The 144179-nt window shown below is 36.8% G+C and overlaps 8 protein-coding genes and 1 non-coding gene across 19 annotated transcripts; 5 read left to right on the top strand and 4 right to left on the bottom strand.

The window, feature by feature from the left end:
- Positions 1-627: 627 nt before the first annotated feature.
- LOC106064108 (FMN-dependent NADPH-azoreductase-like) lies at positions 628-11415 on the top strand. Its single transcript, XM_013222607.2, has 3 exons — positions 628-872; positions 8750-8986; positions 10504-11415. The coding sequence occupies exons 1-3, from the start codon at positions 749-751 to the stop codon at positions 10734-10736; spliced, it is 594 nt and encodes a 197-aa protein (XP_013078061.1). The 5' UTR covers positions 628-748; the 3' UTR covers positions 10737-11415.
- Positions 11416-14099: 2684 nt separating this feature from the next.
- LOC106064105 (protein unc-45 homolog B-like) lies at positions 14100-34044 on the bottom strand. 2 transcript variants are annotated; one of them, XM_056015784.1, is made up of 22 exons: positions 34011-34044; positions 30330-30546; positions 29604-29779; positions 29257-29346; positions 28593-28760; positions 27423-27633; positions 26676-26843; positions 26365-26533; positions 25978-26047; positions 25705-25797; positions 25000-25134; positions 23634-23728; positions 22828-22969; positions 21884-22024; positions 20173-20288; positions 19980-20046; positions 19705-19818; positions 19295-19410; positions 19012-19129; positions 18316-18462; positions 15919-16128; positions 14100-14699 (listed from the first exon to the last, which is right to left on the bottom strand). In XM_056015784.1, the coding sequence occupies exons 2-22, from the start codon at positions 30532-30534 to the stop codon at positions 14247-14249; spliced, it is 3204 nt and encodes a 1067-aa protein (XP_055871759.1). In that variant the 5' UTR covers positions 30535-30546; positions 34011-34044; the 3' UTR covers positions 14100-14246. The 2 variants fall into 2 exon arrangements, with proteins under 2 accessions (XP_055871759.1, XP_055871757.1); XM_056015782.1 differs by lacking the exon at positions 34011-34044 and adding an exon at positions 33453-33512.
- A 508-nt stretch (positions 34045-34552) lies between these two features.
- Positions 34553-34624, top strand: Trnat-cgu (transfer RNA threonine (anticodon CGU)). Its single transcript has one exon. It is a non-coding gene; the product is annotated as a tRNA-Thr (tRNA).
- A 3451-nt stretch (positions 34625-38075) lies between these two features.
- On the bottom strand, positions 38076-48312 carry LOC106064103 (elongation factor 1-delta-like). Of its 2 annotated transcripts, XM_013222601.2 has the most exons (9): positions 48185-48312; positions 47066-47182; positions 46135-46218; positions 45134-45209; positions 43053-43213; positions 40093-40156; positions 39632-39757; positions 38759-38877; positions 38076-38170 (listed from the first exon to the last, which is right to left on the bottom strand). In XM_013222601.2, exons 2-9 carry the CDS (start codon positions 47174-47176, stop codon positions 38132-38134), a joined length of 780 nt encoding a protein of 259 aa, XP_013078055.1. In that variant the 5' UTR covers positions 47177-47182; positions 48185-48312; the 3' UTR covers positions 38076-38131. The 2 variants fall into 2 exon arrangements, with proteins under 2 accessions (XP_013078055.1, XP_013078056.1); XM_013222602.2 differs by lacking the exon at positions 46135-46218.
- Positions 40449-42566, bottom strand: LOC106072773 (piggyBac transposable element-derived protein 4-like). Its single transcript, XM_013233247.2, has one exon. It carries the CDS (start codon positions 42450-42452, stop codon positions 40704-40706), a length of 1749 nt encoding a protein of 582 aa, XP_013088701.2. The 5' UTR covers positions 42453-42566; the 3' UTR covers positions 40449-40703.
- Positions 48313-48530: 218 nt separating the features above from the next.
- LOC106064106 (uncharacterized) lies at positions 48531-59350 on the top strand. Of its 4 annotated transcripts, none has more exons than XM_056016515.1 (11): positions 48531-48608; positions 48966-49096; positions 49393-49495; positions 49975-50142; positions 51084-51227; positions 51438-51564; positions 53060-53153; positions 54483-54585; positions 55709-55876; positions 56967-57110; positions 59151-59350. In XM_056016515.1, the coding sequence occupies exons 2-11, from the start codon at positions 48966-48968 to the stop codon at positions 59295-59297; spliced, it is 1329 nt and encodes a 442-aa protein (XP_055872490.1). In that variant the 5' UTR covers positions 48531-48608; the 3' UTR covers positions 59298-59350. The 4 variants fall into 4 exon arrangements, with proteins under 4 accessions (XP_055872490.1, XP_055872488.1, XP_055872491.1 ...); XM_056016513.1 differs by having other exon boundaries at positions 48550-48722; XM_056016516.1 differs by lacking the exon at positions 56967-57110 and having other exon boundaries at positions 48550-48722.
- An 8760-nt stretch (positions 59351-68110) lies between these two features.
- On the top strand, positions 68111-78257 carry LOC106051742 (26S proteasome non-ATPase regulatory subunit 14). 2 transcript variants are annotated; one of them, XM_056016060.1, is made up of 10 exons: positions 68111-68135; positions 72351-72406; positions 72781-72855; positions 73767-73886; positions 74018-74088; positions 75340-75490; positions 75605-75712; positions 75806-75880; positions 76455-76580; positions 77472-78257. In XM_056016060.1, the coding sequence occupies exons 2-10, from the start codon at positions 72359-72361 to the stop codon at positions 77631-77633; spliced, it is 936 nt and encodes a 311-aa protein (XP_055872035.1). In that variant the 5' UTR covers positions 68111-68135; positions 72351-72358; the 3' UTR covers positions 77634-78257. The 2 variants fall into 2 exon arrangements, with proteins under 2 accessions (XP_055872035.1, XP_055872034.1); XM_056016059.1 differs by having other exon boundaries at positions 68112-68129; positions 72349-72406.
- A 6974-nt stretch (positions 78258-85231) lies between these two features.
- Positions 85232-107697, top strand: LOC106064433 (ras-related GTP-binding protein C-like). Of its 5 annotated transcripts, none has more exons than XM_056015359.1 (11): positions 85232-85350; positions 90273-90389; positions 99988-100130; positions 101189-101283; positions 102657-102790; positions 102961-103160; positions 103243-103357; positions 103450-103592; positions 103980-104003; positions 104959-105098; positions 105693-107697. In XM_056015359.1, the coding sequence occupies exons 2-11, from the start codon at positions 90387-90389 to the stop codon at positions 105917-105919; spliced, it is 1224 nt and encodes a 407-aa protein (XP_055871334.1). In that variant the 5' UTR covers positions 85232-85350; positions 90273-90386; the 3' UTR covers positions 105920-107697. The 5 variants fall into 5 exon arrangements, with proteins under 5 accessions (XP_055871334.1, XP_055871338.1, XP_055871336.1 ...); XM_056015361.1 differs by having other exon boundaries at positions 85341-85407; XM_056015360.1 differs by lacking the exon at positions 85232-85350 and adding an exon at positions 85353-85439.
- A 6182-nt stretch (positions 107698-113879) lies between these two features.
- On the bottom strand, positions 113880-118155 carry LOC106064434 (uncharacterized). Its single transcript, XM_013222990.2, has 2 exons — positions 117954-118155; positions 113880-115243 (listed from the first exon to the last, which is right to left on the bottom strand). Exon 2 carries the CDS (start codon positions 115208-115210, stop codon positions 114638-114640), a length of 573 nt encoding a protein of 190 aa, XP_013078444.2. The 5' UTR covers positions 115211-115243; positions 117954-118155; the 3' UTR covers positions 113880-114637.
- Positions 118156-144179: the final 26024 nt, after the last annotated feature.

Consider the following 144179-nt stretch of genomic DNA (forward strand, 5'->3'; position numbering starts at 1 on the left):
TAAATATTTTCAGCATGAATATCTGAATCTGAATACATAAATTTAATTGTAATCCTTATCACCTTCATCTATCCATTAGTCTGTTGACCATCTATCTCTATTACTCTCTATCTTTTGCCTTTGATAGAATCTCTTTCAGTGACAAACCCGTCCATTCTTTTAGGTATGCTGTTTTCCATCGCCTCTGTCGGCCTCTCCTTCTTTTTCAACATCTAGGCCTACAAACTTTTTACCAGAAAGACAGAGTGAGTTGATATAAGCTTGGTAAAAATGTATTTTTTTTCTCTCCAAAAGACTGTTACTGATAATATAATTTCACTGTTGGGAATGAGATTGAGCCTATAGATCTAGTTTGTGTGTGAGAGACGGTGTGTGTGTGTGTGTATTGCTTCTGCATGGACCTACACGTGAAATTTTGCAAGTCATCCAACTCAAGGGAAATGTAATATTTATATCAAGGAGGCCAATAGTATTAATAGAAATCGGGGAGGGGGGATCTCTGCTTTTGTTGTGCAGACTTTTCGTTATTCACTAGCTTGGCTGTCTCAGGGGAGATAACTGTCGTTCTCTTCGACAGCTGATTACCGGTATTGTAATCAGTTGTGGGTTTTAAATTCTAAAATATTATATACAATACCTCTATCTAGATCTAGAATTATTGTCTGCAACAAGGTTTCTGCTAATATTTATCCACATAGACTGGAATCTAGATCTAGTCGTAGTGTCAACAAGAAGAGATAAAAGAATCATGGCCAACAAACTTAGGGCAATTTTATTTCTTGGATCGACGAGAGAAGGACGCTTTGGGTTACGAGTAGCGAAATTTATGCAGAAACAGCTTGAAAATAAACATTTCAATGTTGACGTTTTCGGTAAGCAATGGCAATAATAATCTGGAAGTCTAGATGATAGATCGTATTACGTATAGAATCTAGAATAGATGTAAATCAGAATAATCATAGAATTGCCTAATCTCATATTGTCTTATGAATAAATCAAATAGATCTAAATGTGAACTTATATTATTATAATATAGATTTATGGTAATCCTGTATATCAGCGTCCCGCGTTCATAAAATGCCGATAATTAGCCAGGATACAATTTAATTCATTTAATACATGTAATTAGTGTTTTTTAATAAATTTGGATTAAAAAAAAGAACCTTTACATTTTGAATGACATAAATAAAGTACGTTAGCGACTTTTAATATGATCTGCACGACGCCATTTTGTTTGTTGGTAAGGTACAGTGGTGTTGCCAACTTGTAGTATTTTAAGGATCTTTTTTTTTTTTTTCACATTTTGTTTACTAAAGGCTGTTGTAGGTGTTCTAAAGATAAATAAAGTAATTAATTATAGAAACTAAGGTAAATTTTTATGATGGATAGATGAGTGGATGGATGTTTGTGGTTGGTTATTAGCTTAGATTGATGGTTGGTTGCATGGTTGTGTTAGGGTGTTTGATGGTTGGATGTTGTTGGTTTGCTGTAGTTGGTTGGATGGATTGTTGTGTTAGGATGTTTGATGGTTGGATGTTATTATTTTGCTGTGGTTTTTTGGTTGGCAGTGGTTGGTTGGTGTTGGTAGGTTGATTGTGGTTGATTGCATGGATAGTTTATTGGTTGATTTGATTGATGGTTGGTTGTGATTTTTTTGTTGGTTGGCAGTGGTTTTTTGGTTGTGGTTGAATGGATAGATGGTTGGCTGGGAGGTTGTGTTAAGATGTCTGATGGTTGGATGGATGTTGATTTTATGTTTTGGTTGGTTGGATGGATGGTTTAATGGTTGTTAGTGGTTTGTTGTTTTTTGGTTGATTGAAATTGGTTGGATGGTTTGATGGTGTTGCTAGGTTGGTTGTGGTTGGTTTGATGCTATTGGTAGGTTAGTTGGATATTGTTGGTTTGCTGTGGGTGGTTGGTTGGTTATTTTTGGTTGGACGGTTTGATGGGGTTGGTAGGTTGGTTGGTTGTGGTTGGTTGGATGGTTTGATAGTGTGTTTGATGGTGTTCTTACATTTGTTGGTTGGTTGGATATTGTAGGTTTGCTGTGGATGGTTGGTTGGTTGGATGGTGTTGGTTAGTCAGTTGTGGTTGGTTTGATGATGTAGGTAGATTTGTTGGTTGGATATTGTTGTTTTGCTGTGGATACTTGGTTGATAATGGTTGGTTGGTTGGATGGTTTGATGGTGTTGTTAGGTATGTTGGTTGGTTGTGGTTGGTTGGTTTTGGTAGGTTTGTTGGTCGAATGTATGGTTTGTTGGTTGATTTGATTGATGTTTGGTTGTAGTTTGTTGTTTTGGTTGGTTAGCAGTGGTTGGTTGGTTGTGGTTGGTTGGATGGTTCTGTTACAGTATTTGATGGTTGGATATTATTTGTTTGCTGTGGATGGTTGGTTGACAGTGGTTGGTTATGGTTTGTTGGATAGTTGTGTTAGGTTGTTTTATGGTTGGATGTTGTTGGTTTGCTGTGGTTGGTTGATTGGATGGTTCAGTTAGGCTATTTGATGGTTGGATGGCTGTTCAACAGTCTCCCGAATCGACAGGAATAATAAACAAACTAGTGTGACCATAAACGAAACTAATATCCGATTCTCACTCCATCACAACTACGCTATTACACTCCTGGCACTACTTGCTCTTATCGAGACCTAAACGGGGACTGAACTAGCCTCCCGTAATTCTATCTATCCTGACCACAGCTACCCTTAATGACCTCCCCTAAATGTCTCCCCTCTAATGTTTGTCTCTATTGTGTAGTTGTCTCCCAGCAGTCCTCCCCTTGTATAAATAATGACTTCTGCTACATGAAATGTTTCTAACCGCTAACCATGGCAATAGCACCCTTGTTTAGTCTTTTATAGCGGCCCCGAAAGGGGAATAGATAGCCGCCATTAGTTTTGTGTGGTCTGTCTGTCATTTCGTCCATCCCATTTAAATCTCAGAAACTAGATAAGAAAATGATAATTGAACATCATTTCTTTCTTTTCCGAAAATGAACCATTTAATGTTCAGAATTAACTATACAAGCAGAATTTTTTTTTAAATACACCACTTTTAAGTGAAAAACTTCAAAGGAGGTAAGTATTTTTTAAAAAGGTCACAGACTTCTTTATTAATAACTCAAGCTTCATTCATAGATTCGTGATCGATACACGACGATTAATATTTCAGATTATAACGTCGTAACCCAAACCTCTGCAGGACGGTAAGAAATTCGGTCATTTAGCATTGCGCATGTTGACTGTGGCTGCTGAAACTGTCACTAACTTTACTAACGAATTGCTTCTAGTCGCGATATTGAAACTATTTCATCTAGCCGCTTTCATCGATCGATCCCAGTCTTTGGTATATAAATTTAAGAAAACACGCTGCATGTTTTTTCACGTTTTCATTGCGTTTTATTCTATTGATATCTGCGCTCTTTTTGTGTTTGACATTTGTGACGATACGAAGCTTGCATATAAAAATTCATTAGTGTTTACCTAGCAGTCGAGAGAATTTTTTTTAACAATACCTCTGTTCATGTCAGAACTTCGTGGAACTTTCAGAAATCTGCATGGACGCTGATATCAAAACAGCTCAAATAAATTTCCTAAAAATATTAAAAGTTGATGTATATCGCTGATAAAAAAAAAAATACTAGATCTAGCTCATAGGCCACATGGGAAAAACTCTAGTTTGACCGTTATAATTTTTCAAAATAAATAATAAATAGGCTAAATGTAAATTTTCTTGACTACTAGATTTAGATCGCTTTTGAAAGGACTATCACGTTCGGGAATTTCCGAAAGTAAGATTGTCAGTTATAAACGTGTCCACCCAACTTGACCAAGACTGAATTCTTTCACAATTTATCTCCCCTCGCCCAGCCCCAAATTCCACCGGCTCTAATGTTGTAAACTTGCCATACGGGTATCACATAAACTACCTTGTTCATCCCTATTGTTAAGTTTTAATTGTTTACCGCTCCGAACGATGGGCAACAAAATAGAAACTGTACTACCGCTAACCTGCAGGTAGGAAGCACTAGTCCGTAAGAAAAGAATCGAAAAAAGTGGACAAAGTTGTACCTGGTTTGGTTACGTAGTCATACGATAGGGGACAATTCTATACACTAAATCTACACTGACGGTTGACATCCCTCGGCATGTAGATAAATGTGTGAAAATGAATTTTCTGAAATTAACATTCTTCTTTCGTAGAATGCCAGTAGGTCGACTTCCACAGGACATCCTGTATGGCGATCTAATTGAAGGCAGGAGAGCCGCTGGTCGCCCACTTTTACGTTATACGGATGTATGCAAACGCGACATGAAACTCTTCAAAATCGACACTGGCAACTGGGAAGAGGTGGCACTGGACATATCCACATGGAGAGAGAGCATAAAGGAAGGGTCACAGATTGCAGATGTCATACACAACAGAAGCAGAAAGAAGGGTGAAAATGCAATGGCGCCTGGTGATTTTATATGCCCAACCTGTGATCGCAGCTGTGTATCAAGGATTGGCCTCTTTAGTCACACAAGAAGTTGCAAAGGGAAAAGATCGTCTCACGAGACGTAAAATGCCACAGAGATATATCATAAAACATTTTAACAATTTGATACATAAGTGGCATCCATTTGCTCCTGTGGCCCCACCAGTCCATTTTGGTGCCGGCCCGCCGGGCATTTGCCCGAACGCCCATATAGCCAATCCGCCCCTGCATTTACAGCACCAAGATTCGTAGTGCTCCTAAAAAATGAAAAGTCTCATAAAATCCTCCTAAAAATTGCCCTCACCTAAAATCTAGGCCTACTTGTAGCAGTGGACAGTTCGTAGATCTAGGCCTACCTATAGTGGCAGTGTGTACCTTTAGATCTAACATGTAGTGAAAATAATTCTCACCTTACCTGAAAACTCTTTGAATTTTAGTCAATTTAATGTTCTCGATATATTTAATGTCTTGATTTACGCTAAATCACTAGAATCTAATGAATATAATTAGCACAAATGCACACCATGACCATATATAAGATACATATAGGTACTAAAAATATACATTTTCACCACAGAGAATATTATGAAGGCATCTCTAAACGAATGTTTCTTATTTAAAAAACATGAAATAGCGACATATTTGAGATGTTTAAAATAAATCTTTGGAAAAAAAAGATAACATTGTTCTCTGTTCTGGCTGGGATGTTGGCAAGATATTTATTATTTCCACAATCAAGTACCAATAATTTATTTGAAAAATGCATAGTTTTGTGTATGTTTTACAATGCATCAAACAGGGCAGGACAAACTGAATTATATAAATGTGTATATGTATATATATGTCAATATATATGTATATATATATCACACATATATCACACATACATATAGATCATACATTCCATCCTTAAAGTCTCCTAAAATCTTGTCATGGTTAAGTTCTACTAACATTGACATCTCTATATCTTATATTTGTCAATCGCTGTAATTTGATCACAGTATTTTACTATTTTAAGTTTTTTAATTTCTGAAAAAAAAAATTCTGGAAAAAATGAGTAACAGAGCCTAAAGAAAAACGTGAGACATAATAATTATTTATACTGGTGGGGTATGTAATAAATCTGGACATAGATCTAAAACAATCACAGCATAAGAGCATATTATATATATATATATATATATATATATATATATATATATATGCCTATAAATATATATATTTTTGACATAGATCTAGATCAAAACTCTAAACATTTGAAATAAAAATACAAAAACAAAAATATATATTTAAAATAATTTATCAAATTGTTGTTTTTTTTTAGATCTGCATAAAATAAAATCGTTTTCTGATAAAAAAAAAAAAAAGTAGTTAGAAAACTTAGATTTGTAAAAAAAAATGTTTATTTGTAGTTGGCAGCTTTCGAAATGACACGCCTCCCCCCGCCAAAAAAAAATCTAGCCAAGTTGCTGATCAAGCCTTGACAACAAAGAATGTCGTGAAAATGACGCGGGGCGCTGATCTACAGGATTACCAGATTTATAATCATCTATCTATAGTCTATCTTCTATATTGACTTTAAGTCACTATAGAGTAGACTATAGTGTCTATAGCTAGTATAAATAATTATAATATAGTATTATAGTAGGTATACGAGATCCAGTAATCCAGATCAATATATTTCAATATAATATTCTAATAATATAGTCTATATACTTATTATACTTACACTATCCAGTAAATTTTAGTTATTTATTATAATGTTATAAGTTTACAAGGGCCTGACTCACCCCTCTACTTCTCTCATGATCTAGATACTGACTCTTCTAGTTTATATTTATTCATATTCATAACCATCATATTAGGCATATATATATTTACCTAAAGACTAGGCCTAAGTCAGCTAAGTAAAGTTATAATCTAAATCATATATTATAGAGTGCTTGAAAATTTGTAATAGGTCCCCATCATTAGCCTGTTTAAACTATTGTTCTGTCTGAAAGGCATCTAAGTAGATGCAAATTTGTTGCACCTCTGTTTCCATGGGCTCATTTCCCAAGACTCTCATAACTATAGAAGCGAGGCCTAGGGTCAGGCATTCTGTAGAATATGTTATTTTCCATCTCTGCTGCAATGGTCATGTGGATGTCCTTCATAAAACGGTCACTCAGGGAACAGTGTGGGACCATGACAGGATGGACAAAATGAAGAATCTAATAGTGAATAGAATTAACAAGAAATGGACAAGCTCTCATCCAATCACAAGAAAGACAATGCCTATTATAAAAACTATCCGGACATAACCAACATCTAATCTTTTGCCTCAGAACTGAACATAACAGAATAAGACAACACATGTTCAGGAAGCTAAAATCAGGGCTAGTGAAATCTTCCCTTGTAGAGTGTCACAAGAGAATGCTGACCATGTCCTTCAAAACTGCATTCTTTATCAAGAGGTCATAAAACACCCCTATAGAAAGTTCATCTAGTATGTTTGTTTGTTTGTTTTACATGTTTCGGATGTTCCTTCAGAGTTGAAGATAGTTTACTTCCTAGTCCAAACCTGCTGCTGGACGACGGGGGATGGGAGCGGGCAGGGTTTGAACCCTCGACCGTCGATAAATCCGAACGACAGTCCAGCGCACAAACCGCACGACCAGGCAGCCATCTAGTCTAGTCATCTGGACAGTACGTCTATCAAGGGCCTTGACCTCCACAAACTCAATATTATACTTTTAAAAAAAATTAAAATATGCATATTAAATATTTTTTTTTAAAGGAAAGTAAGATTAAATTTACAAGAACTCTATTTCTTTCTTATAAAAATAATAATAGTAATAAATGAGAATGAAGAAGAAGACATGACAGGACTATTGGGCCTTTCCTACATCCTTGGCAGTGCCATGGGGGAAAGTTCTTAGCACATTGATAGGGGTCCTGTTTTGATTCCGTATTAGCTTAATCATCTTCTCTAATGACCATTTCACCTGGGCGCCACATTGAGTGTGAGAATTATTGCCCAGGATAGTGCTTGCAAAGATCTATTTTATACTTCAGTTGACAATTCAAATGCAGAATCCTTAAATGTTTAGCCTCTATACTCTTTGACCCTTTTGTCTTTCTCCTGCTCCCTTACCTTAGCCTCCCCTTCAACTACTGTACTCCATTTAGGTCCATCTACCTCCCCTTTTGTTAACTGTATAGTCTACTGGCTCCATCATATCCAACAACACTCTACTGGATAAAGACATAAACAACAGGATAGCCAAGGCAATGGCCACCATGTCACGGTTGCAGAAAAGAGTCTGGGACAACATATTGCTGACTAGCAGTACTAAAGCCCTAGTCTACCGGACCTGTGTGTTGAGCACCTTGCTGTACAGAAGTGAAACATGGTCAACCTACTCATGGCAGGAAAAAAAGCTGAATGTCTTCCACCTCCGATGCCTAAGGCGGATCTTTAAAATAAGGTGGCAAGATAAGATAACCAATGAGGAAGTGCTACAAAGAGCAGGGTGCCAGGACATCCGCTCTGTTATCAGCAGCAGTCGCCATGGCTGGTTTGGACACGTTCATAGAATGCCAGAAGGTCGACTTCCACAAGATCTAATAGAAGGCAGGAGAGCCGCTGGTCGCCCACTTTTACGTTATACGGATGTATGCAAACGCGACATGAAGCTCTTCAAAATCGACACTGGTAACTGGGAAGAGGTGGCACTGGACAGATCCACATGGAGAGAGAGCATAAAGGAAGGGTCATAGATTGCAGATGTCATACACAACAGAAGCAGAAAGAAGGGTGAAAATGCAACTGCACCTGGTGATTATATATGCCCAACCTGCGATCGCAGCTGTGTATCAAGGATTGGCCTCTTTAGTCACACAAGAAGTTGCAAAGGGAAAAGATCGTCTCTTGAGACGTAAAATGCCACAGAGTCTAATGTACAACTGTAGATAGATCTTTTTTTCCACTTTAAAAAATTATTATTTTAAGGCTTTTAACTCTTTATCTCCGTAATTATTTACCTTGTTCTGACAGAATTGTTCATTTTCCAATTTATACATTCTACCTTGTTATGATTAAACTTCAATAACATTTTTGTTTGTAATCAGAAAACGTTACTTTTGGTATATAATTATAGGAGAATGCATGCTCTTTTTATGTAACACAAATACACGTTTATAAAACCAAAAATGAATTTAGTGGGGTCTAATCAACAATGGTAACGTTAATTAGGAGAGAAAGAGTTAAAGAGAATCTAATTATTTTCAGATCCTTTACATTTGAAATTTCCACTTCTGGAAAGAACCATTTACTCTTATGAAGACAGGAGTAAATTACCAAAGTGGATGGTGGAATGTGATGACAAGGTCAAGGCTGCTGACGCCTTTGTGGTGTTATCCACTGAGTACAACCACAGTATTCCTCCTGCCCTGAGTAATATGTTAGATCATTTTGCAGCCAGTCATTTTGCTTACAAACCAAGTGCAATAGTTTCTTATTCTTATGGTGAGTATCTTCATAAAGTATTTTAAATTATTTTGCTTAAATCTGCTTGCAACTTGTTGACAAAAACAAGGCCTTAAAGCATAAAAGAAATTAAAAGCTAATGCAAAATTATTTTTTTTTTAAGACACTACATTCATTAATAAAATGTATTTTCTAAATTATTAGATAATAGTAAAAAAAAATAATTGAATACACTAATTATTTCATACATTCTTTGAATAAAAGCGTATGCTTTTGCTTAGGTCTTGGATGAACACCATGTTCTTAAATTCTCTTGATCAACTATTTATGTTGTTTTATAGCCTACTGGCAAGGCCAACACACACATTAGAATTAAATTAAGCAGTTTGTGAAACCCTATGTCATTCAGAGAATCATCTACTTCTCTTGCCCTATTAATCGAACCTGCAGGTGAAAATTAGGACCCCTCTGTAATGCTTACTCTCTATCTAGATCTATCCAGTGCCTCATTTTCCCAACTGTTGGTGTCAATTTTAATTTTGAAGAGCTTTATGTCTTGTTTGCATATATCTGTAGTCAAGTTCAGTAAAAATCTAGTGCTCATAATGAGTAATAATCTTTCCCTTTCAGACCTAATCATCCATAAAACCAATATTTTCTGTGGCCAATGGTTAACAATGGCATCAAGCAGCCAAAACTCTGTTTTTTTTTCACCAACTAATATTAGATACCTATTAATAAAAGGTGTATGAACTTTGGTACTCTGAAAATAAGCAGCCTTCAGGAAGTGTTTTGCTGGTCCCAAGCCGAGACAAATGAGGAGGGTTGGGCTTGAGGCTAGCAAACATCACCCTTTGAAAAACACGATACTACAGTATTCACAACAGTACAAAGCCTAAAAAACCTTGGTCGTGGTGATTCCTCCTAAGGTTAGTTCATGATGCACACCATTGAAAGCTCATGAGAAGCTGGCACCCAGATGACCAAAAAAGAGAAAGGCTGAGAGACCAAAGCAAACAAGGAGATCAGTAGAACAAGAAGCAAAGACGGCAGAATAGACATGGACCAAACTGAGAATCACCTAGAACATAGTCCAATGGCAAAGTACTGTTGTGGTCCTATTCTCCACAGGGTGTCAAAAGGACTAAATGAAGTCAAACTGTGGTATACTTTATAATCCTGGATACCTTATCCAGGTGTTTTTCAATATTCTAACTAAAAGTCCCTCAGTTGTAACTGCAACTTCTATTACTTGGCTAAAAAAGTAAAGTTCCCCTTTCAGACCATGCAGTCTATAGGGCAAATGATGTTACGGTCATGTTTCTTTGGCTAGCACAACAACCAACCGCCTTTACTTTTCCCCAACTAATGTCCGGTACCCATTAGAGCTGGGTGGACTTAAGAGGCACCCAAAGATTCCAAAATTAAAAATCCCTCACTATAAACTAAAAAGTCTTAAGACTTTAAATTTCATTTGATTACTTCTACTTCTATTATAGTAAAAGAATACAGATAATCTGAAATAAAACATTTTCTGAAATCTTTTCTTCCTAAAGGAATCTACGGAGGTATGAGAGCAGCCATGCAGCTGAGATCTTTTCTAAGTGAGCTAGGCACACCCAGCGTCTCCAATATTTTTGGCATCCCAGAAGTCCACAAAGCCCTTGACGAGAGCGGCCAACCTTTAAATGAACACATGGTCCCCGGGGCTGAGTTGATAATCAAACAATTAGACTGGATGGCCAGAGCCATGAAGAATCACAGAGATGCCTATGGTATACCAAAATAAAACTCTAGCTACATCCTAAGTCAAAACATGTGTTCAATTCTCCACAGCAGGCCTAGAAAGTGCTGATGTTTCATAAATCATACAAGTTCTCCACAATGTTTTTTTGTACTACTTCTAATGTATGAATTCCTTTAATAATGTTTAGAAACTGGATGTTATTGTATATGAATGTTTTAAGCTTAAGAAAGGTGCTTTGATATTCCTTCCTTTTATGTCATCTACCTCGTCCCTGTACAACTAGCCCTCATGTATAGCATGACCTTCCATCATGTTTTTCAGATATCCACTTAACAACAAATGTACCTTTGTGATTCTTTGCCTCTCTATACAATGTTCATTTGACCTGCAATTGAGAAGAAAAAAATATCTTGGCAAAACAGTTTAAAAAAAAAAATTGTTAGGAAATAATATTTGAATACACCTGCTGTGACATACTAAGAATGTTGACTGAACATTTTTCCCCTCTTTCTAGATTCAATATTTTTGTATGCAATTATTATTTATGTACTTTTTGCTTCATCAAAAAATGCACATACATTGATTTGTATAATCTGAACTATAAGTTTCAACCCCTCTTTGCCCCAGTCACCATCAGCTTTAGTTCTTCCCTCTTCATGTGGATATTACAAATGGATGATGTTTAATAATTTAAATACACAATGGACCTCATTCACCAATCGTAAACAAACAACATTTAGTCACATGATCTTATTGATAAAACAATGAAAAAAACTGTCACGTGACAACCATCATGAATTAAACATGAGATCGTAAATTATATAGAAGAGATAGAGAACCACGTGGCTAAATGTTGTTTGTTTACGGTTGGTGAATGAGGTCCATTGCTGATACAATGTTAACTTTTTTTTTGTGATGTTATACAATCCTTTCTCAAACCTTTTGTTATTTTCCCCTTGTTGAAGTCCCTGTTTTGTTTTCCCCCACACATTACCTTGTACTTTGATCACTAGGAAAAAAATGTTTATGTTAAATTTATGGCATTAAAAAAATGTGATGACAATAAGACTTAAGTCTCTTCATTTAGGAGAATCTGTTTTGCGTAAGGGGAGAGTACTGATTTCTATACTTTATCACTTCAAACCAGTGGGAAGGGTTGCCTGAATCAGCCAGAAAAACTAATGACTTAGCAGAGTTTAAGTCATGCATGACTAGATTGACACATGAAAGGTGTAGGACGTAATTATCTTCTTTTTTTGAAGTAACGTCTTTAAAATAAGAGAACAGTTTCTAATGAATCCATGAATATTATACTTGGAATTGAATTTCTAACAAATATTTAAACTTTTAAGCCTAGTCAGCAGTCAACATTTATAAATTTTTCCTAGGGCAATCATTGTCTTTGTACATCATATGTCGAGATCTATATTTTATTACAATTGATTCTAAATAAATACATCTATATACCTTATATGCTAGTGATAATGCACCTTTTAAAGTTCTAGAGAGCTTATTTTGCTTTCAGTTGTAGCCTGGAAAAGTTTGTTTATAACAAAAATTAGACAAACAAAAGTGAGGAAGATTTTTTTTCTTTGTAATGGGGAGAGACACTTCTGCTGGTCTTGAGTTGTCTCCTTCAATATTTGTGTAAGATAACTCTTGTCCTCCAAGTTTCAACTAGTAAAAATATAGGTCTGGATCTGGAGCGCAATTAGACTACTTCTCAAATATCATTATTCATTAATGAATGTTTAATTATTTAAAGAAGAGAGAAAATTTTCTCAACAATTAAATTCTCTGTTTACTTGGAGGCATTTTCAGTTCTAATATGTGCTTGAGATGAATGAGCTGGCACATGGAACTGTGGGACAAGACAACTAGTACAGTCACTTTATCATCTGGGCACTTAACTTTGCTCTGAAATGTTTATATGCTGCTTATCCAGCTTAAAAAATAAAGTAACCCTTTCTGACTTATCGATCTACAGGGTAGATGATGTAAAGGTCATCTGTTTTTGTGGTCCATGGTTAACAAGGGTGTCATGTGGCCTTCACTTTTCACCAACTTAAGTCAGGTGACCATTAGAGCTGGCTCAGAGACTCAGCATGCTCACAAAAAATCATTCTATGCAAACATATCTGTCTCTTTCAACTGGAGCTGATACATGTTTGATGTATACACTCAGTGATAGCACATACAAATCCCACATCTTCACAAAATATTTGACAAAAGTGAATTGACTATGGATCCGTGCTCTACTTAAGTGATAATAATGAAATTTTAGAATTGTGGAATTATAAATTTTCAGAATATTTCTTAAATCTACTAATAAAATAAATTGATGCATTGTTAAAAAAAAAAATGTTTATTCACATCATAAAAATTTGTTCAAAAATCAATAAATATCATGCAGTATGGCTTAATACATTAAAAACATGACACGCTTAATACATTAAAAGACACATCCGAATGAGAATAAAACTTCCGAATGGCAGTCGTACTACTTTCACCACCTCAGGCCAAAACATTCAAACTTTTGTGGCGAAATCGACATATAAATAGCACCATGGAGTTAGGGAAGAAAAACATGCCAGGAAGGAAGGGAGGGTCAGGCTTCAAAAACATCTAGAAGTTGTGACAGAACAAACCTTTAGTACAAATAAGGGATAACCATGACCTATAGAAAAGAAGTCAGGTTGTGTTTATTTCCCACCGACATGGCACTAACAAAGAACTGAGCCACGAGGATCAGTAAACCAGATCTGCGCCAAATGTTCATTTTACTACAAACTCTTTTTGTTCACTTATTCAGTATTGTCACATTTTATCACAAAATGAAAAGAATCAAGACAAATGCCTATTATATCAAAACCATATAAACATTTTTAAAACCACAATTATATCAAAACCATATAAAGATTTTTAAAACCATAGAGTCCCATGCTGGAGCTAGTTCTAAGTTCTAAAATCATTTTTTTTTCCAAGCCTGAACGTCCAAATAAATAAAACAAAAGACTTGCTCCACAAATATACCATAACTTAAGGCACAGTGTGACAACAAAATGTTTATAACAAAATTATATTGCACTGTATACTCATAACACAACTCATGAATTAGACCCACTTTTTTGTTTACATGCTCTAGTGAACACACCTAACCTAAAACAAATAAAAGAATTACAAGTAGCTGCTCAAATGAAAGATTCCTTTCAGTACAATTCAGTATGTTATACATGCATTAATTAGTCCAGACTTGAGAATTTTTGTTTAATATGGAATATATACTGCAACGAAACATGATATGTAGTTTTAAGGCTCTTATGCTTTACATTTTGATTTTCACAAAACTGAAAATCATTTTCTTTTAGCCATTGTAAGTGAAAAAGATTTTATATATATATATAAATATATATATATATATATATATATATATATGTAGGCCATTAAATAATCTTTGATGACTTGTATCACTTATGTTTACTGTAATAACTGAAGCAGAAGAAAAAACTTGGAGTTGGATTTTGATCTTGTCGAAATGATATTTGTCATGTCTCACTCTCTCCTTAACCCACTGTCATCCCTCCACACATCTCCATCTTCCAAATCCTCATTGTCGATTTCATTGTCGCTCTCGTCTTTTTGATCCCTTTTCCTCTTTTCTTCTTTCTCTTTCTCCTCTGCCTCTAGCTGGGCCACCTCTTCGTCGGTCAGCTCCCGAATCTTGGGCCCAGATGCTTCCTCCTCCTCGGGCTGTTTATCTATAATGATTTCCTCTACCTCTTCCTCTTTTTCATCAATTTCCTTCAACTTTTCCAACTCTCTACGCTTCTCTTCCTCTTCAAGCTTCTTCCTTTTTTCTTCCTCTTCCTCCTCCTCTTTGATCCTCTTCTCCTCTTCTGCCCTGGCCTTGGCCAACTGAGCCCGCAAGATTTCCAAAAACTCATCAGGAACATTTCCTTTGTCATTCTCTTTGATGAGCCCGTACTCCACGGCTTTCTGAAGGGCCTAGAGAATAGAAAAACAAATATTTAGTTTAGGAGAAAAGATGTGAACTAAAAGACAGCACTACAAATATACTTCATGTCATGAAATAACAAATTCAAATATACTTCATGTCATGAAATAACAAATTCAAATATACTTCATGTCATGAAATAAATTCAAATATACTTCATGTCATGAAATAACAAATTCAAATATACTTCATGTCATGAAATAACAAATTCAAATAAATAAAAACAAAAAAGCCACAGATATATTTGTATAAATTAAAGAAAGCAATTATATGTAAAAACAATGTATATGTATATATGGCTCCTTTTGTCTCGAAAGGCAATGGATGCGCCCAAATGAGTCACTGGTTTTGGCTTAATCTTGAGACGGGGCAGAATCTGGTGTGGCTAATCAAGCCAATTCTAGAATGGCAGACTTTGCCACAATTCATACATAAACAATATATATTAGTGAAATTGGTTTCTTTTATTTTGTAATCTTAAAAAATGGCATTTATCTCTTGCTAGAGAAGGCACAGCGGAGGCGCAGTGGCTGAGCGGTAAACCGCTTGACTTCCAGGCCGACGGTCCTGGGTTCGAATCTCGGTGTAGACTGGGATTTTTTAATTTCAGGATCTTTGAGTCCACCCAGCTCTAATGGGTACCTGACATTAGTTTGGGAAAAGTAAAGGCAGTTGGTCATTGTGCTGTTAACCGTGGGCCACAGAAACAGATGACCTTTATATCATCTGCCCAATAGATCAAATAGTCTGAAAGGGGAACTTTACTTACTTAGAGAAGGCACAAGTCAAACACCCATACAAAAAAAAAAATTTTTGGAAAGAAAAAAAATGATTCTTAAATTAAATTATTTGTAAATCTTAGAAAGAAAGTGGAGAAATCGGTCACTCCCTTAGAAAAGATACCAACAACAGAGACTGGCCTTAGATTGGAACCCCCAGGGCACAAGACGTAGAGGAAGACCAAAAACAGCATGGCGGCACAGTGTACTAGATAAAGCCGAGAGGACAGGAAAGAGCTGGGAAGCCATTAAAAAGCTAGAAAGAGACTGTGAAGAGTGGTGTGTTTTTACTGAGGCCTTATGTTCCATGAGGAACCCAAAGGACAGATGATGATATTATTTGTGGTTTTCATGGTGCAATCTGAAAGTCAATGTAATTACATGAAAAGACAAATATTGATTAGTGAATGTAGATAATCAAACTAAATACCTCTTTTGCAGCTTCGGTTGCTTTCTCTGCCTTGGGATCTTTCTGTTTGGCCACGGCCATAAGAATCTCCAGCATGGGGCTCTGGACAACAATGCTGGCCAACTCTTTGTCTGCTGACATAATGTTGAGGAGGCAGTGAAGGACCCTGTGCTGGATGTCTGGCATCTCACTCACAGCATGGACTTGGAAGATGTCCAGCCATGCTGGGACCTTGACAAGAAAAAAAACAACAACACATTTACTTGAATTATAAAATAGTTTAATGGACTCCCTTGTACAATTTTTCATGAATGGAGTGTGGTGGCTGAATGGTTAAGCGCTCGGCTTCTGAACCTGGGGCCCTGGGTTTGAATCTCGGTGAAGACTGGGATTTTGAATTTCGGGATTGTTAGGGCCCCCCTGAGTCAACCCAGCTCTATTGGGGACCTGAGCAAAGTCGAGGAAAGTAAAGGCGGTTGGTCGTTGTGCTGGCCACATAACACCCTACTTGTTAACCGTTGGTCATAGAAACAGATGACCTTAACATCATCTGCCCCGTAGATCGCAAGGTCAAAGTGTAGGCTGGGGGTTTTCTTAAAGCTTTAAGAATTATCCCTGCATTTGAAGGAAGGTTTTAGACATGCATGCTACTCCTATATTGAAGTAAAAGGTATCCATTCTCCACCATCCACAGAGCTCTCCAAAAGTTATTTGCAGTAAAAGGTTAAACATGGACTGTGCCCTAGGCACCCGTGGAATCATCACATCATGGATCCAGGCCCCTTCATGCTATCACATTCTCCTGCTCCAAAAATCCTCATGATGGGTTTCATCCTTTTTTGGGACAGTAGAAATAATACCTAATACTTAACTTCACTGCATTGTCCAATGTTCTGGATTTAAATTTTGTTGACAAATGGGTTTATATTTAGCATATAGGTTTCTAAATCTAAGCAGCTTAAATGGGAACTTGAGTTGTGTTTCAGTGCTAGCAGTAAAAGATTTTATAGCATTCAAGACAATGTTATTCATTTTGTTGTATAAAACTCTATAAAACCTTCAGTGTTTTGAACAATAATTCTGTGTTGGAAGCATTGGCTGATGTAATTGAAAAGAACAATCTTTTATGTACATTACGTTTTACTTTACGTTGTGTCATCACATTCTTAATTAACAAGGAATATAAACATATATAATGCAACCAACCATGATATGTAGTTATAGTGCTCTTATGCTTCACGTTTATATTTCACAAAATGACTCATATTGTCAATTTCTAGATTACCTTTACAGAGTTTCTTCAGTAGATGTTTATACTATCCATAAATTCAAGTTTTTCAATTACATGTGTCTCCCTCTCCCTTCAACTGAGACCAATTAGTACAGAAGGCCTGAACACTGACCTGCAATGTCACAACCTGTGGGCAGTTAAGACCAATAGCTCATGCCACATCACAGGTTTGTATAACGTGGCAACGAGCTATGGGTCTAAACTGCCCACAGTTTGTGACGTTGAAGGTCAGTGTTGAGGGCTTCTATAATGAATGGTCTTGCTTCAACCCACTGGCATGACAAAGTACTTGAGAGCCCAGATTCAATAATATGATGCCCGACCCCCCAATAAACTAGAAAGCTGAGTGTGACAAAAAGCAAATCAAGTCATCCTGTGTGTATCAGTAGATTTTCAAAGAAACATTCCAATGTATGCATCACATTTTACAAGTAGCAATATCATTACACTCAATTTAACACTTCTTGCAAGTAACAGTCATAAGTCACAGTGTTGTACCTCTTTAAAAAAGAAGTCATCAACTATCTTTCAGTGGTTTTGTGGGCTCAAATAAGTAAAGGGCCTGTGCACAATGAACCCCATCGTTCCATGGAAACTAAGCCATTGTGTTCCTCATTCTATTAATACTTTCTGTCACAGATGCCATTATAGATTTATTTGTATATTTCACATTTAAAAGCTTGTGTGTAAATAGAAATATAAACCCTTGACTGAGCCTCAGGAATTACCCCACAAATCTAGATCCTTGACAGCGCCTCAGGTTTTACCCGAGACGTAATTACGATGTTGCAAATCTATTGGTTGATTTGAAAATAAATAAAGACATTTGAGCGCCAGAGAATTGACGAGAGTAGAAAGAACGCCAGTCAATAAAAGAATTTCCTAGTAGACAGTCGCGTTTTCTAAGAGCTCTGATTTAAAGCCTTTGTAATGTTATTTGTGCTTGTTGATCTGTAACTTGTACATAAGCTGTACTTACGTTTTATATTTAAATAAAGTTCCAGAGTTGTGTTTTAACAAAGAATCTTTTATTGTGAATCCTAGATCGTCATTTATTCAACTATTTTAATTCAAGTGAAATCCCCGGCACCACAACACACGTTGTGACACTTTCTATGTAGACTGACCTGAACAATTTTTTTACAGATGGAAGGTCTCTCTGACAATACAGCCAAGGCACCAGTTGCTGCGCGCACCAGCGCTGGGTCTTCCTCACCAGAAAACAGAACCATCATTTTAACCCTGTCATTCTCTCCATCAAATATATCCTGAACCTAAAAAGAATGTAGACAAAGACAAAAACATAGGTAAATAGTTCAATTTAATCTTGATAAAACAAGCTGTAATGTTTTACATGGATAATATTAATAATAAAATTTGTAATTAATCCTAGAAGTAAATAGAAAATAAGAGAAAAAAAAAGATTTAATTTGAAAGAGACTTAAACTGTAAACATAAAAAGTTTCCAATTCTGAACAGACTATAGACAAGTCATTCAATATACATAAGAACAACATTATTATTATAACGAATCCTGTCTCAACAAGCAACAGATGTACCCAGATAAACAGGCCCTGCAGCAACGATAGTATTTCCTTTTAGGATAAAAGATAAAGGAAATATGATTTGCAAGTATAAAATAGACATATTTTATACATATACTGGATCCAGAAAGATGTCTCTCCACAAATGATAGCATATGGCCTTTGCAAAGAGAAAGTTAAAAAAAAAAAAGATCTATTTATCACTGTCTCATATGTGAAATAAAAGTCAAGATGATTCAGAAGTTAAAAGCAACGTACAGTCAAGCCAAGAGAACTCACCTTTTCACTCATAACCATGTTACACATACATTCAGTGGCAGCCCGACGTAACATCTGATGCTCTTCAAACATATAATGTTCTATAGATGGCAAGCCCTTCTCTGTCAGGATTCGGTTTCTACAAAACAGAGAAAACAATTAAATATTAATGAACAACAATGGTTACCATTCTTATTTCTTATAAAATAAAAAAAAATGTTCCTTCAGAAAAGAAGATTCCTGCATCCTACATAAGAATTTCCTAATAAATCATTAATTCCCCCATGATGAAAAGAATACTTACCTGACAGAGTCACTGACAGAAGCCAAGTTGGTCAGAGACATCAGAGCCTCAAAGTTTTGTAGGCCTGTTCTATCCGAGTGTAGAAGAGAGAGTAATGGACGAACAACTTCATAAATCTGAAATTTTGTACAAATGACGATATACCATGCGTGCATAGAAATAAAAAATCCAATTTTTAAAACAGGAACACAATTGAAAATAAAAAATATTTTAATTTAAGAAACTTAATGATTCAAAAGTATGACTTAGTAGGTCTGAATACAACTTTAAATTATTATTACACAAGAACTTGAAAAACAGGTATAGTTTTGAAGTTTTTTATTCCCTAAAAATGTTTTGCTTACAAAAAATATTTAACTCTAGTAATAAAAAAAAAAAGTTGGCAATCACTAGATTCCTGGATCACTCACTCTCTGTCCAGGGAAAGCAAAATGTGGGTCAGAGGTCACAGAAATTTTGGCCAGTGCATGTGAAGCAAGGATGACCCCGTTGTCTGTATTGTTGTTCATCAGACTTAGTAGAGCCTGTGGAAAGTCAAACAGAATCTGATGGCATACATTTCACAATACACAAAAGAGATAAATTAACTCTTTCTCTCCTAACTGACGATACCGACGTTGATTCCATCAGAACGTGTTAAATAATAACAGAGAGAAAGATTTAAAACAAACTGTTGAGCCATTACCTTGACTCCTCCTTGCTGGACAACCAATCCTCTCAGGCTTTCTTCTGTCGTCAAAGACAAAAACACTCTAGAAATAAAACAATTCTTTGTTTACCTTCACATAAACACAAGACAGACTGGACAAGATCATGTTAGAGTAGCATAAATACACACTGCAAAATAATCAACTGCTTGACAGAAGAAACATAATTACCTGGAAATGAGTTCTCTACTGTTCTTGCTCTCTGTGTCACACAGTGATACCAGGGCATTGATAACTCCAGCTTGGGCCAGTTTATGAATTCTGCTTGTCACAAACTCTGATTTGTCCTGAAAGTAACATCAAGAGAAAATCGAATTGTACAAAAAGAGTTGAAACAGAATGCAGAGTCCAACCAGAAGTTGGTTGGGAAGAGGGTGCTAGTAACATCAAATTGTCTGCATAGAAACTGAAACTACAAAGTCTTTTGATCCGCAAGAGCAACTTATTAATTATATGCATAAGTTACAGAATGGAGGCCTGGTGGATAAGCGGTAAAGCGCTTGGTTTCCAAACCTGAGGTTCCTGGTTCAAATCCTGGTGAAGATTGGGATTTTTAATTTCAGGAACTTCATGGCAGCTTTGATTGTTGTGCTGGCTACATGACACCCTCGTTAACCATTGACCACAGAAACAGAAGACCTTTACAACATGTGCCCCATAGACCACAAGGTCTGAAAGGGGAACTTAGCCCTTAAGTTACAAATAAGTGAAAATTGTGACAACTAGAAAAACAGGTTGAGAAATGAAGTATTAGCTGACTTTATGCTGACAGCATAAGAAATTAAGTTTCTAAATTACACTCAGTTTTATCCATTATAATTAAAACTTTAACTTATTTCTGTCACATGATATTTTTCATTTTTGGGTTGTCTTCCGTTTACTACATATTTACAAGACAGTTTAGAAGGAAGATTGTCTAGATTTAAATAAGTAGGAAGATTGTCTAGATTTAAATAAGTAGGAAGATTGTCTAGATTTAAATAAGTAGGAAGATTGTCTAGATTTAAATAAGTAGGAAGGTTGTCTAGATTTAAATAAGTAGGAAGGTTGTCTAGATTTAAATAAGTAGAAAGATTGTCTAGATTTAAATAAGTAGGAAAATTGTCTAGATTTAAATAAGTAGGAAGATTGTCTAGATTTAAATAAGTAGGAAGATTGTCTAGATTTAAATAAGTAGGAAGATTGACTAGATTTAAATAAGTAGGAAGATTGTCTAGATTTAAATAAGTATTTGGGGCAAAAAGAAAAGCTTACAAATAAAATTTTAATAATAGTTGACATTGCTATTTAATAATAAATTATCTTTACAAGCTATCCACTCTCCATAAATGAGATCAAGGTAAGTTATCAAAACCAGGGCACAGTTAAATGACGATTGGAAACATTTTGTAAAAATTTCTACCATTTTTTAAAATTACTTTTGTAAAGCACATCTTTCATGCTTAAAGCTTTGCCCAGTGTGCTATGGCCCAATTTCTTTTCTAGACCATAGTGGCGGGGGAGAAGTGGTATCTCGGAGATGGTTTTCATGCTGCCTTTAGAAGCTCAGCAAATAACTCAGCTCAAGTCAGGATTCAAACTCTAGCCCTAGATAGATAGCCAAGTGTTTTTTTGTCACTCGAACATCCCTGATTGTATTAGACACAATATTAATGAATTTTAAGTTTGTTTCTTTTTGAAAGAGTAAATTAGAATCACAATAGAAAGACAGTGACTCCCTACATAACAATTTGTGATTCACTATGTCTTACAAACTGACTTAATCTTTTTTAAATCTCACTTTATCACCATAATAAAGTTGCATGGAGTCTGGAAAAAATATGGACATAATATAACCTTGATCCAGTAGTTATATCTCTGGTCAGTTGGTCATAGTACTCACCTTGGCATGTTCCTCTGGCACATGCTGTTTGGCAAATTTAGCCAGTTCCAGTAACTCTGGCATAATATCCTGTTTGTCATAGCTGTTGGTGCAGTTGACTAGTACAGTGACACATGCGTATGTTGTGTTTCTTTCTTTGCTCTACAAAAAAAAAAACAACCCCAGTCAAACAGCTGAGCTAAATACTTAGGTACAAACAGATTTTTCTAATGAAATCTGAATAATATTGAAGGCATTATGTTATGCTTTTGAAAGTCAAAATGTTATTTTATGTTTGCAGTCATTTCTTGTTATTTATGACAGAACCAGATTATTGTGAACAGCATTTAAAGGATGTATAAATTATTACATCGACATTAAATAATTATAAGGCTTGTCTTCAAATCTGAATATGAATGAGGAATGCATTATTTCCCATGGCTATGCAGCCCAAGCTGTGACCTACATATTTTGCCACATCCAGTGCAGTATAATGAAGCAAGACAGTTAACTATTAAAAGTAAAGTAACCCTTAAATCTTGGAGCAGATGATATAAAGATCATCTGCTTCTGTGGCCCAGTTAACGAGGATGCCATGTAGCAAGCACAATGACTAATTGTCTTTACTTTTCCCCAACTAATGTTAGGTACCCTAAAAATCAAGAAGTTCAAAATCCCAGATTTCAAGTTTTGAGCCTGAAGCCGCTTGGTTCTGAAGCCAAGCACTTCACCACCAGGCACCCAGACAGATAACTAGCAAGATTTTTCTGTTGTTAATTTCTATTTCCAACACGAAAAATATCCATCAATAAACATGGTTGAATACTATGTGAACAAAATAATTAATTATAAATACTTCATAATGTTTAATTTGTTACAAACATCATGCTTTTTCATTATGCTTTTTAATATCTTAACTAACAAATAAAAAAGAGCATTGCGGATACACATTGTGATAAAATTACCTTTGCCAATTCGAAAATGGATTTCAGGGCATCAGTGTCATTAACTAAGTCTTCTTTAATGTCAGCATCAAGTGTCAGATATGCCAAGCCTTCTGTCGCCCACTTGCGGAGATCAATGTCCTTTGCTGGATTAATTAAAAATCTGAAACAATTTTAAACAGATGCTGTGATAATATTGAAGCATTGATACTTTGAAACACTGATATCGACAATAACAGCATTAATGTGATACTAATTACATTAATGGCCATGTAAAAAAGTAATTGTTAGAATACTCAGAGCAGTGTTTCTCAAACTTTTTATTGTCATGATTCCCCCACCCCACCCCACCCCCCAATGAAAAAAAAATTTTCACCAATTTAGGCCAGTAGGGGGGGGGGGGGGGGGGAGGGGTGGTGGTCTGGGAGAGCACAGCAAGCTGCTCTAGCAATGTTCAGAGCTGCAGAAATGTATTAACCTGGCATTTACAGCACACTATTATTTACATCCTTGTCAAATAAAAAAAACAAATTAAGCCACAAAAAAGGTGGCTTATGTTGGTTGATACCATAAATTTTGTCATTCACTTAATTATAGCTTTAAATCTTAAACCCTCTCAGTCTGAATATCTTAAGAAAATAATTATTCAAAGCTCTAACCCATTGACGGGTTTCGTTTATCACAGTAAGTACTTAAATTCAAATATTTTAAATATTGGTGTAAGGACAAAAAAGTTTGATTTGATTTTGGGCACAATTTAGGCCATGTCGTGCCTGCAGTCCCTCAAGGGCACAAAAAAGTTTCAAAGTTTAGAAAAGAATCATTACTTTCTGCATATTTTGGCTAGTTTTCCTGTTGATCCCTCTGCCATTGGCTGCACACTGGCATCTGTGCCCATAAAACTTCCAAGTTTGCACAGTCCCTGTAGAAGTACATTGAGAACAATCAAATATTTAAAGGATTTGAAAATGATGTTGGCACAACTTGTCAGCTTAAATAATGATTCACTTATACTCTTAATCATTAGACTAAAGAACACTGAACTAAGCAACGTCTAGACTGGATACAACAGACCCTTTAATAACAAACTCTCACATAACACAGGGTACATCAGACCCTATAATAACAAACTCTCACATAACACAGGGTACATCAGACCCTTTAATAACAAACTCTCACATAATACAATATGAACTTTCTTACCAAGGGGAATAACTCTACATGCTATCAACAAACACATACACATAAACACAATGTCAACTCAATTAGCTTCGAAAACGAATGCCTTCAAAGTCAACATTAAACAACAACAAGGTGTTGTATATAGGATTTCACTGTCAGGAAAGACAGTGACTATTTTCCATTTGCTACAATATGAAACGTCCCTTTACCTATTCCTTAGTCTGCTAGATTGTTGCGCCACACATGATCAGTCAACAATCTCTCTTCATTCCCTTCCTATCTTTTCCCTTGACTAGAATCTTTTTTATTGACAGTCCAGTCCATTCTTTGATGCTGTCTTCCCATGGCCTTGTCTGTCTGCATCTACTTTTCCTTGGTACTGTTTCCTGAAGAAAGGTCTTTGCAAGCCCCCTAGGACCTCATGCTATAGCCATACAGTTTTAGTTCATGTTTTTTTTAACAGTGATCATCGGGTCATCATAATGCCCAATTATGACTCTGTTTCGAATTTCTTCATTTGTGATGCGGTCTTTGTAGGTGATCTCATCTCATCTGTCTGTGGTCCCTTCTGGGGTTTAGGCCACCAACCACCTTCCTCCAGGCATCACAGTTCTGGGCGAGTCTCTATAACTGTCCTTATGTCTTGCCTATCTGCTTGGCATCTGCTTCCAAATCATCCCCTCTTCCTCTTTCCTTGGGGGTTCCAGGTGAGGGCTTGCCTTGTTATGTTGGATGCAGGCTTGTGAAGGGTGTGACCTATCCATTTCAAGCGTCTCTGAAGGATATCTACTTCAATGGGCTGCTGCTTTGTTCATTGCTTTGTATGTGATACCAAATTAATTTATGAAGCTTTTGAGTCGATAAAGCAGAGTACTGTGAGGGTCTTCAGTGCTTAATACATCCTTTAATTTACCATTTCATAGGTATAAAATAGTGAAAAGTAGTTTTAGGGTTTGTCTTAAAATTCTCATATAGTCCATATACTTCCATATATCATATAGTATAACTTACCACCAAGGCTCTAACTTTAATGTGATCCTCGGATGACTGATATAACTTTTTAAGAATTGGTACAGCGTCTTTCAGGATGCCGCTGCACTTGTCCTTCTTGGAGGCTGAGCTGACGATGGCCTCCACTGCCACTCTCTGCAAAGAAATCAACACAAAATTTGAATTAAAAAAAGGAATTCCTTTGTTTGTCAGTCTTAAAAAACTGGTAGTGCTTGCTTTGAGATTTATGTCAAAATCTAAATTACCAATTAATTAGCGACAAGAAAATTGAAAATTGAATACCTAGAAATGGGAAATGTTTAAAAACTAAGTTGGTCATTTCTAATATTAGAAAAAGGATTATTTTTTTTGTGCAACTAAGTTCAAACTGTCTTTGTATGTATTATTAATAAAAAAAATTCATTAGAAGAATAACATAGAAAGAATGAAAAAATACATAACATTGAGTCTAACATGTTTTCTCAAAACCATTTCAATTACATTTCATAAATTCATTAATAAAAAGTAAAAAAAAAAAAAAAAAGAAAAACTAGAAAGTAGAAATAAATAAAATCTATCAATGTTGTTAGAAATCTTTATTAAAAATTATTTTTTTAAAATCAATTCTTTGCTATATTTTGTTGGATTTAATCAAAATCTGTGAATCATGTTTTATAGAAAATATCAAAAGAATTCATTGAGAACAAGAAGAAACAAAATTCTCACCTGATACTGCACATTGTCACTACTGGCCAATGTAAACATCAGTTCAGTGACACCTTCCAAACTCAGCAACATGCCACCAACTTCATAAGGACCCTAAATGGATGGAATTGAGTTTTATCTTATTATCATACGAGTCTACAAAAATTGTGCATGTAGGTCAGAAAATTATATGGCCACAAACAAAAAAATAATTTGGGCCTTTAAGGTGATACAACAAGACACATGTCTACCATTCTAAAATCTGCATTTTATGTAACTTCAACAAAGTATTACCTGAAGTAAAGTGGAAAGAGCAGCCACGGCTTCAATTTTAGATTCAAAAATTCCATCAGAAAATAAATCTCTGCCAGTAAAAAATAAAAGGTTTGAGTTGACATCTAATTATTAAGATCAAATCAGATCATTTTTTTGGCATGCAGATTTGAAATTGAAATGTTTTGATGCAAAAAGATAAAGTCATGACAACCAAATTGAACTTGTCTTCTTCTATCACTACTGTCATTTATTTTCCTCTATCACTACTGTCATTTAGTTTCCTCTATCACTACTGTCATTTAGTTTCCTCTATCACTACTGTCATTTAGTTTCCTCTATCACTACTGTCATTTAGTTTCCTCTATCACTACTGTCATTTAGTTTCCTCTTTCCTTACTGTCTTACCTAAAGAATTCATGACATTTTTCTTTAAACTTTTCTCTGAGTTTGTCGTTGATGAGATCGTCGTAGATTGTGGACAGTGCCAGAGATGCATGCATGGATGACTGAGATGTGACCTGTAAAGTTTTGAACTCCTTCTGAACCCCAGCAACAGTCAAAAGGTTTTCAACCCCTGAAAATAAAAATTAAAAGCATATATTCGAGAATGAAACAAAACAATGAAATAAAATAGAGTCAGTACTCTGCTGCTAAATCATACCAAATAACTTATTACTATTTATGATTTATGAACCGGATGCTAAACTATCCCAAACCTTCGGTATCCAAAAAAGGTTTTGTCCAATCAAATCCATTTTTAGAAGTCACATTTTTGGTGATGATCTCCATGGCTGAGTCTCGACCATATGCAGTGACCTTATTGCTGACTAGCATTTTGACCAAACATTTGAAAACTGAATCTAAAAAGGCATTAGATTCTTCATCTGTACAAGAAGAAATAATGTTTGCAACTTAAAACAAACGTCGCAAAAGCGTATCTTATTTTGTGACTAGTTTTCATGCACGAGGGATAGCAAATCAACAAATAATAAGGTATAAACATTCAGAATATTAGCTAGCCACATTTTTATATGCTTGTAAGTCTTGGACGCTGACTGCAGAGCTAGAGAGGAGGATCCTAGCAATGGAATTGAGATGTTACAGTAGGATCCTAGGTATCACCTTCAAAGACCACATCACAAACCAAGAGATTAGAAACAGGGTTACTGAAGCGATTGGACCCCAACTGACCTAAAAATGCAAGCTAAAAATTTATGGCCATATTACAAGGTCTCCGGGGCTCGCAAAGACCTTCCTTCAGGGAACAGTACCAGGAAAAAGAAGAAGAGGTAGACAGAAAAAGCAATGGGAAGGCAACATAACAGAATTGATAGGCCTGCCATCGAAAGAGGTTCTAATTAAGGAAAAAGACAGAGAAGAATGGAGGAAGATGGTCGACAAATCTTGCAATGGTCCCCCAAATGGTCCGGCAGACTAAGGGATAGGTAAAGTTAAAAACTTGCCAAGTTTGATGCGGGGAAACGGCATTCTTTCTCCTTTTTTCTTGGCCTCCTCATACTTCTTCAATGTGTCAAGGTGCTCATCTAGCCCTGTGTAGTAAGTCATCAGATTCTGTAACAAAAGAGCCACAGGGGACGCCTTGTCCTCACTGGAGGCTTGGGAGAGCAACTGGATCAGCAGAGCAACTTCGATCTCCTGTATAATTTCTTTGCACTGATGGGACAGATAAATTAAGAAAGCGAGAGGTAAAATAATGCATTGATTGGCCTCAATATTTATAGATCAGTGATTTTTCTTTCAGTGTTCATCGCAAGGACAGAGTGGACTAAATGACTTTCTTACGTAAGCTAATGACAAGAATGAATGACAGAAATTTTTTGTTAATAGACAGATAAACCATTACATACAAAGTATGATTGTTTTTTAAAGATTTATCTTCATCATCAAACTCCATTTGAGTGAGGGCTTGAGAGGCTCAAATTCTCTCTTGTGAAAGCCCTGGACAGAAACCCTGCTGTTTTGCATAATGCATACATGCCACCATACAGGTTGAGAATTAGTGGTTTCCTAGATTTATCAGAATAGGTTTATATTTGGGAAAGTTGTTCCATTACTGTAAATTTGAATATCACACTTGGAAACAGAGTTGACAAACTGAATTTCTAACAAGAAGTTTCCATGGGGAAAGGGTATCATAAATGTTTAATCTTCAGCCATACGAATGTCTGATTTCTAATGGAGCAATCTGTGAATAAACGGGTTCAATTAATTAACATTTATGATGAAACTGACACAAAAAACAAAAAAGAAGGTGTCCCAAAGGCAGACTATGAATACAGTGGCTTGATGATGTAGAGGCAGATCTACAACAGCTAAGAATCTGGGCATGGTGACGTAAATCCCAGATTAGATCAGAAAGGAAAGATGTGCTAGAGGGTGTAAGATTTGATTTTGATTTTAGGCACATCGGCACAATTTAGGCCATGTCGTGCCTGAGGGGGTGTAAAGCTACTGGGATAGGTGGATACTGATACTAACTGACACTGTTATATTGGATTTGAAGGCTTCTTTGTATATTTTAATAGAATTATTTTTTTTAAATTACATTTATGCAAAGAAACATTTTTCTGTATGAATGTTACACTGTCAGATAAGCTCTAAGAAACACATACCCTTGATTTGCTTCCTTTGGCCAATGTTGCTAGAACTCTAACCGCTGACTGTTGAATCTCTGTATCTTTTTCATTCAGAAGTTGCTTTAGTTTGCTCAGTCCTCCATGTTTTAGTATGAGTGATGCCCCTGCGTCTTCCCTTGACAGCACTATTAAGTTATTCAGGCCCTGTTTCAAACAAACAAAAATAATAATTCAAAACTATTTCCCATTTGGTGCACCAACACAAATTTTTTAGAGAAATTTAAGGAAAAATCTTACATGTCATTTTACTAAGTGCCCTGACAGACTAGAGTGGGAAGTTGTCACTACCCTAAGAATATTTAGTGCTATGGCCATCATTAAAGCTGGGTGTCTAATAATGATGCTTATTTTAAAAAAATGGAATAGTACAGGTGGTTATTGTGGGATACTCTCTTCTTGTAGTGTTTGATAAGATAAAGAAATAGTAATGCCAGAAAAACTTTACCAATGCAACATTTTGTCTAATCAGGTTACGGAATCATATACTGGAGCATATACAAATTTTAGTTAAGGCTAACTCTTCCCAGTTCAAATTCTCTAAATATAGCACTTATTTAGTCTCATTCAACCAAGTAGCAAGTTCTCTATTTGCTGGGTTGGTCTCAATGGTTTACTTGATATAAAATGTCATGCTGCTCACCTGCAGCCTTTTTTGGTGGTCACCAGTGGAGTCAAAGGCAATGTTAAACATCTGACTGACTTTATTGCTGGTACTGTTCTGTTGCTTGGCCTGGAAGTAAAGAAAAAAATTTAAACACCAAAAAAAAAAGGGGGGCGAGATATCTACTAACTAGAAATCATAACCTTCAGCCTTTTGCCAATGACTAAGATGAAATAAATTATAATGGTGTAATGTTATTTCAGGAAATAAGTTAAAAATACAATTTGTATCCTGCCAAGAGAGACAATATTAAAGAGCAGCACTTTTACTCAGAAATTCTTTCATTCAAACAGTATGTTTTGTTCAATGAAGATTTATGTACAAACCTTTTCTTGTACCACTGTGTTTAATTTGTTGAACAATGGAAGAGCTGCTTTGTTCTGGGGGTCAACTTTCAAGAGAAGTACAGCATCCTTGAAGGCATCTTCAGCTCTCCCTAACTGTTCGTACGCTTGGCACCGCCGAAATAGAGCCTTAGGGTCATTAGGTGACAGATCCAGTGCTATAAAAAAAATTTCTACTTTATTTTTAATGCATATGAGCTTTTTTAAATATATATATATATTTATTTTCTTAACAACAAGTCATTACTGTTAATAAAAAAAAAAAAAACATTACCGGTAAGGATTGAGTATTGTTGAAAAAAGTTTTGTAACTCTATTACCCTCTAGAACTATTGTTTATAGCATACAATTAAAACATTTAAAGGCTTATATCCCAATAGCAATCGGGCCCAACAATGACATGCTGACCACTGTTAAAAAAAATAAACCATGTGGCTATACAAGCTCCTCAGTGCTCTGTAGCAGGGAAAAGAAGAGGCAGAAAGAGAAAGCAAAGGGAAAGACATCAAAGAATGGAAAGGTCTGTCGATGAAAGGTATTAGAGTGAAGGAAAAAGACAAGAGAGGAATAGAGAGAGACGACTAACAGATCATGCCCCAATGGTCCAACAGACAAGTATTAGGTGATCTCTACCTCATTCCAGCTAACCTTTACATAATAGATAATACTCAGGTAAAATGAAATGTTAAAGAAGACTTTGAGATTTACATTGCGTAGCATCCTCTGCAGCTTGCTCAAGTTTATTCATTTTCAGGCAGCAAGCTGCTCTGTTTTTGTAAATTACAGCTTTCTCTGAATCCTTTAAAGGCCCAGAGTCTAGAGCCCTGGAATAATAGGTTAAGGCTTCTTCATAGTTGCCGAGCTTGAACAGCTCATTCCCTTTTTCTCGTAAGCTACTACTAGATTCCGACATTTTGACTGATTCCTGTAAAAAAAAAAAAGACAAAGAGATCTTTGAACTATTTATCAAGTTTGATATTAAAATGTAAAAAAAAAATATTACTTTACTATTTGAAGCCCATCTTAAATTTTATGTGGATTAAGTTGTAATATATCCTTCTGATTCTTTATAATAGCTAAAATATATTATATAATAATTATGCATAGAGCTTGTAAGCCTATAAGAGAACCATTTTGCAAGTACTCTAGCCCATAAATGAAAGATTCATAAAACTAAAGAAATGGTAATTTATTTTAGGAAACATAAAGGCTAAAAGGCCACCTTGCAGAAATTCAGAACCACAACCAAACCATAGACCAAGCGCAGGAATATAAATACCTAGGTACAACCATCAACAACAAACTGAAATGGAGTAAACACTGTCAAAACCTTTACACCAAAATTCATCAACGACTCTTCTATCTTAGAAAGCTAAGAAAATTTAAACTCGACAAAACAACAATTAAACTTTTCTATACAGCTAATTAACTTTGCCATCACCTGCTGGTATGGTAATACTTCACTGGTACAAAGACATATACTAAATAGACTAATTAAAAAAAGCATTATATATCACTCAAACACAGCTACCATCTCTTGAAGTTTTTCATGCAAGATGCTTTTCCAAAACACACACGATTCTCAAAGACAACCTGCACCCATTAAAGCACTGTTACATAAGATCTGAGCAAAGTGGTCGTCTCCTTTCCCTTAGGACTAAAACAGAAAGATTTAAAAACTCATTTATCCCACTTTTGGTCAGTGTTACAAGGTCATCCGTCATCATCGAGAAGTACATAGAAGTCTACTTCATAAAAGCGATGGTTGTGGGTGTGTATGTGTTTCGTGTGTGAATGTTGTTCGTATTTGCATCTATATTGTTATTGTTACAGTAGTTACGCTGAGGTGGTCAACTGTAGTCAAACTGAATTTCCATTGGATTGGACCAATAAAAATTATCTCATCTTATAACTTTTGTATATGGGTGGAATATCAAGATGTGGAAGATCAGTATTTCCATTCTATAGTTTACTCAACAAGATGAAGTAAACTTAAAACATTACCACCTACACATTACTAACCAGATGTAGCCTGATGGGCGAGTGCAAATACATTATTATTTTTCCTTACAATGAGAATGGATGGAACTATAACAAATAATAATAATTAGTCATCAATTTGCTGTACTATATAAAAATAACCAGTTAAAAAACTACTTGTTTTTAAAAATGAAATATGCAAACTGGAATGAATTGAACAGTCGCAGCAACACTTAAAAAACTTAAAACAATATGGAAAGACAAAGGTATAGCCCATGAAACCAAAATTAGACTGATGCGTTCCATGGTCATGACCACATTCTTATATTTTGGGTGCTGACTGCAGAACTAGAGAGGAGGATCTTAGCAATTGAGATGAGATGCTACAGAAGGATCCTAGTTATCACATATAAAGACCGTATCACAACTGAAGAGATTAGAGACAGTGTTACTAGCTGTCACGTATCAAAGCCAAGTTGTAATTTAAAATATTAATTTTTTAAAATTAAATTCTGTTAAAGGTTGCTGGGTTTTTCCAATGACGTTGCAAACATCCAGTGATCACGCATATAACCTTTGATAGAAAAGTATTTAATTGGTTGAAGAGGTGGTTTGGTTGGTTAATCTAATTATTAGTAGAAGGTCAAGTACAGTCACGAGAACAGAAAAAGATGCGGGTTCTAGAATCGCCAGTTGTAGGTAGAATCTCATAGAAGCAAGACGTATATTACTCTTGAGTTAGAATTAATAGAGATCAGTTTTGTACTAAATCTAGTAGTTATTTGAATATTTTATATTTCTTGATACTGTTCACTTTGTAAATAATGTACAATATATTTCGTGTTTCCAAGTTGATAATTAATGTTTCTGTGTTTGAATCAAAAGAATCATTGAATCTACTAGTTAATATAAAGATTTGGACATTATATAGAATACACAGCACGTCACAGTAACTCATATTATCAGCTCCTAACATCTTCAAGTAAGGCTTAACTCATCTTAATAGCTGACATCTTCAAAATCCTCTGCATCACGGTTATAAGATCTCAGCACCCCAGACAAAGATCAACTAACAAGAGAAACTGATAGACAAGATCTTTAACATCAAGATCATCATAGGCAAAAGATTATTAAAGATCTCCTCAAGATCATATTTCACCGTGACATCTGGCATCATTAAATTAATGTTGCGATGTCTAGAAAACATCATTAAAAAAGCATCAAAAATTACACTCACAACATTACCACATTTAAAGGAACTTTTTGAACAAAAGTGCCTAAGAAAAATCGAAAAAATCATGGAAGACAACGGCCACCCGCTCCATCAGAACTATGTCAGGTCGTCGCGAAGTGGGCAACTGCTGTCAATCAAAACAAGAACGGAGCTGTACAAAAACTTGTTCGTACCTCACTCAGTCAGACTCTTATCACCACCACTCATTGATCAGGGAACATGAAATGCACCAAGATACCTGTGTGTAGTCGCTGAATGAACTCTTTATGTTGTCTGTTGTATTTATGTGTATTTTTCTGTTGTATTGTCTTTATATGAGAAAAGAGTCCTTGTAATCACAACAAATTTCCATAACGATCAATAAAGCAGTCTTAATCTTAGTAAATTAAAAGTATTATACAGACTATTTCTCTCAAATTAATCCAGTCAAATGAATTACACAACCTACACTAACACTGCCTACAGTACAATAGTATAGTCCTATAGTATAGTACAGTGGTGTAACAAACAATGATCTAGACCTAGACATCTGTGGCCATATTTCAGTAATTTATTTCTAATTGTGAATAGTAAAATTCTAAAGTAAATCTAGACTTTCGATTTAATTATCTAATTACTTGATGACTATAGACAGTATAGATCATAAAAAGTATAAATCTCTATTTATTAACCCTAGATTCTAGATCTATAATTTAATGATAATTGATATTCATTTCTAGACTATTTATAATTTAAGTTAACTTTAACTTAAGAAATTTACTATTTAGTCAGAGTTGAGTGAGTCTGTATCATTTATATAGATCTAGAGTCCTAGAGATTCTATGTCTATATGCTCAGAACAAGTTCCAGAAGATTTAGAGAAAGGTTTGTTCTAGAGTTTTCTAGAGATTTTGAGACTGAAGTGAGTAAACAAGTAACTTTCCGTTTCCAGCAAAACGAAACTTGCCAGGATGATGACGATTTAATAAGACACACTAATCATGACTAATCATGACTAATGACGATGTATCAGATTCAGTGTATGATTTTATAAATCTTATCTATGACTAGAGTAGAATAATAGATCTAGTAGAAATAAGGCAGAAAAAAAAAAAATTTCGTTGACCCAGCACCTAAGTATATGTCCTATTTATTCTAGATAAATTAGAGCTTTATATAAGACAAATCAAACTTACAATAACACAAGTAAACACAATAACACATTAAAAGTACTTCGACACGGAAATGAATTTATGTGGAGTAAAATTATAAACTTCTAAAAACAACGAGTTACAATAAAAATGTATTATGTTAAATCAGATTTTTAAAAAGTTAGTTTTTAAATGTGGAACTAAATAGATCTTTAGGTCTAAATATTCCATAACGATCTATAGATGCAAGAATGACAACTTTCGTTGTTTGGATAATAAATAAAATTATAAATAAGAATACATCTTAATCTAGATCTATAGAAGTACCGGGCAAGGGCGATAATAAATAATCTAGACGAGAGCTGATGACCTTAAAAGGAAATCGATTAATTAACGTTATCAAGTAGAAAAAGATGATTCGATGTTAAACAAGAATTTAGATCTAGATAGATTAAAATTAATACTCCGCGTATTATCTAGTTCTAGTTGTTTCTATGTTACATTACAGTTGAAAACACGTTATCTTTATAATACAGTGATTTCTTGACTTTATCGTATATACTTTTTAGAGTGGCCCAATTGCGGTAGCCTCTGTGGCCAAGTGGTAAGGCGTCGGTCTCGTAAACCGAAGATCCAGGGTTCGATCCCCTGCGGAGGCACGATCCTGGTATCGAATTTTTTTTTTTAAATATGGGACTGAAAAACTATCATGATAAAAATAATAATTGTCTAGTCGATATCCATACAGATCAAATTAGATTCACTTTTTTTTTTCTTTTAATATATTATCAAGACATTTTTTTTTTTTTTTTTTGAGTTTTTATTTTTCCATTATTAATAATGTAAAACGTTCAAGTCAAAACCAAATTAATTTTCTGATTTGTAAGACATTTACATGATTTAGCGTTACCTGTACCCACAAGGTAACAAGCCAAATTAGGTTTTTACATTGTGTCTGTCAGTCTGTCTGCAACGTTTACATAAAAAAAAACACCATTGAGAATCATTTTCATCATATTCTGTAGCGTGAAAAATAAAGAGGAAGAATCTTTAGGCCCTACTATCCGCGAGGAAATGTCTTACAATTTTGTAACGTATTCTGGCCATTTTGTTTTTTCAAAATTAAATACGCAACTTTTTTTTTTTTTCATACCAAAAGCACATTTTGAAAATGGTATTGACAAGACTATTATAATATTACCGGAATCGAGAAAGTAATCCAATGGATTTCAGGATAGCTGCCTGGTCGTGCGGGTTGCGCACTGGACTGTCGTTCAGATTTATCAATGGTCCCGGGTTTAAACCCTGCCCGCTCCCATCCCCCGTCGTCCTGCGGGAGGTTTGGACTAGGAAGTAAACATATCTTCAACTCTGAAGGAACATCCGAAACATGTAAAACATTTTACAAAACAATACAATAAGAGGAAGTTGTTATTTTTTATTTTTCCTTTATATGCATACATTGTACCTTAGTCTTGCCAGCGTATACTATACCCATTATAGAATGACGAAACCTTTGCGGATCCCTTAGACTTAAGAGGCACACAGGTCGCAGAGTCATACTACTACTTTATTTAGGGTACCAACCGTTTTTGCTTTTTTTTTGGAGTGAGGGGTCGTTTTCTACGCTAGTTAGGCATATCCTTCACGTGTGGCTCTGATATTGAGTCTCCAGCGGAACTGATTTCACTGACAGGGAAAGGGGCGAAGGCGATTACCTGGCGCCTAAATCAGTAAGCTTCGGACAGGAGGGGGTCGTTATCCGCTGCTGGCTATCCTCCCTGATAGAACTTGAGACGCTGCTGACCCCAAACTGTATCGGCGCTTGCCATTCCTTTAGATAGATCAGCTGTGTGGAGAGGGGTAGAGTATGGTAGCTACTATTTGGGCAACATCGTTTCGACCATAGCTAATGTCCAGTAGGGCCTATTGTCCATGCATTCATCTAATTTCTACGAGATGATCCATTGTCGCTTCCCGATTCAAGGAGGCCATAGATATAGCCCTACATTCTATGCTGTTTTAAATAAACCTTTTATTTAGAGCTACTGAGTGAAAATCCATTTTTTTAATGATATCTCTATTCAAGTCACAACTTCATGGAACCTGGAACCTGCCATGTCTCAGCCAGGACCCGGGACGCTAATCTCAAAAGCAGCTCTAACGATTTTCCTAGAAAGTTAACAGTTGGTGTAAGGCCTATTGCTGAGAAAGGAATAATTACAGACGTTACTTCAAAAAAGAAGAAAATTACGGCCTACACATTTATGTGTTAATCTAGTCATGCATGTTAATCAATGACTTAAACTCTGATTCGTTGGTTTTCCTGGCTGATGCAGGCAACCCATTCCATTCTCTAATGGCACTAGGGAAGAAGAAGCAATTGTACGAATTTTTTTCTAGCGTGTGGAATAGAAAATAAAATGTGTCTTTCTGGGTATTTCATTAGGTTTTGTTTTTCTATTAGTAAGTTGACCTAATTGGTAGAATCGTTGAATCAAGAAGCTGACGCCGGTGTCAACATCACGTGTTCGATACCTCAATTTGAGGCAAAAAGAAAATTACATTTAGGCCTATATTATTTTAAGTTGTATAAAGGAGGTATTGTCTTTTGAAAATAAAAAAGTATGTTGTAAAGCTATAGTCAAAATGTTTCGCTGATCAATCCAAGCACACTGGACGAAGACAAAAATGGACTCTCCATTGGCTTATTCAGAGTCATTGTGAGGCGGTTGTTTTTTTTTCCCCTATACAAAGGCATGATGGATCTACTCTTTTGTATTCCTCTTGTCTCATTTCTAAGCCAACGGATCCTACTGCATTTACTAACATCGCCTCTAAAATCGAGACGTCATTTATCTTCCAATATGTGTTAAATAGGGTTTATTCTTCAATTTTAAGGTCATAGCTGTGGTCCCGTCTAGGGTATAGGAACCTACCAACTTCCTTAAGGCGAGTCTGTCTCCACGTCTTACTCTCTGCTTCCAAATCTCGGCGCCTTGTATCTCTTGTCCGTTCCCTCTTTCCTTGGGGTTCCTGGTGAGGTGCCCATTTTGTTGGATGCAGTGCATTCAGGCTTGCGAAGGGTGTTACCTATAAAGCGCCTGCGACCTCAAATGATTTATTCTTCAATAGGCTTCTGCTTTTTTCTTTGCCACAGTTCCAAATAGTTATCTGGCTGTTGGATTATAATACCGGTACGAAGATTTTAGCCCCTCTCTTGCTTTTACAAGATGTCAGTTTTAGTGAATTGCTAATCAGTCTGATAATTTAAAATAAAATTATATTTTGTTTCCAAACATGTCATGTTCTCTCACTTGTGTATCAAAGGCCCAGTTCACCCATCTCTGAACTACATTAAGGTGCAGTGATATAGTCATACTTTTTTTTTTTAAATAAGCCACATGTATTTTTCTGTTGCAATTCTGCTACAAGGAATTGTTCAGATTGTTTTTTTTTCTTCTACCTTACTTTTTCCTGTCTGGTTGAAAACTTTTACACGTTATTTCTCCTACTTTCCATTCTGGGATCAAGCTGAAACTTAAGTACAATTATTCATTGTCAATGACAACACACATGAATCAATAAAAATTAACGTATTAGTTAATCAGTCCTAATTAATTGTTTAATATGGAAAATGTACCAGTCCTAAATTCTATACTTCACAAACAGGAAGAGAGATTCAAAAATATTGATACAATTTCACACAAAATTATTTTTTCCTATTAAACTTGTTAGTACTCAAATAATTCAAGAATCAAGGCCTATACAAAAAAGTGAATCTTACTCTAGTTAATGAAACACAAAAAGAGCACTTTTTGTACACTTAGGAGCAAGTTTGTTTCCTACAAGACTTTTTTTTTGAAGAAAAGAGAAACAGACAACTTTTCAGTAAATCTAGCCTCACTATGGTAAGTCTACCCAACATTTCTGATCTGCAATATGCTTGTGGAGGGAGTGGCCAATGAAAAATAAATACTGCACCACTATTTACAAACTCAACTGTAGGGGCTGTTCAATGATACTAGTGTCGTAAACATTTTACAGCCTTTCAAATAAAAAAAAAAGTTCAATTCTACGAAGACAAAACAAATTCCAAGAACATCAGAGAACATGTGTAAATAATATTTATTACAATTTTAAATAAGAGTCTAGTCTTTGTCCAATTAAATCTTGTTAAATGCAGCAATATCTACACTCTGGACCTGTGAAGCAGAAACATGAACAAATTATTGAATGTAATGAACTACATTTCCATTTACAAAGTAGTCGATAATACGATAAAATTTGACAACAAAGATATTAAATTTATAAAATGATGTGCAACTTGGGGGTGTCATGGCCAAGTGACAAAGCATTTAGTTTACTGAAAGTAGTCTTTAGATTAAATAGTGTTGGGCTTGGGGAATGGCATTTTTTTTTAAGGGTATTAAAAAATGCCTATTGAGTTCCAGTAGTGCTTGAAATTAGATGTTGAGGATCATTGATTCACCTTAGGAACTAACATATATAAAAAGGGTTAGGTCATATATCATCCCTCTACAGTGTTTGTCCAAATAAAAATAACATTCACATCCCCTTTAGCCAGAGTACTAGGGCCAAATGTTTCTCTGCATTCTGAGCTTCAGAAATTTACCAACACACCGTGTCTCCTAGTAAGTAAGAAGAGAGCTAGTCAAAAAAAATTAAATTAAAAGTCTGGTAGTCATGAGATCTAGTTAGAAGATAGTAAGTAGGTTAATGTAAAGTAATCACAGCACAGAAAGTCAAGCACATGGAAGAAGCCAACTTACTAAATCCTCATTTTCCCCAGTGATTTTCTCAGAAAGATCTTCAATGCTGACTTTGTCGTCCTCCACAACACACATGATGGTCAGTTTCTTGATTCCATAGCCAACTTCTACAAGTTTTGCTGTAGAGAAAACAAGAGAGAAAATTTTACAAGCGAATTCATCACCATGGTGATTTTTAAACTTGTACAAAGGAAATGGTGAAATCATTCACAAAACCCTAATAAGCTTAACACTTTATAGTATAGAGAACAATCAGGACATGTATCAATGTTTTGATATGTTCTTAAAGTTGCATTGCCTCCCTGTCATCAGCTGTTTTTTTTTTTTTTTATAAACTAAATGCTTGCAAAACTGTGTATATAAATGCAAAGGGTAATTTAAAAAAATGGATAAAATGATAATTTGGTCACATTTTTGGTTACAGAAACTAAACAAACCTCTGAGAATATTGTTTATAGGAATGAAAAAAAAGTAATGATAATCCTAGACAATTTAATCTGTCTTTTTCACCTGTTTAGAAAATGATTAATGTATAGAGAAGTACATTTATACTTAATTAAAATAGAAAGCACAAACACACTAGCTACTCTCCCCCACAAGAGATACATTGTGGACTGTCTAGCGCAAAGCAATAAACTAGTAGACAGCTAAGAAAACAAACTGTCAATGTAGGGTTTGGCAATGTTAAGTCACTAAAAAATTAACATTTTTCTTATTTGTTGATGAGACATGGGTCTTTAAGTAATGATGGACATACAAGACCCATCTGTACTGCAAGAAAAGTGAAGATAAATACAGAACAGGACCACATGACCTTATAACAAAAAAAAAAGGGTTCTCATTATGATAAATACAGTTTTTGGAATTACTTACATGCGCCCCAGACTAATCCATCTTGTTCAATAGCACGAACCCTTCTTTCCATTTCAGCCATGTCTGTTTCATCGTCCCAAGGTTTGACATCAAGAAGGACACTTGATTTGGCAATCAGAGCTGGCTCTGAGGACACACAAAAATAATTCTTTGATAGAATCTTGTCTATGTGCAGACTTGACATAACAAGCTAATCAAAAGAACTATAAAATACTGTGACTTTTCTGTAAGACTCTAGAACTCAAAAGAGTTTCTTCTAACATTGTTGATAAATACAACATTGAATTTATTTAAACATAACACATTTCTATCCTTAAATACAATAAATGCCAATGCTTAAAAAATGTATTATCTGATCAAATTTATTACACAAACTTTAGGGATATTCTGATAGTTAAAAAAAAAAGTCAAAATAAAAACAATAATTTCCTAAAATTTTCATCAACAATAGTGTCACCTACTTTTAGATTTTTTCTCTTGATAATCTTGAACTCTCTTGGCTTTCAATGCCTTTGTTTCTTCATCCTGCAATATTTGATTTGATGTTTGCAATACAATGTGTTACTGCCATTGTTAGTGGTTAGAAACATTCCAAGTAGCACTAGTCATTTATCTATACAAGGGGGAAAACTGCAGGGAGACAACTATTTGCCAAAACAATAGAGACTGACAGGGTAGGGGAACATGGGGGGAAGACATCAAGAGTAGGTCAAGCTTAGGGTAGCTGGGGGTCAGGAATAGATAGGATTATAGATGGAAGTCTGGTTCAGTAGCCGTTAGAGCAAGTAGGGTCAGGAGTGTAATAACTCACAATTAACTCATTAGCTACTAGGCCCTTACCCCAGCTTCATTGCCTGAAATACTAAGCAAAGGGAGGTAACTCTAATTTTCACATAGAGTCATCTTACAAAAAAATTTATTAAAAATACTAAATATCATCTAATTACTTTTAAAAAATCTTTAAAAAAAAGAGAAATGAATGACCTTTCCAAAAATATATATTTTCAATTATTTTTATAAACAAATAAATGATAAAAATCAACATAAACACAAAAGTTTTTGCTTTTCTACTTTACTGCTGCCTGAGAAACTCATGAAATTTGGAATAACAGAGTCCTCTGTGAAGATGAACTTGACACATATGACACCCAGTTCTGGTCTCACTGGTTCTGCCACTTGCTGTTTTGTTCCCATCTTTAGAGCACTGAAAGCAGCGGCGTTTTCGGCCAGGCATAGGCTGCAACATGTGATGGCTGTTGTATGGCTTTGATCTTCCTGCAACACTTGGTGTGTCTAGTAGTGTAACTCTTGTTGCTGCTGTCAGAAGCTGATCAGCTACTTTCTTGTGAAACAATAAGTGATTTTGAGATAAAGAATCTGTAGAATCATTGAGTCTAGATTTTTTCATCAATAAAAAGCTGTTGATCATAGAGATGTCTATCAGATACCATAGCATGTATCTCCACCACTTGTTGCTTACACGTCCAACTGGGTAGTATGAACGATGCTGGTCTGCCAGGTCTACTCCAAACATGCCACTATTATAATTGACAACTGGTAGAGGTATTTCCACATCTAGCATGCCTGTTTTAGACCTACGCTCAACTGTGGTCATGACAGGGTCCGAGTTTGTGGACAGGATATTGACTTGCCGCTTATCGGTCCACTGTGTAGCAACAATCAGCCCTTTCTGTCTCATCTTCAAATCTCCTTTCTTTTGTTTTGATTTAGGCAGAGGCCAACCCTTTCTACGAGCTCTGATGGTAGCACAGCTATAGGTCTTTCTTTCCAACAAGTCCTCAGCTAACTTCAAAGAGGAAAAAAAATTGTCAAAATACACTTCATGGTATTTGTCCAAGTATGGCTCAGTCATCGACATGACCACATTGTATCCCAGGCCATTGGGAGATGAATAATTTGATTTGCCTGTGTACACCCTAAAATTTAGTACATAGCCTGATGAGGCTTCTGCACAACACCAAATCTTGATGCCCCAAGGAGTAGGCTTGTTCTTCAAATACTGCTTCATAGCGAGGCGACCACGAAAGCCTACCATTGCCTCATCAACACTCAGTTTGCGCTGAGGTTTGTATACTGCTTGACATGTACTCCTTACATGATCCAGTAGAGGCCTAATTTTGTACAATGGGTCATAGTTGTCACTATTTCTTGGTGGAAAGTGTGCACTGTCATTGAGGTGAAAATATTGCCTGATCTTTTCAAACCGAGTGCGGCCCATTACATCAGCTATTGCTGGCACCCTCCAGCTTTTGTCCGAGGACCAGTAGAGCTTAGTACTTGGAATCCAATGAATACCAAACATAATATTGATGTACAGGAAGGTGTAAATATCTTGAGCAGTCACTGGTTTCCACTGGGAATCCCTCTGGCCTTTTGCTACCTGCTGTTGCTCTGCATATCTATTGGTTTCTGTAACCATCAACCCTATCATTTCATCCGTAATAAATAATTTGAAATAATCTAAAGGACTGCAGTCTTCTTCTAGATAGTGAACACCCCCAACTATTTCTTCAAATGGTAGCATTTGATCTGAAACACTGGTCAAAGTATTGGTCCAAGATAAAGATTCAGTACTAGATCTAGGATCAGCGACATTATCATTAGGACTAGCTTCAGTTACAGTACTAACACTAACAGAATTGTTTACATCTAGATCTATATCACCGTCAGTATCGCTATCAGATTCTACTTCTAGATCTAGGTCTAAATTATCTAAATCTAAATCAGATTCTGCCTCATTATCTGAATCTATAGACCCTCTAGTATCAGCAATAAGCGAGTCAAGAAACTGAAACTCCATTGTAGCAGAAGTCAAAATTGAGAGATCAAAGCGACTGAAATTTCACTTACTTTTGAAGTCGCATAGAAAACGAAAGAGAAATCAGAAAAACATCCGTTTTTTTTTGCTGAAACGATTTACATTCCTACTTTTAAAAAAACCCAGCCAGTGACAAAAAACCTCTCGCTTACTGTGAGAAAAAGAGCTGAACACGTCACGTTGTGGCAGGAGGCGTGGCGGGCGCATTTGGACGCATTAGTAGTGAGGGGGGGATGGGCGCATTTGGTCGCATTAGTAGCTAATGAGTTAACAAGAGCATTAGGAGAGAGCAAAATTTAGCTTGAAAACTGATAAAAGTAATTAGTGGAAAGAGAGACTAACCACGAGATTATACAATAACATACAACAAAGGAACTATCCATCCCCCACCCACCCAATCTCACAACAGTTGATGAAGGGCAAGAAAACACTCCCATACATCTTAACACTCTTCCAATTTTTTTCATAGTTCTGTAAAACTAAGAAACTGCTATAATCTAATTAGAAGTTTCAAATTTCCAAAAAACAGCAGAATTATAAAGGGAAAAAAAAAAGACTAAGATTAGCTAAAATTGAGCTCACATCGCTTCCAAACAAGTCATCATCATCGTCGTCGTCGTCATCAGCTGGTGCTGGTTTCTGTGGCTGAGGTGCAGGTTTGCCTTGTGGGGCACTGGATGGTGTTGTGGCAGGTGCGGATCCTCCTTTAATACCAAGTATCAATGACCGGAGCTCTTCAGTAACTAGATAAATAAAGTAAACAATTTTAATCATTTTCTTAACAGTAAATAAAACATTTTGATTCCAAACGATTTGTTTTTCACAAACTAACTGCGGTCTCTATAACAGTTTTTAAGCCAGTTGATCAAATACATTCAGTTTTAGCGAAGCAGGACGTTTTGGCGACGCCGTTTTGGCGCCAGCCGTTTTGGCGACGGGATGTTTTGGCGCGATATACATTATGTACATTTATTGTATTATTTCTTTTAAAAGAATTATTCATATCTAGATCTATGTTTTGCATGAGTGTTTGTGTTAAGACATATTTTTCACGTATTAAATGTAAATGTGTGTTTGTGTTTCACATTTTATTTAATAAACATTTTGGCTTGTGTATGTGTGTTTATTAAGAGGCACACTTTTATTTTCAAAAAGTTTTTTTAAGATATTACTTTAAAATTTTAAAAAAATTTAAAAAAAAATGAAACGATGATAGACTAAAAATTGATGCAATTATTTGTTTACATTAACATTGGTTTATTTAATGACTGTTTGGTATGTAGACTTTGGGCCGCTCTCGGAATTAAAGATTAAGGATTATAAATTCGCACCTAGGGATGTCAAGTGGAGTGCTAGAAACAGATTATCGTCTTACGCGTGAGAGAGGGGAGGGGTGGAGGAAAGAGTATATACAAGGAGTGAAATGTGAGCAGAAGAGAGGGGCGGGATAGGTGTCACATGTAATGACCATTCCCAAGGAGATGATCGCCAGACGCATGACGCCAACGACCAGTGCTCGGTGCTGGTCTTGTCTTCATTTGTTTAACTCTACCTGCGTCAATGCAAGATGTGTCACCCAAATCACCCCTACCCAATTTCTCAAAATATATCTTTTCAAAGTATCTTAGTGTCGTGAATTTGTTTCTATCTATTGTCGCCCAGAGTGTTTGTTTATATTGGTGGATTCACGTTAGAGTTTGTACTGACCACATTCCGAGTCTTGATCTTTACTATGTGTGGAGTTATTGTCGTCATTCAGCGTAATAGAGCGTTAGATGTTTTGTTATATTACAGTGTGAGACTTAGATAATTCGTATATTACACTAATGTCAAATAAAAAACTAAATCTTTTGGAAAGAAATCCAAAAATGTCATCCAGTGCGATTAGCAGAACTCACATATAGCATGTCATTACCATTCAGGAATCTGACTTATTATAGGCCTATATTCATGAAATAAGCAAAACCTTTATAATTAAAAAAAACAAACAATTCTCTCAACGGTGTTAGAATTCATACTATACATACAATATTATGGTAGAGTGAAATAAACATTATTATAAAAGTTACGTGCTTATTAAATTATCGTCAAATGATATCTCGCGCCAAAACGTCCCGTCGCCAAAACGGCTCGCGCCAAAACGGCGGGGCCAAAACGGCGGGGCCAAAACGTCACGTACCGAGTTTTAGACATATGCTACTAAGAAAATATTTGTGGGCATGAAGATAAAAAACAGACCAAATGTTGGCAAATGTATCAAGTAATCAACATGAAAGTTAGTGGTTAAGGAGTTCATTTGTTTAAAAAAAAAATTCATAACATTATAAAGAGAATTGTGGTTTTGGTAAGATCTTAATTTATGGTGGGTTAAACTAATAGTGAAATATATTTAGATGTTTAAAGTATGTATGTTATTTTAGTTTTAAAGCTGGTGAAAGAACTAGATCTAATGTACAGACCCAAGTGGTTAGACTAGACTGTAATTTCATTATTTGTAAAGATATTGGAGTCAGCAATTAATTTTATTTAAAGTTAGTTCTTACAAGTAATAAAACTGCAGATAAGGTCTAATTCTGTACAATTATTCAAATAAATTACTAAATACATTTTTTGACACAAAATTTGTAACAGATGGACAAACATGTGAATACAATAGAACATACTTTTCCTCAATTCTTTGTTTTCTTTTTCCACAGCTTCAAGGCGCTGTACAATACTAGAATCACCAGCACCACCAGCCTAGAGAATGGAACAAATAATTTTGTTGTCAGAAGTCAATCAAAGGAAAAGTAGCTAACTAAACTGCTTTTAATCTAAGCATCAAATTTCTTTTCAAGCCAGAAAAAGAAAAAAAATTGCCATTTGAAAATTCAATTTAGAAGCACACATGCAATATTGATGGACAATACACAGAGGGAATTTAGATCACAGAAATAAATGGTCAAACAACAACAAAGCACACTCAAAACACACAACAACATCAAATTATTGGAGATTTTCATGTATGGCGGATAGCTGCAAATAGTTGGCTTTTTCGGTGTATCCTGTGTTTAGGTTATAGGAAGTGTTGATACTTTATGCAGGTTAACAGGTAGACCTTAAATTTAGAGTGCTTTTTAGAAGTTCTAATCTCATTTGACTGGAGCAAAAAGTACTTTGTGTTTTTTAGGTAGCAATAGTGATCTTTTCATATATGGCGTCATTGACATTGTTTAGTTTGTATTTCAAAGTTTGTCCTAATTGTCCTCTTCCTTTATTTTCTTAAATGTTTCTTTAGCTTACTCCATACTGATTTCTCTTCATTTTACTATGTTACTATACTTAATGCTTAAAGAATGTAAATCCAATCTTAAAAAATCAAAATGCGGATAAAGAAAATCCCAAATAAAAAAAAGCAACCAGATAGTTTGTTGTAATTAGACACTTTGATTCAATTATTTTTAAGAAGGTGATCTATTAATATTAGGGAGTGCAGAAAACAAAAATTATTTTTTTTTAAATTATCAAAATTAGATAAATTATTATAAGTGCATGGAGGCATTGTACCAAATAATTTCTTGACTACAATGATAAGGTCACAATAAAAAAAAAAATCTATAACAGCAAAAACATTAAAAAAATAAGAATAAATACAAAGAGCTGAAGTTAAAGGGAAACTACTCACTCCCTTAACTGGTGCTTTATCTAATGCGCTCTGTATTTCTTTTCTGACTTGTGCTATATCAGCAGCCAATGAGTTGCTGACTTTCTACAGATTATACAAAATAGTTTAACTCAAGTGTATGGATCTTATACAAAAAAATGTAAAGGCTTTGCGCCAATCAAAAATTGTATTTATATTAAGTCTTAGATTCAATAAATGTATTAGCAGATATGTTAAAATGACAAAATTAGTTTTCTTGAAAAATTTTGCCATTTAATGAGCATTCAGGGCTGCACAAGATCAAATACTATTTTCTACTTATCTTTCAATATGCAAAACTATTCTTCAATGGCAAATAAATGTTTTTTACATTTTTTTCTTTTGGATACATACATTAAAAACAACAGATAGTGAAAAAAAAAAGAAACAATTAACTTTTGAAAGCATTTAATTTTAATAGACAAAAGGGCAATTTGCTAGTGAGAATACAAAGACCAAGTATAAACATGAAAAAAAAAAAAAGTACCTTGTCTTTCCAAGAAAGTGTTGAGAAAAGAAAAAAGAACAATTTTAGGAACTAGCACTTTTACACACTTGAAACTATCACTGATATAACTTTAGTATTGTATTTCTGTGTGTCAAGTTAATCAGTTAAATCAGTTTGCAGGGTTCAAAGATTTGTAAAAAGTCAGTTACGCTCTAAGAAATCAACACAGTCACTTTGACTTTTACTATGAGTTTTTTTTATTTTAGGTGGTTGAAAATTTTGTCTTATAATTTTTTTATTGCATAATTTTTATCTATCTATTCATTATATATTTTTATTTAAACCATATTTATGTAATATATAAATTAGACTTGTTGGTTAGATAAAAATCTTCCCAAGAATCAAATAATGTATACAACCAATAGAATTCCAAATAAGTAAAAAGAAATGTATTTTTTTACTAACTTGTCCACTAGAAGACAGTGTACCAGCTTCCAACTGTCTGTATAGACGTTCAGCATCTTCAAATTTCTGTTGCTGAAGCCAAACATTTTCTTGAACTAACGGACTAGCCATCTTTACCTGATTGAAAAAGATTGTTAAGAGAAGTTAATATCTATAACTAAGTCTAAGATATAAAGGAGCCAAGGTAGAGTACCGTAGAGCATATCAATCAAATTACAAATGTAATTTTAGTGAATTCTACATTTTGAATCCAGATTAGATCTAATTCTAAGCCTTCTAAGGTTACCCTAGGCCCGGGCCTAGATTCTATTAATTAGTAGCATTAGATGCTTTCTATTATTTATGTCAATAACACTCTATACTATAGTAACAGTATAGTGACTATAGTATAGTCTGAGTATAGTAGTATAGTTATAGACTTATAGTAGAATATAGATCTATAATATTCTATATATAACTATTACTAATCTATTATTCTGTACTCCCACTATAACTATAGTCACGTCTATTATTTATGTCAATACTATTCTTCTATACTAAAGTAACAGTATAGTTATAGACTTATAGTAGAATATAGATCTATAATAATCTATATATAACTAATCTATTATTCTGTACTTCCACTATAACTATAATCAAGTCATAAAACTAGAGTTTAAACCAGCATAGGAGTAGGACTCAAAAGAAACTTGAAACTATTTAAAGTCAGAGTATCAGACAGTTAAGATTGAGTGTGATGATAATAATAATAGATCTAGATATAATATATCATATATATATATATTATAGACTCTAGATCTATGACCTATGATTATAAAATGATATAGATCTAATAAAGATCTATGACTGTCACTGTGACACTGACAGTAAGTGAGTAGTTCTAGACAACTACTGAGCCTCAGTCTGACTCGAGTTGAGGAGTCTTTCAGTTTTTAAATTTCTTGTGACTCGTCGTCGTAGATGAGTGGTGTTAGATTGATGTAAATGTAGAGTCTAGACCTAGATCTATAAGCTGATAAAGAGCATTTTACAACTTGAAACAAAGGGCCATTGAAAATTTGACATAGTTAAATGAGAATTGTTGTAAGTAGTAGTTAAAAAATAAAACTTTTTCCACACCTGAAAACTTATCACTTTCTAACCACGACGACTACTTAAAAAAGGAAGTAACCTGTAATGAGGTGTTTCCGGGTTAAAAGTGAAAAGTTCAATACGTTTTGTTTTTTCATCGTAAAGAGACTGGGAGTAGGGAATATTAAACTACAGCAAATGTGGAAAATGGATCTATAAATGGTAAAAAAAATGCTTCCCTTTTATTAACTAATTAAAGCGAATTAAAATACAGTGATTTAGATCTAGAGATAAACTAATCTTGGATATGGGATTTGCTTAACTAAATTTAGATGAAATGTAAAAAAAAAAAAGAGTAGATTCCCTTTAGTTTACAATCTCTAAGCAACAATAATGTTGATCAGATATATGACTAAACTGCTAAAATGGGCTCCACACACAGTGGCTGTAGACATCTGGAGTCTTGAACTCAGTAATGACAATGACTATATTTATTTAATCGTTTTTGATTTGTGTCTATTTTTAAATAATGGGATTTTAAAATAGAGTACACTAGGCCATTTACATTTAGGAATACGCATTGAGGGTAAAATATTATCTATATATAAATAATATAATATATGTAATCTAAAATAGAAAAATAAGCCTATAGTAAGAAGTTTTAATGTGCACATTTTCAGTATCCCAAGAAGAAACTTTTCAACATTAAAAAAAAACAACAACCAAAAACCCCTGTAAATTTAATAATTGTTTAATATAACAATTAATAAAGATGTTGTATAAATTATATTGATTTTGTAGCTAACCATTTTCTAATTATTAAAAAAAGATGAATCAAAATAACAATACTACAGACAATGACGATTCTAACTTAGAAAGTAAACCAAGTGAGTTTGCGCACTTATTCAAAGTACTTATAATAGGTCCAGAAAATGTTGGCAAGACAAGCTTTCTTCGAAGGTAAGTCAGTTTGATACAGATGCACTAGTAGCACATTCTCCCAGCATTTAACATCGAAAAAAAAACATTGTAATTGTGTGTTTGTTCTGGTCGGATCAGCGATTTTTTCTTACACCACTAAAAAGAGTTGAGGCTACCTCACTTTGAATATTGAATACTATGTGCTACCTGCTACACTAATCACGCACCTGGCGAGTAGCTCTCATACTAGCTCTCTAATAACATCAACATGATGCACACATAATGATACACATGAAAGTATAAAGTGTAAATTGTCTATTATTTGTTTCGTTTAGATATGTCGATGACTGTTTTAGTGAGAGCTACATATCCACTATTGGAGTCGACTTTTCTATCGCCACTCTCCAATCAGCAGACGATCAAAAAATCAAGCTACAAGTAGGAAGTTTAAATATTTGAAGTATTTTAGCGTTGAGTCTGACGAGAGAAAGAGAGAGTGTGTGTGTTAGTGACAGCATAACAGAGAGAGAGAGACAGAGAGAGAAAGTAAGGAAATGAACTTGAGAGAGAACGTGATATAGATCTTGAGAGAAAGAGTGCATGACGCGTAGGACGTAATCATCTTCTTTTTTGAAGTAACGTCTGTATTATATAAGATAAGTGAGAGCTAATGAGAAAAGAGATGCAGCGAGTCTATTAACGAGAGAGAGAGAGAGAAAGAACAGTGGATATCAGTTGGGACAGAGAACTCTAAAGAACATATTTAATACGTAAATAGGAAGAATTCTAACTCGAACAAAGAATAAAAGGTAACACAGAAATAATTATTCACAGTTTAATCAAAGGGTGATTTTTATAGATTATAAAGGCGTATACTTAGTTGAAAACCTAGTTCCATATATGACTGCTATATACAGATATGGGACACTGCAGGCCAAGAGAGGTTCAGGACCGTCACAGACACTTACTTTCGCGGTGCTCATGGATTCCTAGTACTGTACAACGTTCTGGACAAGGAAACATTTCAACAGCTTCCCTACTGGCTGGACATGGTGGACATATTGGCCCCTTCAGGCATTGCTTTAGTAAGGAAAAACCTCGGGCCTCAATTTGCACCAGAAGCTAGTAGTAGACAGAAAAGAGAATGGGGCAAGCTTAAGAACAATCAAAAGAAAAAAGATTTCTTTAAAAAAAAAAAAAAGCTTATCTAAGGGGAAGAACCGCTTATCTGAAAATGGGCAGGTTTAGCTCCCTTTCTGCCATAAAAAATTAATTAATTAAATATTACTAATTGATTAACTAATTGATTAATTTTTGGATTGATTCGTGTATTGTCATCGACTAGGAATAATTATGTAAAATTTCAACTTGATCCGAGAATGGGAGGTGGAAGAAAAACGTATCAATACGTAATAAGGGAATTAAATCCATATATACATCCACATCTCTTATTAAGTAGCAGTTATTGCTCTTATTACGAAATCAAACAAAATAATTGCTCACCAATAATTAATGTACTAATGTTGTTGTTTTTTTACTTTTTATTGAATTGTGTTTTGTCAAGTACAATGAATAATTGTGCACAGTTTCAGCTTGATCTGAGAATGGTAATTGAGATAGAAAATATGTTCAAAATTTATAGAGTGTGTTGATATAAGGTTTGTAAAAAAAATATAGAAAAAGACAGACAGGCAGATATGTAGATAGATAATACATACATACATAGATCGATAGATACATACTTTCAAATAGGTAGCAGCGGTTCTCAACCTTTTAAGCTCGGCGACCCCTTTTTACACCCCCCCCAACTCTGCCGCGACCCCCCCCCCCCTCGCACACACCCATACAGTAATAGAAGAATAGACAAAAAAAAATCCATATTTTCAATGGTCTTAGGCGACCCCTGGCAAATCGTCAATCGACCCCCAAGGGGGTCGCGACCCATAGGTTGAAAACCCCTGAGGTAGAGCAAATAGATTGTGAAAAAAAAAATGCACGCACCTTATAATAGTTATTTGCTGTGCAGATGATAGTAGGCAACAAGGCTGATGCCACAAACTCCACGAGAGAGGTCAGCAAAGAGGAGGTCAAGGCCTTTGCTGAGGCTAGGAAAATTGTCTTCGAAGAGGCTAGCTCCAAGAATAACTTAAATGTTTCGGCCATTTTTCAAGTAAGTCAAGCTGGAATCGCAGATATACTCTAGATCTTATTGCCTTAAGAAGTGTTATTTAAGCTTTGGGCGACAAGGGAAACTATCGGCACAGCTTTGTGTACAAGCTAATTTGTGTAGTGCATTTTCTTTTTAAAAATGTTTATTTAGACCTAATAATTTTTATTCATAAAAAAAGGGCTTACTAATTTGTTTGATTTATTACAACAGAACCTGACCGAAATGATGCTACAGAAGAAACATTCTATCGGCGAAGGACACATCAATACAAACCAACAAAAAAGGGAGGCAGTCACGCCGAACTCCAAAAGGAAAGACCAAATAAAGGACACAAAAGGTGACATTTTACATGTATTTGTATTTATTGTTCCGGTGTTTTCATTTCTTAATCTTACTAATTTTTAAGTTGTCGTGTCTGCTAGCATACCACGGATTTTCACGATAAACTAAACAATGTCAAGGACTCCAAAACTACAAAATTAACGGAATAACTTTAAAAATATCCTTTATATGGTACACTGTATACATAGTTTTTCCTTCAAAAATGAAAATCTCTAAAAGCCTGCAACACTAACTTCCATAAATGTGAGTCTGTATTGTCTAGGACTAGGTGTACCAAGCGTCAGGCTCAGAAGGTTTTCCAGCAGAAGTTTTAAAATTGGTGGTGTTGCTCTCACAAAAAGGTTAACTGAACTCTTCACTCTGTACTTGAACAAATGTAGGCTAATATACCGCCCGAACTTTGAGCACCTACTTCAAGTTTAGCACCTATGGCAGCACATTTAACATACGGCAATTTCTCTACCGTACTAAAATTAAAGAGATGATTGTTACTGAGCTGCTCTATGCGGGCGATTGCGTACTTCTTGCACACATTGAGAACAAGTTTCAACTTGTCGTGCATGAGTTTGCTGAGGTTGCTGCCTCGTTTGATCTGTCCATCAACCTAAAAAATACGGAGGTCATGCTTTAGAAGTCCCAAAACGAAACTAATCCAGCTTCACAAATCAATGTGAATGGCCACTTCGTTAATGTTGTTGACCACTTTATCTAACTGGGCAGCATATTGTCTCGCGATGCGTCACTGTCAAGAGAAATAGACAACCGTCTCGCTATGGCCATCAGCGCTTTTGGTCACCTCAAACTGAGAGTATGATGGAATAGGTCTTTTCACCTAGCAACAATATTCAGTGTTTATAAAGAAGTGGTTCTCACCACCTTTTTGTATGGTTCTGAGACCTGTTTATAGGAGACATCTAAGGCTCGTCGAACGCTTCCATCGGGCATACCCTGGCAAGACTACATTTAAAATAACTATGTTCTGCTGGAGGCCGATTTGGCTAATAAGTATAGAAGCACTAATTACTATTCGACATCTGCGCTGGTACGGACACTTATCCCGGAAACGACCGCATGCCAAATGCGATCTTCTTTGGCGAGCTTAAAGAATAAAGGCTAAGAGAGGAGTCACCCGTATACGATATAAAGATCAACTCAGGTGACTTTTCGCCCTAACTGGCAAAGAGGAAAGTAGCTGGCAGCAGATGGCCCTGGAAAGAGACAGTTGGAGAGCTGTCACAAAAGCCGCGGGATTCACATTTGAGACGGCCTTGTCTACATCAGATGTGGAAAAATAAGCAGGTCGCAAGTGGGTTTGCATAGATACGTAAAACACTGCACTCATCCTTAATCTTAGGAATTTAAGACATTGCCATTCATTCATGATTCAGAAATATTTTACCATCTGTGCTATACTTCCTTATCATCTAATCATCCCATTGCTGATTTATTTGAAGCTTCTATATCCTCTAGCGGAAAATCTACTATTTCAGGTACTTTAGTTACAAAGCCAACGGAGCATGCGCAATTTTTCAAAGTTATTATCATTGGTCCTGAAAATGTGGGCAAGACTTGCTTCCTACAAAGGTAAGGGAGATAATTCGAGCAACATTAAAAACTATAATTGTATCTTCGGGACCTAACCTGAACATTATATATATTCGATTCCATACATCGACAGTTTCGTGACGCTGTGAGGAAGATTTATTTAAATGGCGTGCTTCCCAAAACTGTTAGTGGCATCAAAAGAAAGCATTACAGCGCATTTATTGAGCAACGATCTACAACCAAAAACTCTTTTTTTTTATAATCACATCTTCTCTGCCGGATTTTAGTTAGTGGAGGCCCCGCCGCCCCGGGCAGGAGTTTCTGTGGAGGCCCCTACCCCTACAAACTTCAACATAACTGCACTTATTAAAAATATAAAAGCACGTCATAGCCAATTTGTGAAGAGAGAATAGAGGAATTTAAAATTTAATCTCATTTCCTTTATTTTCTTGTATTTTCTCACATTTAATATGCCTATTTTGTTAAAACTTTCACATTTTAAAATGTGGAGGCCCACTTTAAGGATGAGGCCCTGAACGGCCGCACAGTTTTGCACTGTTGTCAATCCTGCTCTGCCTTTAAAGGTTCACCAAAAATAGCTTCAACGACCGGTTCACCAAAATTGCTTCAATGAATAGTTCACCAAAATAGCTTCAATGAATAGTTCACCGTAATCACTTCGAGCAGCTAGTAGTCCACAGGAGTGCGGAGCAATTCAATTGTTATAGTACGTATTGCTCATATCCTGCTAGTTGTTTGCAGTGAATGGAATCATTTGTTCCGAAGGAATTGCCATTGAAACATATGCTGGTACCTCGTATTGAATAGAGGTTTAAAATGCATGACAATAGTCTTCCCTTCTGCCGGAAGTTTCGTTTTCAGTAACAGGACGACGTCTGCTCCTTTACGTTGTTCCACTTTTTTCGAGTTACCTTTCTTTCTACTTCAGCGTCCAACTGCCACAAAAGAGCTCCCATATAGCTTCTTATATATAGATATATCTCATAGAAAAACACTTAAAGGTCCCAGACATTTGGGCTAAACATTCAATTTGTTTGACCAGAAAACATTTCTCTCATATTTTAAACAGCTCTTGTTTCAAGACACGAATATATCGAAGTGCAAATAGCGTCGCTTGTAGACCAATGTTCTCATTCACAAATATAACAAATCGAAGCAGGACGTTTTGGCGGAGCGGTCGTTTTGGCGCAGCTGTTATGGCGCCGGACATTTTGGCGCTAAATGTTTTTGACACATGTCTTTATTATATCTTTTTAAAAAAATGATACATAGACCTATCCATGTTTATATTTAAGTTTATATTTAAACGTATTTAAAAAAAAATGTTTTTGTTTTGTTTTGTTTTAGATTCGCCACTAAGAGTTTTACAGAAACTTATTTAGCTACTATTGGGGTTGACTTTTCCGTCAGTACTATCCAATCAGCGGACGGCCAGCCAATAAAATTGCAAGTAAAAACATTCAAAAAGTTTGCTTACTTACTTACTTACTTAATCCTGTGTACTCCCTGGGGAGCATAGGGCCGCAACCACACCTCTCCACCGAACTCGGTTCTGAGCAGCTTTCTTCATCTGCTCCTATGTCATTCCAGTACCCTCAGCTTCACTGATGACTGACCTGTTCCAGGTTTGCTTGGGTCTGCCCACTTGTCTCTTTCCTTGTGGGTTCCAGTCAAGTGCCTGCATTGCAACATTGGTAGCTGGTTTTCGCAGGGTGTGTCCTATCCAGCTCCATTTTCGTTTACGTTGAGCTTTGTATGTTTATAGGCCTATGTTTGTGTGTGGGCGTGTGGAATGGGATCACTTTTCAAAGTGGGTTGTTCATTAGGATGAGCGTTGTCTAATTATGTCTAATACTTCGTTAATAGTCGCTCTCGTTTACGTTTAGATTTAAAAAAAAAATAATCTCAATTATCCTTTATGATAATTTTTCCTACAACTGCTCATTATCATGACAATACATTGTAACGATAGCAAATGAAATATACTTCATACCAGTTAACACTCAAACATGATATGCAGTGGCGTAGCTAGGTATTTGGGGGCACGGGTGGGGCTTGAATTCTTTACGGGCTCCTGCATTCTCACATTCGACATCAAGACACGAGATAATGTCGTAATATTTAATGTAAAAACAAATTTCGGACACTCATTTGGGGACCCCGGGGGGATGTTTAAATTTGGACCCCCTCCCCCATCCTAGCTACACCACTGTTTTATAGGGGAAGTTTTCATCAGAATCTTGGTTTGTATTTAATGATTTGATTGTCTTGGGAACAAAAGAGTTAACTTTTAGTGTGTATGTGTGTGTGTTTTTTTCGGGTGTTTTGTATTTTCTGTGATGGTAAATATGTTAAATACGAGACCTAAATTGTGTTTTTATCTTTAAAAATGCAAGGAAAACACTTAAAAAATGAATTGTATAGAGTGTATTTGTTTTCCATTTACTTCTTCTCACCTTCATGCACAGAAACACACACACACGCCATAACAAAGGGGAGATGGTTATGCTATAAATTATATTTATAAAATTCAGAAATAGAGACCACACAATGCTCTCATTTCGTCTGTACAGATCTGGGACACTGCAGGCCAAGAGCGGTTCAGGACCATTACCAACTCCTACTTTCGTGGCGCCCATGGTATCATTGTAATGTATGACGTCCAGAACAAGGACACGTTCCAACAGCTTCCCTACTGGCTGGACACGGTGGAGAGATTTGCTTCTTCGGAAAGAAGTTTGGTAAGCAGTTGTAGTTTCAATCTTATTTTTCACACCATTCCCGCTGACACTCATTCCAGTGGTCTGCTTTGATCAGGTTGTAGTCTAAAGCGACTAAAGAGGAAGCGTTTCTATTCTTAGAATATAGTAGAACGTCCCCTCATTCTCTGTGTTTACACAAGAGTTTTTTTTTTTTTTTTCATTGGTGTAATAAGGCTTGTCCTCGAGTCCGAATCTTAATAAGGAATGCAGTATTTCCCGTGGCTACGTAGCACCAGCTGCTTACACATATTGTCATTGGTGTAGTGAGTATAGTATAGACCGTGACTGTGTTGTTGTTTTTTTTTTGCAAACCCTGTGCTAGGTACTTTTTTGACTGTAATAAAATTGGTAAGGTACTTTTTTGACTGTAATAAAATTGGTAAGGGTTTCTTATTCTCGGAAGTTTAAAAAATATTATTTAACCAGAAAATGTTTTAAGAAATTCTTTAAAAAAAAAAACACAAAGCGTATCTAAGGGAAGAAATCCGCACTTACACACACACATACATAGGCCTACATATATATATATATATATCAATAGTGTAGAAGTTATTCCCTTTCTTCGATATAAAAAATAATTAATTACCAATAAGTAATAGACTAACTGGTACCTACAATAAACAATTGTTTAAGGTTTCAACTTGATCCGAGAATGGGTGTGGGAGAATAACATGTTGAATGATTTCATGCAAAGCAAGTATTTTATTTTACAAAGCTCATTCTGTCTGTCTGGCTGGATTCTTTTGAATGCATTTGTCTCTCAATTCTCATTCTCGGTCAAGTTTAAATTTTGTGTAATCATCCAACGATGAAAACAACACATGAATCAATAAAAAAAAATATTAATTAATCTTTTAGTGGTAGGTAGTTGACTAATTTTGTTTTATATAGAAAAGGGGAAGATAAACCTTGCAATATATATATTTATATATTTATATATATAAAGAGAGAGAGAGAGAGAATGGTGGCAGCAATTGGACGGTCCTCTCCCTTTACTTAATATAAACTTTATTTTTTTAAAGTATTTTTTTTTTTTATTTTGCTTGTTGTTTTTTTTTTATACTCATAGATAATCGTGGGCCACAAGGCTGATGCGGAGAACTCTAAGCGACAGGTTAGCCTTGAGGAGGCCAAAACATTTGCTGAGGTCAAGGGCATTTTCTTTGAAGAAGCCAGCTCCAAAAATGACTTAAACGTATCGCCCATTTTTCATGTAAGACAGACTTCTCAAATTTAACTTTTTCATATAAGCCACACTTACCTAATTTACTGACTTGGAAAAAGTCAAGTTCGTCTAGAAAAGCTTGCTCAGAACAAAAAAAGTATCTCTATGCACAATCAATCTTTTGCTTGATTGTAAAATGTTTGACATGTTTCGGGTGTTCCTTCAGAGTTGAAGATAATTAATTTCCTTGTCCAAACCTCCCGCAGGACGACGGGATGGGGGGGGGGATGGGAGCGGAAGGGTATGAACCCGGGACCATCGAGACGACCGAACGACAGTCCAGCGCGCATACTGCACGACCAGGCAGCCATCCATTGCTTTGTTAAATGTGGGCTTTTTTTTTTTTGGGGGGGGGGTGTTTACAAATTCCTCCTATTAGCCTGCAAACTTTTCATGGGGTCAACATGACCATTCGTAAAATAAGGCCTCAACGTGGCGTGGCAACGAGCTTTTTTGTCTGAACTGCCCACTTAGACTTAGACTTAGGTCCTCCCGCGCCGTTCGGCGCATTGGGCGGCAAGCTGTCTCCATAATGATCTGTCACTGGCAATGTCTGAAGCCTCCAACCACCTGGTGTCCACTGTTCTGAGGTCCTCCATGGAAGGTGTGTCGCCAGGTAATACGAGGACGTCCCTGTTTGCGCTTTCCTCGTTTTGGCTTCCATGCTATCGCAACTCTTGGTGTGCGTAATTCATTTTGACGTAGAACATGTCCCGCAAACCTCATGCGACGCTCAGTCACAACCTCACTAAGTGTTCGACTCCCCAGTTCGGCATAGGATTTCCTTGTTTGAGATCCGGTCTGTGTAACTGACTCCCAAAATCCGTCTCAGCCATCTCTGTTGAGCCACATTTAGTCTTTTCTCAATTTTGACAGATGAACTGCCCACAGGTTGTGACGTAGCAGGTCAGTGTTCAGGCCTACTGTGACAATTGGTATCGGTTCAAACATTACGCTGGGTAGAAACAGGGGGGGGGGGGTATTTTGAAAACGGCTCAAACTATGACTGTTTCTGTATATCACTGGGAAAACAACTACCTAATTGGCCACTATGAAAACCCTGCTTTTGACCGTTACAATTTTTTTTTTTTTGACAATATAGGCCTAATCATCTTAAAATTAAATTTGGCTTACGTCTTTTTATATTGAACACACTTTCATCGGGAATTCCCGCACTCAACTCAAATGATTCGTTGTATGCAGTAAAGATTTGAATAAATAATAAGGCTTGTCTTCGAGTCTGAAGATGAATGAGGAATGCAGTGTTTCACGTGGATACGCAGCCCCAGCTGTGACCTACATATTTTGCCACTCCCAGGGCAAGCGTAACCATTGTCCGCCGGTGCTCGATGAAAATTTTCTTTTTGCCGTCTGCGTCTGTCCTCGGCAGCTAATTTTCTTTAGGTCTAAAATGTGTATCCCGCGGCCTTTTTGAGTGAACTCCACTTGTCTCAGTCTGAAACAGCATACAACCAGTTGCTCTCTTCTGTGTCATCTAGGGCAAGTTGGCGCCTAAGCTGGTCTTTAAAGCGTTTTCGTGGGACACCTCTGTCACGTCGACCTTCTTTTAGGTCTCGGCTACTGCCGAGATAGGTGAAGCTTTCCACCTCTTCGAAAGCCTGCATCCAACATATCTCGCCCAGAACCGAGATGTCTGGAGGAAGCTGGTTTGTGGCCTATGCCCCAGAAGGGACCACAGGCAGAGATGAGATACTTTCGTCCCCCATCCGGGATACATGGCTTGCTCATATACATATATGAACATTCTGTGCCACCATCTTAAGTAGAAATTCTTGGCTGGTCCAAGACTGGACTGTTAATAGAACTTGGTTGTGCAAAGCTTACTGGAAAGACTCCTTTCAGTAATAAAGCATGATAAGAAATAAATAGAATATGAAGTTATAGACCGCAATCAGCCTCATAAAGGAGGAATTGATTCAAAAAAAAAAAACTTATTTTTTATGTTACTTGTTTGTTTTTTTTGTTACTATGATTGCTTATAGTTTGTTTCGTTTCTTATTACAACAGAAATTGACAGAAATGATGTTGCAAAAGAATCAACCCATTTTACCTGTCGATAAAAAACACATTAACACTAGACAGGGTAAAGAGGAGTCTATCAAGCTAAGCACAAAGAACGATCAAGAGAAAAAGAAAAAGAAATGTCAAATTTAGTGTTTTTATTTCAATGTCTAGCTCAATCGAATAAATGTTTACTCTTAAATGAATGCAATAATGCATATTTACTTTTTTAACCTTTTACCTTAACTTTAACAATCCCTTAGTCTGTTGGACCGTTGGGGCACCGTGCAAGATTCGTCAACCGTCTTTCTCCATTCCTGTCTTTTACCTTAGAACCTCTTTCAATGGCAGGCCCGTCCATTCTTTTATGTTGTCCTCCCATCGCTTTCTCGGTCTGCCTCTTCTTCTTTTCCCTGGTACTGTTTCCTAAAGGAAGGTCTTTGCAAGCCCCGAAGGTCTTGTAATATGGCCATAGATTTTTAGCTTGCGTTTTTTTTTTTTTTACGATAGTTAGCAGGTCATCATGGGGTCCAATCGTTGCAATAACCCTGTCTCTAATCTCTTGGTTTGTGATGCTGTCTTTGAATGTGATACCTAGGACCCTTCTGCTGCATTTCAATTCGAATGCATGTACTTGTCATTCTTTCTTTTCGCTGTGGGATTGTTGTAGAGAGTTGTTGACTTGTAGCGCACCAAAATGTTGGTAGACAACAGTTGTAGGTCTATTATAGCCTATCTTAACTTAGAAAACTTTAAATAACTTGTATAGCGTGGTCGAGAGGCCAAGTGTGCTTGAACTTGGCTTGGTTTGGCTACCTAGTAGGGGGCTCGAGGTACGACACCCGACTCGGGCAGAGTTGTGCTTACTGAGCGCCTAAAGGCAGCACGGAAAACCAACTCCTAGATACCCCTCCCTCACCCCCCCCCCCAACAAATGAGATTAGACCAAAAGCGCTCTGAGCATGCTATAAGCATGAAAGTAGCGCTACATAAAAGCTATAATAATAATAACTTCTCTGTGAACATAACTAAGTATAACTTTTATTACAATATATATATATATATATATATATATATATATATATATATATATATATATATATATATATATATATATATATATATATATATATTATTACAAAATCTACTTGAGATGAAATCAATGTAGTAGACTTTAGTAATAATATAAAATGGTATTTTAAACGAAATTTAACTCAATACAAAAAAACAACAACACGTCTTTTCACTCTGGCAATCTGAAGTCGTCAGGTGTACTCAGGACAGCTTATGGCGAAGCCGCTTATCTTGCATCATTCACCCAACATAGCCACCAAACAATCGCTGACTCCTTCTCACCTTCACCACACACACACACACACACACACACACACTCCATAACATGGATACGTCATGCTGTGTAGTTAACTAGCAGAAGTAAAAGGTGCTGTCCTTGGGGGGAGGGGGGGCGTTCAAAGTTCTTCAAACATATACTACATTCTCTGCAATGATGCAAGGAACATTCATGCAAAGTTACATAAATATAGAGTTGAAGCTAGGTGCTGAAACAAATGTGATACATAAAGATTTATAAAATTTTTGTTGATTTCTACGAGGAACATACACAACACTACAATGTATTAAAAATAAACTCGACTGCAAATTATATCACCATACAATCAGAATATAAACAAATACTTTTTTTAAAGAAAGGAAGCACCACTAATCAATGCCATATTTCTAAAAACTGCGATATTTATCTTCCCTTTTTCTATATAAAAATTAATTAATTACCACTATTTGATCAACTGATTGGTTAATTTCTTTTACTGATTCATGTATTGTCTTCGACAATGAATAATTGTGCCTAAATTATTCTTGAGACAAAAAACGTGTAAAAGAATCAAGACAGACAGACAGACGGAGTGTCGGAGTGAGTCCTATGTAAAAAAAAAAAAAAAAAGGACGACAAAGATTATACTTAAAAAAATGTCCTCCTTGTGTGCAAAAACAAAAACGGGCTTGTCAGGTTTTTTTTCACCATGTTCACATCTGCAGTATTTTTAATATTAACATAGGGCAGTCTAAATTCTAAATACGGTAGTAAAAATAAGCTTCATAAAATTCTAAATGCTTCTAGTTAAGTGATTAGCAACCATACTTGGATAGTACTCAAGAAAAAAATAATTTTTTAGGAAAGCTAAAATGATCTAATGCATAAAAAATAACAACAATCTGTTTGTCACGTTTTTAACAGTTTACCATTCTAGAGAAGATAAAAAACACATATCACAAAAACAAACGCAAACAAGAACTCTTTTGTTCCCCTAGCAATCCAATCATTAAGTAAAATTCAATTTTCTGATGTAAACTTCCCATACCATATTTGAGTGAAACTGTGGATTTGATTGCATATTTCTTTTGCTATTTTTATAATGTTTTGTAATAAATTTGTTTTGTGTAATGCACAAATTGTTAGACAAATTTCCTCAAGGATAATAAACATATAATTATTATTATTATTATTGTTATCATCATAATTATTAATATTATGTTAGAAACGAACGAGTATTTATTCTCTGTCACTGCCAGGGTCAAGTTTCGTTAAAGAGAAACAAAATTTATTTAATCCCTTTATCATTGTCCACTGAGGAATTTTCTGGTGATGTGGAGGAAATTTCAGCTACCCGTCGCCTCAGCGTGGCCCTCCGGTGGAAACGTCCAGGGGTGGAACTGGATAGGCAAAGAACGAGTAGCGAACCAGGCCTTCTAGTAGGTCTCCCTGGGTGAGCTTTTTTTTTTTTTTTTATCTCACTCGGGGTGGGGATGGAACAAGTAACTTGCAACCCAGTCCAAAAAGTCCGCCACGCCGTTCCACAAGGGGGTCGTCATCAGTACCAGGAGCCTGGAGTGGCGACCCTCGCACGGAATTGTGGCGGTTACAGTTTAGGAATATGAGACAATAAGCTCCCCGCAGTTAGCATTTTTCTCGACCACTTATAGCGAGTGGTAGGAGAGCGGGGACGGTGCGCTGTGTACACGCCACGGCCCGGTCTGGCCCGGTCAACCGATATGGCCGTTTACCGTTGAGAGCCCTCAGACAGGACAGGGGTGAAGAGCCCCATGTCCAGGCCTGGTGGTTGGATAAAAGCCTTTCTAACCATCAACGGGATAATGGCGCCTACGGCGCCGATTCCCTACTGGACTTCATCGAAGGTGATGTGGCCGGTCTTCAGCAGTACCGCCCTCTGACAGGCAACGAGAATGTTCCTATGAATGCTAAGGGCCTTGAAGATAGCTGTGAGGTCAGTTGTCATTATCCCCTCGGTTGATATAACAATGGGGTATATTGTTATTTTGGACAACTTCCATAAACGCTTAATCTCCAAGCTTAGGCTCCCATATTTTCTTTGTTTTTACATTTCAGTTTGTCTTATATTAAAAAGAAATAAAATTAATTCTAGTCCCCATAACAGCGTCCACTGAGGAATTTCTGTTCCTGGCAGTTCTTCAGCAGTAACGAGTATTTTCTTAGGGATGTTTAAGTCCTTTAGTGTTTGCGAGGTCAGTCGACACCTTCGATATAGGTCACGAAAGTCACGGGTCAGTTGTCACTATCCCCTCGGTTGATATAACAGCAGAGTATATAACTATATAGTTATTTTAGATAACTTCCATAGTCACTTAATCTCTAAACGTAGGAACAATGTAGGCCTACTATATGGAAAGGTTTCTTTGTTAAGGCTTTGAATGAGATATTGTCCCTTAACAAAACAATTAAATCAATTAGATAATCATTCAACAACATGAATTAGGACAGGTTCCCATTCATAACTATCAGTCCATTGAATACCTATGAATGTTAACAATGTAGGCCTAACAATAATAACATTAACAAATCTCCGTATCCTGTGATAAAAGTCGACAGTCGAACAATCAATACAACAGCATGGGCAACACTTTCAACACGAGCACGTCTCTTCTTTTTGTATCGCTGGAGATAGAGTTAGTTTTGTTGATAGTTTGTAGTTCATAGTTTCTTATATTCGTTCTGAAAATATTAAAACCTTATTATCTAACTGAGCGGACCACTTCGGAGGCCGATTTTGAGTTTGTCTTTGTAACCTTGTTTACTTTCGATTTGTCTTATATTGAGAGATAGAGGTACCGCTAAGTGGATGACCATTGCAGAATTATTAATTTTCTGTCAGTAAAGAGTAAATCTGGTCACTTAACTCTTTCTCTCCTAATTGACGATACCATCGTTGATTTGACCTCATTAAATTAAATTGATGTTTAATTTTAAAACTTTATTTTGTTTTATATAAAAAGACCAAGCATTACCCTTGAATTCTATACCAAATAAAACATTTTCTGATAACAAAAGCAAAAGTTATTGAAGCTTAATCCTAACAGGGTAATGAAATAGTAATGAGCAAAATAAAGAATTCCGTTAAAACGTGAAAAAATATTTACGGAGAGAAAGAGTTAAAGTCCACCGTCTTGTCAGTTAAAGTAGGTCTATTCCAGTGTAGTTGATAATTGGTGACTTAAAAATCTTCCGTGGTGAATATGTGTAGTAAGGGGCGTATTAGTTGAAATTGTTAGATGTTAGAAAGATTAAATTTTGTGTTTCTTTACCGTGACTCTTGTGAAATTGTATTCTGTTATATTCTGTTCATTTATTCATTAAACTTGTTGAAAAGAAAAAATCTACATCCTATACTCTTAAGCGAGCAATTCTTGTATGTATGTATATATATTTATATATATATATATATAAATTTTATTTCGAAAACGGCTCTAACGATTTTCTTTAAAAGTTCACGGTATGTGCATAATAGTGAGAAAAAAATTCTCAACTCATTGGCCACATCGGGAAAACTCGAGGTCGACCGTTATATCGGTTTGAAAATGGCTCATTATCGAAAAATTTATTTTGGCTAGGATGTTTTATGAATGAAATTTTCTGTATGACGTCAATGGGAAAAAAAAACTTGACACCGCTTACGTCACTAGGCCACAGCAGTATACTAAGACATTTCTTCGCAAACAAGAACAAGTTTTAATGATTCAATTGGCGTAATTAAACATTTGCGCACCATGTTATTGTACATTGATCCATTAGGAATTTATGGAAGAAAAATAATGAAATTAAATATCTTAATGTAAGATTAGTTATTGTGTTTTAAAGGCTTTATAAATTGTTTACACTTTAATTGCTTACACCTGTAGGTAGCTTTTACTTTGTTATTATTTTGCTGGTGAATTATTGCAATGTGCTTAAGCTTCGAAGTCTGCTGTCCAATACCAAAACATAGGAAATGGTCATAACACAGCATATCTATGCCTTACTTGCACAATCAGGGCCGGCCCTAACATTTGCGGGGCCCTATGTGAAATGTGTGGATTGCGCGCGGACCAGTAAGGGTAGAGATAAAGATAATAAGTGAAAATAAAGATTTTGTATTAGAAAATAAATTCGTATTTGCATTACATTTTTATTAAATGAAAGCTGACGATGCCGTTTTTTTATATCACGCGTAGGACTGGCGTTTACCATATTGATTGACACCCCAAAGTGACAATTTTGTCTTTTTAAGTACATTTTTATGAGTTTCAGGAGATTTCCAGGAGCTCCTTGAAAACAAGGAGACCACGGGAACCCTATTATAAATTATAATGGTTTAATTTAATAATTTACACCTAGAATTAGCGCGGGGCTTTTGAACCTTCGGAGTCCACCACTGTGACAGCATAGGCCTAGGGCTGGCCCTGATGATATCCAGCTCGCGGTCAACGAATTTTCATCCCGCTGCTGCCTTTTTTTTATTTGTTAATCTATAAACCTCGGTAAAACAGAAGTCATGTTCCAAAAGTCACCCAATAAAACCTACTCAGCCCAAAGATCACTGCGCATAGACATCCATTAAAGTGGTAGATAACTTCACATTATCTGGGAAGCATTTTATCAATTGACGCATTGCTTTAAAGAGAGGTTGATATGTGATCATGGATAGTCGTGCTTTTGGACGCCTCCAAGCGAGAGTGTGGCGAAATAAATCGCTCCGCCTGTCTACAAAAATCAGTGTCAACCAGTATTCTCTCAACCCCTCTATGTGGATCTGAGACATGAGTACTTTATAGAAAGCAACTAAGACTTCTTGAACGAATTCACCAAAGACCACAATACAAACAGCGATATTCTTGCAAAATGGTATGAAATTCGAGTCCGAAGATAAGTGAGGAATGCAGTATTTCCCTTTGCTGTGCAGCCCCAACTGTGACCTACATATTTTGCCACATCCAGGGCAAGCATAACCATTGTCCGCAGGTGGCCGATTTAGATTTTCTTTTCGCCATCTGCGTTTGTTCTCGGCAGCAGATTTTCTTTTGGTCTCAAATGTGTATCTCGCGGCCTTCGTGAGAGAGCTCCAGCTGTCTCGTTCTGAGGCCGCATGCAACCAGGTGCTCTCTTCTATGTCAGCCAAGGAAAGTTGACGACTAGGCTGGTCTTTGAAGACTTTCCGTGGAGCGCCTCTGTTACGTCGACCACCTTTTAGCTCACAAAAAAAGACTGCCTTTGGCATTCGTTCGTCTCCCATACGGGATACGTGCCCTACCCAGTGCAACTGTTGGACCATAAGAAGTCCCACTATACTGTCCATACCGGCGTTGGCAAGGACATCGCTGTATGTAGTGCTGTCCTGCCATCGTATGTCCATGATGGAGTGCAAGCATCTTTGGTGAAAGCACTCAAGAAGTCTTAGTTTTTTCTTTAAAGTGTCCATGTCTCAGAGCCATAATAAATATACTAATTGCAGTATTAAATGTCATGAAGTAACCATTTTAGAAGTTATACTGCAAAGACTTTCTTACAAGCCTATAATAGCCCAATAGTTCTACATGAAAGAAGCAATGTAAAACGTTAAGACGTGAGCTGTGGTTTTCTATAGGCCTACTATTGGAGGGACTTTCTATTCTAATCGCCATGTACAATTACATTGAGAACTGAAAGAACTAAAAAGCAACTCTTCGGATTGATAGTCTTTACCCGATAGTTCATTTTCGTAATTACAACAATATTCCCAAAATAACTTCGGGTAAATATCCTTCCTTAACAAATTATTCATCCGAGCGAGGCTCGGTCACCTGATATTGTTTCTATAATTATGGATTGTTCGTCTATTAAATTTCTCAAGTATGTTTGCTACAGATATGTGTGTGTGTGTGTGCGCGCGCGCGCGTGTGTGTGTGTGTGTAGATGTGTAAGTCTGAGAGTATTTTATTTAACTTAACAATAAAAGGAAAACGTGCCGAGACGTCAGACCTGTGACGTTTCAACGAGCTATTGGTCTAAGCTGCCCACTGGTTGCTACGTTGCAGGTAAGTGTTGGGGCCTGCTATAACGATTGGTCTGAACCCTCACCACCTGCCTTCTCTTTTTTTTTACTTCCCGCCAGAGGTCTCAATGCGGACATAACAATCTTCATTTCTGAAGGAATGTCCGTAATAGCTCAAACAAATAAAACGATCGCTAAAACAAACAAACAAGCAGATTGTCTTCCCTTGAAATAAAACAAAAATACTGCCTTCGCGCCCCGTCCTTTCGACAGGATTCTAAGCCCCCCCCCCCCCCCCCCAGAGGGGGTCATGCTCCACATATTAAGAAATGCTATCTTAGATTTAAAAAAAAAAAGAAAGGGGGGGGGCATGTCCGTTAGTACTAGTTGGTACTAGTCAGAAGAACTAAGAAGTCTTAGCTTCATTTGTCATGTGCATTCCGAATGTATTGTTGACTATAATGATGGTTGACCTTTTTTTTTTTTTCGTCTCATGAGAAGTTGCCAGTGGAACGAGATCGTCTCTCTATAGACTTAAAATGTCACTGGTCAATGGGCCTCATTCACCAATCGTAAACAAACAACATTTAGCCACGTGATTCTCTATCTCTTCTATACAAATTACGATCTAATTTTTAATCCACAATGGCTATCACGTGACAGTTTTTTTTTCTTTGTTTTATCAATATTTCACTATAATCACGTGACTAAATGTTGTTTGTTTACGATTGGTAAATGAGGTCCATTTTGTGACATGTTTATCAATGACATAAGCTTTGCTAAGTTGTTGGTTTCCTGGCTGATTCAGGCAGCCCATTCCTCTCTTTAATGGCACCAGGGAAGATTTGCACTTGTACGAATTTGTTATAGCGTATGGAATATTAAATGTGCTTCCATTTTTGTGTCATACTAAGTATTTGATAAGATTTTATTTTTCTATTTGTAAATTATGGTTTATGTTGAAACAATTAAAGTATAAACCCAGAAATAAAATGAAGGTGTCACTTTTTTTTTTTCACAACCTTCTTCGAGAACAGGTGTTCGTATAATAAAGGCTGCTCAAAATAACCTTTTACTTAAAGCTTCTCCAGATATCAAGTCACTCAGGATGTCTTCTTAAATATACTCGGGTCCTCCCGAACCGTTCTGCGCATAGAGCGACAAGCTCTCTCCACAGAGATCCGTCATAGGAGACTTCCCAGCTGGTGCCATCAATTTTAACTTTTCTAACAAGGTGCAACGCAATTTTAAATGCCGCTAAAGTTTTTTATATAGATAATAAGCTCTCTGTATGTTATTCCTAAGATCCTTCTCAGTCACCTCAGCTGAGCCACGTTTAACCTTTTTTTCAACCTTCATGGATGACTTCCATGTCTTGCAAGCGTAGAAGGCCTATGGACTGATTGTATTGAGAAGGTGGATCTTGGTTTCCATGCTAATTGAGATAAGACCTCTCTCTTTATTATATATAGGTCTGCGAACCTTATTCTATATTACATATATAGGTCTGTGATAAGAATAAATGTGATCTTTAATATTGAGGTTTAAAATTAAAGACATTCTCTTTCTTCCGGTGATTCAGTGGATTTCATTTTCATTTAGTCTAGTAAAGAAAAAAAAAAGATCTAGATCTATCTATTATTCGAGACAGGTATGTTTATATTAGATCTAGATCTATTAATATAAATCTAGGTAATATATATATAACAGAATTGCATGTCATTCGAAGTTTAGCTAAAAAATAAACTGAACTACCGAATATTGTTGTTGGTCAGGGCAGCAGGCTACTTTACTAGATCTACTACTAACGTACTAACGACTAACGTTACTGAGTAACTGAAGAACTCACTGAGTGAGTCTGAGTCTGAGTACTCTGAGTAGTCAAAGTCTAGACTAGGTCTAGACTCTACTACTCTAGTAATTAATTATTAATCATCAGTAATGTTATTTATAAGTTATAGTTAGTATCATTTTATAATCATAATTATGATAATAGACTTAAGACTTATACTATAGTATACTAGTTATACTTTATACTAATAATAGTAGTCTAATACAGTTATATTTAGATTATAGTTATAGATTATAATTATATAGATTATTATTAGATATAGACTATTATATAATAATATAGTATATAGTTAATATACTTATAGTAACTAAAAACTAACTAGATCTAGTAAAATCTAGTAACCTGTCCTGAGAGTAGACCTGCCTGAGCGGCCTGAGGGCTGAGGCTGAGGGCACTGAGGCTGTTACTGTTTCATTGTTTGTTGTGATGTTGTGAGACTACTGAGAGTCCGAGTCAGACTCAGAAAGTCACAGAGTGAGAGTAGTGAGACTGAGTAACTGACTCATACTAGACTCCAGACTCAGATTTAGTAGTATTAGCACTACTCAATTTTTCTAGGTATATTAGGCTAGAGTTGTCTATAGTCTAAAACTAAATAGTTAGTTAAATCCAAGTCACCTCCTTTGCTTTATAGTCAGATAATACTAATGATCTATTCTATAGTAATATATTAATGCTATACGCTATACTGTAGTATATTTCTATTTATATACTTTATAAGACTTTTATTATTTAGGAATTAGTCACAGCTGTTTTTCTAGAATATTTAGCACAGGTTTATTTGTTTTGAATATATATGTTGTGAAGTCTCTTTTTGTTGATACAGATGCTAAAGAAGTGCAAATTCATTTAAGGGACTGAGAGGTGCTAAAATCATAATTACTGTGACATGCTGGGGATTTTATATCTCTAGATCTAATCATCTAATATTATCTAGTAGATTCAATAAATGAAGATCCTTTTCAATTCAAATACAGAAACTTTAATTTAGAACTTGAAATCACAAACATATCATACAGTAATTACAAAAGTAAACTGTGTCAAATATAAAACGTTCAAATTAACTACTAGATTCTACTGCAAATATAAGACTGATCTCTACTATTCTAATTTCAAACTAAGGAAAATCTTTTCCCTAAGACAATCTTTGCTTCTGATTTACTCAAGATTCTGTTATCTCGCTTTCGTTTTGGTAGAAGAGGCTAAACCAATCAAACTACAGTTTTCTATCACGTGACAATTGCGTCACTCGGTTTGATTAACAGATGTCACTACATCATTGGAATTACCAGACTCGACCTATAACCTTGACCAGAGTTTTTTACCTTTTACCTATCCCTTAGTCTGTTGGACCGTTGGGGCACCAGGCAAGATTTGTCGACCGTCTTTCTCCATTCCTCCCTTTTTTTTGCCTTGTTCAGAACCTCTCTCAATGGCAGGCCTGTCCATTCTTTAATGTTGTCCTCCCATCGCTTTTTCTGTCTGCCTCTTCTTCTTTTCCCTGGCACTGTTCCCTGAAGAAAGGTCTTTGCGAGCCCCGTAGATCTCGTAATGTGGCCAAAGGTTTTAAGCTTTCGTTTTTTCACAATAGTAAGCAGGTTGTCATGAGCTCCGATCGCTACAGTAACCCTGTCTCTGATTTCTTGGTTTGTGATGCGGTCTTTGAATGTGATGCCTAGGATCCTTCTGTAGCATCTCAATTCCATTGCTAGGATCCTCCTCTCAAGCTCTGCATTCAACGTCCACGACTCACAAGCATATAAAAATGTGGCCATGACCAGAGAGCGCATCAGTCTAATTTTGGTGCCGAGGGCTAAGCCCTTATCTTTCCATATTATTTTAAGTTTTGAAAGGGCTGCTGTGGACTGTGCTATTCGGGCCAATAATTCGGGTTTTGTTCCCTCATCTGAGACAATAGCTCCGAGGTATTTGAAGCTGTTAACACTAGTTAGCTTTTCACCTCCAATACTGATGCCTCTTTTAAAGCCCTGATGGCTATTGGTCATAATTTGAGTTTTTTCGGCATTTATTTGCATGCCATATGCTGTGGAAGTCTTGTCAATGCGCATCACCAGGTCAGCTAGTTCTTCTTCTGTCCCTGCTAGGCCGTCAATGTCATCTGCGAAGCGCAAGTTAGTAATTCTTCTTTCTCCAATGCTAACAGTACCTTCATAGCCCTCGAGGGCATCTTCCATTATCCTTTCAAGGAAGATATTGAAGAGTGTTGGTGACAGTAGGCAGCCTTGTCTTACTCCAACTGTGGTTTTGAACCAGTCCCCAATATTATTGTTGAAGTACACCGCACTGGTGGCCTCCTTGTAGAGGTTCTGGATAACTTTGATTATGTTTTTATTAATGTTGTACTTTTCCATTGTCGCCCAGAGTGCTCCGTGCCATACTCGATCGAAAGCTTTCTTGAAATCAATAAAGACATGGAAAAGATTCTCTTGGTGTTGGAGATATTTCTCACAGAGTATTCTGAGGTTTAGGATTTGCTCTGTTGTGCTGCGACCTTGTCTAAAACCTGCTTGTTCTTCTGATATGATGTTGTCTGCTATCGGTTTTAGCCGGTTTAATATGATATGACCAGAGTTTATTATTTAATAATTATTAAATTAAATTAAATATTTGACATTGACACGTGACAGAATTTATGAATTAATTATGATGTATTAAATTCAATTATCATACTATATGAGGTAAATGTATATATATATATATATACACAGCTTTAACTCTTTCTCTCCTAACTGACGATACCAGCGTTGTTTCCACCAGAATGTGGAAAATAATTACGGAGAGAAAGAGTTAATATAGTATTAATTATTTAGTAATACTTAGCAATAGTAATAACCTAGTTAGACCTAGTAGAACTACTACCTCTAGTACTCGGCAATATTCTAGATCTGTCTATTCTTAGTCTTAGAGTACTTTTACTTTACTGTCTATTAGATAGTATTACTATTTTTGTAACTCCAGTGGCGGACTGATAGGGTTAATTTGTGTGCGTCCTACTGACACACACGACTGAGACAAAACACACAGGACAACGGCTGTCAATGGACAAGGGACAGTACTTGTAGTACTTCAGTTATCTTCAAGTCCATAGGATATAAGAAATGTGCTCATCTTCGATTGCGAAGGAGGAGCTATAAAAATATGACTATGGGTATGAGTAGTAGAGGTATTAGTTACTAGGAAGTATTTTTCTAACAAAAGAGAAAGCAAAACCAAAGAGAAATAGGGAAATAAACTTGTATTTTTGTTAGTTTGAATCTACAGTAGAAAAACCCATTTGAAAAGCCAGGTTGTGAGCTTAAATTGCCAACAGACTTAAGAATTTAAAAAAATGGCTTGAAGAAGTATTTAATAGAGCCAATATATATTGTTTAAAGATGAAAGCATTCTTATTATAGATACACCAACACTAACTAAGGCGTTCAGCATAGACCCAGCCACCTTGGAGACAGAGGCACATGACAGAGCGTCATGGCGTCGCGCTGTGAAAACTGGCGCACAGGTTGATGAGGAAAAGAGAACAGAAAAAAAAAATGTCAGAGAAGAAAAGCAAGGCCCACGACACTAGCTCCAGCTGGAATGACCTGCCCAGTGTGCAGCTGAACATTCCGGGCTCACATAGGTCTCACCAGCCATTTGAGGAGGTATAAAACTCCAGTGCAAAGCCCTCAGCCCCCTGGATGACAAAGTGGTCATCATCGAACCACGATGGGCGAACTATATATATATATATATACACTAACAGTAAAAATAAGTTATAATCAAGACTATTAAATGCAACTGGTAGAAAGCATTGCACCCTATAGCACCATTAATGATATTTGTGTCATGTGCAGATAATGCAGACAGGGAAATTTTAGGGTACACTTTCATAATATAATTTAGCTCAGTGTAAAAGAAAAATATCTTTAAAAAATCAATTTAATAGACAATATAAATATACAAATATATTTTAAAAAATAGCTGTGCTTTTATGGGCAATTTTATTTGTTTCAGAAACAGACATGGAAAGATTACTTAGTCTAGGCGGTCGAGTGCAGGGCCTCGGACAGGTAAGCAGCTCTTCAATTACCTTTTACCAGTTCGTATATATACAGTTGAACCACATCAGGATGCAATTGCTTTGCTTCTTATATTCAACTGGTCTGTCTAATCAGATCTGACTGATAATAGGATTTGTACTTTAGGATTCTGTCACAATAAGCAGTTGGTTCCATTAACTTCTGATCCGGATTCTACTGTAAATATTATTATAATGGTATTATTAGGCTGCTTTAACATTGTGATCACCTGTCACCTCTTAGAAGGCAAAAAATGTTTTTATATGAAAAATAAAAAAAAAGCATAGACTATATAGTACTACATGAAACTCAAAGCACCTCTTTTAATATTGTAATTGAAAAAAAAATTATTGTATTGTTTCCAGGGGAGCCCACCAACTGATGCTCCAGTTGTAGACACAGCTGAACAAGTGTACATCTCATCCTTGGCTTTACTCAAGGTTTGTATTGAAGCTGCAATGGAATTTTTTTTGCTGAACCATTGCAGGGTTTAACCCATTATGTGTAATTATTATATATATATATATATATTCAAAGTCTGTGAATATAATATGTGACATTAAATGATGATTGTTCAAAGTTGTGTTATTGTAATGGACACTTACACATTGGCAGCAGATAACTCTTTATAGGCAAAAAAAGCAAAGTTTCCAATTCACACCTTGCGATCTATAGGGCAAATAAGGCAGATAAGCTATCAAAGGCAGGTTCATCTATGGAACAACCAGATAGACCTGTTAACTACCTCACCCTAAGGTCAATGTTAGTCAACAATCACAAAGAGGAGTGGCTCAACCAATGGGCATCAGGAAACACAGGCAGAGCCATGTACAGAGAAATGACTACGCCTAACAAACTGGACAGTATTAACTTCCTCCCCCGCAAAGAACAATCTACAATCTTCCAACTAAGAACAGGACACACACCACTATTAAATTACCACCTGAACAAAATAAACTCCACACAACTACCCCCTTGCAGACATTGCGCCCACCCCTTTGAAACCGTAAACCATATCCTCTTTGAATGCCCCTCCCTAATCCACCTTAGGCAGACCCTACTTCCACTACAGCCCAACATAACCAACACCCTTTACGGCAGTGCTGAACAGCTGAAGAAAACAGCACACTTTTTTTCCTTGGCACAGTCTGCAAAAGAGCTCACAGCTCAGCAGCAATAAAGCTGGCTAGAAGAAGAAGAAGATAGGGCAAATGATGCAAAGGTCATCTGTTTCTATGGTTAATGAGGTGTCATGTAGCTCGCACAACGACCAACCACTCTTACTTTCCCTATATAATGTCAGGTACTTATTAGAGTACGATGCATGGTACAAGGATCTCTTTGTTTACAGATGTTGAAACATGGGCGTGCTGGTGTACCGATGGAAGTGATGGGGCTGATGCTGGGAGAGTTTGTTGATGACTACACTGTTCGAGTTATTGATGTTTTCGCTATGCCTCAGTCTGGAACGGTATGTTTTATTTTGTAATTGTATTCACTGTTTAATAAGGCAGTCAATTAGAAGTAATTGTCGAAAATTTTTACATTTTTATGTAAATGATACTGTCACAATACATGTTATTACTATTTGCTGCGCTGTAGGGTGTGAGTGTCGAAGCTGTGGATCCAGTGTTTCAAGCCAAAATGTTGGATATGCTAAGACAGACTGGCAGGTATGTGACAACTTAGGAAACTTTTTGTCTTGTTTACTTATTATTCAAGATGTAAGAAAACAATGAGAGTTTGAACTTTACATTCAGCTTTGAACTCTATTTTTACATTCAGTGTTTTAAACATATATTCATTTTGTCTTTGCAGATATTAAATTTGTATAAGTATTTATCAGTCACTGAACAATTCAGTTAGTATTCCTATTCAGCTTTTCTGTGTGGACACAACTGACAAATTTGATTTCAAAACAAGTGCATTCATTTGCTTAAAATTCCTTTTTGAGTAAAAAAGGAGTACAAAACTTTTAACTCATTAATAAACCATGTTTATGTTGCCTCATTGTGCACATTTAAAATATTCACTTCAACTGACATAACAATACATAAATGAGTACATTTGCCAAATTAAACTAATTGTTGGTATATATATATTATTATTACCAAGAAACAATAAGAATTCATTAGAAGAGAAGGCTGAAAGCTAGTAAATATATGTTATTTTTGGTAATGGACATTTTTATTTCTAAGCTTTAGGCTCTTTTGCAATCTTTGAAATAGTTTTTTTTTTCCTATTCTTTTTTTGGTCTTTATGGTGCAACTCATTCTCAGAAAACAAGATAGCTGAACTCCAAAATTGAACTATTTTTTGGTTAAACATAGCATCAGCTTTACGGTCTTGGGAAGACCATGTATAAGAATAACTTAGTGCCAAACCATGTCTGCATTTTTAAATGGTAATAGTTGGGCCCCTGTGTGTTTTTTTTTTAATGAACGTCTGAATAGCAGTGTCCTGGTGTGAATGAGTTCTGCACATTTTCCCTAAGAAAGGAAACTCACCAAGAAAATATTTAGTCATGAAGAACTCAATATCATGAAATAGGTTGGAGTTCAGGAAGTGGTGATTGTGCTAATATGTTTATATTGCATCATTGTTGTGAATGTTTTTGTGAGAAAGTACTTAACAGGATGTGACGTAATGAAATGATAGTCTTCAATGTCTACTTCTATCAACACAAAGTCTCTTCAATGTCTACTTATGTCAACACAAAGTCTCTATTCATTAATTGTTATTATTAATGTCTACTGTATTTTATTTATTTCGAACAATCATAACACAAACCATGTTGAAGGTACATTGCAATTTTTTCCACTAGAAATTATTTTTTTTTGTGAAGAGCTCTTAACTGATGCCATTGCTACAGGTCTTAAACTTGTACTAGTGTACACATTTACTGTTTGATTTTGTTTGTTCAGGCCAGAAATGGTGGTAGGCTGGTACCACTCTCATCCTGGTTTTGGCTGCTGGTTGTCCGGTGTAGACATAAACACACAACAGAGTTTTGAAGCCCTGTCGGAGAGAGCGGTAGCAGTTGTAGTGGATCCTATTCAGAGTGTGAAAGGCAAAGTAAGACGTTTGTGTGTAATGAACTGTTCAAGTTCTTTACAATATCTCTTAGATTTACCCTGTACAAGACATATAAATAGCATTTGTTTGAGTGCATATATTCAAATGTTACAGGTTGTAATTGATGCTTTTCGGCTGATCAACCCAAACATGATGGTATTAGGCCAGGAACCAAGGCAGACAACTTCTAATTTAGGTCATCTCAATAAACCGTCTATACAGGTAACTAAGTAGCTTAACATTTGTATCACTTGCATGTCTTGTAACAACGAAACAAAGTTTTAAATTTCTTTTTATTTGATTCTTTTTTTCCAGGCTCTTATACATGGCTTGAATCGTCACTATTATTCCATAGCTATTAATTACAGAAAAAATGAACTGGAACAAAAGGTAAACCTAAATAAATTAATTTTATATTAGTTAAGTTTTTTTTAATGTGTAATTTAAAGCAATAAAATGATTTGTTTAATAAGAAGCTAACCATATAATTTGTTTTTATTTAAAGTATTAAGCTGTTTTATTTTCAAATCAATAATTTCTTTAGCATTCTGATGATTATTTTGGAAGGTTCAGATAACTAGACCTGCATTTGAGATCAACTGCTTATTGTTTTCTAGATCAGGCAGCTCTCCATGCAGTTTTTCTTCTATAGTGGTGTTATGAGGCCAGTGTCTTGTTTGGTCCTCTTGATGGAGTGTGCAGTTTAGAAGGACATGGTCTGCATTCTTTAGTGAGATTTCACAAGAGCTTATTTCACTAGTCCCATTGTTATCGCATTCCATTTTTTCCGGTTCTAAGGCAAGAAATGAGATGTTGGTCTTGTCAGCATAGCTAATAAAAGACGTCGTCTTTCTTGTGATTTGGATGACAAAATCAATAATAAAATTTGTGATTAGTAAAATGAAATGATTGTGTTCAATGTTTGGTGAAAATTAGCTTTTTTTAATTTGGTATTTTCCATTAGATGTTGCTGAATCTTCACAAAAAGAGTTGGGTGGATGGACTTCAGCTTCAAGATTATTCTGACCACTGCTCACTGAATGAAAAGACAGTGCAGGACATGCTGGATTTGGCCAAAAACTATCACAAGGTTTGTAGCCCTTGGGCTCATATAGTTGGATAAGTCCACCCCCTCCAGGTCATTTATACTTTTGTCACACTCTTGTATACTTAGAGAACTTATAAATGTTTTCTAACTCCCTACCCAAAGTAATGTGAATAACTTACAATTTACCCAAAGTAATGCAAATAACTTACAATTTACCCAAAGTAATGCAAATAACTTACAATTTACCCAAAGTAACATGAATCTTAAATTAATTGTAAGATGGTCACAATTACATGGACGCAAGAGTGCCAGCATGCAGGCAAAATTAAATAAAAAAAAAAATTTGACAGTAAACACCAACCACTGATTGTCAACCAGGCTACCTTTGGAAATTTGAACCATTTTTTTTTTTTTTGCACTTGCCATAGTTTATGGGATATTAAATTTTATTCATGCAAAAATTGCAATAAATGTATTAGTGACAAATTTGGAAATTGTCAACCCCCACCTCTTGAAGGTGAAATGGGGCTTCATTACTTGTGTCCATGTAGCTGATGTACACAACAAAATAAGAGCATACAAAATGATGCAACTGTTTCAGAAAGCTTGCCACGATTGTCTGTTTGTGCTATTTTAGGTCTTTACAACTTTGATGTGACTTTAGGGACCAATCCTTGATACATGTCATGGTCACTTGTTAGAAATTTTTAATCAGCAGAAGTTGCAGTGTTTTCTGCCTTTTCCCTATTGGTGTGTTCACAATCTGCCTTCCATGACCCCTCCTCTATGCTTGATTTTTTAAAATCTATTCTGTGCTTATTTTTCTCCCAACTGTTGGTGCAAATCAGCGCCCATAATAAAAAATACAATCATTCAATCATGTGCAGCCAAGCCATGGTAAATTATATCTCATTTTTATGTCATTTCCGCCAGGCTCTAGAGGAGGAAGAGACCATGACTCCTGAACAGCTGGCCATCAAGCATGTGGGCAAGCAAGACCCAAAGAGGCATTTAGAAGAGGAAGTGAATGTGATTATGACCAAGAACATTGTTCAATGTTTGGGAGCCATGCTGCACACTGTTATCTTCAAGTGATCTGTTTGTGTTTGTGATGTAGACTGTTTTAGTGTTTGTTTGTTTTGAAGTTTGAGTATATTTGTTTATCCTGCAGTGACTTTTTGAAAGATTTAGTGATAACTGAAATGAGCTCTGAAGACTTGAATTATTTTATTTATAGTCAGGAGAGTATTGAAATGCTAGCTTCACTGCCTTGGTTGTTAGTGATTGGTTAAAAGCCTTTTCAATAGCAGGATGTAATATTTGTATTTATCTTCAACCACTTGTCTAAAGAATTAAACTTGGTTGTTTTATATTTCAATCTGATTTTCTTTTATTACAAAAAGTAGATTTAACTGTTGCCAGGGCATGTTTGAATGATCTTTCATTCACTGTTAAATGAGAAATTCTCAATAAAATAATAGATCTAGTTCTTTCATATCATTGATTCAATTTGATTCAACTCAGTTTGTCCATTGTTTAACTCAGCTTCACTATCATAGGTCGTTTTGTTCAGACTTTTCTAAACATGAAAAACCAATTCCCTCTTTGTATGGTTGTACATACATCTTGTTAATACACATTGAATTAGGAGACATTTTGTTTCTCTGAGCATTGGCAATTAACTCATTATCATTTAAAATGCTAATAAAAAATTAAATATATTTCTTGTTTGTTTCGTAATTTAATTACTTTCTGGATATAACCGATTAACTGGTTCAATCAAGACCAATCATTATAGTAGGTCACAAGACTGACCTGCGTCGTCGTAGCAACCTGTGTAGACCAACAGCTCGTTGCCCTGTCACAGGTCGCGACGTCAGAAACAGTTGACATGTAAAGGTTCTTAAGAGAATTGGAAATTGTTATTTAGGAGATAAAAGTGTTGGCCGCTAATGGTTGCAAGGCAGGCACTTGATTGTAATCCGCAAGGAAAGAGAGGTCAGTCACAAGTGAAGCTGAAGTTAATGGAATGACATGGGACCAAGGTGCTTATGCTTGTGACTATCATAGGACAGCGTAATAATTTTTTTCAATGTCTTCTGTAATTAGCATTATTGTCAACATATTCCTCCACTGTTCTTTAACACGTGGAAATTGGCTTAAATCTTTGGGTTTTTTTTAAATTTCATTTTGAATCCATTGATATCATTGACTAAACTAAGAAACAATCTTTCCTTGCCCTGGTGTTTTCAGTTTGTCTATAAGGTGGCGAGTAACATCAACTAAAAATGCTACATCAACAATTCTTTTTTTCATCACAGCTTTCTCTTCTAGAAATGTATTCACAATATTTTTCTGTCTAAAATCATCTTATCTTATCTTATATAATACAGACGTTACTTCAAAAAAGAAGATGATTACGTCCCACGCGTCATGCATTTAGTCATGCATATTAACCAATGACTTAAATTCTGCCAAGTCACTGGTTTTCCTGGCTAGCTCAGGCAACCCATTCCATGCTCTAATAGCACTAGGGAAGAAGGAGTATTTGTACAAATTTGTCCTAGCATATGGGACGAGGAATGTGCCTTTATCTTTGTGTCTTTCAGAGTATTTTATTAAATTTTGTTTTTGTATTTGAAGATTATGGTTCAGTGTTTTATGTATTATTGCTACTTTACTTTTGAGCCTTCTGTCCTGAAGGCTTTCTAAATTTAGTGATTTTACTAAAGGTGTTACTCTAGTCAAATGTGAATATTCGTTTGTTATGAATCGCACTGCTCTATTTTGTGTCTGTTCTAGTTTCTTAATGTTTTCTTGAGTTGAGGGGTCCCAAACAGAGGATGCATATTCTATTATTGGCCTAACCAAGGTTAAATAACATTTTAGTTTTATGTTCTTATTTGATTTATAGAAATTTCTTTTAATAAATCCTAATGCTTTGTTTGATTTTTTTTGTAGTTTCATCAATATGTGGATTCCATGACAGTTTTTCATTTATTATAACACCTAGGTATTTTGCATTTTTAGTCTGTGTTACTGGTTTGCCATGAATAAGATAAGTGGAATTAATTTGTTTTAGTTTTTTTGTTACTCTTAACAACTGACATTTTTCTGGGTGGAAAGACATGCTCCAATTTGATTCCCATTTCTGTAATTCATCTAATTCTCTTTGTAAAATATCTGTGTCTTGTGTTGTTTTTATTGTTCTATATATTATGCAATCGTCTGCAAATAATCTGACTTTTGTTCCTGAAGTAATGCAATTTGGTAAATCATTTATGTAAATTAAAAATAGTAGTGGACCCAAGACTGTTCCTTGAGGTACACCTGAGTTTACTGTTATCGGTGTTGATTTAGAGCCATTTATTATTACAGTTTGTTCTCTCCCTATCAGAAAGTCTTTAATCCACTGGTGCAGTGGACCATTAATGCCGAAATATTTTAATTTTTTAAGCAAACTATGGTGGTGAACTTTGTCAAAAGCCTTAGAAAAATCTAGTAAGATAGCATCTATTTGTTCACTATTATCTAAACCTTTTGAAAAATCATCAATTAGTCCTATTAGTTGTGTTTCACATGATCTATATTTCCTAAAGCCATGTTGGTATGGTGTGAGGACATTATATTTGTCTAAGTGGTTTATGATGTTGCTACATATTATGTGTTCTAGGATTTTACATGTGATGCTGGTAAGTGATACTGGTCTGTAGTTTCCTGGGTCAGATTTTTCTCCTTTTTTAAATAGGGGGGTGACATTAGCTTCTTTCCAGTCCTTTGGTACTCTGCCCTGGTTAAGTGAAGCCTGAAAGAGTATTTTGAACACTGGGGCTAGCTCATTACTTAGTTCTTTGAGTAATCTAGCTGGAATACCATCAGGTCCAGAAGCTTTATTTGGTTTGGTGTTGGCTAATAGTTTTTGAATTCCATTTTCTTGTACTACTATATCTTCTATGTTGTCTACTTGGTTCAAATTCAGTAATATGTCTTTGTCTCCTGGGGCTGAGAATGCTGATGCAAAGTATTTGTTTAGAATGTTTGCTTTAGTTTCATTATCATTATGTATTATGTTATGTTCATCTTTTAATGGCGCTATGCCTGTTGTTTCCATTTTCTTAGACTTAATGTATGACCATAGGTTTTTGTTGTTGTCTTTAGATATTACATTGTTTATGTATTCACTCTGCAGCTGTCTGCTTACTTTTTGGGTTAAGTGTTTAATTTTTATATACTTTTTGTAAACTCTTTCTGCATTAGTTTCTTTAAATTTTCTATATAGGTTTTCCTTCTGTTTACAAAGCTTCTTTAGTCTATTATTAAACCAGCATTTATTTATTTTGTTTGATGTGTATTTAGTTGGTATTTGATTTTCTATAATGCTTTTAAGATGGTTTTTAATGAAATTCCAGAGGTCATCGACTGGTTGGTTAATGTCTTTTTCTAATAAGAATGTTTGTTGAAAGTTTAATGCAGCTTGGTGTAGTTGTGTTTGAGAACTTGTCCTCTTGAAAACCAATGCTCCTCACAATGAAGGCTGAGATTACCGTATTCCATATCTGGCAGAGTGGTAGAGTGCTTGGCTTCTGAACTGGGGTTTGAATCCTGGTGAAGACTGGCATTTTTCAAATTTTAGGATGCCTTTGAGTCCACCCAGCTCTTAATGGGTACCTGACATTAGTTGAGGAAAAGTAAATGCGGTTGGTTTTTGTTCTGGCCATGTGACACCCTTGATAACCATGGGCCACAGAAACATACAACCTTATATAAACTGCCCCTCAAATTGCAAGGACTGAAAGAATCTTTTTAACAGTTCACAGTATTCTCTGAAGTCTCTTCAGTCCCGCTTTCTCTAAATTTATTCACACATTTCTCACCTGTTATAAGACAGTGTCTCTTGTTGTAAAAAGCAAGATTATGCAATGGTGATTTAGAAGAGGACGACTTAAAAACCTTTCAAGGAAGGCTACAGTTCTAGCAACTGTTCTAGTCTCTGACGGGGCCTTATCACTAGGCAGACACTTAATAGTGTACTAAAATTGTATTGATGATTTTCTAGACATGACTTTGCTTTCTCAATTAAGTCTGACTGTGACCCAAAGCTGATAAGTTTTCAGGGATGTTGAAATTATCGAGTCATTTAGAAAAAAAAAATGCTTAACTTCACAATTGTATGCGGAAGCGTCCAAAGCTAATGAAAGAAGGAGATGGGCATGGAAAAAGCCAATACTAGAAACAGCATAAAACTAATATATCTTGCGCTTTTGGGTCGATTGGAAGTATAACTATGTTAGTTGATTTGGGCTCGTAATAAATAGTCGTCACAATAACAAATATGGAAAAACTCCTTCGCCGGATATTGGAAATTAGGAGGCTGCACAAGATAACCACTTTCAACTTAGGGGAGAGTACCAGCCAAAAATATATCGACACTATTTACCATATTTTTAACACATTTATGCAAACGGTTTTAGAGTTTTGTCAAAACTTTTTTTTTTTTTAACAATTGTATTGCTAAATTAAATAAGTTCTATAATACTAACCACTACATTTAAACACAAAAAAATAGTATGCATAGGGCCTAGAAGTGGAACATAAGTTGAAACAACAATTAATTTGTAGTTTTCCATATTATCGCGTGAACTGCAACGCTGCTCAATGGATAATGGAACACTTTATTAACTAAAGGAATTTTTTTTTCTTCTTGAAGTTTTGAATAAACAATTTACAAACAATTAAATCAATTACATAATCCTCATTATATGACATCAGTTAGGCCAGGTTCACATCTAACTTCACTTTCACCTATCCCTTGGTTCTGCTGGACCGTTGGGGCACCACCTAAGATTTGCCAACCTTCTTTCTCCATTCTTCTCAGGCATTAGCCTTTGATAGAATTTTATTCTGATAGTCTTTCTCGACCTGTATGGCGACATTCATGCACTACGCAAGACAGCAGGGTTTCTGTCCAGGGCTTTTGCAAGAGAGGATTTGAGCCTCTCAAGCCCTCACTCTAATGGACTTTGATGATGATGATGATAGTCTTTCTGAAAATATTGAAATCTACCTTTTTACCTGCATGGGTGGACCACTTCGGGGGCCGATTTTGAGTTTGTGTTTCCACACAAACTGTCTTTGTAACCTTGTTTAACACGGGCTTTCCTACGGCCACCCGATGCGTAAAACTGGTTCAATCGAGACCGTCATTATAGTAGGCCACAACACTGACCTGCGACGTCGCAACCTGTGTAGTTAAGAGAATGGGACTTTGTTATTTAGGAGATGAAAGTGTTAGACGGCCGCTAATGGTTGCAAGCAGGTACTTTATTGTAATCCGCAAGGAAACCTGGAAGAGGTCAGTCACAAGTGAAACTGAAGTTACTGGAATGTGTGATGTTGCTTGTTCAGGCTGTCTTGAGGTCAACTATAGATGACTGTTGATTTCAACCAATTACTCTGCAAGCGTTTGAGTTTTATTGTTCGGGTGTATTCAGTGTAGTTGATCAACAATACAGAATGAACAAGACATCGGTTTTAACAAGTAAAGAGATGTAGCCAACGCTGATGAACAATTAAGGATAACTATGTTTATTCTAAGAAAAGGCCACGGTAAAAGTCTCTGTCAACTAAACACGTCTTTACCCTAGAGGATTCTATCACTAACTGATTTTCCGGTCTCTAACACAACATATCCCAAACGTCACTAGTCCCGTTCAATATGCGTCTTCTATGGTGCGTCGCTAAATAACTAAACTATAAATAAGGTGTCTAACAGATTACATGGGACTTGGGACCAAGGGTGCACATGAAAAAAGATGCTCAGAACCGAGTTTGGTGGAGAGGTGTGGTTGCGGCCCTATGATACCTGGGAGTTCACATAACTAGTCTATAAGTATTAAAATATAAATAACTAGTCAGTTTAATTCCCGATGTAGGCCTACTTTTTTTTCTCTAAAAGTCGATTAGGCCTATTATTGTTTTAATAAGCAAGCATGCTTTTTCTTTTTTTGTTTTTTTCGGGGGTATAGTGCTCCACTTGTAATCGTGCAGTGCTACAATTGTTTTGTAAAATGTTTACATGTTCCGGATGTTCCTTCGGAGTTGAAGATAATATACTTCATAGTCCAAACCTCTCGCAGGACGATGGGGGTGGCAGTGGGCAGGGTAAGAACCCGGGACCACCGAGACGACCGAACAACAGTCCAGTTCGCATTACTGTTGCGACGTCTAGAAAACATTATTTAAAAAGCATCAAAAATTACACTCACAACATTACCACATTTAAAGGAACTTTTTGAACAAAAGTGCTTAAGAAAAATCGAAAAAATCATGGAAGACAACGGCCACCCGCTCCATCAGAACTACGTCAGGTCGTCGCGAAGTGGCGACTGCTGTCAATTAAAACAAGAACGGAGCGGTACAAAAATTCGTTCGTACCTCACTCGGTCAGACTCTATCACCGCCACTCATTGATCAGGGAACATGAAATGCACCAAGATACCTGTTTGTAGTCGCTGAATGAACTCTTTATGTTGTTTGTTGTATTTATGTGTATTTTTCTGTATTGTCTTTATATGAAAAAAGAGTCCTTGTAATCACAACAAATTTCCGTAAGGATCACTAAAGCAGTCTTAGTCTGACCACCCCTAATCGAATCACTAAAAATGACGTAGAGCAACACCGACATGAAGATATTGGAGAACATGCAGATCGGGTAGGCCTACACGATCTTCCATCATGTCTTTCGGTTTAAATTTAATTTGACAAATCATTTTCATACGATCGTGTTTTTCTCTCTCGATTGGATGCTGCAGCTAAAGCAGTAGGCATATAATGGCATGAAACTTAGGCCTAGTGTTAAAAAAAAAAAGACGAATAGCCTAAGTGGTGACGATAATACAAAATGTTGCATACAGCTAAATACATTAGGCCTGCCCACTTTCCTCTTTCTTTGCAGATTCCAATCAGTGCCTGCCTTGCAACATTGGTACCTGGTTTTCGCAGGGTGTGTCTTATATATCCAGCTCCACTTTCGCTTGCTGATATCTTGGTCTATGTGTTTTTTTTAGCTGGTTCTTGACTTTTTTCTTATCTTATCTTATATGATACAGACGTTACTTCAAAAAAAAAAAAAAAAAAAGAAGATGATTACGTTCTACGCGTCATGCATATTAACCTTGTTCGACCTAGACTACCATCATTTTCATTGTAGGAGATGTATTATTTCAATAAAAACCAGTTTGAGCTTGGCATCACTCATCATGAGTAAATTGGGATCCGCGTATAGGCCTATAGTAAGCCTATACTGGCCCTATACCCTCGGAGTGTCCCCTAAGAGCCCATGCGAAATCCCCCCCCCCCCCCCCCCCCATGTCCAGTGTTAACCTTTTTGTTTCACAAGCAGGAAATGCAAACTTTTACTCTTCTTTGAAAATTCAATAAATCTGGTAGATAGAATCTAGACCCAGGCCTCTCAGCCTATGATTCCAGTGGTCACTCGCTCCCCCCCCCCTTTTTTTTTTCACGCTTCTCTTTTTTTCCAAGCACGATTGCATGAATTTTGTCAAATTTAAACCGAAAGACCTGGCTGAATATTTAATCTTGTTAAAAGACATTTTTAATGTTAATAGTAGTCTATGTAATATACATGAAACATTATAATGAATACTAAAGATCTAGTCATTCTAGAAATCTAGAATTTAGATAACTAGATGAGATCTACTATTTTAAGTATATATTTTGTTCCGTAACTAGGATTGTTAGCTTTGAAGAGACAATTTGATCACATGATCTAGAGAAGTAAAGTAAAAACACGGTGAGTGAACCTGATAACATGATTAAAATAATGAATTGACCGACTTATTACTTACAGGTCTAGATCTAGATTCTAACTTAAGTCTAAAGGTTTGATAGGGATGTTTATGGATTAGCGAATTTCGAGACTTAAAACTAGCATACACAAAGACACACAAATAAATAATTATTTAGATCTAGGATTCTAGAGAGTAGCTAGGTCTCTTACTGAGAGTTACTCTTCTTAGTCTTACTTAGTCTTACACTTACACTACTTACAGATTACTCAGTAAAAAACTCAGTTACTCAGTCTTACTGAGTTACTCTTACAGTTAGTACTTACACTACTCTTAGTCTTCGGCTTAGACTTTGAGTACTTAGACTTAGTCTTAGACTTTGACTCTAACTTAAAGTAGTTAGAGTTTAACAGTTTTATGAGTTTAGTGAAGTTAGTGGTTACAGTTAGTCTTACTCTTAATCTTACTACTTACTTTGTTAGTAAATTACTAGGTCCTACTCTAGGTAACTACTAACTTAGTCTACTAACTACTAGTCTTTAGATTACTTACTTACTAACTTAGAAAATAGATCTACTAATCTACTTTTTAAGACATTAAGTTATTCAAGTGACAATTGACAAGTGACACACACTGACACAGTGAGTGAGTGACTAAGATTATATTTATAAGAATAAAAATAATGTTTTATTATTATTATTATAGCTTTTATATAGCGCTACTTTCATGCTTATAGCATGCTCAGAGTGCTTTCGTCCAATCTTATTTGTGGACCAGTTGGGGGGGGGGGTATCTAGGAGTTTTTTTTCCGTGCTGCCTTTAGGCGCTCAGTAAACACAACTCTGCCCGAGTCGGGTGTCGAACCTCGAGCCCCCTTGTAGGTAGCCAAGTTCAATCGCACTTAGCCTCTCGACCATGCTTCCAACTAAAAATAAGATTATTAAGTTAATTAAGTCAAATAGTTGATCTAGAAGCTAGATCTTTAGAAATAGTCACATCTAGATTCCAGATCTAGACTAACATAGTAGTGTATACAGTAGTATCACTGTATCGTGTATGTTACTAGATCTATATAATAGAGACTCTAGAGACTATATTAATAAATAATATTATTATGTATTATTTATTATATATATAGAATCAAAGATCTATGTATTTAATGTATAGATTTAGCCATTTTAGGTCTGTCAACTATGTTACATGTAGTGTAGTATGTATTATCCTATAAATAATCTATTTATTTGTGTTATTTGGGATATAATTAATAATATCTAGATCTACTCAATATATATAGAGAGAGTCTAGATCTATAATATATTAAAATAATTATAGTCTGTAATATGTAATATTTTAGGTCTGTCAACTATGTAGTGTAGTATGTATTATCCTATAAATAATCTATTTATTTGCGTTATTTGGGATATAATTAATAATATCTAGATCTACTCAATAGATATAGAGAGAGTCTAGATCTATAATATATTAAAATAATTATAGTCTGTAATATGTAGATCTAGCTTGGTCTTGATGTACAATCAAATAGATCTAACTCAGAGGATTAGGATAACCAACTCTAGGAAAAAAAAAACTAGCATTTTCATACACACCCCTCTCTGTCCAAATAAAAGTAAATAGCCTGTGAGTTCTACTGATGTTTACTGATAAACATACACATTCATTTAGGATTCACACATAGAAACCTGGTAAAAATCTGACCGCTTTGGATGCGCAGACAGAAATGTCATCATGTATCAAGGAGTTGGTTTTCCGTGCTGCCTTTAGGCGCTCAGTAAACACAACTCTGCCCGAATCGGGTGTCGAACCTCTAGCCCCCTTCTAGGTAGCCAAGCCAAGTTCAAGCGCACTTGGCCTCTCTACCACGCTTCCCACCGCTTCCTTATCTATAAGTGAAAAGACATAAAAAATTGTCAAAGCCATTGGAGTTTCCCTTTAAAGACATATAATTGTAACACAATTTTATGAATTTTCTGCATTACCCTACATTCTGAGATTCAGAAATTCATTCTCCTAGTGTCTACAACACACTTTTTCTCATAAGAATTCAGGTAAAAAAACAGGGTTTAAACTAAAAACAGTGGACCAACTGATGTATCATTGCTACTGTTTTCTTGTTTGTTTGTAAAATGTTTTCCATGTTTCGGATGTTCCTTCAGAGTTGAAGATAGTTTACTTCCTAGTCCAAACCTCCCGCAGGACGACGGGGGATGGGAGCGGGCAGGATTTGAACCCTCAACCATCAATAAATCCGAACGACAGTCCAGCGGGCATACCCCACAACCAGGCAGCCATCTTGCAATCAGATGAGAAATACTTTCTTGTGTCTAGAACGCACTATTCATCCTAGTATAAAAAAAATATACCAGAAGTCAGATTAAGTCTAATAAAAAAAAAGAGATAGCACAGGCCAATACTATTATGTGAGGGACATTTGAAGTAGATATATGTTTGTCTGTAAAAGGCATGATCGTTGTAAGGTCGTCTTTGTGTTAAGTAATTGGTCTTGTCATGGATCTTTAACAATGATGTACAAAAGGAGAAATTCAACCATTCTGACATAACAAATTCAAGAAGAATCCCATTAATGGAGACATTTTGAAATGTCTTCTTCAAAAAGTTTTGAATCAGTATTGTAAACATCTTTCATGAAATGTAAATGAAGTTAACAAATAAATAAGAATCTGTAGAGGCAGCCACATTTTCTCACATAATCTCAGAGCTGTCAATGACATCACTATCATCATCATCAATCTCTGTCTTAGTGAGGGCTTGAGAGGATCAAATCCTCTTTTGCAAAAGCCCTTCTCAGAAACCCGAACGCACATGTCACCATACGGGTCAAGAACTTGTGGCTTCCCACACCTGCCTGGATCAGTCAAAAATAGACAGTTTCCTCTCCTCAGCGGAGGGCACCAAGAACCAAAAGTAGGGTCTGAACTGTATGATATATGAACCAATTGGACTGTAGCCCACCCTGCAATGTGCTATAACAGCTTGTTCAGGCCTCCGCCAGATGGCAGCGCTGTCTGGCTGCCTCCTATGCTCTCAGACTCCGCAACCTTTTTGGGACTTGTCCCAGCACTCAAAATCATAGAGGGATCTAGATCTGATTTGTTTTAGTTCTATAATAGATCGAGAATATATATTGTGATCATATTATTTAGATTATATTGTTTGTTTTATGAATTTTGGAAGTTCCTTCAGAAATGAAGATTACTGCTTCCTTGGACTCTGGACCATCGTCTGTGATGACAGTCTAAAGTGCATTCCACATGACCAAGCAGCCATTCATATTCTAGATGTCTCATCTAGACCCTAATTACTATCATCCTTAGCTTTAGAGCCCAGAAATCTCTTCCTATAATGTTATAAGCTTTTAGATTATGATAGATTTAGAATTCTAGATGGACTTTGTCAATGGGTTTAAGAGCAAATGCTGAAATTAATCAGCTGCCATCCTGTAGACTAGTAGAGGGTTGAGCCATTTCAAAATTGGTAGCGCCAAAATTGACATAATCAAAAAGGATTCATCCCGTATATCATCTTCATGAATTAACTCCAGCCAATAATAATTTCTCCTGAACCCAAGAAAAAATAAAGAAACTAGAACAGATGCAAAATAGATATGTGAGATGTATAACAAATATTCACATTTGACTAGAGTAAATCTATGAGTAAATTCACTAAATTTAGAGACTATTCAGGACAGAAAACTAAAAAGTAAAATATAAAACACTGAACCATAAATTATGAATACAAAAACACAACCTAATAAAATACTATTGACACAAAGATAAAAGGCACATTTTCTATTCCATATGATAGGACATATTAGTACAAGTGCTCCTTCTTCCCTAGTGCTATTAGAGCATGGAATGGGTAGCCTACATCGGCCAGGAAAACCAATGACATTGCAGAATTTAAGTCTCTAATGAACATGCATGACTAGATTTTATGGATATCTTTTTTAGAAATGATTATTACATCCTACTTTGATGTTCTGAGTGGTTGCTTAGGAATAATCTTAGTCCATATTGTTATTAATATAGAAATATACTGACCATTCCATGCTCTTAAATAAGAGACACCACTTTGTTGGTATTAGCAGTCTGCCTAGACACCACCTTGTCAGTATTAGCAGCCTGCCTAGACACCACCTTGTCGGTATTAGCAGTCTGCCTAGACACCACCGTGTTGGTATTGTTCATATAAAAGTCTAAGGATTTTCTGTTCCTGAATGAAAGAACTTTTGTTTATCTATCACCTGAGTTCAGTATTGCATATCTCTTTATCAGGCTGATATAACAAACACATTTATATCTAAGAGTGCTTCATTTTGGTTTGACATTACACAAATTTCACAATCCTTCTTTGTAAAGACTAAGGCTGCTTTATTGATCCTTATGGAAATTTGTTGTGATTACAAGGACTCTTTTTCTCATATAAAAACAAAACAACAGAAACATTCACATAAATAGAACTGACACAACATAAAGAGTTCATTTCAGCGACTACACACAGGCAACTGAGTACTAGTTGTATGTGATGTGTCTGTCATTCTGTTGTTGTTTTTTTCTGGCTTGTTAAAATACTATAAATGATAGCATGTATATATATTAGACGTGGAGATTTGTGTTTGATTTAGTTTGACATGAGTATGCAGAGATTGGCTTGACTTATCAGGATAAGATTTTCGTTTAGTCTGTCTAGGGTTTGACATCATAGAGGTTGTGTAATTGGGAGTGAGGGTCGAACTTTGCACTTCATATTGTGAATATTTACTTTTTTTTTTTTTTTTATTTGACTCAGACTGACCTAAAGGGCTTCTGAAATTGACAGTTTCCATACTGATGTAGATGCCAGCACACATTTTGTTTACTTCATGAATTATGTTTTTTTATTTCTCCAGAGTTGGCTCGGATTATCTTCCTGCTTGAATGAGTTGCAATAGAGCATTAAGATTACATAACAGTGAACGCTTCTTAACCTGCACTTGATTGGTCAATGAACTGCCAAAACCAAAATGGTAAGACATTTTTATTCTTTAGAGGTAGCATAGCAGCTTTCTCCCAGATGCTCTCCCCCCCCCCCCCCCCCCCAACCCCACACACACCTATCCATAAAATAGATTGGACTCTTAGTGTACTGAACCATAACATGAAGGATGCACTGTACAAAAGTACTTAGTACAAAAATCTCAAAGCAGAGTTGTTTGACTTCATGCCATCTGTTTTAATCACTGCTGTTCTCAAGTCTGCAATAACATCATTCCTAAGTTTTCTGCTTGATAATTTCATAAGATTGACTATTTGCCCCCAAGAAAGATCTTCTTGTCATAGCTTTGCCTTTTGGTTTATAGTGTGTTACTATTTAGTCAAGTGATTTTTATTACAAAGCTTATATTATCTTCAGGCGCAGTGGCTGGGCTTTTGTATCGAGGGTTCCAGGTTCGAATCCTGGTAAAGACTGGGGTTTCGAAGTTTGGGATTTTAGGGCGCCTCTGATTCCAGCCTGCTCTAATGGGTACCTGACATTAGTTGGGAAAAAGTAAAGGCAGTTGGTCGTTGTGCTGGCCACATGACACCCTCGTTAATCATTGGCCGCAGATACAAATGACCTTTATATTATCTGCCTTATGATTGCAAGGTCTGAAAGGGGAACTCTAATATCAACTCAACATTGTCTGGTAAAAACTTTGTGCACGTTATTTCTCCCACACCCAATGTTGAATCAAGTAGAAACTTTGCACAATTATTTCTTGTACCTGACATAACAAGAATCAATTTTTTAAAAATGAACCAATTAGTTAATTAATTATTGGTAATTAATTAATTGTTTGGTATAAAACAAGGAAAAGAAATGGAACTTGACAGGTATGATGGTATAAGTTGAATTAGTTCCCTTGAGGAGGCTTGAGCCCAGAGTTTGAATTCAAGTCGTACACGTATTTAAAAAAGAATACAACATTTAAAAAGCGACCACGTTAACATTCACTCAGATGCCCCCTTCTCTCCTTCCCTTCTCTTATGGCTTTTCCCAACTAGTCCAGACAAGTGATAGGATCATAGCGCATTGAGAAAACTAAAAACATGAAATAGAGCTGAACAAAATAAAAACAGTTGGTACAAGGTACACAATTCTAATCGCACCCATTTATGATTGAATGTAAGTTTTGTGAACTAGAAACGTTCTCCTGGTTAGAAATAGAACTCTGTAAAGAGGATTGAATGAATGCTGGAAGAAGAAACCTGTTAGTGACCAGTGAATTTTCACTTTGAGATCCGCGCCTAGCGCAGACGTTGAAAGGCTGTTTTCACTGATCAACGCACAGCCGACTAAAGAGCTGCATTTCTCTCATAAAGTACAATGTGAATATGCACAAATTCCGCGCAATTTCAGGATGGGTGCCTGGTCGTGCGGTTTGCGCGCTGGACTGTCGTTCGGATTTATCGATGGTCGAGGGTTCAAATCCTGCCAGCTCCCATCCCCCGTCGTCCTGCGGGAGGTTTGGACTAGGAAGTAAACTATCTTCAACTCTGAAGGAACATCCGAAACATGTAAATCATTTTACAAACATTTTACAAATGATAGTTAGATCTACTGCGTATAGGTCTGTGAAACTTGATTTGCAGACATTTTTCCACGAATAATTGCAAGTCTAGTTTGTGTGTATGTGTGTGTGGGGGGGTTGTCAGCTTTTGTAAGGCTTTGATTCCCATGTAAGGCTCTGGCCTCCTTTGTAAGTAAGGCTTTGTCCCTCAGGACGTGTAAATGTCTAGTAACTATAATGAAAAACTGAATGCCAAGTGGCTATACATATAGTGTGTGCGAGAGAGAGAGATGAGAGAAAGCTTTGGGGTGTATCTTGTGTTCAAAGTACGAAGGTTTGAATAAGCGAATCATTTTAATATATCTAATAATTTGTGTCCCCTCCATGTCTACCTCTTTTCATTTGAACTGGTTTCTACATACGACTTGTGCAGGACAGGCCACTGTCCTGTTGGCTCATATTTCTCGCGGCTATGGCCAAATTTTGATTCACGGTGCCCCCGCTGCGGGGAAGAAGAGGAAACCGTGCCTCATATTCTGTTTGACTTCCCCAGACCTGCTGATCTCCGCCTCGACAGGTCTGGGAAACCCAAAATTCTCGACCTGTATGGCGACATTTATGCACTACGCAAGACAGCAGGGTTTCTGTCCAGGGCCTTTGGCAAGAGAGGATTTGAGCCTCTCAAGCCCTCACTCTAATGGAGTTTGATGATGATGATGAAGACATACGACTGTATTTGAAGTTGAAGACTGTAAGTTTTGTTTGTTGCCAAGTCTCTGTCAGCTGTCCGCGTGGATCTGTCTGGTCCAAGATCTTGTACACGTTTACATTCTCCCCCCTTTGCCACAATGATTCCTTGTCGCGAATCAATCCTAAAATAAACCAATGATAGTAGTGAATCAATGAGTTGTAATTCATACATTGTGTTGTAATTCATACATTGTGTTGTATACGTCCAATGTACTGAGCTAAGGGGAGGTCAGCCTTGCAATAATGAGAACTATGGCAGCGATTGAACGGTGCTTCCTCTCCCCAGCCTCCACCCATCCACTAAAGCGCACCTCGAAAAACAGGCTTAGTCGGCGACCCGTGACCATAATCTTCCGCTGTTTACTCCATATAAGCATTTTTTAAAGGTTTTTTTTTTTACAAAGCTTAGATCAATTCACTCTTTCTGTATTATAAAAAGTTTGTACACGTTATTTCTCCGACGTTATTACTCAGATTAAGATGAAATTTTACACAGTTATTTCTTTTACCTGACAATACAAGTATCAATAAAAAGAAATTAACTTATTAGTTCATTAACCTTTGGTAATTATTTATTTTGTTTGGTTTCTTGAAAGAAATCGTACTTGACAGATGTGGTGGTATAAGATTGAATTAGTCCCCTTGATGACTCGAGCCCTGAGTGAACATGCTTTTTTTTTTTAATGTATTTAAAGGGAAACTTCGATGGTTTTTCAAATTTGAGTTATTGACATATTTAAATTCTGCGTAAAAAGTTGTAATAGTAAACATTTTACCATTTTGTATTTAAATGCTTAGAAACATTTATATTCAATAAATTAGACAGTAAATTCTTGACATCTAAAAAAAAAAAAAAAACGGGGTTCTTTGAGATTTTGTTTTTAGGTTAGGCATACGTCACTTCCCTCAACAATACTGAAAGAGAAACTAGATTTAACCAATCGTATCGCTTCATTCTTACAGTAGCTGTTAGGCTTAGTGGCGGCCTAGTCCAGATCTATGGTACAGTTATATATATATATATATATATATATATATATATATATATATATATATATATAGAGAGAGAGAGAGAGAGAACTAAAAGCATTAGGATAACCAACTTGATAAAAAAAAATAACATTTTCATCTAAGCCTTTCCCTGTCCTAAACAGTAAATAGATTGTGTGTCGACGACTGATTCTAAGGTCAGTGTAAGGCTAGTCGAGACTACGTGTCGTTGGTCATGACAAGACAACCCAGCGATAGTGTTTGTTGTGTGTTGAGTGGTCAGGCGAGAAAATACACACTGCCGTGGTTAGTCAAGCATGTAAATCTACTTTCAACTCGCATTTTTTTTCTTTGGTTACAAGATGTAGATCAAACTGGATAGACAAAGATATATTTCTTTTACGAGAATGTAACCTTTACTGCATGATCTCCCGTTATACAATAAGTCAATAGATTAAATTAATAGGCATGTGTGACGTCACATAGAAACCCGGTAAAAATCTGATCGTTTTGGATGCGCAGAAAAAATGTCAGAAAAACATCAATTACTAAGTTATTATTGCAAATTTAAAAAAAAAAAAGAATAATAAATTAATTATCTGTAAATTACTAAGTTATTATTGCAAATTAAAAAAAAAAAGAATAATAAATTAATTATCTGTAAATCAAAACATATATCAAAAATTGTCAAAACCATCGGAGTTTCCCTTTAAAACAAAACGATCATGTAAACATTCACCAAGATGCCCCCCTTTCCCCCCCTTTTTTTTTTCTACAATTGGTCCAGACAAGTGATAGGATCAAGGCGCATTGAGAAAGCTAAAAGCTAAACAAAAACAATTGGCAAAACTATTTCTAATCGCACAGATTTGTTATGTCCAGGTCAGTACTACATATAATTACATGACTCATCCCAACCAATTGATACAATGACATATAATATAAGCTTTGTTATTAAAAGGCGCCCTGACCGCACTTCCCCGTGGTGGAGGCTGTCCAGGCCTGAGCAAGCTATTATAGCACAGTGCAGGACAGGCCACTGTCCTGTTGGCTCATATTTCTCGCGGCTATGGCCAAATTTTGATTCACGGTGCCCCCGCTGCGGGGAAGAAGAGGAAACCGTGCCTCATATTCTGTATGACTGCCCCAGACTTGCTGATCTCCGTCTCGACAGGTCTGGGAAACCCAAAATTCTCGACCTGTATGGCGACATTTATGCACTACGCAAGACAGCAGGGTCTCTGTCCAGGGCTTTTGCAAGAGAGGATTTGAGCCTCTCAAGCCCTCACTCTAATGAAGTTTGATGATGATGATGATTAAAAAAAAAAAGTCTACATTCTTCATTAAGAATTGAATGCGCCTGCATCGGTTTAGTCGTTTGGAGCTGCCAACCAAACGGGCGAGTATCAACAACTGGACAGCTCATCTTCTTGTCGGCCATGTTTTCTCGGTTGCGCTGGTACCACGTAAAACAAAGTAATCTTGCAGACGTTTCTTTAAAAAAAAACGATCTCATTTCATACGCGTGTCCACGTGTAGCCTATTGGTGCTTGCTAATTACAGACACAAAAGTCTACCTGGTTTTCCTGGCTGACGTGGACCTGCTACTGTTTGGTAACGTTTGTCTTCCGACTGGGATTATCCTGACGTTTTACGTTTCCTCGTCCCATATGCTAGGACAAATTTGTACAAAAGCTCCTTCTTCCCTAGTGCTATTACAGCATGGAATGGGTTGCCTGAGCTAGCCAGGAAAACCCGTGACTTGGCAGAGTTTAAGTCATTGGTTAATATGCATGACTGAATGCATGACGCGTAGGACGTAATCATCTTCTTTTTTTTGAAGTAACGTCTGTATTATATAAGATAAGTTTAGTGGTTTCGCTAATGGTCTAATTTCAATATTCTTTTTTTTTTTTTTTTATGTTTCATGTTTTTTTGGGGGCCTTCAATTATCGAAGGCCGGCCCTGGTCTAACAAAGGTTACAAAGTATTTCATTTATATGTCCTTTTTTTTTTATGTTTCATGTTTTTTTGGGCCTTCAATTGTCGAAGGCCGGCCCTGGTCTAAAAAAGGTTAAAAAGCATTTCATTTATATGTTGTTGTTTGTTTTTTTTGTATTCAGCGTAGATCGAAAGAATACATTGGCTTGGGTTGCCTTGGAATAATTTTCTCCATTAAAATCTAATGGTTTTGTGCGTGTATATATATATATATATATAATAGATTTTTTGATACATCGACTGCAAATTGCAGAACTTCCAGAGATTTCACATATAAACAATAAAATATAATGTAAAGGTCCCAAGTACATGGACCTGACGACCTTGACCTTACTTTTTTTTTTAAGTGTCTTGTTTTTTTTTGTTTGTGTTTCCCAGGAAAGTTGAGGTGTCTACTTCTCAGTACGATTGTTTTTCTGGAGTAGACATTAATGCTCCCCCACTGGCTTTAGAAAAAATTAATGGAGGTCTATATGCGCGTGTAGTCAATTTTAGTGACTAATGTTTTGAGAACTCTGCCGGCTTATCGTCAACACTGAAAACTAATTCGGCTTACGACTGACTGTGGAGCCATCTAAGTGGTACACGTGTTGGGAAACTTTTCCTATCAGTCTTACCCTGAACAACGTCTAACATTGGCCGCTTGGTCTGTTCCCATTCCTTTGTATCACTGATACCGATGACCGACTGACCCCCTTACACATGTAATGTATGTCAGGCCATGCTTTGTCCACACCCTATGGTCAGCTAATCGCAGACAATGTAGGTCTATTTGTTGACATTGTCCGATAAAACCTTTTGTTGATGGTGGATGATTTCATCGCTGCTCACCTTCCCCTCCCCCGCTCTCTTGGTACTTTAGAGATTAGGGAGGGGCGCTCCACTGGACACACCATTTTGACGTAACTGTCTGACAGAAGGGGAGCTGTGAATGCTGCGACCCAGACTTTTAGTCACGCTGGCCACGGTGCGACACGTCGGTCGTTAGACGACTTTCCTTAACGTGCTAAAATACTCTCTCTAGACACCGGAGTCAATTTTTAGTCGATTTTCTAGATCGGGGTCCGGTGCTTCGTATGATTTTCAGGACTTGTTCATTTTTTTAAAAAGTGATTCGGACTATTCTGAGATTTAAAAAAAAAAAAAAAGTGATATTGTAAATAGATTTGAAGCTCTTCCAAGACAGGAGTTTTGATTCGTCTGGCAGACGTGATTTCGGTGGGAAAATGTATTTTGACAGTTCAGGCGATGATTACGATTCGTTCATTACCCGCAAGACTTGTCCGAATTCGCCAAAAGGCTGCACTTACCTGCCGTACGTGCCTTCTAGCCCAAGCATTGGACAACGCATAAGGTCAAGGAGAAACGAGGTTTTGTTTATGGTCATGGGCCTTTTTCTTTTATATATATAGATCTATTTAAACAGTTGTTTAAACTTGTTCAAATCGTCTAGGAAATGTGTTGGTGACAGTGTTCGCGAGAGAGAGTTGAAGTGAAATCTGTCATTTTTATGGATGAACTTTTACACTTATGTTGAAAGATTATGCCAGTACCGGTATTCAAAAGAAGTTGTCTAGTCACGCTCATAAGACTCTTCCTCGGACTTCATTTCCAAGCGTAGAAATCACTGAACAATAAATTGTGACATCCGGCCTGTAGGAGAGTAATTAGAGGTGTTCAGTCATTAAAAAAAAAGTAGTCCATGCTGACCTTGTGCTGACTAATAAAGAGACTTACAAAAGTAGTTAGAACAGTCCTGTGCTCAGTTGTTTAGAGACTTACAAAAGTAGCTAGAACAGTCCTGTGCTCAGTTGTTTAGAGACTTACAAAAGTAGCTAGAACAGTCCTGTGCTCAGTTGTTTAGAGACTTACAAAAGTAGCTAGAACAGTCCTGTGCTCAGTTGTTTAGAGACTTACAAAAGTAATTAGGACATTTCTGTTCTCACGTGTTATAAGACTTATAATAGTGTATAGGACATAACTGTGCTCACTTGTTAGAAGACTTATAAAAGTGTATAGGACATTACTGTGCTCACTTGTTAGAAGACTTACAAAAGTGTATAGGACATTACTGTGCTCACTTGTTAGAAGACTTACAAAAGTGTAAAGGACATTACTGTGCTCACTTGTTAGAAGACTTACAAAAGTGTAAAGGACATTACTGTGCTCACTTGTTAGAAGACTTACAAAAGTGTAAAGGACATTACTGTGCTCACTTGTTAGAAGACTTACAAAATTATATAGGACATTACTGTGCTCACTTGTTAGAAGACTTACAAAAGTATAAAGGACATTACTGTGCTCACTTGTTAGAAGACTTACAAAAGTATACAAGACATTACTGTGCTCACTTGTTAGAAGACTTACAAAAGTATATAGGACATTACTGTGTTCACTTGTTAGAAGACTTACAAAAGTATATAGGACATTACTGTGTTCACTTGTTAGAAGACTTACAAAAGTATATAGGACATTACTGTGTTCACTTGTTAGAAGACTTACAAAAGTATATAAGACATTTCTGCGTTCACATACAAAAAGTAGTGCAAAACATCTCTACTTTGTCTTAAGTTGATAGTTTTACAAATACATGTGATGCCCCAACTCGTTCCTGTTGACAGTGAAACAGAAATTCAAATATATTCTAAATAGTGTTTTTTTAAGCTCTAGTTGTGGCTTAGTCATAGATGCAATTTTGTTTCGAAGAGTTTTTAAGTAGCTGCATTGTATTCTGTGTCTCACCAAGTGAAATCAACTTGATCTACTAATAATATAGATACATAGAGTTTGAACTTACAGTGTATCAGTCCAATAGAATTGTTAGGGCTGAAAATGATTTGTGGAGAAATAAAACAGCAACAAACCAACTGGGTGTTTCAAACTCTCAATAAATTTATAAAGTATTGAGGTTATATAAAGTATTATTTTCAGACCTGTTGATCTATAGAGAAGATGGTGTAAAGTTCATGTTTCTATGACCAATGCTTAACTAGGATGTCATGTGGCCATCTCAACGACCAACCACTTTTCCCAACTAATTTCAGATACCCAGTAGAGTTGGATGGGCTCGGGCACCCTAAAAGTCTCAAAAATAAACAAATCCCCAGACTTCACTAAAGATTCAAACCTGAGACCTCTTGGTTTTAAAACCAAGCTTCTTACCACCCAGCCATCGATTAAGGTTATACTGTGTACATAAAGATTATAATCTGTGAGGTGTAGATCTAATGTGAAGAACAGGATTGGGCTTAGGGTTAGGGATTATGTATGAACTTCACACACAGAGAGCTGGCACTTGTTTGCTAATTAAGAAAGGAATAAAAAAAAAAAAAAAAAGGTTGCCATTTTATTACTAAAGCCCTTGGCTGAAATGTGTCACATAGATCCAATACTACACATGTACTCCATGTGTCTCTTTGAAGTGTAGGCTATCTCAGTCACTAGTCATCTTTATCTAATGGGTCACTGATTGGCTTTGAACTTTCGTTTGGTCTAATTTGTATACCCTAGTTCTCAGTTTTATATACATGTTTGTGATCTTGTATATGAATTAAAAAAGAAAATGCTAATCCTATAAAAACCTGGGTCAATTTAACAAATAAGGTTCACTATGTTACTAGATTACATGTTTCCATTTTATCAGGATCAGATGAATTTGTACCAAGAATTAAAAAAACTAACTAAAAACACTTATTTTGCATCAGTTTCAGATGTTCCTTCCGAAATAAATAGCAGTGAGGGTTCAAACCCAGGGCCCTCATGATTATAGCTTGTAATGCAAAATTGCTGATCTATTTAATAAGTAAAATATTGAAGAAATTGAACTCTAAATGAAGTTTAATGTTATTTCACTCAAAACTATTAGAGAAGATGTTGCGGAGGGGAGGAGCTAATCATGTGTCAATCAACAAGATAATGATTCTTTGCTTGGTGAAAGAAAAAAAAAGTAACTCTTTCAGACCTTGTTCTTTAGGGCAGATAATGTAAATGTCATCTGTTTCTATGGCCAATGGTTAACAAGGGTGTCATGTGGCCAGCGCAACGACAAACTGCTTCACTCTCCCCAACTAATGTCAGGTTCTCATTAGACTTAGGTTGACTGAGGGGCGCCCTTAAAATTCCAAAATTTGAAATACCAGTCTTCACCAAGATTTGAACCCCCCATAGAAGGATCTCATGCTCAATATTTTTTTTTTTCTTTTTTTTTGTAGAAAATTTTGTTGCAGATTTGATATTATCTATTCATAAAACTCTTGTTAGCTCGACAGAAAGAAATGTTTTTATAAGGAGGATATATTTTTATATGCATATGTTTTTTTTTTTACCATTGCAGTCCTTTGAGGACGACGAAACACCATGTACTTATGTGGGGTCTTTCCCTAAAGGATTTGGCTATGGGCCAGAGGAAGCTGAGATTGAGGGACCTGTCAACCCTGGGGAGGAGAAGCCCAGAATTTTGTTGATGGGTTTACGCAGGTAAGTTTTTCTAAAGTGCCTTGACTCATGGAAATATAAATAGTCTGATATGAGTGTTATACATTGAACAAGAGATTCTTGAGTCCATCTCAGAGACTAAACAGAAACATTAAATCAAAATATTGTTAGGATATAGTAATGAACTTCTACATGAGCGACTGATTCTGGCAAGAAAGAATGTGTAACACAGAGATAGTTGCTTGAAAGAGTCTTCCCAGCATCTTAACTGTCCTCAGACAAGAGATAGTTGCTTGAAAGAGTCTTCCCAGCATCTTAACTGTCCTCAGACAAGAGATAGTTGCTTGAAAGAGTCTTCCCAGCATCTTAACTGTCCTCAGACAAGAGATAGTTGCTTGAAAGAGTCTTCCCAGCATCTTAACTGTCCTCGGACAATGCTGCTGTTGTTGACTTGGTCATGTCTTCCTGATGGAGGATGATCCTATCGCAAGAGTTATTCTCTATGGACAACTTGCAATGGGCACACACAAAAAAAAACAACTCTCGCACTTCCAAATAATAATATGTAGGCAGAATCAAACTGCACCTCAAAGCAATGGACATTGATGTTGACTACTGGGAAGATATAGCCCTAGACTGCAAAATGTGGAGAAAGATAGTGAGGAAAAAGGTTATGGACAGTGAAAAGGCAATGAGTTTAGCTCTAGAAGAAAAGCTAGTCAAATGAAAGAGGATTGGTTCATCTACCACCAAACAAATGCCAGATTTACTATGTAGATAGGAATATGTCTCCAGAATAGGGCTCTACAGCTGCATGAAAAAAAGTGCTCTACAGATGAACCTAAGTTCTACAACTGAAGGCAGCCAGCATAAGACAGTATAGCTTGCCAAAATCTCTCTTTTTTTTTTGTGAGAGTTACACAGGAAAAGCTAGTATTCCCCTAAAAAAGTTTTTACACATAGCATCCATTTTATTTTATTTACTTTCTCTGATACACTTATAAAAAGAAAATGTTCGAGTTAAAATTATAAAAAAATAATTATAACTTTTACTGTTCATTAAAATAAATGTTTTGTATTTGTTCTTTTTTTTTCCTTAGAAGTGGCAAGTCGTCAATACAGAAAGTTGTCTTCCATAAAGTTTCCCCCAATGAGACTCTCTTTTTGGAGAGCACCAATAAGATTGTTAAAGATGGTGAGTCTAAATGTGATCTCTTCTGGTGAAAGTAGCCAGTTGTTCAATGTGACTCTGGCAATTGTAAATTGGACAGTGGGCTCTTGCTAGGTCTAGATTTCACAATGGTGGACAGATTGGGGAAAAGATTCTTTACTGAATATTACTTTAAAAAAATAATAAACATGAAAAAGTGAAATGATTCTCATTATTTATTGTAACTTATAAAATGCACAAGTCTCTTTTAACATTGTAAATATTTGCATATTCTGTTATCAAATATAGTTTTTAATATCTTTTAAAACAAAATTCTTTGTCTTTGCCATAGAAAATCTTTTCTTTGTTGTCTCCCTCTCTCCCATTACCTGGTTAGTATCGCCAACTCCAAGACATTGCCTCAATTTGTATTCATTCTCACACTCTTCGTGATGCCCATGGTGTGCCAGCATTTACAAAATTACTGACTGTTTATAGATAGGTGCTTAACCTTTTTTTCCTTCTAATCAACGATAACATCATTGATTTTACCCCATTCTTGCACCCTATTCGGCGGTATTATCATCGCTGCTAAAAAAAAAAAATCAGTTGTATTTTCCTCCAAAAATGTTTTTAATTGCTTATAATTTAATCTAGAATAGTTTCCCTTTGGAAAAAAATACAGATTTTTTTTTTTCATTTTCAATGTGTTTTTAAAAGTGGGGGCTAAAAATGCTTTATTAATTTTTCATATGGTTGTTACATGAGATAGTGAGCTCAAGACAATTTCTATGTTTTATTTTGCTTTATTTTAAGTTTCGTGAAACTGTGAATAGCTATCATAAAAAATGCTTTTGGTTCAATTTGGATCATAAAATATTGCCTAGATTTAATTATAAAGAGACCTTTCCACAGTCAGTAAGTTTTTTATTTTTAATTTCCATTATCCAAAATTATGTTTTATTTAGGTTTTATAAACATCAGTTTGTGTTTTGTAAAAAGGGTGTGCATTTCCCTTCAATTCAATACCAAATATAACATTTTCTGATAACAAAACATACAAGTTATTAACATGGTAGTGAAATGCATATTAGCAAAACTAATAATTCAGTCGCAACGTGGAAAATAATTATAGAGAGCTGGTGGGACATGGACTTTTTAAATGCAGACAGATAGAACCAGACCTCGGTTTTAAAAGGTTAATACATATGGTACTTGGGCAAACTAGATGCCAATCACCACCTGATACATCGTTTGACCCCCTGATGCATCATATGACCCCCAGACTTGCACCACTTGCACATCATTCATTATGCCTGTGCCCTGACATACTTGTTTAATACTTGCTGTGGTGGCCTGACTCTCAGGTGTTAAATACTTATGTTGTGACAAAAATGTAAATTCTTTATCCTCTCCAGATATTTCAAACTCATCTTTTGTCCAGTTTCAAATCTGGGACATTCCAGGTCAGATAGATTTCTTCGATGCTGCCTTTGACTCAGAGTATATTTTTGGAGGTTGTGGTGCTTTAATATTTGTCATTGATGCTCAGGTAAATACACTGTCCACAGACATTTGTTCCTCTTTCAGACATCATTGAGGCAAAGAAAAAAGAGACATAAAATTAAATGCTCTGAATTATAACAATAGCAATTATATTATTAAATTGTATTATTAAATTAACCACTATTAATCCCTTGAATGTTATTATTTGTATTTCAGGATGACTACATGGAGGCTCTGTCCAGGCTGCAAATGGCTGTCACTAGAGCTCATAAGATCAATGAAAGCATCAAGTTTGAGGTCTTCATTCACAAGGTGGATGGTCTCTCGGACGACAACAAAATTGAGACGCAGCGTGACATACTTCAGAGGGCCACGGATGAGCTGAACGATGCTGGTATGGATAACATCCACCTCAGGTAAAGATAATATCCGGCTCTTATAGATAACGACATCAATGGTGTTTACTTTGCTTGATAACATTGTTCTTTTTTGGTCCAGCTTCCATTTGACCAGTATCTATGACCACTCCATTTTCGAAGCCTTCAGTAAAGTAGTGCAGAAATTAATTCCTCAGCTAGCCGTGTTGGAAAATTTACTGGATATTGTCATATCTGTGAGTAGCTAAGCCATTATTTAGAAGCATCTATTTTAGCTCACCAGCTGATGTGAATCAATGGGATAAGAAACTTATTCATACATTTCCAGAATTCCAAGATTGAGAAAGCCTTTCTATTTGATGTGGTGAGTAAGATCTACATCGCCACGGATAGCTCACCTGTAGATATGCAGTGTTATGAGCTGTGTTGTGACATGATAGATGTTGTCATTGATATGTCATGTATTTATGGGTAAGTGATGGCATTCCTTGCTTTGTAAAGATTTTTTTTTTTGTAGGAATTGAGATGCTTATAATAGGCCAACTTTAATCTAAGTCATTGGTTAATATGCATGACTGAATGCATGACGCGTAGGACGTAATCATCTTCTTTTTTGAAGTAACGTCTGTATTATATAAGATAAGAACTTATAATCTTTCCTTTAACTGGAAAGTATTTTTTAAAGGTAGAATTTTGTGGAGCTAAATAAAAATATATTAATTTCATTCATCATTAAAAATATTAGCTATAAAATCTCAACTTTGTATACCTTTCTAAACAAAGTCTACTATGATTTATTTAAAAAAAAAAACATAATGTAAACATTAGCTTCAATGTAAATAATTTCTTCAATCACAGAGTTCGTGACATATTCCTATCTCGGTAAAAACTTTTTCTTAGATTCCAATCTTTACCCCCTTTTTTTTTAAATACCATTTTTAGTGTTTGTATCCATATTGTTTAGCCTAAATGATATTTTTAAAACTTAGAAATTATTTCAGAATGAAAGGAAACAACTTCATTTTTTTTACATTTTTTTGGCTATGATGCAAACAAACCTCTCTGCACATATCTATTTGCTTGCTCACCATCCTGTGTGTTATATCTCCTCTTGTAGCCAATATATCCCTTTTGATATCCTATTATAAATGATAAAATAGGTATAGCCTTTTGGGGAAGCTCATTGTTGTTTATTTTTCAAATCAGGTTATGACACCCAATCAAGCCCTCAAAACAAATGGTTAGAAATCCCTTGGTTCAGAATGCTTGTTTTGTATCATTCTGTTGTTCTTTGAAATAACCTTTATGATGACCTGATCCATACCCACCCCCTTCCTTTTAAACATTGGAACATGCACAGCACAGGGCAGTATTGCTTTTGAGGAAAAGTAGACTATGCCGTGATAATTATAATGAATTAGGAATTAGATTATTCTTTTTCTAAAGATATTAAGCCTATTTATTCTTGATTTTTAATCAACTCGAACTGGTGTAGAAAACATACCCAGAAATAACACAATTTTGAATTGAGTTAGACAACTGAAAAAAAAAAATTAAGCATCCAGCATCCATAATTTCAGCTAGGACAGTTAGTTTGCTTTTTAAAGTCATGGTAAGCCTTTTCATTAGTTCATATATCTGCAGTCATTATTAACTGATATATAAGTTTTGACCTATAGCATTGATTTTGAGCAGGTTATGTCATTGGTCCAAAGTCTCAAATCTAAAACCCAGAATTTGTTTATATAAAAAAAAAACATGACACCATAAGTCATTGTAAATCCTGTGTGAATCTCACTTGATCTGATCAGCCTACTAATAATGTTCGTTTCCTCAGTGCTAGAGATGATGGTGCATTTGATAACGAGTCCGCCTCCTTCATAAAACTCAACTCAGGGACGGTCTTGTTTCTGAGAGAGGTGAACAAACACTTGGCCCTGGTGTGTATACTCCGTGAAGATGGATGTGAAAATAGAGGTCAGTGACTAGAGTCATTTAGTTGAATTCCTGATATCTTGTTTTTGCATTCCCTTCCATTAGTGAAAAGGGCAGACAACTTTACTGAAACAACTAATGGTATGTAGTGGTAAATGTTTACAAGTTTTTAGTTACCCCAATAAAGGAAAATAGTGACTGGGCGCTTGAAGGCAGTGCCTACAATGTAACTATGGCATTTAAATTGAGGGGATGCAGGATGTTGGAAATTCATATCGTACATAGAAATTTATATTTATAAGCCTTTACAATTTGTTTTTTACAATCAAGCGAAAGTTTGGGGGGACCGTTTTTAGGAAATGGATTTACATGCAACCACAAAATACAAAAGTAGAGCTGCTAATTAATATTGATTGTGGCCGGGGGGGGGGGGGGGGGGAGAAGAGGCCCAAATATTCTCATTCGTACCCATGCTCTAACTTGCTGACTGTTGATGTCGCAAAAACAGCTAATAAATAGTAGCCACAAAAACAGGTGATCTATTCTTCACCAAACTTAAGTTTTAGCACTACCAATAAAGAACATTTTATCTGTTGATATTTTGTTTTCAAAAAAAGCATCTTAATTTCCTGGCAGGTATAATTCAGTACAACTTCAAATGTTTCCGAGCTGCCATCCAAGAAGTCTTTGTGGCCAGGAATAAACAGGCCAACAAAAGCACGGGTCATCCACAGATGGATCTTCTTGTCAACGGCCAGAATGACGATGAGCTAGATTCGGATGAGACAACTCAGACCAATGGGGGTGCTATGGCCTCCGGGCACGGACTTTTGAATGGATCACTGTTGCAAGATGATGATTAAATGAATCCTATACTGTGTGTTGACCAAATGATACAGGGAGAGAATGAACACACTAATTATTTATTGATATTGTTGTCATGGGTTTCATTCTTTGCAATAGATTTGACTTAGAGCTTCAAATGAAGCCACAGAATGTTATAAGTGTGGTTTTAGTGACTAAAAAAAAATGTGTGTTTGTAAGTCTGTTTTTTTTTTTTTCTTTCATTATTATCATAACTTTTTTCTGTTTCATGCAATAAATAAAAAGGTGCCAACAGGATCCACCATTCTGCTGTTTAAATAAGTAGGTCAATCTTCCCCGCATAAGCTACTTCCTTTATTATTTTTTAAAATGAATATGGACACTATTTTTGATAGGAACAATGTTTATTTATAAATGGGGCCTATTTTTTTTTTTTTTTTTTTTTTTCTATAGGGGACATTATTTTTTAAACAGCTTTTACTTAGAGCTTAATGGAAAGAAATCTTTTAGGTAGCTGAGAAACTTCCTCTTTTGTTTTATTGATGCTTTGTAGACAATTATACTTGAAGTATAAACCTATGAGCATTTTTATTTGTTCTTGTAAAGAAATATCCTATTGAAAATCTGTTATGGTTGTAAATGTTTGACAACTGAAGTTAGGCTGAACAATCTTTTTTATTGTCTGGTTGTCTCTCTTGTATTAAAAGTGGAAGAGTGGTTGTCCTCCTTACAAACTTCTAAGTACAGTCTTAACATTGGTCTCTTGTAACATAATGTAATACTGGCTGATGGGAAACATGGAGTGTGTTGCTTAACAGAGATGTATGCATGTTACAATATGATGTATTTTCCAGTAACACTTTGCTTCAAACTAGTTTCTTACCCTTTGAATCCAATTAAAGTCAACTCTGGTTTATCTGACCACATCGGATGCTATCATTTTGGTCCTAATAACCTACTGGTCCAATTAGCCAGATTCGACTGTAATTTGTAATTGCCATGACTAGTTTTTTAGCTTGGTCGAAGTTATCTTCCTTTAATTATTAATTTGAATATGGCTCTGATCCTTGGCCACCAGTTCGCTTATACTTTAACAAAGAAATAAGATTATGCATTGAAAACTTGTGTTTAATTCTTCAACAATGCACCAAGATTTTGAAGAGTTCAATTGTGTGCTCAACATTTTACTTTGCAATGGACTGTGACTATTGGATTGAAGCATGATGTCTAAATTAGTTTATGTCACCTCATTACTGTCAAAGTTTTGCTTTTAAGTTTCAATGTTGATCCTTTTTTTTCCCCCTGATTGACTCAGATCCCAAAGAAATGTCTTTATTTTTTTATTTGCTTATTTACTTGCTTTTCTTTTTTTCCCAGCGGCCGTACTCTTCCGTAGTGGCTATTGGAAAATTAATAGCCGAATTTTATTTTCCTATTGCATTTAAAAAATTACATTAATTTGTTAATGCAATTATTTACTTGCATGTTTGCGAAAGCAAATGTTAAATAACTTTGCTGATCAAGTGAAGGAAATGTTTGTTTTGTTCTCAAATGACTGCACTTGCCTATGTACTAACATTCTAATTTTAAGTTTGTGTACTGTTCTTCTTCTGTTACTAGTTATGCCCTTGACCTTCAAATGCATTATGAAATCTTTGCAAGCTATGAATGTACATCAATGAAAAGCCTGAACACCAAATTGTTTAATAGAATGAATTTGATCTAAACACCAAAATATTTATTTCATAAATTGGTCTAAGTGGGGCAGCTGATCATTGCAAATAATTTTATATTAAACATGTGTACATATAAATAAGGATTTAAACATTTTTTTTTCTTTTGTGTGTGGTGTCTGTTTTTTTTTTTTTTTTTGCTTGTTCTGTGACTTGTTTTTTTTTATTTATTTTCATCATTATCTGTCCGTTGACTTTGTTGTCATAGGGCTGCTGTTACATTATGCATAAACAAATCTCTCCACTTTTCCAGATCAGCTGCTGTTCTTAGCCAGCTATCAAGACAGAGGCCGGTCCATTCTTTTATTTTGTCTAGCCAGCTTTGCTTTGGAAGACCCTTAGTTTTAAATACAACAATCTATCTCCCCTTATTTACCAGACTGGTCAAGATGCTAACGCATAGAATTTTTACTGGATGAATTAGTTTATTGACTAGTTCCGATTGTGAAAGGAGCCTATTGCTCTAGGTGATTGGTGATTAATTGCTCTAGGTAGCATCAGACTGATGATTAATTGCTCTAGGTAGCATCAGGCTGGTGATTAATTGCTATAGGTAGCATTGGACTGGTGATTAGTTACTCTAGGTAGCATCAGGCTGGTGATTAATTGCTCTAGGTAGCATCAGGCTGGTGATTAATTTTTGGAGACAAAGAATTTCAACACCTTATTTCTTGTCTGATCTAATCAGATAAAGGGAGGTCATTTCCACTTCTGATTAAATAGGCGTTGCCTTCTTTTATCTGATTAGACCAGGCAAAAACAAAGTTGGTTACTAGATGTAAAGAGAAAATGCTTGTTTGTTGGCTGCCTTAGTTTGTAGACTAGTTACAGCTCAACTGTTTTTGAAGAAGTTGTTGGATATTTTGTGAATGCATTGTCTCTTACATTAGTTGCAGTTTGAGAACTGGAACAACTTCTTTGGGAATGAATGGAATGAAAGAAACATTTTGACAACATAGTAAACAAAGTGAATGTTGTTTGGAAAATAAGCTGATCTTTATAAGGATTTGTAAGCTGTTACTGGTACTTATTTTATTACAATCTCTGGTGATTAATCTGTTGCTAAAGAGGAGGCGGGGGTTACTAATCCAATCATTTCTATTTCTTCTTGTTCGAGCCAGCTTTATTGCTGCTGAGCTGTGAGCTCTTTTGCAGACTGCCAAGGAAAAAAAAAGTATGCGGTTTTCTTCTGTTGTTCAGCACTGCCGTACATGGTGTTGGTTATGTTGGCCTGTAGTGGTAGTAGGGTCTGCCTAAGGTGGATTAGGAAGGGGCATTCAAAGGGGATATGGTTTAAGGTTTCATAAGGGTGGGCGCAGTGTCTGCAAAGGGGGAGTTGTGTGGAGTTTATTTTGTTCAGGTGGTAATTTAATAGAGGTGTGTGTCCTGTTCTTAGTTGGAAAATTGTAGATTGTTCTTTGCGGGGGAGGAAGTTAATACTGTCCAGTTTGTTGGACATAGTCATTTCTTTGTACATGGCCCTGCCTGTGTTTCCTCATGCCCATTGGTTGAGCCACTCCTCTTTGTGATTGCTGACTAATATTGACCTTAGGGTGAGGTAGTTTACAGGTCTATCTGGTTGTTCCATAGATGAACCTGCCTTTGATAGCTTCATTTCAATAAAAAAGAAGCTTTCCTTTGGGTCTGCTCCCCAGTCTTTATTGGTGTCACATAATTTTGTAGAATTGTCTGCACAGGATCTCACTGGATGTAAAGAACCAGAAAACTTGTGAATAGATAAAATAATGTAACCGTCTCACATGGAGATTTACACATACCCGGTAGTATAATATGTAATGTCTAGCAACCTGGTGCTCGAAGTGTTTCTAGCAAGTGGAGGCTTTTTAAAGACACTGATCAACAAACTTAGATATTTTTTTTTTTGAGAAACCTGGACCTAGACTTCCTAAATCTACTTTGAAAGGGCCACTAGAGCGTTCTAGTTTGATTTTTAGACTAGTGTTTCTCTTTATTGAATTTCTTTAAATTGTGTAGATATGAAAAGTGATTCTACCGAGCAGTTTCTATTGTCGAGCAAAATGTATTGAATTCTGGGATTCCCTCAATACAACTACAGTTTGATTTTCAGAGTTTTAATTTAGCAAATAATGTAGCCTCCTACCTTAAATCGGTTGAAACTTATAAAAAAAAGAGTTCATATCATCACAGTCTCAAAGACACCAAAAGAAATTTTATTTTCCACACTGAGAAATGCTTGCTTTATGTAATAACAATACTAATGTATGTAAGGAAAACAAAAGATAAATATTGTATTCTTTAGCTTTGAATTATTGTCCTAATTATATTTAAACTGGGTGTTAAGAAAGAAGCATTTTGCCTGTTAAATGAACAATGTGTTCTGGGAAATTGTATAGGCCTACACTTGTGTAATAAAATGCTTTTCTTTTAGGGCCTCTCAACATTTTCAACTAGGATGCAGGCATCTTGCTGTAGTTTGAAATTTGACTTTTTTTTACAGTAGCATGGAATGAAAAAATACATAGAGGAAGCTTCTGACATTTCTACAATGTAGAACCAATAACCATGTAAAAATTGCAATTATTGCAATTGTAGTGGATCTGCTGGAGAAGTGGCAAAGGCGAGTAACTGGCGCCTTAACCAGTAGGCTTTTGGCAGAAGGAGCTCGTTAGCCATGGCTGGCTACCCACCTAGGAGAAGGACAACTCTGAATTCAAACCTCTGTTGCCTTGCAGCTATACCCAATCATGGGAAAGGCTTCGTGAGTCAACCCTGAGGAAAAATCAGGAGTTGGAGACCCTTAGGCAGTTTGCGGCACTCTGGCAGAACCTGCGACGCCGCTGACCCCAAACTGTTCCTTTGGATACATCAGCTGCGTGGAGTGGGGGGGGGGGGACTGATGTGTGGGCGACATCGTTCCGACCACAGCTAATGCCCAGGCATTCATCTCATTTCCATGAGATGATCCATAGTCGCTTCGCGACTGAAGGAGGCCATATAATCAGTGGATCTCAAACTATAGGTTATCATAGGTTATCTAGCGGTAGATCATCAGCATATGCTTTTTCATCATCACCACATGCACTCAATCATTACCAAATGAATCACACGGAATTCTTTACCATTACATGTACATTTTATTTTTGTTCTCGCTAGACCATAGGTTGACACGTCACAGGTCTGTGTTTAGGCCTACAATGACGACTGGTCTCGCCTCGGCCCTCTGGATGACGAAAGTGTTCATCATCGAACACCACGATGGACGAACTAAAGATACTCTCAATGAACACGTTCCCTGTTCCCAATCACCTTCTGTATTTTATTCCTGTTTGCCCATGCGCGATGTTAGCTGATTTGTTGTACTCGCGCATTTTGTATTTACCGGGCTAATTATTTCTGGGTTTCTCTCTTCTTCATCTTCTTGAAACTGTCAGGTAGAGTTGAGCCTTCGGCTCTTGGAACTCTAGCCAGCAAAAGTGAACAAGAGCTCCCTTTCATCGGCCTGAATGAGAACAGTGTACAATGTTCTGTCTGGCGGGGTGTCTGTCAGACTCGCGGCCAGAGACCGCGTGCACCGGGACCCCTGCCATTTTCCTTTTCTATACCAGGCTAACCGTGCAGGACACGCCATTTATGTAACGGCCCCTTGAGGAACAGCGCCTGGATTGTGACAAGGTTGTGGGAGCTTTTTTACACAGTGCAATGAGGATGCTCTCGCACCCCCTTAGGCACCCCCACGGGAGTCTTGTTTTGCTACCCTTTAGCCTAATCGTTTCCTCCTACGATCGTTTCCACCCGGGCGCCACTATGAGGCAGGGTAGCATGCCCGGGGGGTTTCTCTCTTAGTTAACACTGAATATCTTAGGCCACATATACCGGGTCAATTATTTCAGGTTTTCTCCCTTAGATAACACTGAATATCTTACGCCACATATACCGGATTAATTATTTCTGGTTTTCTCCCTTAGATAACACTGACTATCGTATGCCACATAATGCAGGGGTACATGTTAGTTAGTATGTAAAAGTATTTGTTAGTACCGGTATATGTTTTGATAACTCTTTAAAACTATAAAACTCTGAGCCATAGCAGATAATGTGTTGAATAATTAATTTCTTAAGATAATACTACCGTTAATGAAGGCGAATGAGCATCTCTTTGGGTCAGTTTGGGATTAAAGAATAAGCTAAATCTTGTTTTCTAGATGTGGAATTGAATCTTTGCAATTTTAAATGTCCATACTTTTTTTTCTATTGCTATTTATAGTGATATTTTTGTCCAAGAGGTCAGCGATTCAAACACAATACCGGTACATAAAAGTTCCCCTCTCAGACCTTACGATCTATAGGGCAGACGATGGACCACAGTTAACGAGGGTGTCATGTGGCCACCACAACGACCAACCTCATTTACTTTTCCCCAATTTATGTCAGGTACCCATTAGATCTGGGTGGACTCAGAGGCACCCAAAGATTCCGAAATGATAATCCCAGTCTTCACCAGAATTCGAACTCGGGACCCCGGTTTGGAGGCCAAGACAACGCGCCTCCTTACACAATACATAAGGGGAACTATCCATGAGGTTATATAGTCGAGCATTTTAGGGCAAGGGTTGTCTTTCTTTACACGCTGATGTAGGCTACACATGTAGGATTTTTCAAAACGGTTTGTCCTTTGATACGAATATTAAATCTTTAATAAATTCTATACGTTGTAATGAAGCTAAATCTTTGTTATGAAAAGTCTTAAAAATGTTTAAAGACAATGCTTATCTAAATCTAGATCTTCTCCAAGTGTTTATAGTTTCCAATTCCTTACTTTCAATTTACTTTGAAAGTAACTGGGGGAGCGGTGGCCGAGTGGTTAAGTGCTTGGCTTCTGAACACGGGGTCCTGTATTCGATTCTTTGTGAAGACTGGAATTTTGAATTTCGGGATTTTCAGGGCGCCCCTGATTCCACCCAAGTCTAATGAGTACCTGCTTTTAGTTGGGGAAAGAAAAGACGGTTTGTCCTTGTGCTTGCAAAATGACACCCTGCTCGTTAATCGTTGGCAAAAGAAACAGATCATCTGCCCTATAGATTGCAAGGTTTGAAAGGGGAACTTTCTTTTTTGAAAGTAAATATTTCACTAACTTTAAGAGAGAGATAAAGACTACATATCGTGGGACACTAAGTTCATGTTTTACATTATCTTATCTCCCTTTGCAAACAGAGGCTGGTCGTGTGGTTTGCGCCCTGGACTGTCGTTCGATGGTCTCGGGTTCGAGCCCTGCCTGCCGGAAGGTTGGGGCTATGATTTTCAAATCGTAAGGAACATCCGAGACATGTAAAGAAAAGAAACTTGGCTAGGTAGGAATGTCATAGAATCCTTAAGAAAATTAGAAAAAAAAGCCAATTGGCTAAAAAAAAAACAACTCAGTACATGAGTTAGAATGGTGATGACCCAGTTAATTCGACATAGGCCTACATGAAGCCAAGTCTTAGAGATAAACCTTGCAGCTCTTGTTCCACAGTATAATATATCTGGCAAGTCAATCTATTTCATACTTAAGGCAATATTAAGTTGTTAGGGGCTTCAGCTTTAGGCCTACTCTTTTGTTTTCTTATGATGCTCATATCAATTGATCAGTAGAAAGACCTCAGTGTTATTGTTGTTTTACTGTAGGCATGCTGGTTTCCTCAAGTGTTGGGTGAGAGAATGAATTTAAGTTCTGTTTGCCCTTCATAAGCAGTTAAGGATAGTTTGGCATGTAGTCTCTAGAACATATTGGTTGAAGACCATTGGTCTAGGTCTATAGTAGCGTTTCTTAAGTTCACAATAAAGTTTAAAGCAAAAAAAGAAACGTAGAATATAAACTACAGATGTTACTTCAAAAGAGAAGATAATTACATCCTACGAATGTCATGTGGTGATCTAATCATGCTAAGTAATTGGTTTTCCCGTTCCATGCTCTCACAGCACCTGGGAACTGGAAGAAGGAGTATTTGTATGAATTTGTCCTATCAGCATATCAGGGGCTTAAATGTATAGAACATTGCTATAAGTAAAAACTAGCTCTATTTGCCCTTTGTTTCTTGGGAAAAAAAAAGGTGGGCTCTTATTTTTTTATTAGTTGCTCTAAATTTGTTCTCAACTGACCTGTGTGCCAGAAGGCCTATTTATCTTTATGTTTAACACTACAGTTGTTACTTTTAAATGTTGAGTTAGAATTCTATTGTTTAAAAAAAAAACAAAAAACAAACAAGACAGACAAGCTGTTTGAATTATAACAAAAACTAATAACCACTTTTAAATAATTTAATTTCCATAACCTGGTTACAAATAATTTCAGTTTTGTCATACAAAAAAATGTAGAAATAAATCGTGCCTATACTATAGCACAGCCATTTGTTAAAATAAAGGACGTGTTAAATTCTAAAGACAAACAGATGGACATTGTTAACACAGGCATTGTATTTTGTATATTTCTATATACTATATTTGAGAGTTTATCATTTAGTTATTAACAAACATAAAAAAAAACTAATTAAAAAAAAACAAGGAGATCAAATAAATATATTCAAAAGTGAATGGATAGTGTGTCAGGCATGGTTACTGTACAGTAATGCATGATAGGAATGTCTCATAAGTCTTTATCTTGCCAAGGTGCCATTGCTGTGTTACTGACAGTTCCTTTCTCCGGGAACTGTATCAACACGCAGGACTGCATTAGAAGGCTGTGAACACCTCACAGAGCTACTCCAGTACACATGGATTCTTACAATCCTTTCCAGAGGGTAGTCATACCAATCTAAGCCCAAAACAACCCAAAGAGTGTTGCCGATGTATTGCGATATTCTGTTTTGACAATAATGATGTGGTCAATGTCAATAGTATTAGTGTGATACTGAACATCATGGCAGCGTGACGACAAAGGACTTAGAGTGTTATCCGAAATCACAACAGCGCCAGACAATATTCTCATGTGGGTGTTGTGTGGGCTGGTTGAAGCAGATGTGAGGCGATTTCGTTCCGGAGTACGTACACGAAGACACAGCAATCTTAACCTTGATCGTTGCGAAGATCCTTATAATATATTTCAGTTCCAACTATCTGTCCATCTTTAAGGAGGCCACCCATGGGCAAACAGCCGACCTTTTGAAAGCCTGGCAGGCTCTCCACGATTTTGATCATAGGTGTGTTGTTACTGAAAGTGTCACAGTAAATCCCCATGAATCCAAGCTCCTTGGCGAATTTGACGCATGTGGTCATGCAGAACGAGCCAAGTCGGTATCCTCTCATGTTTGGCTTGACCACTATGAAAGGGTCCGCTGTTAGGCAGCCCCGGGAGTATTTGCTAACGGCCAGAACAAATGCAGCCACCATTTCCCCAGAGTCTTTGTCCATGACCGCAAACTGGAACCCGTCTTCGATATCCTCCAGAAACTCCTCTTCATCTGTGTATTCATCCGCACCAAACCCAAGACCAGCTTGGGCGGCATCTTGTACAAGGGTGTACATCTCATGAACCTGAGCTTTGGTCATTGCATCGACAACAACACTGCGTCCACCGCACAAGACTGCACTGTAGGGAACAATAGAAGCAGACATCTTAGAATACTTTGTCAGGAGCATTTTTCTTTCTTGTTAGAAAGGTAAACTTGATATCTGGAAAATATAGAGAAAAAAAATACAGATAAGAAAATATGAACACAAGTAAACAACAGAAAAAAATATCAAACTGCTTTATGTATACTATTTTGTATTAGTGTTCATGCCTTTTAATTCAAAGCTCTGCTATAAAAAAGCAAACTATTAGTACATAATCTTAAAGGGTCTTCTAAGTTTAGCCCTAGCAGAGTCAAAGATACAGACACTAGGTGTTATAATCTAGATTGGGAAAGGTATTGACAAAGTAGGGTCTATTAAGCTCTGTTTGATGTAGTAACTTAGGCACAATCTTTGAAATCATTGCATCCCAATCCATTGCACAATCATACATTTCCCCCATTAACAGCATTCTCAAGGAGAACGCTGGAGCCTGGGGTGTCAAGTCTTAAAACAAAAACGTTAAAAATAAAACTGCAGGTTGTTTGCTGGCTGGCAGCCCAGTATTAATGGATGACCTAGATAACCGATTCTCACATATCCAACAGTGACTCTTGTCTTGACTTGCTGAGTTCTACTTCTAATCAACAAAAATCAGCTGAAGGGGTCAAATACTGCACTGCTGGACAAGTAAATCTCATGCTTATTTTCAAGTTATACTATTTATCTCTTCTACTAAATGAATATCACATTGGAATAAGTGTTGGCTAATTACAGGACTAAATAATATAACTTTGACAAAAAAAAAAGGTTGATAAACAAAACCAAAATAATTGAGAACTACTAATAGAACCAAGTGATTCTTACACAATAGGATTCACTATATTTTTTTTTTAAACACAGCTTACTGTCAACCTACACTACACAAAATAGGTAATTTAATAAATGCATACATTAAATGTGATATTTTGTTTTAAATATTGAATTAGGGAAAAAAATAGATGGTCTATATTTCTCATTTAAATGAATACAAATCTAACCAGATGACTTGAAATAATTATTGTCAGCTTTCAAATATCTGGTAAAAAAAATAAAAATAAATGTAAAAACATTAGCCAACACATGTTTCTAACTGTTTGAGACCCTACATTAGGTTCAACTTGACCTAACCCTAGTTGCACTCCAGCCATGCAATTAGGCAATGTGCTCTCGTCACAAATTTAACTAGCAGATTATTAGCATTGTGACATGTGCTTTAATTAACCTCATGGTTTAAGAAAACTTAAAAAAAAATAATTTTGGCATAGTTCAGTCAGTGTCAGACTGCTAATGGTCACTTAGCAATATATTTTTTTTAACACTGTAGCTCAATTAATGCAAAATGCATCACACCAGAATTCCGTTAAGACTCTAATTACTTTGAAATAGATCTCTAGATCTAGATCTCCTGCAATGACATATATATAACATTTTTTTCAACCAGAGATCTAGACCTAGAAGATTCCAAACATTTTTAAATGTTGTTGAATGTATTTTTATGCATCACACCAGGTAATTAGAGCCTTTCAAAGGGCGAGAACTGACATTTTGTCTAGGGGAAATAATCAATATTGATATCGGATATTAATTTGGATATCGTGACTTGTGAATTACTGGTATGGCTAAAATAGAGAGTAACCTTAAACAGAAAATGGGAAATCAATAAGCACGAATGGCTTGGTATTCCGCTACGATGGTTAAAAAAATGAATTGGGGAGGCTATATGTATAATGCTATATTCGATAGTATCTATACTATTTTATCTCGTTCAACTAGCCTAGTTCTTGATCAGCTCTTATATAGATGTCTAGAATCTTCTATAGGCATACCTGTAAAACTTATTAGGCCAAATTAATATAACAAGAGAACAGTGTTTTTATTTTTGTAAAGATTAGGCCTATAGATCTATTTTTATTTCACATAAAAAACAAGACAGATTCAGAGCTTTCTGTTATTGAGTAAACGCATTACAGGGTCAACAGCCTGAGTGAAATGGTGCGCATTAAGATTGTAGAGCAGTCGAAAAACAAAAAATAGGTCGTGTCATCAGATTCGATTGGCTTGTATCATTACTTTCTTTACAAAATATAATCTATATCTAGTGTCCAACATAATTGCAGCCTTGCACAGTAATCTTCAGTTTGCCACCAATATTCTAGATATACATTGTGATTACTGCGTGAGGTGTCTGAGCAGCATAAAAAAAAGTTAAAAGTACACAAGCATTACCGAGTTATTACTCTTCAATAACACATCTCTGTCACTCTATAGCACACATTTAAAACTATTTTTGTTATGGAAATAAACAATACACCATAGCCTACATGTGCTTGTATTTTTTATTATTTGGATCTAAATAAATAAAAAAGATAGATATAGTATGGACATTGTAAGATTTTCCATGTTTGAAGGTCGGAAGAAGGAAAGATAAGGGGGAGTAATTGGCGGAATGCAACATAAACACAAAACTGGCTACAACTGGAAAAAATATTAGCGACTGAGTTGGAATCCTTGTAGCCAACGTCACTCATTCAAAATGATGTAAATGTCTTAAGACATTAGCTGCTCATTAGCATTTGTAAACAATTATAGTATAGTTACTGTCTAGATCTTCCAGGCTTATAGTATGGATCTTTAGGCTATAGATCTAGTCATTCTTATCATTCTAGTTTAAATGTATATTGATTTTATATTTGAGACTAGATCTATAAAATATAAATTCTATCACTGACAGGATCTATCATCTATTATTTATTATTATAATTTTTAGACAATAAAAAGGTCTACTTACAAAATGTATTCCTCAAAAGTAAAAGCTGTTATTGCTGATTAGATCGTTTGAAATAGATATGATTAAATTATCTTGTTGAGATATTTATTAATTCACTATGTGTATGCTTTTAATATATAGAGCGAGTTATTTGTATAGAGGCAGTCGGAATGTCCGTGTCTCAAGCACTGGAAATCGTTTGCTTTATACACCTCGCGCACGACATGACAACAAGGAGGCGGAGCTTCGGCGTGTTTCTCCTCTGCGCCTGACTCACATGCGAAAATTGGGTCGCGTAGTTTGCCACTTTGGCTTTCTAAACGAGGCAGGCCCAAGCCAAAGCTAAACTGTAACACAAGTACAGATGGGAAAGTCGGACGATCGATTGACTTATATTTTAGTTTTTTTTTTCCCCCACTTCACTGTTCGTATTATAGTACAGACAATAAAAGCATTTTTAGACATCCGTCTTACATAAAGGCATCGTCCTTATAAGGTTATATTCAAAACAGACTTTACACGCACATTAGTTATTTTTATACATCTCATTTGGTCGAAGGAGTGTGTAACTATAGGTCTACGTATAGGCCTAGATCTATCACCAAGGGATAGTTGCCTAGAGATCAACATTTTGGTCTTGATAATTTCAGCAAAATATGTCGACAAATTCCAAGTATCTTGGCTTGAGTGTGTCAGGCCCGCCGCCAGAAATATTCGGGACCCAGACAACTGGGTACCTGAGGACCCATCTGACCCCCCCCCCCCCATTCCAAGACCCTCTAAATACCCTGTAAGATGCATACAAAAGCGTGTGATGGCATCCGCCCCGCCCCTTTTTTTTTAAAGTTGTCTCCCCTCACCAGAGGTGTACTGGTGACATTAAAAATGGTTAGGCCTACAGTTTGCTCAATTACTAGCTCTAGCTTCTGCAACAGAATCATGTCTTCTGCAGACATTCGGAGTTACCCCGAGCAACGACTCAAGGTCAAGACTGGACTCATTTTTTGGACTCACTCAAAAAAAAAAAAAAGGGGGGGGGGGAAGTAGGGTTGGGTGCAACGAATGTTCACGGATGAGCATCGATACTGTATTGGTCCTCCATTGGTCATGCATTGGTTATGAAAACCCCGTGTGCAAAAACATCGCAATGGAGATGCGCTGAAAAACGTAAATATTTCTATCTCTTCAAAGAGGAGACCTGATGGAAAAGCTCACCAAAAGGACATGGCCAAAGCCTCCTGTAGGATAGCACATGATTTTGAGAACATTGCACGTGCTGGCGATGAAAGAGAGGCTAGCTAAACTGCAAGTACTTATTCATTAGAGAGTCGCTATCTTGGCGCCCCATCAACGGAGGTGGTGGCACTTAGTAGAAATTCTAGAAATATAAGGCGTTTCTACTGCGTCTCGATTTCAAGATCCTCCTACGTTTGCGATTTTATTGGCTTGATCTTTTCCATATTTTCAATGGTCTTCTGGCCCTTTTTTTTTCCCAGTGGGTTCCAAATGTTTGCTGAAATAACATCTCACACCGTCACAAGCACATGATAAAAAAGATCTGTAGATATACAGTCTTGATTTTTTATAACTTGTTGGAAATTAACCCGCTATTTTGTGAGCTCAATTGCAACTTAAGAGTTTTGTAATTTTATTCCATTAACATTAGGCCTTTCTGCGCAAATCGGGGCATAGGGTGGCAAGCTCACACCACAGAGATTGGTCATCCACAGCCTCTTCGCAGGAAGTGCTCACGGGTCTCAGGTCTTCCAAAGAAGTTGCGACGCCGTGCTAGACGTGGACGACCTGGTTGTCGCTCTTATCTTTTCTGTCTCCACGTCATGGCTGCCAGTGTATCGGATGGTCCAAAAGTAAGTGAATAATGATGAATCGGGTGTTATGCGAGATTAATCGTCTTAGTAGGCCTGTAGGCCTGAACGCCTGTGACGTGTCGCCTGTGGTCATTGGAGACCAATAGTTCGTTGCCACGTCACAGGTCTGACGTACAGACGAGTTATGTTAGTTATGTATCGGTGATATTATTACAATTATGCACCCTTTAATTGTTATTTGTGCTATCTTACTGACTTAATAAAAACAACAACAAAAAAAATACTAGTTATTTACGTTGTGTGTGTGTGTGTGCGTGTGTGCAAAAATGTTTGTTGAAGATTAAATGGAAGATGCATAACCTATAAAGAAAATCTTTTAGCAGCTGCGTGGACACATCTTATTGAGATTTTGTGTCATTTTTTACAATACAATTTGATAGTCAATATAATGAATGTGTTAGTATATATAATTGTATATATAAATAATATTTAACAATTGTTATTATAAAAAAAATATATACTGTATGTGTAAAATTCGAGCATCTTGAATAAATGAAGAATGCATGACGCGTAGGACGTAATCATCTTCTCTTTTGAAGTAACGTCCGTATTATATAAGATAAGATTTAAATAGCTCACACACACTATTGTTTTAAGAGATTTTTTTAACTATGTGGGGAAAAAAAAAGAAAATTCCTCGTTAGGCCTTTCTTAGTTATCATTAAATCTAGTTTATTACCTGGCTATAAGAAAGACAGAGAGAGAGACAGGTGTGTGAGAGAAAGAAAGAGAGAGAGTAAGAATAACGTCAACAAAAGCTCAACCTTCTCGTTCTGCCTCGAAAACAAATCGTCTGCTCCGAGGGCAAAGTTCGGGGAGCACACAACCTTGTACCAGATTTTTCCGACTGCTTCAAAGATTCTCATATTTTTTAAAATTTTTGGCCAAAAAAAGAAAAAAAAAGCTAATTGTAAGAAAATAGACATAAAATGTTGCTCTTTAACGTATCTATTTATCTATCTATCTATCTTTTTTTGTATATAGTGGGTAGACCAACAGGGACCATAACACATGCACATTAAGCAGTTATGTTGTGTGTAATTGGTAAAACTTCTAGTCTATATGTTCTACTTTGGTGACCTCCCATAATTCCTCCTCCTCTTGTCCTGTTATGAATCATTATTTCTTTACAAATACATTTTTAATCAACTGTTTCTAGTGCTTCCTGTTTTTGAGCCTACTTTAAGTGTGTACATTTGAACGCCTTTCTTCTTTCCGTTGTGTTCAAACAATCTGGCTCTATGTTTGTACTTGTGCCAGTAACTGAATTTTGTGGTAGCATCATGCTCTTTCTAACCGAGGGTTCAGAGTTACAAGAACGGTGTAGTCATGAGCTTTGAATAGTGCCGTAGCTAGGGATTCGCTGTCATTTGGTGGCCCGGGGGCTTGACCTCTTTAGGGGGGCCCCTGCATTTTGACATGCGACATCATGACAAGAGATAATATTTAATATTTAATGTAAAAAAAAAATTCCAACACTCATTTGGGGGCCCCCCTCAAGTTGGAGCCCGGGGGGGGGATTTTCTAATTCTCCCCCTCCATCCCACTCTAGCTACGCCACAGGCTTTGAACTGAGACATTGACACATGCAAAATATTTAAAAAAAAATATATATTTTTAAAATAAAGCTTATCTAAGGAGAAGAACTCCGCGCTTACAACTATATGTCTCAATAATGTAGAAGTTATTTCCCTTATTCAATCTTAAAGAAAATAATTAATTATCAATAATTAATTGACTAATTAGTTAATTTTTTAAAATTGATTCATGTTTTTTTTTGTTAGGTACGATGTTGTCCGTATGGAAATTTGTCTTACGATTTGTGCATTACACAAAACAAAAATCATTATAACTATAAGAAAGCAAAGTGTACATTCACACCAGACTCACTCATAATTTACATGTGACAAAGTTTATATCAGATTGTTCCTATTTAATGATTTGATTGCCAGGGGAACAATCGGTGTCTTGTATCTTAGATAATTTGATGCCCTAGGCGAAGTGAATTTTGTGGCCCCAAATGAAATAGAAAAATAAAAATTTAACAGCGAAAAAATGTATTTAAAACCCAGTCAGGCTAAGTGACTCCAACAGCAACAATGGGCACAAGTTTGCTATTTCTTCTCTATAACGAAATTGTGCGAGGCCCCCACTATTCGGCTGCAAGGTTTGCCTATGCTAGGGTTCGAACTCATGACCATCGTTGCTATACCTCACGACCACGCAGCCAGCCTGGACTGCAGTATTAATTTTATATTCATATCGTCTTCCACCTTTTTTTAAACGTTGATTTTGTATGGCGCATCTTACATGCTTAGAGCATATACAGCAAACAACACGGCTTGAGACGGTATTAGAACTAGTGGTACTCAGCCAATCATACCTTCTCTCACGGGGTCATCAAAACTTTGGAAGACGCCACACACACACACACACAAAAGGTCGAGTTCCTTTGTGCTCTAGTCACCAAAATTACTATTGCCGAGATAAGAGAATGTAAATCTCAATTATTTATAGATACGCGTGACCTATATATCTTTTGGCTCGAACATTCGTTTTCAAAACATGTTTGTTTTTAAATATCAATGAATCATAAGGGATGAAATGAAAGCAGGGGCGGAGAAACTCGTTGTTACGGTGTATTATGGTTTTCAAGTTGTAATTAATCTAGATGTAGATCTAGTGACAGGCACTACGTTTTTGTATGAACAGAATGCAGTTCCAATAGTTTGCATAGTCTTTGTCGACTTACCTCACCCTCCTCAATATTTTGGACTCTAACCACGTGACATAACATTCACAAAACCAAAACTTATGCCTATGGAAGAAGCCTCGGATTCCAATTTACGTTGACCCTAATGTATAGTTTTGAAAGCGAGAGTTGAAAAAATCTGACCAAATAGGTACAGATAACTCTTCAGCTTTACAACCCTTTTCACTTGTCATATACCTTAGTGTTAATCTGTTGGGGCACCACACATGATTTGTCGATCGTCTTTCTCCATTTCTCGCCTTGACTAGCATCTCGATCAGTGGCAAGGCCCGCCCATTCTTTGATGCCGTCACCCAATCGGTTTCTCTTTCTGCCTCTTCTTTCTTTTTTTTTTTCCTTCTCTGGTACTGCTCCCTGCAGGAAAGCTCCAAAGGACCTGCGACATGGCCTTACACACAAAGTTTGCTTTTTTGACAGTGGTCCGCAGGTCATCAACGGCCCTTATTAGAGCATATAACTCTACTGACTCAAAAGTTTGTTTTTTTCTGGAACCTGGTGAAGTTCGCCTGGTAGCTGGTCACGAAAGTCGATGTGTCCGGTTAGGAGGTCCTTCGCTGGAGTTCTCATCGGACCCTATCTGTCTTTTACCATATTGTATTGTAATAACTTAAGTGAAGCAACTCAACGAGGCACATATATGTTTATTTACACGACATCACAGGTACACAAAACAACATCTTTCTTAGGCACAGTCTTTTCACTTCGGCTCTCAACTTGGGCGGAACTCGTTCTCCTCTATTCCTAACGTTGACATCCTTCTCAGTCTAGTTTATCACAGTGCGCACCTTCTAGTTTAGATGGTGCGCATGGCAGAGTTATAACAGTATTTACTTCCTTTGTACAACAGATCTGCGATTCTGTGTTACATGTCATGTTTATTCGTGCTTTATTTCAGCACTTCTGCTTCAAACTCGATTGAGGTTCTTATTGTATTCGATGTTATTGTTATCTTCTCCTTATATGACCACCCAGTTAATCCCTGCTAAGCCATCGAGACACAGAGTAAGATGATTATACCATAGACCTAGATTTACTATATCGCTATGATTACACTATTGGCCCACCTCAAATAACTGTCAGTCTGATGACGCGTGAACTTAAATAACACACACACACCCAAAGAATTTTTATGATCTGTCATTTAAAAGGTAAATAACATTTGAATGGATTCCTCCTCAAGAAGACTTTTAAATACCTTTCCCACTTCAACTTCACATATCTCTTAGTCTGTTGGACCGTCGGGGCTCCACACATGATATGTTGACAGCCTTTCTCCATTCCTCTCTGTTGCCTTGTCTAGAATCTCTTTCAATGACAGGCCCGTCCCATTATTTAAAAAAAAATGTTGTCTTCCTATCGCTTTCTCTGTCTGCTTCTCCTTCTTTTCCTGGTACTGTTCCCTGAAGGAAGGTCTTTACAAGCCTTGGGGACCTCGTGATTTGGCTATGCAGTTTACGTTTGCATTTTTAGGCCAAATGACACACAAATTAAACTTTTAAAATTATAACACATTCGTTGTATTACTTGCAAAACTTCACTAACCTTCAATCAACATTGTGCGAAGTTTCTAATAAAGTTGCGGCAGCCAACCAAATGACCTCCGTAGTTCAACAATCCTTCTAATAATAATAATAAAATATCCCCGTATAATTTTGGGGTCACTTTAAGGTAAAGACTTCCACAACACATTAGATTTCGTTAATACACATAAACACAAGGGGAACTATTACTAACTACTTCAGGAGAGAAAACATGGGTCCACAACCGACAGGGACGATATACAGCCAACCTCTACAATACCTTGCTTATGCCGATGACATTGCCTTATTGGGTAAAGAAACTTCTGACATTGCCCCGTTTTCAATAAAAATGTCCTTAAACAATTAACGAGCCCAAATTGTTTTACAAAGGGATGGGGGCCAGCTAGAAGGTGCAGCCTAAACAAAAGGCCTACTAGTATTAGCTATAAATCTAAGAAGTGTTTGTAAACATATTTGTGTACTTTTTTTTTCAAATACATTTCATTGTCCATAACACAATGAGAAAAACACTAAACAAACTTAGATCTAGTGGGAAAAAAACACAGTAAGCTAATAACACCAACCATAACCCAGATTTATTATTCCAAGCTAGCCTAAATGAATGACACTTGTTGAACTTTGAACCCCAGTAGTGCGCAAATACTGTTTTGCTGTTCACAGTTCATTGAATATCTCCACCACTGGTAACGCGATATTTTTGTTAGACTTAATTCAAGAAGTTTGACGTCATCAAATTCGGCCAAGTCTGGCAAGTACATGGTTGTCAATGGATAACAACAAATGTCCGCATATTTTAATTCGGACACAGATTTTAACCCCGCCTCCTGTTCACCTAAAACGGTTTAAAGCCAAAGCAACGAAGCATAATCTTAGTGCGAGGATTAAAAGGGCTATTGACAGTATTGATTCCCTCTACCAGAACATATGATATAGAACAATTCTTTTAGTTTGAATAGTTAAAAACTACTTAGTATGCGTTAGATGTGACAAATATGTAGATAACATATGGATCAGCGTAGAAAGGAAATGTCTTCGATTCCGAAGGTTAGGGAAGGAGTGCAGTATTACTCGTCAACACGCAGACCCAATCGTGGCCACGCAGGCCCAATCGTGGCCAGCCTATTTTGTCACAAATGATGCAGACAAAGCCGTTGTCCGTCGAGGGTCTATTTAAGTTTTCCTTTCGTCGTCTGTGCCTGTCTTCGGTAAGGTGCCCAAGGACCGTTATTTGAGTCTCACATGTGTGTGTACCGGGACCTTCGCAAGAGCTTTCCAGCTGCCTTTTTCAGAGGCCATCTACTTTCAGCTGCTTTTCTATTCAGACCTCCAGCAGAAGCTGGTTGGTGGCCTATGTCCCATACATGAACACTGGTGCTATTAGAGCATGGAATAGGTTGCCTGAATCAGTCAGGAAAACAAGTACCCCTTCTTTCCTAGTGCTATTAGAGCATGGAATGGGTTGCCTGAATCAGTCAGGAAAACAAGTACCCCTTCTTTCCTAGTGCTATTATAGAATGGAACGGGTTGCCTGAATCAGCCAGGAAAACAAACGGCTTGGTAAATTCGAAGTCACTGATTAACATGCATGACTAGATTGACACGGGAATACGAGTAGGAGCTAGTTATCTTCTCTTTTGAAGCAACGTCTGCAATGCATAAGATAAGAAATACGCCTAATCACTTTTTTGGAACAACCCCAGGACTGTGACAAGGACAAACGCATTAAATAACATATCTCTTTTCAAAGTGATATTTTATCTTGCCTTGGCTCAGGAAAAAAAAAACAATGAATAAGAACAAATGCAAGAAATAAAAAAAAAGAAAACATCTGACCCCTTGCAGACGATCTTGGATGACCTTTAAGTTGTGCATTGTGGGAGTTTTATCCAGAGATAAAAATAGTCTGTTTTCAGTTAAGAGCGAAGAGGAGAGGGTTTACAGTAACCACGCAACACGCTTCTAAATGTAAAGTATCAACTGATGAAAGGAAAATAAACAACAAACACAAATTTAGCTGTAAACATTTATTTTTTTAACTCTATACGAACTGTGGATCTACAAACAACGATGTGCCTAAACGGGAAAGGGGTGTCAGGTACTATTTCTTATTGGATAGGATAGGGTCAAAATAGGTTAACAAGACAGCGTAATAATAATAATAATTATTATTATAATTATATACCTACAAATTCAAACCGCATACACATACACAGGAGGCGCGGTGGCTGAGCGGTAAAGAGCTTGGCTTCCGATCCGGGGGTCTTGGGTTCGAATCCTGTTGAAGACTGGGATTTTTAATTTTGGGATCTTTGGGCGCCTCTGAGCCCACCCCGCTATAATGGACACCTGACATTAGTTGGGGAAAGTAAAGGTGGTTGGTCGTTGTGCTGGCCACATGACACCCTAGTTAACCGTAGGCCACAGAAACAGATGACCTGCTATATAGACCATAATGTTTGAAAGGGGAACTTTACTTTGACTTTTTTCTACCACACACACACACACACACACATTTTGAAAACATCAACACCTCATGGTTTAGTTAGAAATATTAGTTTCTTAAATGGCCTCACATCACTAATGGAGCCGTGCGATTTATAACGAATAGTCACCGTGGATTAGAGTAACATCATTAAAAAAATCACTGAATTAAGAAACCCTTCAGGATAGCAGACTAAAAAGTAATGTAGCAATAATACATCAAACCCTGAATCATAATTTATAAATACAAAAACAAAACCCAATGAAATACCCAGAAAGACTCAAAGATAAAGGCTTGTTTCTTATTCCATATGATAGGACAAGAGCGTACAAGTGCTTTTTCCCTTGTGCTATTAGAGCATGGTTGTGTGAATCAGTCAGGAAAACCAACGACTTAGCGGATTTTTTTCACTAATTAACATTCATGGCTAGATTGACAGATGGATACGCGTATCGTCGTAATTACATTGCAGTAATGTCTGTAATTTATAAGTCATAACTTTAATACACACATTCACTACGAAATAGGCCTACACATACAGCGGCGTAGCTAGGGATTTAGGGGCACCGGGGGGTGACCTCTTTAGGATCCCTGCATTTTAACAGTCGACATCAAGAAATGAGATAACAGCGTAATATAAAATGAAAAAAAAATTCGGACACTCATTTGGGGGCACCCGTCAAGTGGGGGCCCGGGGGAATTTTAAAATTATAACCAACCCCCCTCCACCCCTAGCTACGCTACTATACGCATACATAACCACAGACGTTTTCTGAATACGAGAGCACTTGGAAACATTTGTTTATTAGGCACGGTTCCATTTCAAATATGTTACTGTATGTAAATTTAAAATGTGCCCAATAGCTTGAACTGTTAACATCTGTTGCCGACATTATAAAATTGTTAGAAGAACCGCCAAGTCAAAAACATAAGCATTAAGTGAAACAAAATCTCAGTAATAGTTAAATCTACTTTAAGAGTCCTTTTTGAATAGTTACAGCCGAAAGTGGATTTACGTACTGCAAAAAAAAAAATAAAAAAAAAATCAACATCCATTACACCGGAAATATGTAGCCCACTCCAATCTATTTTTAGCAATGTAATAATGCAGTGGGTACCGAGTCACATAGGTGTAACTGGCAACACAATTGCAGACTCTTTGGCCCACCAGAGAGGGCAAATTCCACCCACTGAACAGGCTGTAAGCTTTCATCAAGCCCTGGCTTAATACAAAAAAAAAAAACAGAGATGGAAAAGTGGTTTGAGTGCTGGGACAAGTCCCAAAAAGCCCGTGGAGTCTGGGAGCGCATGAGGCGCCCTGACCGCACTTCCCCGTGGTGGAGGCTGTCCTCTGAGCAAGCTATTATAGCACAGTGCAGGACAGGCCACTGTCCTGTTGGCTCATATTTCTCGCGGCAATGGCCAAATTTTGATTCACGGTGCCCCCGCTGCGGGGAAGAAGAGGAAACCGTGCCTCATATTCTGTTTGACTGCCCCAGACTTGCTGATCTCCGTCTCGACAGGTCTGGGAAACCAAAAATTCTCGACCTGTATGGCGACATGTATGCACTACGCAAGACAGCAGGGTTTCTGTCCAGGGCTTTTGCAAGAGAGGATTTGAGCCTCTCAAGCCCTTACTCTAATGGAGTTTGATGATGATGATGATTTTTAGCATTGAATGGGACTTCTAACAACGAGCTGTCCTGTGATATACAATGATTTCGCCCAGTGTTTGACGATGTTTCCAATAGCTAAGTAGCTTTATATATATTTATTCAATGCACTTTTCAGTACATACCGACAGAAATGAAAGGCATAATAGAAAACGAATCCATTACGGTCCCAGGAAGTGACGTAGAATTATTAAAACCTCACCCTTAATAGATGTTTGTTAAAAAGATGTTGGACTAAGTCGTTAATACGAACTCTTGCTTTGTGTGGATCACACTCAATTGCAATGCTGTTGTGTGCGTTCTAATTAAACGAATAGACCAAACGTTTGTTAAATCGCATACATTCATATTCGGGTTCTTCAAAAGTACATGTAATGCAATTAACAGAACCATGATATAAAGCGTTATACAATTAATCGGGTGCCTCAACATGAAATCATAAACAGCGCAAGTCTGAAGCATAAAGGTCAAAATATACACTAGCATGCACTGGCCCATATTTAGTCTCAAAGACGTAGATAAAGGGTTATCAAACTGTAACTCTGTAGGGTACATCCAGGGACGGAGTTAACCAAGATTTTTGTGGAGGCCACTACATTTTTTTTCGAAAGTTTTAATAAAAATACACTTAACTCTTTCTCTCCGTAATTATTTTCCCACGTTTGGACGAAATTCTTCATTTCACTCAGCCTTTTCTGTGTTGTGGGCTAATAAAATCTGACTTCACTTCTTAATAATTACTTCACATTAGCCACAGAACATTACAAGTTCAATATAGACTTAATAACGACTTTCACTTCTATAAAATGAGACTTTTATTTAGCACTGGGAAATCCGTCCAGTCTTCCTAAACGTCGCTACTTCTAATTCATATCCCAAACAAACTACTTCTAGTCTAACGCCATGTTGCTCTCTTGTTCGCCTAAGTCTACTACGTCATTAGTCTGTTTTACTACGTCACCACTTTTACCGTCGCTAAAACTATACACAATATATTTGTCTAACAAAACTAACATACTAGTACATCTAGTACATAACATATAATTAAGCTTTAATAACGTTTTCGCTTTTAATCAGAAAATGTTTTATCTGGTATAGGATTAAAAGGGAATGCACGCTCTTTTTTAATATAACACAAAGTAAAGTTTATAAAATCATGGTTTGATTTAATTTAATGAGTCTAAATCAATGATGCTATCGTTAATTAGGAGAGAAAGAGTTAAGAATAATTATACTTATATTAAAACAACAACAACAACAATAACAAAACAGCTATATTTTAGAAGAAAGAAGACGAGTGAAATGTGACCTTGTGGAGTGTCACCAGAGGGTGCCGACCATGTCACTCAAAACTGCACTCTTTATCAAGAGACTCGAACAAGACATTGGCCCCATAACACCCCTATGGTAAGAAAACTATATGGAGAGCTGCCTGATTTTGGAAACCACTTCGCGGTTCATTTCAGATATTGGTCACAAAAAAAATCTCTAATGTGGGGGGCCCTCTCCACCGAATCCTGCCGCGGGTACATCTTAGCTAGATGGAGTTCTTCCAAGTTCTTTACTGGCACGAATGCTTCGTGGCTATTTAACAAACTTTTTAAAGAACCTGTTCATGATATCTCAGTTGTTCAGAATGAACGTAACAGAATGAATCTTTGTTTCCATGAAAATAACAAAAAGAGAAAAAAAAAACTGGTTTCAAATAGCATGAACGTGACTGTGCATGCAACTGGTGATATCTGTACCATATTTTGTTAGTAATCCGACCACGGCTAATGCCCAGACATTCATCTCATTTCCATAAGACGACCTATACAAGACTGAAAGAGGTTATACATCCCTATTTTCGGCACACCCTGTCTTCCTTAACCGTTTGGAGACAGTATCGCTTCAGTAAAGCGTGTTTAGGGGCTGCACCACCTCCCCCCCCCCAAAAAAAAATAATAAATCATCGAGTGTAATGGAACCAAGCCCCCCCCCCCTCTCTCCCAGCCTCATTATGCACAGTGAGCAGAAATTTAGAAGGATCGGATATGGCTCGCAGGTAATAGTTTGGACATCGCAGGTATCAAGGAACATCCCGGGAGTGTCACGTGACTGACGGCGTTTCAAAGGCTGAATCTAACCTACGGGTAGTAGTTTGGACATCACCGGTATGAAGGACGTGACACGTGACTGACATTGTTTTAAGGGCCGAATATAACCTACGGATAGTAGTTTGAACATCACTGGTATGAAGGAACACCGCGGACATGCTAAGTGACTGACGGCGTTTTTAAGGGCCGTATATAACCAGCGGGTCGTAGTCTGGACATCACTGGTATGAAAGAACACCGCGGACATGCTAAGTGACTGACGGCGTTTTTAAGGGCCGTATATAACCAGCGGGTCGTAGTCTGGACATCAGTGGTATGAAGGAACGTGACTGACGTTTACAGTTGTAAACATTTTTTTTTTCAACGCCTTTATGGAATAAATGTGTCACTCCAAAGCCTGAACTGCATTCTGGACAAAACATCCAACCAGTGACAGCGGGTTAACAAACAAACTTCACAGGGAAACAATACGAAACTAAAACAAACACAGCATTATGAGTCACGTGGACAGCTGTGCTGACACAGATGTCAAGGCCACAGTTATACTCTCCACCCCTTGTCACTTGTATACATTCCCTCATTAGATAACAAACATGAATGAGGCATGTTACAGATGTATTTACAAACATGTTTTTTTTTTTTTTGGGGGGTGGGGGGGTGGGGTGTTCTTTCTATTTAACTCTTTCTCTTCACAATTATTTACCACATTCTGGTGGAATCAACGTTGGTATCGTCAGTTGGGAGAAAAAGAGTTAAGATTGATATCATGCATTTAGACCAGCGGTTCTCAACATTTTAAGCTCGGCGACCCCCTTTTTACAATCCCCACTCTGCGGCGACCCCACATCCACACAGCGATAGAAGAATAGACAAAAAAAAATCCACATTTTCGATGGTCTTAGGCGACCCCTGGCAAATCGTCCATCGATCCCTAAAGGGGGTCGCGATCCGCAGGTTGAGAACCCCTGATTTAGACCGACACAAATAGCTAGAGCATAAAACTTGAGTTATAGAAGAGTCTTTGTTATGAGTTTCATTAGCAGCTGGTCTTTATCACTGCATCACTCACTACGCGTCTTTGGATGTCTTGAAATAACCATGTGCGGATCAAGAACAGGTTGATGGGAGGCGTAATATTTCTTGTTTTGTTCGTTTGTTTGTCCCTCCAACACGAAGCTTCTACCACACGACCAGGAAGCCTATTTGGCTGAGAGGGCTGATAGCTATTTTTTTTTTACAAAGCTCTATATCAACTCACTCTGTCTGTCTGGTAATAAGTGTGTAAACGTTATTTCTCTCACACCCATTCTCGGATCAAGCTGAAATTTCGCAAAATTATTCATTGACGTAATCAATGCATGAATCAATAAAAAAAAAAAAGAAAAATAGGTTACCAATAAGACAATTAATTACTGGTAATTCATTATTTTGTTTAATAGCAACAAGGAAAACTAATATTTCAGTATTCACATATGTGGCTAAATTTGTAGGGTTTTGTCCCCTTAAATAATTGTTAACGCTATTTCTCCCTCACACATTCTCCGATCAAGTTGATACTTTTAACTGTTATTTATTGTACCTAACAAAACACGAACCTGTAAATAAAAAGACTCAATTAGTCAATTAATTATTGGTAATTAATTATTTTGTTTGATATCGAATAAGGGAAATAACTTGTACATTGCTGGTTATTAACAGTTTCTCTCCTTTAGATAACCTTTTTTGTTTTTAAAAGGATTCTTTTAAAATATTTTGCTTTTTATTCATATACATGTATGTATCACATTGCCCCTATTACTTGCAAAGTCCTCCTTGGTGGACACTGAATGTCACTGATTTTGAAAACGGCTCAAACGATTTTCCTAAAATTGGAAAGTTTATGTACTTCTGTGAGAAAAAAAATACCAGCAGCTAATTGGTCAGACACAATGAAAACTCTGGTGTGACCGTTATAATTTATCAAAATATAATCCAATCAAATTAGGCTAATCTGAACACGCTTTCAGCGGGTATTCCCGCACTCAACTCGACTGTTTCTTTGTATTCAGTAAAAGGTTGAATATATAAATAGACGAACGGGAACATTAAACGCATCGTCTTATGTGGAAATTAGCTAGACTGTAATAGAGGAACTTCATTGTGCTAGCAGTATTTAGGCAAGAAATAATTAGAACGACCAGTGGCGTAGCTAGGGTGGAGGAAAGAGGGGGGAGAATTTGAAAATTCCCCCTGGCCCCCACTTGGTCTCAAATGTTTAACCCGTGGTCTTTGTAAACAAATCTCCAGCTGTCTCGTAGGGAATACGAAAAGCATGCATATATGAAACCCTGCCGGACCAAGTAAAACAAAGGACGTTTGGGCCAGGAGGTCTTCATCCGCTACAAAACAAACATACAATTAACACAAAATAGTCTTAAGTTGACGTATCTGCCCGATGTTGTTCTCTATCGAGGCAGAAAAGAAATGACCTACTTCTTTTCTGCCTCTATAGAGAACAACATCGTACAGCTAAGTTTACTTAAGACTATTTTGTGTTAATTGTTACTTTTTTGTTTGTTTGTTTTGTAGCTGACGAAGGCCTCGAGGCCCAAACGTCCTTTGTTTTACTCGTAGGGAAGCCTCCTTCTCTTCTCTAAGCTAGTTTAACCGAGACCATTCGATATAGAAGGCCTGACGTCACAACCTGTGGGCTGATTAGAACAATAGAACAATAGCTCGTTGACATGTCACTGGTTTGACTTTCCCTACCAAGGCGGGCCGCACCCGTCGCCACTGCTTACAACGACAACTACCCCCGAAACCAGAGTTCACTTTGGTGTACTAGAGCTAACACTATCTTAGCCTAGATCTACATATTTACAACACATTATATTGTGTAAAGTGGGGGAGGGGGGGGAACTAAGACAGAAATGAAAGGGGTTGTTAATGTGGGCAGTGTCTCAGTAGATCAGAGGTTCTCAATTATATGTAGTGGTGGGTCGTTTGGAGGAATGACAGGGTGTTAACTTGTGCTGTTGTAACAGGCTGCTTTGACATGTCCTTTTATGTCAAGTGTACTTATTCAGCTTAGCGACGCACTATAGTTGACGGACTTTGAACGCGATATAATTAGTGACGTTACCGATAGTGGGGTTTAGTTTGTGTATATGTTATTTTATTCAGTTAGGCATTAGGACTTCAAGGCGACAACATCAATTAGTGACAGTGACTCGAGCGTGACCCATTCTGTATTAAACTTTCGTTGAATCGTCCAGACTCGGTCCTTTCTACTTGTACTCGAAGTTTGTTTTGCTTATCAAACTTGCATTAGTGAAAATACCCCTTACAAGACACTCAGACACCTCCTGACTAATTGTTAGTTTGTCAAATGATTTATTTTACATGTTCCTCCAGTGTTGAAGATAATATACTTCCTAGTCCAAACCTCCCGCAGGACGACGGGAGATGGGAGTGGGCAGGGTTTGAACTCGGGAACATCGAAAAGTCCGAACGACAGCCCAGAGCGCAAACCTCGCGACCAGGCAGCCATCCCGACCAGGCAGCCATAATTACCGAAGTCAGACCAGCAGAACAGCATTATTATTTGCGCTAAGACCTTAAATATCGAAAAGAAAAACTACTACAATATAGTAAGATAAACAGGTTAGGTATTCAAAGAGATAAAAACCCTAAACAGCTTCGACATTTAAAGAGAAACACCTTTCGGTAAATTTCTCAGAATTGGTGTCTGAAATTATTGCTGTTTCAGAAGGCCTAACGTCGATATTAAAAAGAAACAACTTTCAGTCGCAGAACTGGTGTCAGTAGCCACTGCTGTTTGAGAAGGCCCGGAGACTGCTGAGAGTTACGAGGGCTGGTGTGAAGTGAACCTAGTCACGCAAGCAGATAACAAATGGAGAAGTGTGCTTCTTGGTGCGTGTGTGTGTGTGTGCGAGTGCGTGTGTTTGTTTAGTGTTCTGCACTTGTTTTGTTCTAGGGCTAGTCAAGGACAACAACCAGACTCGAGGCTTATCGCAGAAATAACACTTCTGTTCATCTAGTATAACTTCAAAACATAAAAGTAGATCAAAGTGTGCTAGCCAGTGGAAAATTAAAAAAAGAAAAAAAAAAACAGAATATAAACAAGCTAAATATTAAAAAAATATACTTTAAAAAACTTATATAAAGGAAAGAACTGCACAATGGCAGCCATATATCTCAACACATCTAAAATTTATTTCCTTTTATTTTTATATTTCAAACAAAATTAATTAATTTCCACTAATTATATAAAAAGGTAATTTATGTAATGGATTTATGTTTTCTAAGGGACAATGAATAGTTGTGCGAAATTTCAACTTGATCCGAGACTGGCAAGTGGTAGAAATAACGAGTACAAAAATAGTGACAGACAGACAGACGGACAGACGGAGTGAATTGATATAAGCCTAATAAAAATACTTTTTTTTAAAACAAAGTTTATATTGAGTGAAGTTTAATTACTTGCATATCTTAATATTGCAAGTTTGATCTCACCTTTTTCTATTTAAAACAAAATTTTATTAATAACCACTAATGGGATAACTAATTGCTTAATTTAATTGTTGGATTCGTGTGTTGTCATCGACAATGAATAACAGTGCGAAATTATTTAATCCGAAAAGGGGGAGTGTGTGAAAAAGTGTTTAAAAAAATTCACCCAGACAGACAGACGGACAAGGTTTGTAAAGAAAACGACGCGTTGAGTTGGTAAAAGCGCCCCCACCTTCCACCCCTCCGATTTCTACGAATCTGTAGGGCATCTCTATTTTTCTTAAACTCAGGAATGACTTTGGATCGTTGTATTACCCTGCCATGTATCATTTTCAAGCCTACTGACAGCTTCAACGATAAGTCGCGTTCATTAGCTCCCTTGTTTAAACGAAAGCTATATTTAGAATTTCGACTGTAGATAAAGTTTAAATATAAACGATCAGTTTACCCCAGTTAGAGAGGGCGTAAGTGTCAACATCCTAAAGACCCGGACCTGATAGTGGCAGTGGCTCTGCGCTTATAAGTATGTATAGCTCAAGGATGACTCTGGGCTGTCTCCCAATAGCCCTCCAAAGTCTCTTTTCCTAAGACCCCCACACGACTAGAGCCGGCACTGATATTTTGAGAAGGAAAAGAAAACATTAAACACAAATAGACATTGTAAACCAGCGGTTCTCAACCTTTTAAGCTCGGCGACCCCCGTTTTACAATCTCACTCTTCGGCGACCCCCCATCCATACAGCAGGGGGGTGGGGTCGCGACCCTCAGGTTGAGAGCCCCTGTATATATAAACCTTTACTTGACTCTTAATAGGGAAAAAACAACAACACAAAACCGAAAGAACACAAAAAAAAACAAAAAAAAACCCAGCCAATCTCTGCTCAATTGACAACAAGATCCCAAACAACATGATTTATGTGTAGTGTAGTTTTCGGGATATATAGATCACACAAAGAAGTTGCCCAGATTAGGCGTGAAGAAAAATACGCCCAAGGATCATAGAATATAAATCCTATTACCAGGGCCAGATTTACGGCAGTGCGTTTACCCAAGGTCTCACAATTGAAAGGGGACCTCCCCAAATTAAAAAAATATTCACTAAAAAAAAATAATACCTAATACATATAATTTAATGTAAGGCATATTGAATTATGTTTGAATGTAGGTCCCGCATAGAAATCAAAGCTTGATAAAACTTAAAATAAACGTTCCTTAGATACTAGCGGGAATCTAAGCAGGGGCGTAGCTAGAAATTTTCCATCGTTTAGGGGCCCGGGTGGGGACAGACCTCTTTGGGGCCCTTGCATTTGGCGTAATATTTAGTTTATAATGTAAAAAACCCACTAATTTGGGGGGCACCCTTAAGTGGGGCACTGAGGGGGGGTCAAATTCTCCCTCCCTCCCCCACCTTAGCTACGCCACTGAATCTAAGATATGTATATTAGCTATACCACAAGCGTCACAAACATGCTACATTAAATACAATTGCTTTTGTTTTTTTCCTTGTTGTATAAAAAATGGGAGGCCTGTGGACAGGCTAGAAAGGTGAAAAACAGTTGAGGTGCTCTGTGGGTTGTCCGGTCAGTAAGTATCTGAGAAACAGTGACAGGCCAGCAAGGTGAGGAACAGTTGAGGTGCTCTGTGAGTTGTCCGGTCAGTAAGTATCTGAGAAACAGTGACAGGCCAGCAAGGTGAGGAACAGTTGAGGTGCTCTGTGGGTTGTCCGGTCAGTAAGTATCAGAGAAACAGTGACAGGCCAGCAAAGTGAGGAACAGTTGAGGTGCTCTGTGGGTTGTCCGGTCAGTAAGTATCAGAGAAACAGTGACAGGCCAGCAAAGTGAGGATCAGTTGAGGTGCTCTGTGGGTTGTCCGGTCAGTAAGTATCTGAGAAACAGTGAAAGGCCAGCAAGGTGAGGAACAGTTGGAGTGCTCTGTGGGTTGTCCGGTCAGTAAGTATCTGAGAAACAGTGACAGGCCAGCAAGGTGAGGAACAGTTGGAGTGCTCTGTGGGTTGTCCTGTCAGTAAGTATCAGAGAAACAGTGAAAGGCCAGCAAGGTGAGGAACAGTTGAGGTGCTCTGTGGGTTGTCCGGTCAGTAAGTATCTGAGAAACAGTGACAGGCCAACAATTTGAGGAACAGTTGGAGTGCTCTGTGGGTTGTCCGGTCAGTAAGTATCTGAGAAACAGTGACAGGCCAGCAAGGTGAGGAACAGTTGAGATGCTCTGTGGGTTGTCCGGTCAGTAAGTATCTGAGAAACAGTGACAGGCCAGCAAAGTGAGGATCAGTTGAGGTGCTCTGTGGGTTGTCCGGTCAGTAAGTATCTGAGAAACAGTGAAAGGCCAGCAAGGTGAGGAACAGTTGGAGTGCTCTGTGGGTTGTCCGGTCAGTAAGTATCTGAGAAACAGTGACAGGCCAGCAAGGTGAGGAACAGTTGGAGTGCTCTGTGGGTTGTCCTGTCAGTAAGTATCAGAGAAACAGTGAAAGGCCAGCAAGGTGAGGAACAGTTGAGGTGCTCTGTGGGTTGTCCGGTCAGTAAGTATCTGAGAAACAGTGACAGGCCAACAATTTGAGGAACAGTTGGATTGCTCTGTGGGTTGTCCGGTCAGTAAGTATCTGAGAAACAGTGACAGGCCAGCAAGATGAGGAACAGTTGAGATGCTCTGTGGGTTGTCCGGTCAGTAAGTATCTGAGAAACAGTGACAGGCCAGCAAGGTGAGGAACAGTTGGATTGCTCTGTGGGTTGTCCGGTCAGTAAGTATCTGAGAAACAGTGACAGGCCAGCAAGATGAGGAACAGTTGAGATGCTCTGTGGGTTGTCCGGTCAGTAAGTATCTGAGAAACAGTGACAGGCCAGCAAGGTGAGTAACAGTTGAGGTACTCTGTGGGTTGTCTGGTCAGTAAGTATCTGAGAAACAGTGACAGGCCAGCAAGGTGAGTAACAGTTGAGGTACTCTGTGGGTTGTCTGGTCAGTAAGTATCTGAGAAACAGTGACAGGCCAGCAAGGTGAGGAACAGTTGAGGTACTCTGTGGGTTGTCTGGTCAGTAAGTATCTGAGAAACAGTGACAGGCCAGCAAGGTGAGGAACAGTTGAGGTGCTCTGTGGATTGTCCGGTCAGGAAGTGTCTGAGAAACAATGGAAGGGTCGTTCTTTCGAGTGGAAGACCCATTGGTTTATGAAAGCAATCGCTCTTGAGACGATTGGAAGATAGAGAGCGACACGGACTGTGACCCTAAGGTAGTGGAGATAGAGGCGACAGTGAACCTTGTAGGAAGAGGAGGCATAGGCGGCGCCAGTAAACCCTGAAGGTAAGATCTGAAAATTAAACAACTATTTTTTTGGTGTCCCCAAATTGTCTGTAAAACTAACAGCCATCAACAGTTGTTGTTAATTTTCGTTGAGTGCCTTTTTATAGTCGATGGTTTTCCTGGCCGATTCAGGCAACTCATTCCATGCACTTGGGAAGAAGTAGCATTTGTATGAATTTATCCTAGCATATGGAATAAGAAATATACTTTTATCTTTAGGTCTTTCTGGGCATTTTATTGGGTTTTGTTTTTTGTATTTGTCAATTATGGTTCATTTTTTAATGCATTATTGCTACTTTAAATTTTTTTTATTCTTCTGTCCTGAATTATCTCAAAATTTAGTGATTTTACTTATGGTGTTAATTGTGTGAAGATTGTGTCCAAACTAGTTGACTTTTTTTTTTAACAAAGTAAAACAGACACGAGCAGACCACAGACATTCAAGTAAAACAAGCAAAATATTGAAAAAATACTTTAAAAAAAACAACAAAGCTTATGTAAAAGAAAGAACCGCTCAATTACTGCATTTTCTCTCTCAATACTGCAAGAGTTATTTCCTTTTTTATTATATAAAACGAAATTAATTACAACTAATTTTTTTTTTAAAGAGATTGATTTATGTATGCCATCGACAATTGTGCAGTTTCAACTTGATCTGAGAATGGGGTGTGGAAGAAATTACGTGTAAAAGAATCCTGACAGACAAACAGACAGGCGGAGTGAGGTAATACAAGTTTTTGAAAATAAAAAAAGCTACTAAATTTATTTTTTTAACCTTCATGAACGCGGGACCAGATTCCAAGATAAAATGTATTATCTTCGTTACAATTACAAATTTAGACTTTTTGTTTTATCTTTCGGTCACACTATCTTATCACGTGACAAAGTCTACAAATACGATTTTTATCTGCGTGACACTTCAATGAACGTCATTCACTAAGCGACGCACTGTTCCAATGATATTCGTGATTTATAGCACTATAGTGTCTATAGATTAACATATCAAAGTAAAATTATCGGCCAATCAAAAACTATTGTAGGCCATTGAAGGGGAACAAAAGCCTGAGGTGACGAAATGATCTAAAAATAGAAATGCGACATCGCCACGTGACTAGCTGAACACGTTTCTACAACTGTAGATAGTGACAAGAATGAGTGGTGGAATAAAACTATTAAACTAAATCTATATACCGAAATATTTTACATGTATACTGATACTGAGATCAGTGCGACCTCTCATAACAGAAGTGTATCGGTGTCATTAAGTGAAGGTCACCCCCACACACACACACAAAAGCTGGTTGTGTTGACCAGAGAGACGAAACAGACAAGGAGTCTATAAGCCTCGGGGGTAGAGAGTTAATATACTATTATATCTCGCAAATCAATTTATATCCCATGTGAAACCTTTTAATCTGCACACACTAAATTTAAAACTAGTGGTCTTGTACTGTTGCTGCTACTCATGTACGAATGCAAGAGTTTATTTTCCATGTAATTTTGGTTTTCGAAATATGAATATAGATTAAAGATTGCGATGAGCGCAGCTTCGCTTCAGTATGACGCGAATAAAGAAAGGACGTCAGAGAAGATGGCCGCCAATGTTGATGTGAATTTTCGTTTTATAATTTATTCTGGATGTCGGACTATTTTGATGATTGTAGATTATATTTGATAAATCTATAGTCTGCTAAGAATACCAAATACATTTTAGTCGCGCGTTAAAAAATGCTTTATAAAATTGTATAAATAATTAATTCGTTTTGTTGATGTAAAAATGCGAAACTTCTCAGATTGACCTGGCCACTGTGAGAGTATCCAACACTTTCTCTTTCAGTTATATGAAATTGATCCACTAATATAAGAGGCCCCACTCTCTATTTAGTTATTAAATGTTATTTAACCTTGGTTAGGCCAATAATAGAATATGCATCCTCTGTTTGGGACCCATCAACTCAAGAAAACATTAAGAAACTGGAGCAGACACAAAATAGAGCAGTGAGATTAATAACAAACGAATATTCACATTTGACTAGAGTAACACCTTTAGTAAAATCACTAAATTTAGAAAGCCTTCAGGATAGAAGACTCAAAAGTAAAGTAGCAATTATACATAAAACACTGAACCATAATCTTCAAATACAAAAACAAAATTTAATAAAATACTCTGAAAGACACAAAGATAAAGGCACATTCCTCGTCCCATATGCTAGGACAAATTTGTACAAATACTCCTTCTCCCCTAGTGCTATTAGAGCATGGAATGGGTTGCCTGAGCTATCCAGGAAAACCAGTGACTTGACAGAATTTAAGTCATTGGTTAATATGCATGATTGAATGCATGACGCGTAGGGCGTAATCATCTTCTTTTTTGAAGTAACGTCTGTATAATATAAGATAAGAAGATAAGATTCATTAATACCCATTATGTCCCACAGGGTGTAAAGCAGCAGCAGCAGCATACTATTCCAACTCTTGTCTATAATACCTTCCCCTTCATCTATCCCTTAATCAGTTGGACCGTTGGGACACCACACACGATTTGTGTACCGTATTCCTCTATTCCTCTATGTCTTTTGCCTTGGACAGGGTGGTTAAAAAAGAAAAGAATGTGCCAAAACCATTGCGCAATAGTTAAAAACTAAAATGAACAACAAAAGTGTAAACATATGACTTCCAGTTTTGATTTCACGCTTTACAAGTGCTCAATGTGACCACCACTGGATGTACTGACAATATCAAGCCGATAGGAAACTTCCTCCCAAACGCACTTCCGGATGAAGTCGTCCACTGTGTTGATTGCAGCTCGTTATTCGATCTTTCAAGTCATTGAGATTTACTATCAATTGTGGAACAAACACTTTTTGTCTTCAACATGCGCCCCCCCCCTCTTCCCCACGTGAACAAGTCGCACACAGTGATGATGGGGGACCTGGTAGGCCAAACGCAGAGAGCAAGGTCTTGGGAGCGCCTCTTCTACCAATCCACCGCTGAGGCACGTTCTTATTCAGATAAGTTCGGACCCTGAAATGTCGATGTGGCGGTGCCACGTCTTGTCGAAAAAATGGTTTGCTTGCAGTAAGACGAACAGCGCCAGTTTTGGGATATTCAGCGAGTTTTGGGATATTTTAAGATAGGCTTTTCCTGTTGGCCAGTGGCGTAGCTGGGGTATGGGCGGGGGGATGTAATAACTCCCCCGGGTCCTCCTAAATGAAATTTCGAATTTTTTTTTTTTTTACATTAAATATTAAATATTACGCAAAATGCAGGCCCCCTCAAAAAGGTCAAGCCCCCCCCCCCGGGCACCCAAATGATGGCAAATTCCTAGCTACGCCACTGCTGTTGACGCAATCTTTTTAAATCGCCCATTTCTTATTCGAAACTTTAACTTCTTAGAATTATTCACCAAATTTTGTTCTTAATACATGCAAAAGATTAAAATCCAAATAAAAAATAACTTGAATGGTTGGCTGCCTGGTCGTGCGGTTTGCGCGCTGGATTGTCTTTCAGATTTATCGGTGGTCCAGGGTTCAAACCCTGCCCGCTCCCATCCCCCGTCGTCCTTATTTATTTAGTAATTATCTTCAACTCCGAAGGAACATCCGAAACATGTAAAACATTTTACAAACATTTTACAAACATTTTGACCTCTCATTCTTTAACTTGGCCATCCTATGTTTTTTTTTTTGTTTTGCTTCTACTGTAACTGGATTTCGTTCACGTGACCCAATGTCAAGGTCGAAGTGTAAACTTATTTTTGTCTAAGTCTAGACCGTGACCGTGTTCATGTATCGCCCTTCTGACCTCAAGCACATAGACATTAAACAACGCGCTCATACGCACGTTTAATTAAACACGCCTACCAAATTGATAGGTCTCTTATCAGGTGGGCGGGGCCTACAATTATGAATGTCGTCTGCTATAAATCTAATATACATTTACTATAGATAAACCATAAATGGGTGTAATGAAAGGACGTCACATCGATGATATGACAAGTATATCATGCTGGGAACCTTGACAATGATACTTATGATTATCACTTGGTCCACATTTCTTATGACGAAATTACACCTTTGATCTGTTTCTTCCAAGGGCGGACATGGAGGAAGAATGGTATCACCAACCACAATGCGGATTCGAACCTTGACAGTTGAGATCACATGCTACGACACCATAGAGCTGCCCTATCAGCTAGCCCTAAAACAGATGCATATACATGCACGAACTGTGGCAAACACTGCAGCTTCAGAATTGACTTAGTCACACCAGATTCTAACCCGTCTCAAGACGAAACCAAAACCATTGACACATTTTGGCGCATCCATTGTCTTCCGAGACAGAAAGAGACATTTCTGCCTTCATAATAACTAAAGTTTTGATAATTCATAAATTCTTCTTCTTCTTCACACTTTTCTCTTTCCCTAGCTGCGTAAAATTGAGATTTGTGAAAGATTTCGTAGCGAGGGAATCCAGATTATCTTGCAACGTATCAACCAATAATATAAGAAACATCTGACAGGACACGCTATACTGTATACAATACTACCACATTGTAATGGGAAATTGGTTACTAATTTATAAGCTTAGCATCTTGTTATAGATTCAACTGGGTATGTATAATTATTCAACTTCTACAGCAGGGGTTCTCAACCTGTGGCTCGCGACCCGGATTGTTTTTGTCTATTCTTCTATTGCTGTATGTGTGTTTGTGGAGGGGGTCGCGGCAGAGTGGGGGATTGTAAAAAAGGGGTCGCCGGGCTTAAAAGGTTGAGAACCGCTGTTCTACAGGACTCTACAAAATATAAACCTCACTTTTTGTTAAAATGACTTAGTGTATATGAAGTACATACTATATATAAAGTTTCCCTTTCAGACCTTGCCATCTAGAGGGTAGATGTTGTTAGGATAATCTGTTCCTATGGCCAACGGTTGACGAGCAGCAGGGGGTGGCAAGTGGGGAAATCGCCCCAGCCCCGCGCCTAAGGGAAGCCCCTTATCACAGTCAGGTTCGAAAACCGGGAGGTTTGGACTAGGAAGTAATTATCTTCAACTCTGAAGGAACATCCGAAACATGTAAAACATTTTACAAACAAACCAGACCAGTTCTCATTAACTAGGACTTGTTGCTCAATATTTCCTGGCATTTTGATGATAGCCACAAAGAACTCTTGTATTTTATATAGTGTTTTGTGGACGTATCAGATCCAGAAATTAAGGTGGAAAACTCTAAAGAGTTTATGTAGTTAAAAGGCCAATATTACAGTACTTCAGCGTTAGAGGCGACGATCCCGTAAGCGTGACGTTATAGTACCGGGTTACGATTTATATATAGTCTTCCCTTACGTCTCAGGGCCCCGCATATGACATTCGCCCAGGGCCCCGCGCACTGCTAAGGCCGCCTCTGTATGTGGCCAGCCCAACAACCAAACGCCTTTACTTTCCCCAGCAAGCTCCTATAAAGTTATGAAAATTGGAAACCGAATGCCGAGGCTAAAAGCTACAGAAACTCGTTCGTACCTCACTCGGTCAGACTCTATCACCGCCACTCATTGATCAGGGAACATGAAATGCACCAAGATACCTGTAGTCGCTGAATGAACTCTTGATGTTGTCTGTTGTATTTATGTGTATTTTTCTGTTGTGTTGTCTTTATATGAGAAAAGAGTCCTTGTAATCACAACAAATTTCCGTAAGGATCAATAAAGCAGTCTTAGTCTTAGTCTTAGAAAAATGCTGGGTATCAGGATACCAAGAAAAGAAAAAAAAATGAGTTTGTACCTTTACAAGTCAGCACTCTGGCTGGCAAAAAAAAAAGGAGGGACTCTTTAATAGTGTGAAGAGACGATAGCTGAGCTGATTCGAATATTGTAAGACATGGCTCACTGTCGAAACTCACCCTAGAGTAAAATGGAGGCAGCAAGAAGAAAGGATCGTCCGAAGAAACGCTGCCTAGAAAACGTACAAGGA

Source organism: Biomphalaria glabrata, chromosome 17 (assembly GCF_947242115.1).
Source record: "Biomphalaria glabrata chromosome 17, xgBioGlab47.1, whole genome shotgun sequence".
NCBI classification, from domain to species: Eukaryota; Metazoa; Mollusca; class Gastropoda; family Planorbidae; genus Biomphalaria; species Biomphalaria glabrata.

Excerpts from the sequence above, each read along its gene's own strand:
- LOC106064108 (XM_013222607.2), top strand. The coding sequence starts at position 749 with ATGGCCAACAAACTTAGGGCAATTTTATTTCTTGGATCGACGAGAGAA. Across the intron at positions 873-8,749 it reads TTTCAATGTTGACGTTTTCG|ATCCTTTACATTTGAAATTT; the intron begins GTAAGCAATGGC and ends AATTATTTTCAG. Across the intron at positions 8,987-10,503 it reads AATAGTTTCTTATTCTTATG|GAATCTACGGAGGTATGAGA; the intron begins GTGAGTATCTTC and ends TTCTTCCTAAAG.
- LOC106064105 (XM_056015782.1), bottom strand. The coding sequence starts at position 33,479 with ATGATCTATACTGTCTATAGTCATCAA. Across the intron at positions 22,025-22,827 it reads CCATTTTCGAATTGGCAAAG|AGCAAAGAAAGAAACACAAC; the intron begins GTAATTTTATCA and ends TTTTTTTTGTAG. Across the intron at positions 14,700-15,918 it reads CAACCGAAGCTGCAAAAGAG|GCCCTTCAGAAAGCCGTGGA; the intron begins GTATTTAGTTTG and ends TCTATTCTCTAG.
- LOC106072773 (XM_013233247.2), bottom strand. The coding sequence starts at position 42,452 with ATGGAGTTTCAGTTTCTTGACTCGCTTATTGCTGATACTAGAGGGTCT.
- LOC106064103 (XM_013222601.2), bottom strand. The coding sequence starts at position 47,176 with ATGGCTAGTCCGTTAGTTCAAGAAAATGTTTGGCTTCAGCAACAGAAA. Across the intron at positions 46,219-47,065 it reads CACTGTCTTCTAGTGGACAA|AAAGTCAGCAACTCATTGGC; the intron begins GTTAGTAAAAAA and ends TATAATCTGTAG. Across the intron at positions 38,878-39,631 it reads TGGATTAGTCTGGGGCGCAT|CAAAACTTGTAGAAGTTGGC; the intron begins GTAAGTAATTCC and ends TTTTCTCTACAG.
- LOC106064106 (XM_056016515.1), top strand. The coding sequence starts at position 48,966 with ATGAATCAAAATAACAATACTACAGACAATGACGATTCTAACTTAGAA. Across the intron at positions 53,154-54,482 it reads AAGACTTGCTTCCTACAAAG|ATTCGCCACTAAGAGTTTTA; the intron begins GTAAGGGAGATA and ends GTTTTGTTTTAG. Across the intron at positions 54,586-55,708 it reads GCCAGCCAATAAAATTGCAA|ATCTGGGACACTGCAGGCCA; the intron begins GTAAAAACATTC and ends TCGTCTGTACAG.
- LOC106051742 (XM_056016060.1), top strand. The coding sequence starts at position 72,359 with ATGGAAAGATTACTTAGTCTAGGCGGTCGAGTGCAGGGCCTCGGACAG. Across the intron at positions 75,881-76,454 it reads AAAATGAACTGGAACAAAAG|ATGTTGCTGAATCTTCACAA; the intron begins GTAAACCTAAAT and ends ATTTTCCATTAG. Across the intron at positions 76,581-77,471 it reads TGGCCAAAAACTATCACAAG|GCTCTAGAGGAGGAAGAGAC; the intron begins GTTTGTAGCCCT and ends CATTTCCGCCAG.
- LOC106064433 (XM_056015359.1), top strand. Across the intron at positions 101,284-102,656 it reads CAATAAGATTGTTAAAGATG|ATATTTCAAACTCATCTTTT; the intron begins GTGAGTCTAAAT and ends TATCCTCTCCAG. Across the intron at positions 102,791-102,960 it reads TATTTGTCATTGATGCTCAG|GATGACTACATGGAGGCTCT; the intron begins GTAAATACACTG and ends TTTGTATTTCAG.
- LOC106064434 (XM_013222990.2), bottom strand. The coding sequence starts at position 115,210 with ATGCTCCTGACAAAGTATTCTAAGATGTCTGCTTCTATTGTTCCCTAC.